Source organism: Rattus norvegicus, chromosome 16 (genome assembly GCF_036323735.1).
Source record: "Rattus norvegicus strain BN/NHsdMcwi chromosome 16, GRCr8, whole genome shotgun sequence".
Taxonomy (NCBI): domain Eukaryota; kingdom Metazoa; phylum Chordata; class Mammalia; order Rodentia; family Muridae; genus Rattus; species Rattus norvegicus.
Window position 1 is genome coordinate 81,186,934 of NC_086034.1, and position 121,896 is coordinate 81,308,829.

Genomic DNA, 121,896 nt, shown 5'->3' on the forward strand with positions numbered 1-121,896 from the left:
GAAAGAGTGCCTGAGAATAAATGAAAACCCTCCCTGCTCCAAGGTCTGTGAATGCCCTCCTAGACACTGACCCATGCGAGATTGGATCTCCTTTAGTTTCTAGAGAAAGCAATGACTTGTAGCATGCCCTGAAGCTGTTTTCGGTCCCCAGCTTCTGTATAGAAAACACCATCCTTAATCCACATAGGATCAAAAAACAATCCAGACCTGCCCTGTATCCCGAATTTGATGGACAGTACTTTGTACCCTGACAGGGTAGGATAGCCTCCAGGGGCTGAAAGTATACAATGTTTTTTATAGAAATGTCCCTGTAGCTAAAGTGGAGGGAGTTTAAATTCAAAAGTAGCTGAGTAACTAAGCACTTACTGAGGTAAATTAAAATACCGTATCAGGGAAATAAATATACAGAGTTTCTCCTTGAGGCCAGAAGACAAAGCACGTTAGATCCAGGCAAGAGCATCTATTGTAAAGCTGGACTTGGTAAATGGAATGAGAAAAGGTTAAGTGTGGTGTGGTTGAAAGTGCTCTCTCCCCCCTGAGAGAAGTGAGCTGCACAGAGCTGCACAGAGCATGCTACAATGAGCTAATTGCTTGCAGTCCTCCCCATTTTCTTCTGTTAATGTGTTAGAAATCACAGCCATTGTCTGTCTTTTACAATAAAATATTTATTCTGTCACAAAAGGAACTTAGCTGCTAGATAACATCCTAGTGGACAGCTTCCCTGAACAGATGATACATGCTATGCCTCGTCCCTGTGGGCACACTTCCATGTCTCTGGCTCACTCTCAGAGGGACCCTTGCTATGGCTGTCATTTTTACTTCTGGGAGATGAGCTTCTGTTCTTCATAACCCCCATATTAAGAAGATGCATGATACGATCTTAAGGAAGTAATGGTTGGTATCCTGTGGGAGGGGAGGGGAAATTATTGCCACGATCATAGCAATCACTCACATCACTATCAAGAGCCATCACCCTCGCCCTTCAACAGAGGAATGGATACAGAAAATGTGGTACATCTACACAATGGAATATTACTCAGCTATCAAAAACAACGAGTTTATGAAATTCGTAGGCAAATGGTTGGAACTGGAAAATATCATCCTGAGTGAGCTAACCCAATCACAGAAAGACATACATGGTATGCACTCATTGATAAGTGGCTATTAGCCCAAATGCTTGAATTACCCTAGATCCCTAGAACAAACGAAACTCAAGACGGATGATCAAAATGTGAATGCTTCACTCCTTCTTTAAATGAGGAAAAAGAATACCCTTGGCAGGGAAGGGAGAGGCAAAGATTAAAACAGAGACTGAAGGAACACCCATTCAGAGCCTGCCCCACATGTGGCCCATACATATACAGCCACCCAATTAGACAAGATGGATGAAGCAAAGAAGTGCAGACCGACAGGAGCCGGATGTAGATCGCTCCTGAGAGACACAGCCAGAATACAGCAAATACAGAGGCGAATGCCAGCAGCAAACCACTGAACTGAGAATAGGTCCCCTGTTGAAGGAATCAGAGAAAGAACTGGAAGAGCTTGAAGGGGCTCGAGACCCCAAAAGTACAACAATGCCAAGCAACCAGAGCTTCCAGGGACTAAGCCACTACCTAAAGACTATACATGGACTGACCCTGGACTCTGACCCCATAGGTAGCAATGAATATCCTAGTAAGAGCACCAGTGGAAGGGGAAGCCCTGGGTCCTGCTAAGACTGAACCCCCAGTGAACTAGTCTATGGGGGGAGGGCGGCAATGGGGTGAGGGTTGGGAGGGGAACACCCATAAGGAAGGGGAGGGGGGAGGGGGATGTTTGCCCGGAAACCGGGAAAGGGAATAACACTCGAAATGTATATAAGAAATACTCAAGTTAATAAAAAAAAAAAGAGCCATCACCCTCATCTTCACCATCATCTCCAGCAACCTCTTCATCATAAAAAGTATCAATATTATCGTCATCTTCTTCATCGTCTCCATTAGAATCCTCATCATTGTCATCACTATTAACATCACTGCTTCGTTCACTATCACCACCATTATCACCATCTCGACAGTCATCAGTATCATCGTCTTCGCTGGCAACCACGCCACCATCAGCACCGTCATCATCACCACCAGTGTACCACACCATCAATATCGCCTTCGGCATCACCGCCACCACCAACAGCATCATCACTACCACCAACAGCATCACCACCATTATCGTCATCATCACCACTGACAAGAATGCCATCATCCTCACACCTGTGAGCGATGTCACTGTGTCATCACCATGTCATCATTACCGCCATCACTGCTGTTATGACTCTGTGAGTCACCAGCACTGTCATAATTATCATCATCATCACTGTCGTCATCACATCTATGCCAAATGTCCTCAAGAAAATCAGTGCTCATTTCCTCCTGGTCCTCTTTGTTGCCCCATATAATAAACTCACCTCTTACCCTAGTTTTAAAGGTAATAAAATATGAAGAACTATTAAGCAAACATCCCAGGATGCTACAACTTACAATAGCTATGCCAATCTCTTCCTTTTTTTTTTTTTTTCCGGAGCTGGGGACCGAACCCAGGGCCTTGCGCTTGCTAGGCAAGTGCTCTACCACTGAGCTAAATCCCCAACCCCTATGCCAAACTCTTATATGAGCATAGATGTTCATATACATGCACATGTATGTATAGGTGCATGTACATATAGCGGCCAGAGGTCAATATCAAGTGCCATTCTCAATAAATCTCCACTCTCTTTTTTTCAGACAGAGTCTTTCACTGAACACAAAGCTCATGGATTCAGCAAATCTGGTTGGCCAGCAAGGCCCAGGGGTCCTCCTGTGTCTGCCTCCGAGTACTGGGGTTGTAGGCACAGACCACTAAGCCAAGACTTGTTAAAAGTGTTCTGGGAAACAGTACCCAGGTTCTCATGTTTGTATGGTGAGCATACAAGCCAAGCTATCGCCTTAGCCCTAGGGTTCTTGAAGTTTATAAAGGGAAGCTTCATGTTATGTTCAAACCATAGTTTCAGATGTGTAAGTAATTGGACATCAGCATTCACGGATGGAAACCTACATACAAACGGTAAAACACCTAGAGAGTGGCCTACTTCACAGGGCAGTTGTTCATCCTTTGAAACAAGATCATGCCACATGTCCCAAACTGGTCTAGAACTTGTAACTCCCTTTCCTCCATGTCTTAACTAGTAGATTACATCTAATTCAATGCCAATGAAATATCATTTCTACATTTGCTAAGGAGAGAATTCTATGAAGAGATATTGGCTCTCCGATGCTATTTCTGAACGTCATTCACTCCCTTCCACCAGCTGCCTCTGCTGCTTCTGCTAATAAGCTTCCACTAGCCAGTTTAAAGAAGTGAATGCTTGCCTGACTCTCTCCATGCCTCTGTTAAAAGTAAATATCGACAGAGAGCGCTTAATTTCACCGAGACTGAGCAATATCTCAGTCAGTAAAGTGTTTGGGGTACAAGCATAAGGACCTGAGTTACGTCCCCATAAAAGCCAGATGTGGTGGCTGCCGTGTTTGTATTCCCAGCACTAAGGAGGCAGAAACAAGAGGATCTCTAGGTCTTACTGGCCAGCCTAGCCTACTTGACAGGAACTCCATGACAGTGGGAGACCCTGTCAGTACAAACAAGGTAGAGGGTGTCGGACACATAAAGTCAATCTCTAGCTCTAGCCTGCTTACACACACACACACTCACACACACACACACACACACACACACACATACACATTCTCTCTCTCTTTCTCACACACACACACATACATATTCTCTCTCTCTCACACACACACATAGACACACACATACACATATTCTCTCTCTCTCACACACACACACACACATACACATTCTCTCTCTCTTTCTCTCTCTCTCACACACACACATACACACATTCTCTCTCTCACACACACATACACATTCTCTCCCTTTCTAGATCTTTCTTTCTCTCTCTCTCTCTCTCTCTCTCTCTCTCTCTCTCTCTCTCTCATAGACACACACGCATATACATTCTCTTTCTTTCTCTCTCTCACACACACATTCTCTCTCTTTCTCTCTTTCTCTCTCTCTTTCTCGCTCTCTCACATACGCACACATATAGACACACACATACACATTCTCTCTCTCACACACACACATTCTCTCTTTGTCTCTCTCTCACACACACACACACACACACACGCACACACAAATACACATTCTCTCTCTCCCTTTCTCTCTCTCTCTCTCTCTCTCTCTCACACACACACACACACACACACACACACACACACACCTGAGAAGAAATTGCCTACAATAAAAGAAAAGCAGTCCAAATCACAGTGCATGGATGAACCTCACTAATTACAGTGTCTGCATGGTCCTCACATGTAGATAGAAAGGCCGATGTTCAGCGCTGCGATGTGAAAACACACTGTACTTCACAGAACACAGAGATCGTACTGTGCCTGATAAACCACACACTGTAGACCGACAACTTCACAAGAAAATGAGTGGCACCGCCGTGGGAGGCTAAGCAGCAGAATGTCAGGCAATTCTCTCATCAAATGGAACTATTGTTACGCAGCTATTTGAAATGTCTGCTGAACTCTGACAGGAATCTCTGTTCCTGTTATATTAATTTTTTATCAATTTGACTCAGAACAGGGACCCGCTAGCTGTCAGAAGTGAATTCAGAGTGAATTTGTACTGCTTCCTTTGGTGGCTTCGAGCAAAGTGCAGATCAGAAGCTAGAACTCACCTCTCCGTGTGCAAGAGAGATCGGCCCCACAAAGCCTCACACAAACCACGAACTTCATATTGTAATTTTCTTTACTGGCAGAAAGTAGTTTGTGGAGAAATAGTTTATAACTAACGGGAACTCTGACCCTTAGAATCTTGCTCAGCTAACCAGACTGTTAACGTCTGTTCAAGTTTATCTATCATGCTAAAACCGAGGAGAACTATGGAAGCAGGGTATACAAGGGAAGCTTCAACAGTGGAGCTGAGGTAAGGGTCAGGCCATTCGAGAGGACTGAGCTATTTGCCACAGGAGCTTTGTTCACAATGGCTCTACCAGACAAAACCAAAGACATATGAACTCACTCTAGCCCAGTGACCAAGATCAGCACCTTTGAGGCAGATTCCCTTTCTGAAAACCTAACATCCTCTCTGTGTCGAAATATTTACTGCTTTCCTGTTGAGTGTCCTGTCTTCACACTCTTGGATGAATGGGTGATGAGTTAGCCCTGATGAGACACATAGATTCCTGTCTGGAGTGGATGATCTGTCTACTCCCCGGGGCACGTCCTCCGCGGGAGGAGGACCCACGTGTAGCTGCTATGGAAGGAAGACCATCTCGTGTGCTAGTTGCCTACTTAGTATCCATTCCTGCTCAATAGCGGATATTTAATAAAGGGTGTCTAGTATACGACTCATCAGATATCGCGTAGAAAGTTACACTTTGATTAAGCAGCCTAATTAACTTTGAATGTTTTCTGGCCATCTCTTCAGATGCACCACTCTGATGCCCTGATCTGTTTATACAAGCTTATTAAACTGTGTGTGAGCATTCTAACAACACACATTATGCATGGTTTGTCTAAAATGTCTAAAAAAAGTCTAAAAAGAGTCTAAAACATCCCTAACAGGCACATTCTCTGTCTTACAGTACTATTTTATGGGGCCATGGAGCTCTTGGGAGATGGGCTCTGGCTGGTACAAGTAGGATCCCAAGCCGTACCTGCCCCGGCCTGAATCTTTTCTCTTTGCTTTCTAACACATCATAGGACATGAAGAGCTCAGTTGCACTCCCACCGCCATGAGTTTTGCCTGTCAGAATGACTGGCACTTCTGCAATTGTGGACCAAACTAGACCCTGCCCCCTTAGGTTCTTCCTGGCTGATACTCTCTCATGGTGCTGCAAGAGATGGCTAACACATCCCCCTTGGTCTGTCTCATGGTCATAGTAAGTCTCGTATGGTGTTGATGTCTCACCAACATCCATTTTAAAAGCAGACTGTCCCAAGATCCTGATGAGGTGACCTCGTTAGAAATCTTAATCTTGCTCCACACTGTAGCCCAATCAACTTGCAGACGAGACACAAGAGGCCATGCCGGGTTTGCATTTCTCTGTACTTGTGAACAAAGCCAAAGAAAATGAAGCCCACGGGGGATGAGAATGAAGAAGAGTCTGTTCCTTGCAAGCAGGTGAAGGAGGAGCTACCTGATACGATTTCTGTATCAAACTCTGACAGACCCAGTAGTTTCTTTGAAAGTTTAATCTCACCCACCAAAGACTTTTGTCAAGGAATTCTGGGAAGAAGAGCCCCTTCTCATTTAGAGGGATGACTCTTTGCTGGCCTCATATTACCAGTCTCTGTTGAGCCTCTCAGGTCTGAAGAGTCTCTGCAAGCAAGGGCTGTACTCTTGAAGAGACATCAATGTCTGCCGGTGCATCCATAGGAGGAAGGTTTTGAATAAGGAACGCAAAGCACAGTTCCTTCAGCTGAGAAAAGCGTTGATCAGAAATGAGCAACAGTTCAGTTTTGCCACAGAGATTTAAGAGTGAGCCCTGGAGGATACAGAAAAAACTAGAATGGCTCCTGAGTAGTCCCATGTGTACATGACTCTGGCAGGATCTCAGGGCCTCCCTCCACATCAAGGTTTTTATCCTGCAGCTGGAGGGAAAGAAACACTGGTACCTGTACTCCCCCAACTGTGTCCCCGGTGCATAAGTACAGTGTGGAACCTGAGGACTGGATTGGCACACCAACACATGACTTCTTGCTGAAGCCTGGTGATCTGTTGTACTTCCCCAGAGGGACCATTCATCAGGCAGAAACTCCTTCAGGCCCGGCCCCTTCTATTCACTTCTTAGCACCTACCAGAGTCTCCATTGGGAGACTGCCTTTTGGATTCCATTTCAGGGCTTGTATTTGACTTTGCAAAGGAAGATGTGGCATTGAGGACTGGAATGCCCTTGAATGTGGAAACCCCAGCCGATGTAACAGGGAAGTTGAGTGGCTTTCTGGGGACTCTTGTAGACCAGCTCGAGGGCAGAAAAGAACTGCTGTCATCAGATAAGAAGAAGGACTTCATCATGCACAGACTCCCCACTTTCTATGTGGGAAATGGAACGGAGACGATGGACCCAGGTGAAAAGTTGCCAAGGTTGGACAGCACAGTGAGACTGCAGTTTAAAAAACCACATTGTCCTCACAGTAGGGCCAGATCAGAATCAATCTGATGAAGCTCAACAGAGATGGTTTACATCTAGCATTCTCTAAAGAACAAGAGACAGACGCACATGATGGGGAGAGAGGTGGAAACAGAAATCTACAGACTTCGCTTTCCTTTATCATATGTGGATGCTCTGAAGCAAATCTGGTGCGGGTCACCGATTCGTGTTAAGGACCTGAAACTTCACGGACGAAGAAAAGGAGAACCTGACAGTGTCTCTCCGGATAGACTCTTTAATCTAAGTACTCTAGTGCCTTTATGCAGAGAATTGTTATTTTCTCTACCCATGCTTTCAGTGAGGGAAGACTTAATCCCTAGGGGACTTGATGATCTGATCAGTGCTCTGGGTGGAGGTGTGGTTGGTTGCATAGAAGATTAGGAGAAGAAGCTGGTTCATGTCCTCATGGACACGAGAGGGAAAACAGGAAATTATTAGGCATCCCAGGCTGAGATAAAATGATACTTCAGCAAAGTTTATTTAATTCAGTGTTGTAGAAAAGGCACAACTCCAATACATACGTCATATAGAATTATGTCATTAACCTGGCTTCTTTGTCTTGGTTCTTTGGAAAAAATAGCTCATTTAAAGAGCATCCTTGGCTCCAAAAATACTTTTTAACAATTAAAACTTAGGAATAAAGTTAGGTTTTTTTTTAACAATGAAAAAAATTTTTTAAGAGAAAGAAATCTTACTCTTACTGTGCTCCCCTAAAAAATGCTCCTTTCTTCAGAATAAGAAACCTCACCTGGGCTAGCACCAGGGTTAGGACTGCTCCTGCCCCTGTAGGTAGAAGATAAGGAGCTTTCACTTGGGTAATTATTAATCACACTGGGTGCTGTCCCTGTGTCTAGTGAGCTGAGGTATTTTATGGCCATGGTTTGGTTATAAGTTACCCCCATGCCACACCAGGTGTCACATAACAACTCTTCTATTCAGCTTCTGAAATGATTACCTCCAGACAATCCAACGCCCTCTGTGGTCTCTAGATTTCTATCTCACCCCACCCTTAGGACTCTTATCTGCTGGACCTCAGGAGCTAGATCTTTCCTGGAAGTTTTGGCTACCATGAGTTCCCACCTCATGTACCTCCCAACATCTTCCTTCCCAGATTGCTACCCATAACCTGAGATATCTCTGACAGAGTGCTTCCTGGAATGTCTCCCCATCGCCATGGCTATAATTTTTGCTTTACTGAATTGTACCTGGCTGAGAGGACATTGTCCTTTGCAGTTGGGTCTGCTCCCTGCCTTAGATGGATGGACACTGAATGTTCACTCCTTTTACTTGGACTGATGCTCAAAGGCAATTAATTCCTGTGTCTGATGAGACTATACACAGATGCAGTCAAGGAAATTGGCCATCTGTATGTTTTGGTACTTCCTCTCAAAACACACAAGGTCACAAAAGAGTTCAAATAGGAAACCCAAAGATCAATCCCACCCAATGTTTTAAAGCAAAAAGTAAGCTGAAGGAGAAAGGATGATTTTTTTAAATTGGATTTTTTTTTGTTTACATTTCAAATGTTATTCCCTTTCCTGGTTTCCTGGACATAAGCCCCCTATCCCATCCTCCTCCCCTTCTTCTATAAGGGTGTTCCCCCTCCCCAACTACTCCCTTTCCTGCCCCCCCACAACATTCCCCTACACTGGGGGCGTCCAGACTTGGCAGGACCAAGGGCTTCTCCTCCCATTGGTGCCCAATAAGGCCATCCTCTGCTGCACATGCAGCTGGAGCCATGGGTCTGTCCATGTATAGTCTTTGGGTAGTGGTTTAGTCCCTGGGAGCCCTGGTTGGTTGATATTATTGTTCTTATGGGGTTGCAAGCCTCTTCAGCTCCTTCAATCCTTTCTCTAATTCCTCCAACAGGAATCCCATTCTCACTTCAAGGAGTAAGGATGATTTAACCCATCCTTTAAAAGTCCTCCGTAGTGTCTGGGAAGGCCAGGTTCTCCTTGAGGACTGTCTTGAGTTCTCAGGAAAGTAGGCCCAACCTCTTTCCCAAACTGAGTGTGTATACACACACACACACACACACACACACACACACACACACACACCTCTGTCATACTGATCCAAACTCTGTCACCTACCATTCCTTGCCAGCAGGAGTATTTTGGTGCATACGATGAAAAGATGTATCCTTTAGCAAAGGAATATATGGAATCTTTAGGACTTCTTCTATACACAAGAATCTTTAGGACTGAAACCACAGTGGCCAGGGAATATCAATCTCTGGCATAGATGCTTCCCAGTTCTGCTGGCACCCTGCCTGTAAAGGAGGGGATGACCAGAGAGAGAGAGAGAGAGAGAGAGAGAGAGAGAGAGAGAGAGAGAGAGAGAGAGAGAGGAAAGAGGGGGAGGAGGAGGAGGAGGAGGGAGAGGAGGAGGAGGAGGAGAGGGGCAGAGGGAAGGAGGGAGGGAGGGAGGGAGGGAGGGAGGGAGGGAGAGTGCTCCTGCTTGGAGACAAGCCAGAGTTGCTCTAAGACCCATCCATAGCTGCTATCAAGAAAGGAGCTAAGACACTGAAGTCACCTGCTGGCTTATGCTGTAGGGTTGCAAGCACTATTCTCCAGCACATAGAGACTCTTTGAAAAGTAGCTTAGCTGAATCCAGTGTAATGAGACTCTTCGTGGTTATCCTAGACCATTAGAATGAAAGTGGATGAATGGGGTTGAGGAAATGAATGGCTCAGTTGGCATGTGTTTGCCATGCAAGCCTGAAGATCTGAGTTTATAGCCCCAATGTCCACGTGAAAGGACAGGTGTGGTGGTTGTGGTGATTTAAATATGCTTGGCCAGCAACCAGAGCTTCCAGGGACTAAGCCACTACCTAAAGACTATACATGGACTGACCCTGGACTCTGACCTCGTAGGAAGCAATGAATATCCTAGTAAGAGCACCAGTGGAAGGGGAAGCCTGGGCTACTAAGACTGAACCCCCAGTGAACGTGATTGTTGGGGGGAGGGCGGCAATGGGGGGAGGATGGGGAGGGGAACACCCATAACGAAGGGGAGGGGGAGGGATTAGGGGGATGTTTGCCCGGAAACTGGGAAAGGGAACATTCGAAATGTAAATAAGAAATACTCAAGTTAATAAAAAAAAAAAAAGACCTAATTCTCTCAAGAAATCAAATAAATAAATAAATAAATAAATAAATAAATAAGTATGCTTGGTCCATGGGAAATGGCACGATTAGGAGGTGTGGCCTTGTTAGTATAGGTGTGGCCTTGTTAAAGGAAGTGTGTACTGTGTAGGCAGGCTTTGAGGACTCCTAGCACTCAAGCTCTGCCCGATGTGGAACAGAGGATCTCCTTTTGGCTGCCTTCAGATCAGGTGTAGAGCTCTCAGCTCCTCCTCCGGCACCATTTGTGTCTGCTGCCGTGCTTCCTGCCATGATGATAATGGACTGAACCTCTGAAACTGTAAGCCAGCCCAATGAAATGTTTGCCTTTATAAGAGTTGCCTGGGTCATGGTGTCTGTTCACAGCAATGAAACCCTAACTAAGACAATAGTGCTCGCTGGTCAGACAGGATAACCTACCAGTGAGTAGCGGGCCTAGTTGTAGGCCTGTCTCAAACAATAATGTACGGAGTAATGGAAAAGGACATCCACCTAAGGTCAACTTCTGACCTTCACATGGAAATGCAAAACCAGAGTATCCATGCTCTCATGCGCACGCGCGCGCGCGCGCACACACACACACACACACACACACACACACACGGGGTGGGTTGGGAGGGGAGAGGAGTTATGGCAAAGATGAAGAGTGATGTTAGAGGTTACCCCACAAACTCTGGCCTAATGGCAGATCTCCCCGCCCCCATCTCATGACTCTGAGGTCTCTAAATCAGCACCAGGAACCATTTTGTTTGTTCCGATCTACATCATCAATAGAGATGTACAAACGTGTCGTTCCCAGCTGCTGCTGGGTCAGGATGGCTTCCTTATTGCCTACTTCACTCCGGATGGGGTGTGGGACGGTCGCTAGGATGACATCCATTTGCATGTGACGCCTGTTGGTAGTTCTACAAGGAGCCACCATTGAAGACACTCATGCTTTTCAGCCCTCGAATATGGTTGTCATCAGTGGCCTCAACCTAGTCTCAATGTCAGCGGAGTGAAACCAGAACAGTGTTGTATGAGAAGTCAGGTCTGGGAGCATAGGTCTATCCAACTTTTTCCTCTTTGTTTTTTTTTTCTTTTGCTTTTTTTCATTTTATTATTCTGTGTTACATATAGCCATTTCCGTGCAAGTATAAAATGGACTTCTCAGGTTCTTCAGGGGCCTTTTTCATAATCCCCTCCCAGTACTCCCCCCATGGATCCCCAGACAGTCTTGTTTCCCTTTACATGTCATGGGTACATATATGATTTTTATGCATCAACATAAAACGTAGAACCCACAAATGAGTGAAAATGTGTGGTTCCTGCCTAGGTTTGACCTAATTCTCTGAATGGTTCTACCCACTTCCTGCTCATGACGCAACTTCATTTTCAGCTATACCTGAAAGATTCTATTGTGTCTCTGAATCATATTTGCCGTTTCTTTCCTCTGTTAATGGAGACCTAGGGTGGTTCCATGGCTGAGCCACTGCGGTAAGTGCTACAGCGAACGGACACACTGAAGTCTGAAGCCAGAGGATCAGAGACACTTACAGGGTGAACAGCTTGGCCTATTGCTTTCTTTTTGTGGGACACAAAGCCCTTCAGCTCAGTGCTTGGGGAACCCTGATCCTGTCTCTGAGCCCTCCAGAACTGCTGTCAAGACCCACGTCTGCTTGCACAGTTACTGTACAAGTTTGCACAGAAGTCCCTGTCCTCAATGGATGAGTTTCTGGCTTCCCAGGACTAAGCCCAGGTTTCCTGACCCAACCTGAAGACATCACACATGAGAAAACAGAAGAAATTATCTCTAGAGGAGCTAAGAACATTGCGGGTACTGGCAATGTGCCCAGTGAGCTGTGGAAAATGTCACCTCTCATTCTCTATGCTTTTGTAGTTGACAAGTATTCAGTACAGATTTGGGGGCATTTGTAAACACACTCCGAGCTATCATAGTACAGTAGTTTTGTTGTTTTTTTTAATTTAATTAAACATATTCTAAGCCTGCAAAGACCGAAGTGACTCTCCTTCCCTTCCCCCACCCCAACCTCCACAGAAGCTCACACACATGGGATCTCACACATGTGGGATTTCACACATCTCCTTAAGACTCGTTTATGTCCTTGCCTATAGAGCTTAGAAGTGTTATTCTATTTTTTATTTTAATTTGTTTACTTACTCACTTTATATCCTGCTCACCGCCCCCTCCCTATCACTCCCTCTACAATCCCTCCCCCAGCTCCCAGCCCCTCCTCCTGTGAGTGGGCAGGGTCTCCCTGATTATCCCCCACCCTGAGACCCCAAATCTTAACAAGGCTAAGCACCTCCTCTCCCACTAAGGTCAAACAAGGCAGCCAAGCTAGAAGGACATATCCCACACAGGCAACAGCTTTAGGGATAGCCCCTGTTCCAGTTGTTCAGGACCCACATGATGGTCAAGCTGCACATCTGTTACATATGTGTAAGGAAGCCTAGGTCCAGCCAGTATATGTTCTTTGGTTGGTGGCTCAGATTCTGAGAGCCCAAGGGTCTAGGTTGGTTGACTCTGCTGGTCTTCCTGTGGAGTTCCCATCCCCTTCCAGGCCCACAATCCTTCTTCCTGCTCTTCCACAAGAGTTCCCAAGCTCCATCCACTGTTTGGTGTGGATGTCTAGATCTGTCAGTTGTTGGGTGGTGCCTCTTAAAGGACAACATGCTCCTCTCTGTATAATTCAGGGGTCTGATGGAGGTGGAGGAGAAGTAGCAAGAGAATGGAGGTCCCCCGAAGGGCAGACTGCTCAAGGCAGCTTCATGTTGTTCTATTTTTAATAATTGAATAGGATCTATTCTGTGTGCTCATTCTTTCCTTAGTTAACAGTTTTCATTTTCTTTCACCAGATCCCTGTAGGTAATGTGATTTTGCTGCACTCACTTTATAATGTACTTCTTACTGGTTTTTAAATAGAGGAAGAAATACATATCAGATGGTTTTGTCGTTGATGATAGAAGACACACACACATGACAATGATACAGGATAGGAAAATTTGGTGTGGTGATTTCAATGAGAAAGGCTCCCATTGGCTCATAGATGTGAATGCTGAGTTCATAGTTGGTGGACCTGTTTGGGAAAGATTAGGAGGTGTGACTTAGAGGAAGTGTGGCACTAGGGAGGAGCTTGGAGGTTTCAAAAGCTCTTACCGTATTCCAGTTATCTCTCCTTTTGCCTCGTGGTTGTTGTTTCAAGACATAAGCTCTCAGCTACTGCTCCAGCAAGATTCTTCCCTGTGTGTAACCCCTTTTCCTGCCACTATGGTCATGGACTCATCCTCTGAAACTGCGAGCTAGTCCCTCCTTCTATAAGTTACCTTGGTCATGGTGTTGCTGCCCAACAATAAAAATGTAACTGAGAGAAATGGTGAGATGGCATATGCCTATGATCTCAGCACTTAGGAGGCAGAGGCAGGAGGATCACTGTGAGTTCAAGGCCAGCCTGGTCTATAGAGAGAGTTCCAGGACAGCCAGGGCTACACAGAGAAACCCCATCTCAGAAAACCAAAAGAAAAAAGTGGATAGATCATGATGTGTTATAGAGTTAGGCAAATGTATAGATGATTAACAGATGATAGACAGGTAGATGATAGATATAGGTAGGTGAGTTAGTAGATCAATAGATGCTGTAAAAGATACATAAAAACATAAAAATGAATAGATAAATTAGATAATAGATAGGTATATAGATTAGATAGATAGATAGATAGATAGATAGATAGATAGATAGATAGACAGACAGATGAAATAAAAGACAAGGATAGAGAACTTAGAAAAAGAGAGGGTAGATAACATAGATTCAGAAATGATGGGTGAGTAAATAGATACATAGACAGAAAATAGAAAAATATAAATGTTGTTAGTCCTCTTAAGGGGAAGGATATAAACCAATGGCTTGATACTCCTTACCCAGTCTGATCAGTGAAGAAGATATGATAATAGAAGTAACCGAAAACCGAGTGATGTCTCTTGCATTTTAAATAAACACTTATTGAATTAAAGTCATAAATATAAAATATATATTCTATAAATGCTATATAATAAACTATTAGAAAATCAAGCAATATAACATATATATGATTTGTGCAACATGTATCTACATTTTATGCATAAAATGTCATGAAACACATTAACCTATGAAAGGACTATAGTCAGTTTGTCTTGTATAAAAACGTTTTACACTCACTCATTGCAATTACATTTTTTCAGTACCTGCTAAATGCTTACATTGGGAACATTAGGATAAAAGGTCATCTCAAATTCCCCACCATCCGCGGTCATATTCATCAATGCTACCCTAGCAACATGTGGAATGGCAACAAGACACATAAATTAAGATTGGCTGAGAAACTTCTGCTCTCTTACAGAAGATCAAGTGGGTTTTGTTGTTGTTGTTGTTTGTTTGTTTGTTTGTTTGGAAGACAGAAATAAAATGTTCTAAGACGGAAATTAAGAAAGAACTCCCGCTCTACAAAGTACATTAAAAAATACATCCTTCTGGTACTTCATGTCTTCTCATTAACTATTTAGTAGATCTTAATAGAAATTTAAAGTGCAGAGGTATTTTTTTAATAACATATATTGACAATCTAGGGACAGATATGTTTAATTTACAGCTACTTGAATTTATTTTAAATAATGAAAGATAATAAAAAATTTTTAATTTGTACAATATAAGCAAAATAAATCTAAGAGTGGCATTTAAACACATACTTTTTACCTCTTCCTTAAGACTTAGTTATTTTGATTTGGAGGAAGCATGGACCCCAGGTATATGCGAATGCAAACCAGGAGAGCACATTGGACCGTCTGGAGCTGGAGTTACAGGCATGTAACTGCCTGATTTGGGTGCAGGAAGCTGAACCAGGGTTCTCAAGAGCAGCGAGCATTCTTAGCTGGAGACCCAACTCTCCAGCTCCCTGCTTTCCCTCTTGTCTTCCTAGTTTCTCCATTTACAAACAACTTTGTCTCAAGTTTCACTGGTAACATTGTATTCTAAGTATCCTTTAAGAAAACCTTCTACAGCAAAGATTGGAACTCTATTCCTTCTTTAGAGCACTAAGAACTTGGTTGGAGATGCACACTGGAGAAAGAGGCTTCCAGTTTTAACAGATGCCTCCCCGGAAAGTGCTGAGACAAAATGTAGGCATCCTGGTAGCCTCAAGTGCCGGATAACTTTGGCTCTTACAAATTACTGCTGGACTTGGAACTATTTATAGAACATCCAGTTATATAAGACACACAACCGTAAATGTCATTAGGAGACTGTGCTGACAGGGCAAGCACCTGCTGTGTGTGGAGACCATTTGTTCATGTTGCATAAGACCATGCTGATGGCATCAGTCCCGCCCTTCGCCCTCCCAGCCACTGCCAGAGAGTTGGCACCAAACATCCCACGCACAGCAATCTTCCCTTACCCCTTCACCCTAGAATGGTTTCTGCTCTAAAAATAACAAAGTCTTCCCATTCTGAAGTATGGCATGACAACACTAGACCCAGAATAATCTCTCAGATGTGTGACATTTTCAGTATGATGGAATCTCGTTCCTTTTAAAGGGGATCAATGTCTGCTTTTGACACGAACGATTTCAGTAAGTGGGAAATTGAATGAGGCTGTCAGTCCCTGAGTACTAAGTCACGGTTCCCTGGAAATGTCTGGGGCTGAGATCAGTGTCAGGAAATGGAACTGAGTTCCCCCATAAATATGAAGCTGGAGTTTGGAAATTCACACCTGGTGAGGTCCGAGTTTGTCAGCACTGGAGTAGGACCAAGGTGGGTTTCAAATTCACACCTGCTGCACATTTTGCTTCTGCTAATGAGTGGGTTGTATTCAATCTCTTAAAACACTTCTGTTTGCTGTCTCAGTCCCAGTAAGGAATGCGCTAAGCCAGAAAGAGCTGAGAAATTTTCTTTCAAGACCCTCCTCACTGATATGCAATTGGATGAAGCTCGGATCATCTCCATCATTAACACATCATGCTTGACATCAGTATGACGTAATGTGCTCTCCAAACTTTGTGCTGACATTCTTAAGGGCAAACAAAAACCTACCAACCTGCTTTTCTTCCCTTCCGAAAGTCCTTGACAGTGTGGGGTCAGGGAAATGGGCAGATGACCCCAGAAGCAGCCTGCTCTAACTAGCTGGAAAAGAAATTAAAAAATCCTTTCCTTGCAACATCCTGTGTAAATATTTCACTGTCACCCCCCCCCAAAAAAAGACGTCAAAGTAACCACGGGAGACCTTCTGGTGTGGGGAAAGCCTGGTAGACTGATGCCAGGGAAGCTTTCCTGAAAGCCTAGCACATTAGCCGGTTCACCCGGTGGCCACCTCTGATAACAACTGAAAACCAAGCTCTGGTTCCCATTCTGCCTAGCAAAAACAGACGTTGGTTTTGTAGTGGGAGCATTTTCCTGTTTTTGAACTTACCAGTGTTCCCTGAAGTCCAGGCTGTGCCTGAACTTCTCTTCTATATCATTCTTTCTCTTGTACATCAAATCCACCCTTGCCTGACCGCACATCCCTCGCCAATTCAATTGGTTTTAGATTAGTGATACTCGCCTCTGGGAGTGTCTGGGTGGGTTAGTGGGAGTAACTATGGTGTGAAGACTCATCCGGATGTGGACAGCACTGTCCTAAAGGGGAGTGAGGAAAAGGCAGCTAAGTTCAGGCAGATGCCTACGTCTACCTCCTGGCCATCAAGATACAGCTGCATGGGGGACCAAAGCTGCTGTGAGGAAAATAAACCTCACATGGTTTTCTAAGGTATATAAGCATGGTGGAAACTAGTTCTAATACATTCTAGTGCAGATCCTCCTCGTCTCACCTGTATCTGCTTGGATGGGGACAGGGAGGTCATTTTGCTAGAAATAAGTGGCCAGGTGCCTGAGAGTGCAACATGGAGAAGGCTAGACAATACACGGAACTGTTCTCAGTGTTGTCGCTCTTATTCCCAGTAAGAGCCCCGTGAGCATGTGCCCGGATGAGAGAGGGGAAGCGGAAAGTCTGGATGCCGTCCACTACCGACGGGTCGGATAAGCAGATGAGCAAACTGAACCAAGTGGCCACAAACACAGGCCTCTCATTCCCCTGGTACCCTAGACTCCAAAGACGTGTCAGAAGAGGAAGGACATGGGAAGCCTGAACGCAAGAGAGCCTCACAGGTCTACATTATCTTCCGGTGTGGTATAAAGAGGGAGCTTGAAACTCAAGTGTCCATCTCTTGAGACTGGATAAGACTTAGAGGTACTCCCCGAGGCTTGTGCTAAAAACAGCGCTAGCTGGGCGTGAAGGAGAAGCTGGCTTCCTGTGACCCCAGGGATAGGATGTGCATGACCCCGAGCTGAATAACACAGGATCTCAAAGCTGCTGCAGTATCTAAAGCTCACCTAAGCCCCACTTCACAGCTGTCACACACCTCCAGGTGAATGTTTAACGTGTGTGCCCGGTGTCCTTCTGGGACTTAGGAATTTACTTTTCTCAACCAGGGGGATGTTTTCTCTTTCAGTAACTGCTTGAGCAAATCGAACTTGCTTGCTGGGTGTCAATGGGCCTAATGATAAAGGGACAGGATAGATGTGTGTCTCGGAATGAAAGATCACGCACATTCTGGAGCTAATTATAAGATATCCATCATGAGCTGATCGGGTTACATGTTCCTTGCAATAAAGTGTGTGGGACACTTTAATGAATTCATACTCCCATGACGTTTTGACCTGTGGAGAGTGAATTAAAAAACTGTAAAAGTTTCTAAAGCCACAGGCAAAGAGATTTCATGACCAGTGGTGATTTTGCGTGCACAGGACTGCTCATGTGCCCCACATGAGTGTCAATAGAAGCTCCGATAGCACAAGGAAGGAGTCTTGCCCTGGCTGCAGATGGCAGATGGTTCCTGGCTAGGCTGCATTTCGAAGAGACAGGAGCAGATATCTGTCTCAATGCCAGGAAGTACTAATAAATGGATTTCCAGACTAGCAGCTGATTCCTGGGTGCCAGACACCCTGTAATTTCAGCAAATGACCCATTTGTTTAACCTGATGTCCTCAGATAATGTACAAACACGGATTGGATTGAAATCTTACATACTTGGCACAATTACACGGCCAGTTCAATGGAATTTCAAAGACAATGTCATAAGCGACGTGAAAATAATACCCCATCACTCCCAGAGCTCATCGTGAGTATTTCTCTTACAGGAAATTTCAGCTGCATTAAAAATTAAATAAGCAAGCTTGCTGAAGGGCTGAGGAAATGGCATAGAGAGACGCCTCAGTATGTCCGAGCTTCCTGCTCTTAGAATTGGGTTGGCCGTGCCCACAACCCCCTGTGACTCTGGCTCAAGGGAATCCCACACACCTTTCTGGCTTCTATAACCAGGCACACAGATGTGCACACACTCACACAGACACCTACACAAATGTAAAAATAAGTGAACAAAAGTGAATATGTTGAGACCTGAGCACCTAGCTCGGTTCTGAGCTCAAGGGATTCTCCTGCCTTTAAACAAGTGGTTGGATTTAATACATTTTCCCAACTTTTCACTGTCTTAAGCAATGATAAAAACCATATCTTCAATCCTACTTTGACAATTCTGACCTTGGTCTGATATGATGTAAGTCGATCTAAACTATCCCCTCCCCAAAGCAGTTCCCATTTTACTTATAAAATTTAAAGGACCAGGAGGCCCTGAGACATGTAGCCATTGGTTTTCCTGTAGGACAGCAGGGGAGACCCAGGACCAGCTCTCAGAGGAGGTCCCTGCTGCCGTTGGAATCCAGGCTCCATCCAGCCTTCCAATTAGATGGCACTCAAAATTAAATATTGACAAATATTAAAGCACTTGCCCCAGAAAGCAATACTTGAAATGTTCATGTATGATAGTGAAAAAACTATTTTGAAGTAGCCCTCCCATCCACCCATTGTGTTTCTCAGTGACAGGTACATGCATGCATAATAACTGTATAAAACCATTTCTAAAGAAGGGGAAGAAAAAAAGAAAAGAATCATCTCTAATGTTTTGAGTGAGGAGTATATGTCAGTTCAGTCCTCTATGAGTAAAGTTATCTAACTTAGTAAAACATCAAAACAGTAGGGAATGTGAATTGAGTTCTGTTTAGCTAAAGTCAATAGGTTTAAACATATATATATGTACATATATATATATATATTTGTTTATTCAAGTATATAGCATGAAGCTTTGCATTGATACATCTAGTGAAATTACCCCTATGGTCAAGCAAATTACCTATACCATCATGCTGCATAGCTGTCTTTCCTGAGATATAACATCTAAAACTTGTTCTCTTGACAATTTTCCTACATGTAATGCAATGTCACGAGCTATAGCCCTCCTGCTGCATGTGAGACATGAGAATTATTCATCCTTCATAACTGATTTGTTAGGATTCCTCCAACAAGGATTTTAATGTCTTCTTCATTTTTGGAAGATAAGATTGCTGGGTATAATATTCCTTGTTGTCAGATGCCTTTGTTCCATCAGTACTTTGAATATATCATCTCAAACCACACCCCCTCGGGCCTGTAAATTTTTTGCTGAAAAACACATGTTGTTGCCAGTGGCACAACAAAATCCAAAGGAGAAAATACTATGACCATCTTCCTAAACCAGTATTGCCTCTAACTGCACACTAAAAAACCTATCCTATAGCCACGGGTGAATGTGGTTCTCACTCCTCATCAAAGATGCTTGTCCTTGCAACAGATAAAAACGTTATAAAGCCACAATTGGCCAAAATGCAGAGATCACCTTCCCATAGGATGCACACTACCAATTAACACATTTACAATACAACCCCTTTTGCCTAATGTCCAAGGACCATTGAGGAGGGAGAGCAAAGACCAAGACATCTGCTGGGAGATGATCTCTTCTAAAAGAGGACATGGAAGAAAGGAGGTGTGGAGAAGACCTGGGGGGGGGTGTTGAGATCAGGAGTAAGGGTAAATATGGTCAAAATAAACTAAGTAAAATTCTCAAAGAATTAATAAAAACATGGATTTTTATAGAGATAATTGTGCCAATGTGCATGCTAACATGGAAAGGGGATTCTCACTATTCTCCAACCCTAGACAGATAACTACAGGCAACTAAATACTCAGGGGGAGAGAAATAAACTTACCTAGGGGGAGCCCTGTTGGTTCCCCAACACCAGATGGTCAGCTCTGAAATCATATGCATCATAGCTAACAATATATGGTCTGGGGAGACACACACAGACAAACAGACAGAAAAAGAGACAGAAAGAGAAAGAGAGACAGAGAAAGAGAAAAAGAGAGACAGAAAGGGAGAGATAAACAGAGAGACGTAGACAGAGAGGGAAAGAGAGAAAAAGAGATACACAGACACACACATGCACAGAGAAAGAGACAGAGGCAGAGAGAGACAGGGAGGGAAAGAGAAAAAGAGAGAGACAGAGAGACAAAAGGAGAGACAGAGAGAAAGAAAGAGAGATACAGAAACACACAGAGAGAGACAGACATAGACAAGAGATGCAGGCAGACAAACACACAAAGAGAGACAGAGAGAGATACACAGAGACAGAAAGACACAAAGACAGAGATTGAGAGACACACAGAGAGACATAGAGGGGAGATAAGAAAAGAGAGAAGAGACAGTGACAGATAGTGACAGAGAGAGACAGAGAAAGAGAGATAGACACATACACAGAGAGAGAGAGAAAGAAAGAAAGAAAGAAACAGACAAAGAGGGAGAGAGAGACAGAGAGGAAAAAGAGAGAAAGAGATACACAGGGAGAGACATAGAGATAGAGAGACAGAAAGACACAGAAATTGAGACATATACAGAGAGAGAGAGAGAGAGAGAGAGAGAGAGAGAGAGAGAGAAAACGAACTGTAATAAAAAGAGACCATGAATATGGAAAACAGAAAGGAGATCACAGGGGTGAGGAAGAAAGGAAGGGGAAATGAGGTAATTATATTTTATAATTTCCAAAAGAAGTGAAATAAAATTTAAGAGTATCCCTTTGTAAGTAACAAGTCTCTTTATTTCTGCTGCTTTTGATTTTTTGTTTGTTTTTGTTTTTAGCTTGGCAATTTGATTATGTGTGACTGGATGGTCTGTCCTTGAATTTATCTTACTGAGTAACATCTCAGCTCCTGGATCTGAATGTCTAATCCCTTTCTTAGTGTGGAAAATATTTATTCATGATTTTAAGTATGCCGCATTTCTTTCTTCTCATTCTAGAGTTCCAGTAACTAAAACTTTTAGCTTAATTTTGTCCTACAGATCCCTTGAACCTTGGTTGTTCTCTGCCTCTGTTTCTGTGTGAGTCTGTCTCTCTCTCTGTCTCTCTCTCTGTCTCTCTCTCTCTGTCCCTCTCTCTTATATACACACATGCACACACACACACGTACATACACACACATGCATGCACATACATACATATACACACACACACACACACACACACACATACATGTGAGCACACGTTTTTTGTATTTTCTTCCCTCAGAGTTTATTTCCTGTGACCTGTCTTCAGGCTCTCTGTCCCTTTCCTCTATTTTCAGTTTACTGCTAAAGTTTCTCCCAAATCTTTAGTTAAACTATTGTACTTTTCAACTCAATGATTGATTCATGATGTTGTTTATGTCTTCTATTTTCATCCATCTCTTCTCACTTCGTGCCTCCTTTACTATCCTAACTCAGATAAATACTTTACGGCCATTATTTTGAATGTTGAGTGATGAGCTGAGGCCCATCACTTTCTCCCATTCCATTAGAGTTTCTAGAGTCTTATGTTATTCTTTTTCTTAGATTATGTTTTCAGTTTGGTCTGCCTTGACTTTTCATGCTGGTCGTTGGTTGCTATTGCACATCGGCAGAAAGGCTCTCTCCCTGTCTTGTCCCATTGCCCTTGTGAAGCCGACAGACTTCCCCAAGTCAACCCAGCCAGAGATTCTGGGTGCCACACAGATCTCTTCTCTTGTTCAAAAACACCTCTTTCTTTTTAGTGTCTTCTACAAAATTAGGATAAGCTACATCCTGTTAGTTCACCAACAGAGGAGCAAATATTCTTCAGCGTTCATCTTTAAAGGCAGGGTGCTAAATATGTGTGTTAGTACTTTCTATGCTCATGAGGAAACTAACAGTCAGAGCATTATCTCCAAGTCATGGAGAAAGCCTATGTAAAATGAGTATATGTTTGCGAACACACACACACACCCCACTAAGCCCAGGTAATACAGCTGCTAGAATTGTTCTCCCATTCAGAACCCTCTTTGCTATTCTGTGGCCTAGACATTCTTATGCTTTCAAAGCTGTGTTGTCAGAAGTCAGTCCTGAGGAATCATCTGGAGGAATTGAGACTACATGTGTGTCCAATTGTTTCCTGGCAGACCTGCGCAGGCGTGTGAAGCTGATTCATTTCTATTCAGGCTCCTGGAGGTCTATGGCTTTCCTACCCTGTAAACATCCTGACATGGGCTTACAGAAGCTAAGCCTTGAGCCAAGCAGCCGGGAAAGATACAGACTCTTGCCAGAGTAAGGCCGTTTATCTCCATCTCTAGACCTGCTCTGTAGAATATCACCTTGTAAAGAACCTATGTATCCATTTAAAACTGCTTCTGAGTTTTCTGTGGTTGAGGGAAGCCCATAAATGCCAAGTTCCTTCTGCTCCTAGACCTGGGGGATTTAAGAGCCAAACCATCCTGGACAAACTGTAAAGGTTGAGCCCCAACTCCTCCTCAGACAGACTCTCAGCTGGTATCCCTTAGTGATCATGACGTATGGTGCCCAGGGAGATCTGTGTTAAATCATTAATGGGGTCAGCCTTATGGGAACGGTGACCACCTCTGCCCTTCCCCAGCTTCCAAATGCTAAGAAGTGACAGGTGCAGCCTGTGGGGAGATGCTTGCTATCAACCATGTATTTGTTGAATTCTGCCCTGGGACTGCATTCTGTATTTAATGTCTGTCATAAAAATATTTGAGGAAAGATGGTTAAATGTCAAAGTAGTTCTGTGTTCCAGGACTCTTGAGTAAATAATGAGCTCACAAATTAATGAAAACCCGTAACAGCGTGTGAATCTGCAGAGCAGACGAGCATTGGCACCGAGGGGCATCCACAATGGTCTACTGGAGCTGCCATGCTTGAGGGAAACAGAAAACTAATTAATCCCAGGAGGACCACAACCTCCAGGTCTCTCACGGATAAGCAGCTTCGCTCAGATTTAACAGGTTCAATTACTATGTAGCAGAAATCAACAGGCACTGAGCCACAACTCCTACCTGGTATACTGAGTACTAGAGCTTAGCTTACTTGAGCTACCCTGGGGTAGAGCCGTGCAGGCTCCACCCACACCATCTTAGCACGTGCCCCCCAGCTGCTGCGGAAGAGCCCGCTTGCCGGTTATTTGGACTTTTACTTCCTCTCTTTACAAACTATAATAAGACTTGGCCAAATTTTTAAAATGGCTGTACTCCAACAAGGGTATTCATTGAGCCATTATCACCAAAATATATAGAAGCAGATAACCAAAGGAACTGAAATAAAAACCAAAAGGGGCAGACAAAAAAAATGGCCCAGGAAGAAAGTCAGTGCCCCCAGTACATCTGTTTAAAAACTGGGACTCCTGGGGTTGGGGATTTAGCTCAGTGGTAGAGTGCTTGCCTAGCAAGCGCAAGGCCCTGGGTTCGTGTCCCCAGCTCGGGGGGGGGGGGGGGGGCTGCCTTGTTGATACTGTGTTCTAACAGAAAGCTGACACTGTCTTTCTAACATCCAGACATTTTCCTCTGGTTTTATTGTAACACCGTTGACAAGTAAAAAATATGTGTATGTTATATATATGGTACACACCTCAACGTTTTGATAACTGGGAAACCATCATCATTATCAAGTCAGTTAACAGACTGATCACAACCCCAATTCCTATATTTGTTTCCCTTTCCTCTTTTACGATGAACGAATATTAGTGTTTACACAACTGGGTGTGGTCTTAAGGAAATCACTGCTTGGTGGGACCCATAACTACAGTTTTGCAAAGAAATTCTATTTTTTCATCCACATATCCCTGAGACTACACCACTCACTATAAAGAGGTGGGGGTAGGGAGCTCCTAGTTATCAGGAAAAAGAAAAAACTGCTGAGCATCGCACAGTAGGATGTAAAAATGAAACCTAAGAAAAATATTTAAAAAGCAAAATAAACCACGTAATCTGAAATCAACCGTGAGTCTTTGTGTCACTAGATTGACAGAGGAGTGTTTTATGACCCCAGTATGTGTACCAGAGGGGCACACAGCACAGATACCTTCTCCCATTCACAGTAGCCTAGAGCACATGGTCTCAAGAAATATGTGGTCCCAATCGAGAAGAACCAAGGTATCGTGAAGGTGGGGTGCTTATCCTGCTCTGTGGAAAATGCAAGAAATTCTCTGGTCCCCCCGAGTCTACCCTGGTCCAGTGATGGACCGTGTAAGATACAGAAAGCCAGCGTACTCAGTATTCAAATGGTTAAGAGTAAACATCCCTTGGAGGGATCAAAAACCCATTAATATGGAAATTTAAATGTATGGAACCAGCACTGCACAGTCAGGTTAAACGGATACACAAAATATCAGTGTGAATGGTTGGAGGAAGGAGAGAGCACCAAGGTCACGCCTGCTTATACAGAAGCATCTCAGTATGATGAGCCAGGCTCAGGCAAAGCCAGAAGCTTGGGGACTGACAGATGCATTGCAGGGGCAGGACCAGGAGAAGAAAGGACCACAGCAGAATGGATCTGGATTCAACAGGTAAAATGGTAGTATTCTAGCAGTCCAAGGATTTGCAACAAAGTAACGGTCTGTGTTGAACTAAATGTCAGATGTTAGCAGGATAACTCAAATGAATGCCTCTTGTCCTGAAGAACAAAGGCCCTGTTTTAGGAAGATGAAGGGGGTAGGGGCTTGGGGAAGTCTAATGCAAAAGGACAGGGACAACACTGTGGACATGGTTTTGATAAAGGTTTGGAGGGCCAGCGCTAGACAGCGTGGAGAAACAGATAGTGTCACTGATGTGCATAGGGAATTCCATCAGTTCTGTATTGTCTCTTCCCGACGCTGCCAGGTTCAGAGGCTATTGGTTATTTTTCTCTTGCTGGAAAAGCTACCATTAAAAAAGTAACTTCAGGAAGAGTTATTCTGACTTACCAGTCCCGGACAGCTCCACGTTGGCAGGGACAGCCTACCAACAGGATCATGACACTGAGACATCATTCTCAACCACACCCAAGAAGCAGAAAGAGAACTGGAAATGAAGAAAGACTATCACTCTGAAAGCCTACCTCCCCCTGACCCCTCCTAGGGTGTCCCATAACCTCCCTATGCCACCCACTGGGGACTGAATGCTTAAAGCTGAAGGCCTCTCCACAAGAGCAGACATGCTGGCCCCAGGAGGCCCACGGGTGAGACCGAGAGGCCATGTAAGACAGCATACGAGAGATGGATTTCAGAACTTAAGGTCGGAGGTAGATGAGTTGGCACTCATTGCTAGGGAAAGCCAGAAAGAAAACTGGAAATGGTCAGCTGAAATGTAAAGAAACCATGAGGAAAAATTTCAAAAACAAGTGCTAGTTCCTGAAATCAATGGACAAAACCTTATACGGGCAACCATCATTGTATACGATGGAGCACAAAATTCTTCTAGGCACTTAACTTCAAGGAGAACAAAAAATTGTAAAGCTTAAGACAATACCATGAAGTACGAGGGTAATGAGTTTGACAGACTTATACAAACTGAGGGCCTTAAAATAGAAATAAACACATAATTATCTTAGACACATAAATTACATATTTGTGAGAGCAAAAAAGCAAAGAATGTAAGTTATGTACAATAAGACGGGAGATTTCTACCAAACTTGCAAGGAAGACACGATCTGTTCTTAATGTCCAAGTCAGCACTGACTGAACTTTTGATATAGGACTTATATACACAAGCATCGCTAAGACAATATTTGTCTGATAGCATTTGTTTATAAATACAGTATATCCAAACAAATGCCCATTCTAGGGCCTCAAGAAGATCTTGACATTGAAACATTCATGAACACGAGTCAATGCTAAATAGATTTAAAGTAGAAAGCATTGGCTAAGCTTCTTCTGATAAAATATCAGTGAAAATAACCTGGGCTACCCATCCAAAGCATTCCCTGTTGCACATCATCTTCAGAAAGCACAGGGAATGACCACCACCACATCCATTGGCTACTCCGGGCACACCCCTCCTCCCCAACATCATCCTGGTGGTTCAGCTCACACCCCTCCTCCCCGTCATCCTCCCCAATAGTTTAGTTCACAGACACATCAAGTAAGATGAAATGTATGAGAACTGACAAAAAATGAAAACCCATTTGCAGATGACATGGTTGTCAGTGTGAAGAAGCCAAGGAAACCTGTCAGAACCGATGGTGGAAGGGGGTCACTATGACAACACACCACTCTGGGGCCACAGCCTTTCCCTGGTGTCAAGTGGAGCCAAATGTGAGAAAGCTGGGGGCGTGGCTAACTGCAACCTAAACTTAACAGTGTTTCCGAGAAAAAGATACAGTAACTTAACAGCTAGCCATTCCTAGTCCACCAACTGTTCACATTCCTACCTTAGAAAATGCTCGCAAAGATGCTAACAACACTACTGACGGAATACTGTTTTCAATATAGAAACATGTGAAACAATTATGTCTTTCTCAGAAGGGAAATATAGAACTACATATGAAATTAGAGGCCAGAGTAATTAGAAAGAATATTTTATATATCAATTTCAGGTAAAATACGGCAAATGCTAGAATCAAGGAAGGAAAAGAAAAGGCGGGTTTTTCTTTAAATTGAGTGTGTGTGTGTGTGTGTGTGTGTGTGTGTGTGTGAGAGAGAGAGAGAGAGAGAGAGAGAGAGAGAGAGAGAGAGATGCACAAGCCCATCCATGCCAAGCCTTGTGATTTTCAGAAATGCTCTGTTTTATCTTTTTAATTATAAAACTATAAAATTTAAGTAGGCTCATGTGTGGTCTACCTAAAAGGAGAAGGGAAAAAGAAAAGCCAAAGAAAAATCTTTCTTTCTTTCTGTTGCTGTAAGGAACCACTCTGACTAACTGCAGCTTGAGGAGAAGAGGATTGGTTTTAACTCACACTTCCACATCGCAGTCCATCACTGAGAGAAGTCAGGGAAGGAACCCCAGGCAGGAACCTGGAGCCTAGACCACGGAAGAACATTGCTTGTTCTCTCCCTCTGGCTTGCTCGGCTACCCTTGGTAAACACCCCTGGCCCACCTTTCTAGAGAGCTGCCCGCAGGACCTGCAGTAGGCAGAGGGTTCTGGTGCCCTGAGCTCATGGTCTGTGTGTCTAAAACCTGAAACAGACTTGATGCATAAGCATGCTTCCTTCCGAGATGCTTATCCACACTGACGCTCACACCTGGGAATCCTTTGCTCAGGAATAAAACTCAGCTGAGAACAGAACCAAGTGGCCGCTGATTGACGTGACAGTCTGATCAGACCAGCTGATTAAGCCGCTCATTGCTGTAAGAAACAGTGCCCACACCCAACCTTCAGCTTTACTCAAATGTCTGCTGAGCCTCAGGACGCCACCTCCTTGGTAGCGAGTACTTTTTCTGCTTGCTGGTCTCTCAAGCTGTTAATGGTGATACAATGCAGGCATGTCTTGGCCCCTTAGGCAGAAGCTAAACTGTTTTTCTTAAAAAAACTGTAATCAGGTGGCAACAGTGGAGAGATAGGGAGTTGTCAAAAGCATCCTTTCACTCAAGTAGCTTAGCAGATAGGGAAACAGGAGGGCTTTTCATTATTTCTTTTGCTTGTTCAGCCTGTGGAATATTGTGTGTATATATGTATATATATATACCTGAGAGTATTGCTCTTCGAGAAAATACTAGGGAAATGTCTTAGGCTTTCTATTGCTGTGAAGAGACACCAGGACCAAAGCAACTCCTATAAAAGAAAACGTTTCATTAGAGGCTGGCTTACAGTTCAGAGGTTTAGACCATTATCATCATGGAGGGAAGCATGGCAGCATTCAGACAGACGTGGTGCTGGAGGAGAAGCTGAGAGTTCTACATCTCAATCCACAGACGGCAGAAAGAGATTGTGCACCGCACTGAACATAGAAGTCCTCAAAGCCCGCCCCCACAGTGACGCATTTCCTCCATCAAGGCCACACCTACTCCAACGAGGCCACACCTACTCCAACAAGGCCACACCTACTCCAATGAGGCCACACCCCCTAACAGTGCGCTCTCTGTGGGCCAAGCATTCAAACACATGAGTCTATGGGGGCCATTCCTATTCAATCTACCAGAGGACATAACTTAAACAGTACGGCCGGAGGATTTCTTCAGCTATCCCAAAGTCTGCATCTCAGCCTTGGGCTCCAGACTTCTGGCTGCACAAAACAGCCTTCCTGAGACCTCTACAGTCAAGACTCAGCACTTCACCAGCCTTATAACCCTCCCTGTGGTTCAGTGGGATCTTAGAAATCATGCCATAAGTGATCTTGTGTCCCTCCTGGATTCTACCACTGCCTGCACGTCGGAGTCCCCTGACTATCTTTACTGTCCTCATAACTACACAGGCAACTGCTTGAGACAAACTTCTACCTTGCTGGCTCCTTGGTTATGGAAAGGACCCTTCAGAGTTGACCTCCAGCTGCCTAATGTGCTCAAACAAGGGCCAGTTGTTGTGTGTTTGACCCTGTGGAGGCCAGAGGTCGGTTATTCCTTACCGTCTCTATGACCTGTTTTTAGTGATTTCATTAGGACTTGAGAAGAAAGATTAGGAAGAGGGAGGAGTGATGGCTGCCATCACTAATGGTACAGCTTTTTCTTTATGAACCATCTCTTGGGCAGGCAGTCAGGAGATGGCAGGACAGCCACACGCAGTCCTTAGCCCATCTACATCCCCGGCAGAACTGAGACATACTTTCGACAAACTACTGAACAACTTATTAGGACAGCAGCAAAGGCCCAGTGGTGGGATGGGGGATGTGGTGTGTCTGAGGGATCAAAGGTCATGGAATGGAGTCCCTATGTGCATAGGAATGTGGTTTAGCTCAAGGAGCACTGGTTCCACTTTTTACACATAAGGAAACTGAGGAAGAGAAGAAATGTCATCTTACTAGGTAAAACCCAGTGTTTCTAACAGTGCCCTGGGAATTGATCGTATTTTTACTGCAATATATTGAAAGAAAAGGGGCTTGTGTGTCTGGGGAAGTCCAAGACCCTCTGTATCAGAAGAGGAGCTGGCAGATCAATGCACAAGACCATAGCAGGTCATGTAGGACACTAGAGACCAGTGGCATTTCTTCAAAGTCAGAACACTGAGCTGACTTGAGGTTCTGTTCTGTCAATATGCCATTGAGTAGGCCCCTTCACCGCAACACCCTGACGAACCTCTTTAACAGGCTCTGTTTAAAAAAGGTGGCCATGATTCTGCAGGTAAAACAAGTCTAAATCGGAATTTAATCCACTTTAAGCCGGTGAAAAATGAGGCTATCATCTGCGAGCTTTCATCCAATTCACTACTTAACTGTTGTTCAAGGAATCAATTAAAAATTTTGTATAAGATGGTCAGCTTAGGTTTGGTCGTTATTGAGGTTGGGGGTGGGGCTTCTAATCCTCTGGGCGCTGCCCCTCCCACATACGATTAGTAAGCAGAGCACGGGTAGGAAGGATACTGAAGGACAGAGAAAGCCTCCCAGTTCACAGCTCCCAGGAGACCCAGGAAGTCCTGGCTCAAGCCCCACCACTGTGTGATACCCTTGCTGAATCCAGAACTAACAGGAAGAGTTCCAGTGTTGTAATTTACTGCTTTGAAAAAACGAGGGGGCCTGCTGCCTTTGTCATGCCTCTCTGAAGCATGGGATATTTAAAATTCACACCCCAGACTTAATGTAGAGATAGATCACACACTTTTATGGCTTTGGTGATGCAGTGCGAGCCTTGTAATATCTCACAAGGTGTGTTTTATTCCTTCCAGTGCGAGTCACGTGAAGATTAAGACGCTCTATTATTGCCTTCGAACGACCTGCTATTTCCTGGAAACAGTAATTTGCCAGACCTGTCCTTGTCGCTGGGGTAAGTCTACCTCCTTGAGCAATCTCCGTTCTCTGAAGTGATGATCAGTTTGCTCCAAGGAAGCCTGCTGGCCTGCTGAGCTGAGTGTCTTGGCGCCACCTAGTGGCTCCTTTGGAATGATTCCGAGAAGGCTCGCTGGTGGCCTCCTCCATTTGTCTAATTAAGAAGCGAGAATCTTTAATAGACTAAAAACTAGCATGTCCGAGGGTGCAACTATTTGACAGCTTAGCTCCAAGAAGGAGCAAAGAGAAGGGAGATGGGAGCCGACCCCACGTGGCAGAAGGAGGGAACCAACTCATGCCAAGTTTCCCCTGTCCACTCTGTGCATCCCAGCATGTGTGTATCCAGAAGAAAACATACACAAAATAAATAAGTGACATGATTTTTTGGAGGAACTAGCACTTGTCAGCAAAATTCTAAGCCTGGATGTGGAGAAAATTGTACAGTGAAATCCAAGACACCCTTGAGAGGCCCTACAAAGCCAACTCCATGTGAGCATGGTCTAAGAAGCTGGCTGTGGGCAATGCCACAGTTTTTTTTTCTCTCCTACAGATGCTGTACACACACAAGATGACTGGATTCTGGGAGAAAGATATCTAGGCAGGCTCTCTCCTTTGCCCTAGTCTCAGCCAATGACGGTCCGCTTATCCCAGGCCACACTACGTGCCTGAACTCACCTTGTAGCCCCATCCAAGAATCATATCTTGCGTGTTTGCCATGGGCATCGTGTATGCCAAAGGTCAGGCTGTGTAAAACTAGGTGTCGTGAGCAGTTCCCAGCAGAAATAAAGCTTATCTAATTTTACTTGGCGCATTGATAGGTTACACTCCTTGTTGATATAAATAATAATAACAACAATAATGATGTTAATAATAATAAATACAATAGTAGTAATAACAACAACAACCACAATAATAATAATAATAATAATAATAATAATAATAACCTTAAAATGAAGGCCATTTTGGCTCACGGCTTGAGAGCACAGTCCATCCTGAGAGTGAAGGCAGAGAGGAAGCAGGGGCTGCTGGTCACGTGGCATCCGCAGGCAGGAAGCAGGGAGAATGGGCGTGGTCAGCCCTCTGTCTACATTCAACCCAGGCCCTCCAGGATGTACAGCACCACATACACCCAGGGTCTTCCCTCCTCAGTGATGTCTCCTTGAAAGGGCCTCACAGAACATCATTTTGTAGATCATCCTAACTCCGTCAAGTCTCACCGCACAGCCACGGAGATATAAACTAGTCTTATTGTGATCATTTCCACAGTGCGTCTGTTTTACTGCTAAGGCTCAATAGCAAGAAAACAAACAGCCCCGTCAAAAATGGGCAAACGATCTAAACAGGAAAAAAAAAAGTGTACGGACAAGGCTCATACTAGAAGAGGGACCCTACTCTTGGATGTTCTAATTAGGGTTACTATTGCCGTGATGAAACATTGTCACCAAAGCCAACTTGGGGAGGAAAAGGTTCAATTGGCTTGTGCCTCCATATTACTGTTCATCGTTTAGGAAGTCAGGGCAGGAACCTGGAGGCAGTAGCTGATACAGAGGCCATGAAAGGGTGCTGCTTCCTGGCTTGCTCACCGTGACTTACTCAGCCTGCTTTCTTACAGAACCCAAGACCACCAGCCCAGGAGGGGCACCATCCACAATGGGTTGGGCTCACCCCCATCAATAGATAACTAAGAAAATTTCCTACATCTGCATCTGATGGAGGCATTTTCTCAATTGAGGTTCCCTCCTTTCAGATGATTCTAGCTTGTGTCAAGTTGGCGTGAAAACCGGCCAGGACACCTGAGGAATAACTAAGCATTCACAGCTGACCTGGATTGGAGGAGAGCAGGTGTATCGGGCACTGGCCTGGGTTGGAGGAGAGCAGGTGTATCGGGCACTGGCCTGGGTTGGAGGAGAGAAGGTATATTGGGCAGTGGCTTATGTGATGGCAGCGTCCTCTAACAACCAGAGCGTTCTGAAGTCAGCATCTTGCTCTCACACGAAGCAGAGACAAGGACTTTTTAAAGGGCTGGCCCTGAGTCCTGGTTATGAGTCAGGGTCCCCGGGAGGAGGTTTTCTTATGAAAGGGCAGAGGAAGGACTAGCAATGACTTTCCTGAAGTCCCACACACGGGAGGAGCAGCATCAGGAGGATGCTATCTGAAGCTCCATCCAGACAACAGAGAAAGAATTCACAATGGTTGTTGACAAACGGTTACTAATTTCCACTCACTCGGAACTTCCTTTCCCAGTCCCTTGGATCAAAAGTGAGCTAATGGCGGTCTTTCAGATACACTGCCTTCCTCCCACTTCCCTGCAGAGGCCCCATCCCTCCACCTGAAATTACCCAGCTATCAGACTTCCCACTTAGGAGAGACCCAAGAGTACAGTACTGCAGTGAGATGTGGGGAAGAAATGGTCCCCGTCCCATGCATGCACGGTGCGTCCTCTACCTGGCCAGAAATCTGCCCTGGTGGACAACAAGTGTTCCCTGGAACACGGGAAGGACTCGGCCCTCAGTTTGCCAACCCCTTCTCTGTGGATGGGGACACAAAGTCACCTTCAAGTCAAGAATGGTTCTAATTATTTTAAGTTCTCCTACAATCAACCTCTGCCAGTGATGAGCCGGTTGTGTCCTCTCTTGTCGCAAAACATCTGCTTGGCGTCATCATTACGGTTCATGTACACTTTATGAAATTCAATTTCTGGATCTATTTATGGTTTTTAATTTTCTAAGCCATTAACATTCATGTGCGGACTCTCTCGAGTTAAAACATTTCCTGGAGAAAATAAAAGCACGCGTTTGCTGTAAGCAACCCTCTTGTCACGTGGAGGAGCGAGTAGAGTGTAGTGTCACACAGCACTGCGGTGGCCTTCTTTCCCCCAAACTGGAGAAGAGGTCTCGGCGCTGCACAAGATCCACGTGGCGATTTGTTGTCTGTGGACTTTAGATGAGTACGTGAGTACTATGGAAAACATCTGGTACCTGGAAAACATTTCTGAGTTCCAAGGCTTACTCAAAGGATATCTCAATATCAGGTATTTGTTTACCGTAAATCGAGCCCTCTCACAGTTACCTACAGAGTGGATATTATCTCACTCCCGGCAAAACATCATCCCCCAAACTGAATGTGACTCATTTTCTAATCTTACACAATTTCATTTTGGTCAAAGGGTGAAGGAAAAAAGCAATCATGCGTGGATTGGGCTGGTAACATTGCTTACAAGTAGAATGCTTTCCTACCAGGTACCGTACCTACAGAGCCACAAACTCTGTCCATACATGCATAATTCAAAATAAAGTAAAATGACTGTAACAAGTTGCAACCCTGTCTTATGAACCACAACTGCTAAATAAGAAGAAATGAGGTTTCTAAGCTAGAAAAAAAAATCAGTGAATTCTGCCCCAATATATAAAAGTCTCGCATGAAAAGGAGTCTGGTGCCTGTCAAAGGTATTCTGGAAGTTTGTGAGACACAAGACAGAATAAACCCAGTTGTCTGACCATGTGACCGAGAATGGAAAATGACTAACCATGTTGTCACTCCCTAGGCTGTAACAGGATACCCTGGCATTTCAGGATGCCAATATCATCTAAGGAAAGTATGAGGGAATGTTAAAAGGATTGGCCTTTGTGATCAGTAATGTTTAACAGGATCTACACTCAGTAGGCGACTCAGTCTGTGAGGGACTGCATGTGACAGTTTCTTCAGACTGGAACATTCCATCCTGCGAGGAAGCGCCTTAAGCAGAAAAGTGAACTGAAAACAGCTTCAGGAAGTCCCTGAAACCGACCAGATTCACCAGGCCCCTCCCTGCTAGATTGACCAACCAAAGTTGATTCCTCAGATGGAAGTTAGCTGAGCTGCAAAGACCCTCAGAGAAGAAAGGCTGCGAAGTGGATTCTGAGGCCAGACCAGCTGCCTGGAAAAATCCAGAAAGCAGCTGAGCTCCCTGGAAGAGGTTTAGACCGACTGAGGGACCTGGAAAGGACACTCTCCAACTGCAGGCTGAGCAGTGTGCTCCAGGTTCCCAGTTTTGTGAGTTGTCACTCATGCTGGGGTGGGCTTCAGTGGTGTAGCTGTCTTTGAATCTTTTCTGCTCCTGGTAAGTGGCCCCTTACCCACACTCCTATAAGTAACCCCATTGGTTCACCAATGGATTTTGGTTTATCTGAACTTTGGTCTGTTGTGTTCTCCCCCATCTGGGGGCATAGACGTGTGTGTTGCATCTCACCGTGAAAAGTTCTGTCATACAAAAGGTAGTTTCTATATTAGGTTGACTGAGGTGGGAGACTCACTCCTCTGCAGGTTGAGATCCTAAACTGAGTAGAGACAGAGTGAGTTATACACCAGGATTCGCCTCTCTGCTTTAAGGTTACGGACACAGTGAGACCAGCTGCCCTAGGCAGCCATGCCCATGAACTATGAGCCAAAATAAACCCTCCTTTCCTGGTGTCGCCTTGCTCAAGCATTTGGTCACAGCAACAATAAAAGCAGTGACTAACAATGATGTTAATGACCCAAAAAGATAAGGTGTACTTATCCCAGGAACCTTTCTGCTCCAAAGCAACTATGATACTAGTGGGGTAGGACCTTCCTAACAGAGGAACTTGGGCCTCTTACAGGAAACCTGCAGTTACCCTGTACGTTTTTCAGTGTCACCCAAGTAGGTGTGTATTCAGCCAGCCTTCCCATTTTTTTCCCTTTAGTGGCTACTACAACGCTCCTTGCCAGTAAGGTGCTGCTTCCTCTGGGGATCTCTGCCTGGTAAGTCAGTATGCCAGAGCGGGGCAGAGCCATGCACACATTTTGCTTTCCCCTACAAAAAGTCTTTAAATCCATGGTCTGAGAGCCTCACACAATGCAAGTCTGTCAGGACTCTTGACTGAGGGTCCCTTTCTCATCTACGTCAATGGAGGGAGCTACGGTAGGGATCCCTCCGGGAGACTCTCCCACCCCTGGTTCTTTGAACATGATCCATGGTCCGCATGCCACAGAAACATAAAGGCCAGAGAAACTTACTAAGCAGAGATAGGGACATGTAGGTAGGCAGGATGTTGGCACAGAAACCACAGCAAGATGCCTTTATTTATTTTTATTAGCCCAAAGCAAGACAAAAAGATAAGCAAGTAGCATGCTCAAAGGTGCCACAAGGGTTTCCCGAGATGTGCCCTGCAGGCCCCACCACCCACCTCAGGATGGTAATAACTATCTAGATGACCACATGCCAAGACCATCTGAGCCTCAGCCCACGTGCCCATGACCCTGGACGTGCCAGCTTCCCCCTCTCTGCCCACTCTCACTGCCATCTACTCTGGCCTCACACACGTCTTTCAGCCTTACGCTCAGAGACATTCCTTTTCCCTCTACATGTCAAATTTGCATCCCAAAGTGCAAGATCAAAAGCCTAGTGTGCGACCGCCCATCGCGCCACACGTGACATCACACCGAACTGGCATCCACTCAGCACAGCATACAACATCCTAAGACCTCCAAACGCTCCGCCCCTGCCCCGCCCCCCATCTCTCGGGCCTGGGGCAGATGGGATTCCCTTAATCAGCTGAGGTGGAAGCTGGGATAAGCTTGGGTTTGGCCTGCTGGGGAGCTGAGATGTCGGGGATCTTCTCCCCGTGTTTGTACACGCTGACGGTGACATCGATCTTCTCTCCTCCGTATTTGTTCTTCACGTTGATGCTGTACTTGCCCGAGTCCTCAGCAGTCACCCCCTTAATGGTCAGGCTGACGTACTTGGACTGCTCCACCTTCACCGAGAAGTGCTCGCTTAGCTCAATGTCCTTGTCGTTCTTAAACCAGACCACCTCAGGGTCCGGGTTTCCAAATACTGTGCAGGTGAGGTTCAAGGTCTTTGGAGGGAAGGCGCGGGTGGGAAAAGAGAGTTAGAAAAGGAGCGGGAGGGGGGATCAAGACGTACTGTATACACGAATGGAATCTTCCAATGATACATCGTCAAAGGAAAGCGAAGGCCACACTGCACCCCATCGTGCCCCCTGGCATCTGTTGATCACTTATTACATCAACAACCCCTTGTAGACGCAAGCTCCCATGGGAGGCGGGAGCAGAGGAGCGCCGCGCTACGGGGGAGGGCCAAGACAAACTGAGGGGTAGTTCACTTATTCCAGGTTCTGACCTGGGTTAAACCTGGAGAATGCATTAGCTTTGGTACCATTCTGTTGAACTTGTTCTTATACTTTCTATGTCTGTTTATTTCTTATTCCTATCTATGTGCGCTCCTGTATGTCTACGTGTGGGGAGGGACGTGTAAGTGTAGCTCTTTGTGGAGGGCAGAACAAGGTATCGGATCCCCTAGAGTTGGAGTTAACAGAACTGGTGAGGCACCCAGCATCGGCGTTGGGAGCTGGATTTCCACCCTCTCTCTAAAAGAAGCCCTTGCTCTTACCAGATAAAGCATCCTTCGGCCCCTCCACTTCCTTTATATTTAGATTTAGGGGTCTGTCTTCCAAGTTCCTCTGGGAGATTCAGAGAACATACTCTCTGGACCTCCTAACTCAGATGCAGCCACCACACACTTGCCTGGGCTCAACCCACTGGCAGCCTGCGACTGTTAATTTCACAATCACATCTTTTGTGATGTCACAGTTACCCCCACCTCAGGAGCTTTCTGTGCCTTCGCTGGCTGTTAAAGAGGTCTATAAATTTTGCATTTGGGCCTAATAAAGCCCTTTCAAGTACCTATGTCCCTGTGACATTGAGCTAGAATCATGCGGCAGGCAGAGGTGCCAATTAGATATCAATAACTCTACTGATGGGAGACGAATTAAAACCTCAATTATGGATTCTAAAATGACCTTGGAAATTGGAGCAGGGTTTTTTTATTTTCTTTTCTTTAATATTGGAGAAGTTGTGACTGTTCCTGTTCGAAGGTGACGGCTCACAGTTTCAGAGCAGATGGGAGCTCACCCACCACCTCATTCAGAGAAGCTCCTGAACCAGATGCCAATAGACCCCATGGACGCCGAAGTCCTTAAAATAAGTCCTTGGGTCACACAACATGCACAGTGTTTGAGGATTTGCAATACTAGCTGTTGCTGTTGATATTATTGTTGTTGCTGTTGGTGGTGGTGGTGGTGATGATGATGATGATGATGATGATGATGATGATGATGATCTTTATCTCAGTACTGAGAGCAAAGCCCACTTCTCACACACACTTGCCAATCCCTTAACACTAAGGTGCTCCCCAACCTCAACTATCATGCTAACCCACCTCTGTTTGCAGAAGCTATCAGTGACTCAGGACAGAGGGGTGAAGGCACAGTAGGAGGTAGAGCTGAGCACCAGGCAAGCTGAGTGGGGAAGGATTCCTGCTCTCCGGCTCCCCTGTGTCCCATCCTGAGATGAGAGCTACACTCTACCCTGCGACATGACACTCATCCCCTCTGTCTGCAACTGTCTGCTCTCACCTTGCCTTCCATTATGGTCACCACGTCGGGCAAACCGCCAATCACCTTGCCACGATCTGCAATGGAAAAGAGTGGGGTTGCAGAGGGAGACCCTACAGGAGGCCTGAAGCTGACACCAAGGGACACCAGGGTGGAAATAATGAGCTGACACCCAGGAGATGACACAGAAAGTGATGTTCTGGGTAGAGAAAGCTACCATGGGGACCACAAAGGATGGCTGACTCTGCAGGTGAGGGAACGTGGCACCAAGGAAATAGAAATGAGAGCCAACTGAACCAAGGTGGGGGTCACATCAAGGACCCCAAGGAAAAAGAGCAACATCTCACAAAGGAGAGGGTCCTAGTATCTGGGGAACAGAATCTTGTAAGAATGGTGTACAGGCATGAAGAAGGGGCCACATAAGACATAGGCCAAAAGATCAGGGTGCACTTAAACTGGGGGAGGAAGGTTGGTTGTTACTGAGCCACTAAATCCACCATGTGAATGTGCACCTCCCCCAACCCAAACTGTATCTCCCAACAAGTACTCACTCTTCTCAGCAAATGCAGCAGCCCTAGAAAATCACGAGAGAGAGAGAGAGAGAGAGAGAGAGAGAGAGAGAGAGAGAGCTGTTAGAAATGCCACTACAAAAGCATACGTGCGCATGAAAAGTTTGCTAGCAGTGACAGTAAATAAAGAACTAGTGTCTAATACCATATAGCTATGGCTATCCAGCCATTCCCCCATTGGTTCCAGGGCTGAGCCCCAAAGAGGCCAAACTCTATGGCTGTGTGAGTCCCTGAGATATACAGGCGCTGTATTCACGTCCAACGTATACCAATCCTTCTGGATCCTGTCAGTCATCTCTAGTCATTTACAATACCCAATGGAATAAATACTGTGTGAAGACTTCCTAGCTTGTTATTTGGGGAATGGTGACAGGAAAAGGACTGTGGGGATGTTCTGCACTCAGAGTAATTGTGTTTCGATTACTTGCTGTTGGGAAGGATGCTAAAGCCAAAAGGAAGAGGAGCGTGCAAACTCTCATATCAAGGGCCTCCTCGGTTGCTTCCCACCGTGTTAGTTTTGAGGTAGGATCTCCCTCTCCCTCTCCCTCTCCCTCTCCCTCTCCCTCTCCCTCTCCCTCTCCCTCTCCCTCTCCCTCTCCCTCTCCCTCTCCCTCTCCCTCTCCTTCTCCCTTTCTCTCCCTCTGTGTGTGTGTGTCTGTCTCTTTCTGTGTCTGTCTCTCTGTCTCTATCTCTGTCTCTGTGTGTCTCTATGTGTGTCTCTGTCTGCATCTCTGTCTGTCTGTGTCTGTCTCTCTGTGTTTCTGTTTGTGTCTTGTCTCTGTTTCTGTCTCTATCTCTGTCTCTCTGTCTCTATCTCTGTCTCTCTGTCTCTATCTCTGTCTCTGTGTGTCTCTCTGTGTCTTGTCTCTGTCTCTCTGTCTGTCTCTCTGTCTCTATCTCTGTCTCTCTCTATGTATATCTCTGTGTGTGCCTTTCTGTCTGTGTCTCTCTGTTTGCCTGTCTCTGTTTCTGTCTGCGTCTTGTCTCTGTGTCTGTCTGTGTCTGTCTGTGTCTGTGTCTATCTCTGTCTCTCTGTCTGTCTGTCTCTGTCTCTGTCTCTCTGGAGCTTACTGATTTGCCTAGACTGGCTGTCCACAAACCCTAGGGATGCTCCCACCTCTGTCTGCCCAGTGCTCAGGTCACAGGTGTGCCCTTCTGTAGCCAACTTCCTCTGTAAGCACGGTTCTAAGGACCCACTTGATTGACTAAGCCAGCCCCTAGACCCCAGGTATTTTCCTAAACTGTCAACTTCTGATTTATCATACTTCTCACATATCTGCTTGACAAAGGCATCTCGAATAAGTAAGAGCCAAGGACTGTCCTCAGCTTTAATACTATAAAACTCAGACGCTCGTTTGAAACTCTGAAGCACTCTCTAACAGTTGCTCTGTGTGGCATGCCACCTGGGCTGTGATGATTTACAACATCTATCATTTTAAACATTTAAAGAAATCCAGGGTTCTGATGCCCCTAGGAAGTTGATACACAATGCATTTCTAGCGCAGAAAAAAATAATGGTTGCCCTGCTACATATTGAATTACTTAAATTGCTATTTTTATCCCAGGACCAGAGCATCCTTGGAATCATGAAGGCATTTAGGGACAATCCTGTCCAGAATGAACCTGCTGGCCCTCACGCCCCCATCAGACCGGTGAGAACAAGCTGTGGGCCTTACTTGAGCTGCTGGAACTCGGCATATGCTTCATCGAAGGCTGCAAGGAAACAATCCACATGTCACTCTTGTCCCCAAGTGTTTAACTCTCGCTCTACTAGACATCCAATGAAATGAAAACTGACAAGCCATCAAACTAATCCATCGATTTTTCTCAGCTAATTTCCTCTGATCGAAGGTCGTGACATTGAGTGGATTATCAGGCCCCCCTTTTCAGTAACAATACGGGTTGTTCACAAGAGCTACAGCGAACTTCTCGTACCTTGCCCAGAGAGGTCCAGTGAGCGTTGGTGGTTGTCTTTGCCATCGAAGATCTCGAAAGTGTATTTCCCCTTGTCCTTCTCTGTGGGCTCACAGATCTGCAGCCAGGCCATCTCCTCGCTTCCTCCGATCCGCATGTGCTCACTGGATGAGATCTTAGCCTCTCTAGGAAGCAACATGGGCATGCTCAGTCCAGCCTCTGGATCATATGCTCACGCCTGTCCGGGCACACTAGCACATCCGAGTGAGAAGGCTTTGCTTGCTCACATGTGGTTGGGAGGGGGGTCTACTCACTTGCTCATGCCAATGGCATAGTAGGTTTTGGTGGGTTGGCTTTTTTTTTTACTAGTATAAACCTGAAACCTCTGAAAGCCAGATACTACAATTTAAAGGACTTCAGAATACTTGATTAAGTATTGGCAGTTCCTAAGAGTAATTAGGCACGGAGCCTATGACTTGACATGGCCGTCCCATCTTTAGGTTCCTGTTCAGAAACTGAAAGCGGGGACCTAGACACTTGAGTACCCAACATCTGTAGGTAGACACTTCAGCCCTGGACACCAGCAGCTGCCTGATTCACAGTGGGCAGTTGGACAGCAACACAGGCGCCGACAGGAGAATGGGAAACTAAACTGAGTTTATCCGCGTGGTAGAACACTCCTGGCCCTTTAAAGAGAAGGGAACTGGCGCATGCTACAGCATGCACGAATTCTGAGGGCATTATGCTACGTTTAAATAGCCGGCCATGTGAGGACAAACTTGTTTGTACAATCTGAGTGCCCCAGAGTTGCCATACTCAAGAGCAGGGACTACGTAGTGAAGCCAGGGGACAAGGGAAGCCGACGTCCGCTTTACAATCAAAGGCTCTGGAAACTGTTCCCCACGGCATGGTTGCTCTGCACCCATAATGTATGAAATGATACATTTTATATGTACTCTACCCCAACTTTTAATATATAAGAAAGACGGTCACTGTCCTCCAAGTCATCAGAGTGTCACACCATACTCACCTGTGGTCAAGCCAGCCTATTTGATGTGGACACATGTTTGCAATTCATACATGTTTCACGTGCATACATCATTTTCAAGTTACTACAATTTAGAGGTCCGGCTGGAGGTTTGCTGAAATCTGGTTGTGAGCTTACAGTAATTCTATAATCATTGCTGGTTACTGTGTACCCTAGAGTCCAACGAAAGAAAAGAAGTCCCTGGCCTTCTTTACTGTAAAATAGCTCTGTCTGGTAACACTCATAGTGCAGGGACACAGAGCATGTCACTCTAGGATAGAAAAGTAACTTGTACTGTGAGAGCAAAGTACCAGGAAGGTAAGCAGATGGGTGGGAAGAGGCCCGGAAGGCTCCGTGGAAGACCCAGCCAGGCAGGGATGAAAGGATCTAATACCAAGGCACTATGTATGCCCAGCAGAGCACAGAACACCCCTGGCAAGAGGATGCACAGGGACTTGGTGCCCTTGGGAAAGCAGAACCCAGAGGCCAAAGCTATGGAATAGGCTCACAGCTTTTCAGCCTGAATGCTTTGTTCACAGTCTGATGGGTTCATCCTAATCAACTAGCTCTTTATTTGACTGTAGCACACATGGTAGACGATAGACCTCCAAGAAGCTCAGAAAAAAAAAAACTCTCTATTATTAAAGCAATGAAAGGGTCACCTCAATACTCACAACCGCCCATCTCTATCTAAAAGCAAAAACGAGGCTTTATATAGTTTCCTGGTTCTGTGGGAATGAAAATTCTTGCAACGAAAATGTGCTGTGCAATCAGACTCCCTATCGCATTCCATGAACTGACTCTCCAAGTGAGGGTTAGACAGTACCTCACAGCCTACATAGACTCATACAAGCGCACAGTAGGGAGTCACAACCGGGTTGCTGGTGCCTCCTTCAAGCCCAGAAGAAGGTGAGGCAGTGGGTTCAATTCAAGCACACACATTGATAAGGTCTCCAAATGCCTCAGCCGGTCCTGTAGTGACTCCATGTTGTTTGAGGATTGTAGCATACACCCTGTCAGAGGGAGACAGCACCCACTGCACCTAGGGATTTACAATCTGCTTCAAGTGCTGCGTGAGTCACTGGCCACCATCCCTAAATCTACAGTAATTCTTGGAACCTGTTTCGTCTTGCTCTACCACATGTTACCCATGTGGGCCTTAAATCTGGAGATGTCATTTTCTCTGTCTCTATAACTCAAATACACTGTGAGCATAGAGAGCTCTGTCACAGGTCACAGCAGTTGGTAGCCCTCACCCAAGTGGGAGGGAGTCCACCCATCACCTCAGGTCCCCATTGGAAGCCGTTACCTCTCCCACCCTGGCTAAAGATCCTAAAGGTGAGATGTAAGGGACAGAGGGCACCTCACGCTTGTGGTAGTTGGCTGAGATTCAGAGGAGCCATTAGCCCAGTGCGGCCATCACAGGGGAGATCTCCCAAACTGAGGGAATGCCCACACCCTGAGGTCAAAGAGCACTAGCTTTGTTTTTCCTATAACGACATCGAGAAATCCCTTGGGTGGCTGGGATTCCTCTCAGTCTGGAGAGATTTGCTGTGCCTGCATGATACATTAACTTCGCTCTCCAGCATGAGAACAAGGTCCTTTTCTGAAGAACGTTTTGGCTGCATCCCTGGTTACTTCCCATTTGTGCGGTATGGATGTCCAGCCTTTTATTTAAAGTGTCATTTTCTGCATTCCGGGATATATGACTCGGCACTGTTTGAAAGCAAGGAACAAACGTCCGTGCCCGAGTCTGCATTCTGCAAAACTCTCGTGGACGTCTGTGGACCGGATGTCACCCCGTTGGGGATTTGGAGCTAACCGTGGTGGAGGAAGAAGCAATATCGTGGATAGATGTGAGAGCTCGAGGCAGCACGGGCTCCCATGACTCCTGGAGAGTCCCAATCTACTATATCTGATCTGACATGGCTCCTGGCACACAGACAAAACAACCCAAAGGACCAGAGGTGGTGACTGCTTCCCCTGTCTTCCTGGAAATCCCCCTGGGGGGATGGGTCCTACAGGCTCATGAACAGGTAAGTCAGATTCAGCTAAGTAACACAGTTGTACCCCGATGTGCCCTTAAATACATAAACGTACCCTAATTGGCTAAAAAGCTATATATACACTCATGTGTAATAAACAATAAAGTCATATCAGCACTCTATGCTGGTGCTGATCTCTGAAGTCTGAATCCTGGACATCATTATAGGCTGCCCCCCTGCTTCCCGGTCCCCGTTTCCAATCATCCACTGATGCAGGTTTCCCTACACTACACCCTCTGTTGTTATTTTAACCATTGGGCTTGTTTGGGTTCTTGTCCTCTCACTTGTGTCTAGTGAGAAAGTCACTGGTTGGAAGGTTGGAGCTTGGATGCTAAATACCAGTTCCCTTGTTCTCTTTTTTGCTACCAGGGGAAGCTTTGAGCATTGTCGCCATCAGTGAGCAAAGTCTGTGAGAAAGCTGTTGACAACCCTTTGACATTTCCTTTTCTTTCTCCTTTGCCCAGACCCTCCCCGACTGCCCCACAGCCTACCCAGCCAAATCTCAGCACAATTACCGAGAACAGTACCATGGCCCGCAGTTCGCTGAAGGCACCACTCCCAGCCCCGGGATGCTGCAGCCATGGTCATGTACTGTCATACTCACTTGTGGTACCAGCTGACCTTCATTTCCTCTGTGAAATACTTCATGAAGCACTGAAGCCGGATGCCCTCTGGAGTGCAGAGAACCTTCAGGGGTGAGGCAGAGGCTCCTGCAGACAGCAAGATGCTACCTCAGATCTCAGAGAAGTGGGACAGGCCCACGCCTGATGGTAAGGTACATCCACCCCCAGCATCAGTGCATCCCTCCTCAAGTTGGCGGTCATCCCTGTCAGAGCCACCAGAGGCCCCCACCTCATTTTTGTGTGGCACATTTCCATTAAACACATGCTTGCCCTGCTGGAGTTCTTTAAGGCCCTTTACCTTAGACCAGAGAAACAAAGTTTTTAAAAAAACAATCTACTCCTGGCCCTTAGCAGTTTGACTTGCACAGAAGAATCAAAATAGTCTTGGTGACAATGGCTATGAAAACATCTAAATAAATTGACCCAAATCTGAAGAGGTGGGAGGAGTCACAAAGTAGGGAGGAGTCAGAGCCAGCAGAAGCTGGAGGGTGTGGCCAGAATCCTCTGTTCTCAAGACATCTATCTGCACCTCACTCCTCTCTACCTGTCACAGGGTCAAGGGGGGTAAGGGGGTCTAATCACATGGAGACGTCTGTGCTTGCACTCCATCCCCACCGCAGTCCCCATAAAAGATCTGTGTGTATGCTTTGTGAGAGCAGTGAGATGAGAGTGTCAGAGAGCAGTCTGCTACACTGTCAGCGTTCGACGTGTGACCATCTCTGTCACCCCCAGGTTGACCAGCCCTCCAGCATAATATGAGAGAGGTAATACAAAACAACTCCCCAGAGTGTAAGAGCAAAGCCACTCCTCAAGTGGCTTGCCCTGCCTCCCAAGTGCCATGCACACCCATGAGATCAGTCGTGACTCACTGAAAGCCAAACGTCACCCAACCCATTCACCAAACAAAAGGAAAAGGTCTGCCTCACAAGGCCGTTTTCAAACACACTAAAAGTAAAGCCCACAGTGGTTTTCATGGGAACTCCGTGAAAGCATGAGCCTCTGCAACTGAGGTGGCGAGGATGTGGGTTCTGCTAAGTCTTGACTCAGATGGTTGGGCATCCACTGGCCTATGCAAGCTTTGGTTACTTGATCAGAATGTGTAACTTGGGTGTTCTCTAATTGGTGTGTTTGACCCTCTGACATTCTAACAATGGCCACATCTACAAAGTTCACACCGGAGAGCCTCATGATGGACTTGGAGGAAGGGAAATTCCAGAAAGTCCCATATGGTCACAAGCAAGTTTGATCTTGAGTTGAGCCACATTCCTAGTTATCCTTGACTTTGGGCAGTCACATGTGGCCAGTGGCTCACAGGCGGGGCACACTTACAAATCTAGAGAGTCTGGAGTAATACCATTGCTAGTTGTTATCTGTAAGCTACTGTTCGTTCACCTATAAGCAGTACTCTTGCCTTTCCAGTTTCTATACAGGGCAAATGCACAGACTGTGAGGTCGGGTGTTAAATATCTACTAGTGTTTGAATAAAGACTAGTGGAAACTTTGGACCAAAAAAATTGCCCAGGTTGAGCAAGGGCAAATCGGCAGTGGGGGCTGGTGGTCAGGGGCAGCGGGAGCTCCAAGACTCATATTTCGATGTTCTGAAGGAGCATCGTGGAGTGGGCAGTGGGTAACCAGTCATTCCCCTGCCACCTGCCCAAATCCATGCATAGGGCACACTCTGCCACTAACATCTTCTGAGAAGTGAGTGCTCACCCCAGGAAACAAAGCCGCTTTAGCCACTCTGTCATTAACATCTTCGGAGAAGTGAGGGTCCACCCAAGAAACAGAAACACTTCAGCCAACAAGATGTGAAAACTCAGGGGCTTTTACTTACCACACACTCGGCTCATTGCCAAGATCATGTCCTCGTACACTGAAAGGGAGAAGGGAAATGTAAATTCTCAGGGTATGACTTTAACAGGAAGCAGCGTTTCCAGTGTCTAATTAAATTGACACAGAAGACTGTGATATCCATTTGAAAAAAATGAAACATTAAAATGGTAATATTTGACCATAAAAGGCTTATGGGTGCCATAAATCCCTCTAACCTATTCGCTTTTTAAACGTGGGACGAGAACGTTTTGTTCAGCATAAATCCAACAGCACATTGAATCAAATAACTCCGTGAGAGCTTCAATCATCTTAACTACATCCATAAGGAATCAGACCTGGCTTCTGATGAGTGTGGGGAATGGCATTTCATCTAAGCCCGGAGTGATACTGTGCGTTTCTCGAACGCTCTTAATGCAGACGAAGTACAATCTGTTTTTCTTATATAGCGCGACTACAGAGACAAGATGCACCCCAGCTCAGAGTGCGCGTGGCGCACTGGTATAGCGCCCGCCATTCCTGAACAGATTGGAGTTCTACCACCTCAGAGGGCACAACCATAGCTCCCCCATACTCCCTACCACACAGGTAGAATGGAGGCCTGCTCAGCAGATATGCACACAGCCAAGGGTATTCATGAGCCTTCTTCCACAGGGCCCCTTTCATGGACAGAATAGATTTTACTGTAAGACAAAGAAGGCACCATTTTACCTTTGCCAGCTACTTCCAAGACAGATACATCTTGACCTCTGTCATCTTTCAAGGTTGCTTTGTACTCGCCATGGTCCTTCTTAGACAACTATGAACAAAACACATTGCATATGTATGCAGAACCAATACCACGATACAAGATGCTGCTACATTCAGACATTTTCCTCGCTAAGTGTGGGGAGTCGGTGTGTGTGGGAAGGCATTGCTGAGTTCACAGGTAACGGTTAGCGCTGTTTCGATTCTGTGGCTGCCTGGTACCTTGGGTATAAGCAGCTCACAGATCCCCTTCTCCAGGTCCGGCGGTGGTGTCTCGGTTTCGTAAAGGACATCATCCTTGAGCCATTTGAAAACGGTTTCCCTCTTGGTGTTTGCAACCTGCAAAACAGAAATCCTAAGTGAATCCCGATGGCTCAGAAGGGAAAAACAAAATCCTTCAGGGTTAGTGAACCTCAGACCTAAAGAAAACACCAGCGTTTACCCCTCAACAGGCTCAGCAGGGGCTCATGGAAGACCTGTCACTTCTAATAACACTAAAAGCATTTCTCAATTGTCTGCTGAAGGCTGTAAGCCCTTGCAGCTGCCACCAAGAGGACCCATGAAGCCAGTAGGTGTGAAAGTCTCGTGTTTAATAGGAAGTGTCACTAATGGGCCTGAGCAAAGTGCTTTGGTTTATGGATCCAGGGCTCTGTGGGTCACTGAGAGACTGCTCTTTGGAAGTGGGGAATTCGTGGCATGAACACAGAGGAATGAGCCTCAGCCGGGGGAGCCTCCCTATATGGGAATTCCTCACAATGACCCTCAGCTTTCGAAGCTAAGCTTTGCAGGGTTCTGGTGGAGTGTAAGCACACTCACACACGTGCTGCTGCTGACATGTTGTCTCAAGAAGACACTCTGCTTTGTTTGACAGATGTTGGATATGAGATGGCATTGGATTCCAGGAGGCTGGGGAGTCTGCATCCCCATCCATACAGACCCCACACAAGCAATGCGGGCAATGGAATTTTACAAATGACGATGTTGTGATAATTTGTATGTGCTCAGCCCAGGGAGTGGCACTATTAGAAGGTGTGGTTCGGTTGGAGTAGGTGTGTCTCTGTGGGGTGGGCTTTAAGACCCTTCATCCTAGCTGCCTGAAAGCCAGTCTTCCACTAGCAGCCTTCAGAAAAGGTGTAGAACTCTCAGCTCCTCCTGCACCATGCCTGCCTAGATGCTAACATGTTCCCACCTTGATGATAATGGACTGAACCTCTGAACCTATAAGCCAGCCCCAATTAAGAGTTGCCTTGGTCGTAGTGTCTATTCACAGCAGCAAAACCTTAGCTAAAACGAATGTCATGGGACTGGCTCTAGAGACCAGTAATGTCATGTGTTTGGAATTTCCACAGCAGCTATATGTGGTATTGTCACCAGTGACACCAGAAAATAATTACGTATCCATACTGTAGGCACTTTTGCCTGAGTTAGTCCCTAAAGTCAAAAACCAGCCTAGTACAAAGAAGTCATTCAGAGTCTCTGAGGAATGGATGGAGACCATTCACCAGCCACCTTGGAAGCAGGTTTCCCATCTCTAGCCCAGAACATGAGTGAACGCACATCTTAGGGTAGTAAGTTCCTGGTCTTTCTGGGTCTCCCTGCTGTGCCAGCCTCTGTAATCCTTCCCTGACTCTAGGTTCACTCTGCTCAAAAAGGTGGAAGCTGCTACTCTGTGTGTGTGGAATCAAAGCCTTTCCTGTACCCTTCAGTCTCTTCTCAAAACAGCCTCAGTCGACCTGCAGGAGGGTAGAGGGGGTCTCATCCTATGCACAGCCATTTCGTGTCTTCTCGGACCCTGTGATTCATCTCTGTCTGTGATCCACCTCTGACGCTCAAGTGCCTAACACGTACACGAGTGAGCTGAAAGACTTAGAGGCAAGCTAATTCCTCACATGTCACATGCTCACTACACCCATCTCCTAGGGACAATGTTCTCCCTTCACACTGCCCTGTGTGACAAACCCCCAACACACCTTCTTCTTATGATTACGATTTCTATTAAACACTTGTTTTCGAATGCTTTTCTGTAAAGGTAAAAGTCTATCCTAATGTATAGTATTTCCTATGCGTTTTTGTTACATAAGTCAATTAAGAATATTGCCTGTCACGGTATCACTGAATAAAATAATACTCAGAAAAGTGTTTTGCAGCATGCACCAAAAACCAAATGCACGAGATTGCAAAATACTCAAGGTTTAAGAACGATTACTTTTATTTTCCTGATATCTGTGTCTACCAGTCTATGCCTCTCTGTGGTCAGGGAACTTGAGGTAGTTTCAAACATTTATGGGCAGCTACACAGCACTAGAGCCCCAGGAAGTAGGCCTTACATTTTTGCTCCCTGTCCTTGGGATACAGAAAGATCAGTGTGTCCTTGTGCTATGGTCAGAACTAGAGCAGCCATCGCCCTCCTCATTCCCAGGCCTAACCTCTGACCCTCTAATGATCTGAGCTTTAAACAATGCAGAGGCCTAGAAATGCACAACAGAAGTCCACACCTTTCCATGCATGGTAATCATTTCTGAAAACTGGTGTTTTTTCCAGGGTATACTGCCTATGTAAACAGCCCGTCGTTCAGTAAAGGGCTAGCCTCTTGCTTCCAAATGTCAACACTTCAGACTCCACCACAACACCCAGTCCTTCTTACCCGCTGACTCAGCCCTCTCGATAGAGTTCTATGGCTTTCTTATTGTACAAAATGCACGAGACATTTTACCTTCGGACTGTGGTGAAGGGTGCCATTCAGTTCCAACTCTGTCATCTCACTCCCTGTACCCAGTTCTCACCCTGCCCCATGGAGCCCCACCTTGCTGCAAAGGCCTGCTTGTTTTCCTCTATCCCACTTGGGCTCCAGGTAATGTGTAAGTAGTTTAAGGACAAAGGAAACCCATGCACCACCATCATTTATCCCTGGCTCTTTCGCAGCGACTTGCGTAAAACACAACTTTGAAACAAGCTTCTTTAGCTACTGAACTATTAACATAAAACTTACGGACCTGCTCCCCCAACATGCCTTTTAGTCCCTGACAGTGTCGTGTGGCAATCGCTACAGGTGCATTTCCTCGTGACACACCTTCTCACAGACTCGCTCTAAGTCAATGCTGCAGTAAGCCTGCCTCCCTGGATTCTCCTTTGGATGTCACAACACGAAGGCTTTATGAAGGCGGAGGGGCAAGCACTTACCATCAGGGTTCCGCAGGGTTCACTAGATCCCTGAAGTCTCTGTCCATTTCTTCCTACACCCACATCAGAACCTCATTGCCGACAGCTGCTCCCTAACCAGCCTCTCTGTGAGGCACAGGGAGAGCCTACTGGCCTCTTACCTTACAGATAAGCCGAACTTCACACTCTTCAGTAACATCCCAGTGCAAATACTCAGCAAAATGAGGGCCTGTGGGAAAAGGGAAGGTTCTAAAATAGGAATTTACATTACAGACAAATAGATATTGTCTACACATAGGCACGTATATTTAAATATATCTCCATGTTAAATTTCGATATAGGAACATAGTTGACTGAAGGAACCTGCTGTACCCTATAAAGCTAAGGAACTTCTCACGGTCCTGCAGCTGACCTGCCTTCAAGCTGAGTCTCCCTGGAGCCTCGTCTTCCTAGTGGGAATACACAGCTCCCCTCCTTGCTGACGCATGGGATCTATCGCTCTGTAGATAATCACACTACCCAGATCACCACATTCGCTTTCCAGGGCCATGCGTCTGACTGAGCGCTGAGTAGGGTAGTGATAAAATCTTCGAGGTGAGGGGATCAGCGAAGACGGTGTAGACAGAGCAGTGTGACCTCACCACTTTGTAAATGCTGTTATTTCCCATCAGAGATGGATGGAGTCAGGTACGGTTTTCGAAAGTATCAGTCGTTTCTATCTAAATAAGCATGGAGCAAAGCATAGCCTAATAAAGCCACTTTCTCATTCAACACAAAAACATAAAGCAGTTTTGAGACTTATGTACTGATTTTTTTTCTTTCACATTAATACATTTTATAAGGCTAGAATTCGATTGGTGCCTTGTTTAAAAGCCTGTGGAGGTACTCAGTCAGGGGTACCTGGCTGGGAGGGAGGGAAGGGAGGACAGAAAGTGATGTGATTCTATTTCGATTCAAAATATATATTTTTAAGACCCGTGGGGAAATCAGGACAGAATAAGGAGTGGTCTGGACATTGTAATAGGGGTGATCAGAGACGTCCATGTGACTTGTCAAACGCGAGGCTAAAGTAGGCAGAGAATTTGGCTAACCTGAGCTCCTACAGCTTCTGTGTGAGGTTACTAACAGGGGGCGGGCAGAGGCATGTGGAAAGAAGGGTGTTGGGAAGGATTGTCAACTGCAGGGGACAGGGGTTAGTCAGCGATCGGTACAGAGCCTGGTTAGACAGATCCTCATCAGGGACCGATGACCCTCGTTAACAGGGAATACAAAAATCAAGGATATCCAGGATCAGCCAAGATTAGAAGCAAGAAAGAATACAGGCAAGATGAGAGGGCTAAAGACAGAGGCATCTCCTATCTTTCACAGCAAAAATGATAACGCAACGTTTGATCATTCTGAGTATGTTCAGAGTCGGTTGTGAGATGCGGGGCCTGCTCAAGATAGATGACAAAGTCCGTGCTGCTGTATGCACGAGCCGCCACTTACCTTGTTTCCGTAGAAATTCCTTCCTTTGAAATTCAGCCTCTTCTAGGACAGCCCTGAATGCTATTCAAGAAAGAGAAAGAGAAAGAGAGAGAGAGATATGAAATACATCTGCCTCTCTCCATGCGAAGGAGTCTTCTTTCCGTTGCATCCTGTGGGCGACTGGGAATGGTCACGCCGGCGTACCATCTCCAATGAGCACCAGCGAAGACTGATTCTTGGCTTTTCCATCTTGAATCTGCACAGTGTAGGTCCCTTCGTTTTCAATAGTAAACCGATCCATGACCATCTCAATCATGCCTGTCGATCTGTCGCATTTAATTCTGTGTGTCTAGAACCCGTAAAAGATACAGAGACTGACATGACGAGACTGGTTCTCCACACCGCATGGTGACTGGTCCCCCCAAACCTCATTTGTTTGAATGCTCTAGTTACCAGGGAGTGAAACTGTTTGGGAAGGTTTAGGAGGAGGTGTGGCCTCGTTGGAGGAGTGTTTTCTCCTTCCCTCCCAACCCCCACCTCCATCCCTGCCCCCTATTGCCCATGGTTAAGGATGTAAAGCTCTCCATTACTCCCCCAGTGCCATGCCTGTTTGTTTCCTGCCTTGATGATCATGGGCTAACCCTCTAAAACTATAAACGAGCCCCAAGTCATTGTTTTCTTTGATAAGACTAGCCTTGGTCATGGTGCCTCTAGCAATAGAAGACTAAAAGACATACCAGATATTACATCTGGATGACTCAGAAAGAAAAGTTATCAATTAGTCTTCTGGGTGAACCAAGAACCAAAGCCACACTAGTGTCCACTGGGAAGGGAAAAGGGACAGGCAATTTCCCAGTGCACAGCTATGAACTTCAGCCTCGAAAGCTGTAGAGAGTTGAACATGGCTAAAACCTATCCCACCCCATCCAAGCTTTCATCCTCATTAAACATGCAAAAATATCAACTCGGTAAGAAATCTAAATATTCTTTCGAATGTGTCCGTCACATATTCTGTACTTGTGTAACATCACTGAGTTTTTCAAAGGGAATTAGAAGAGGAGATGGATATGTCTAGGTTCTTGGAAAAGGCCAAAATGAAGGAGCATAAGCCTGCAGAATCGTTTTGAGGTTGAGCCTTCTGGAACAGGTTAATGACAGGGATTATGAGAAAACAATGTGTCCTCATTCTGAAATGAGTCACCACCATATCAGAATAGAAGAACAAGAGCCCAGTGAGTGGCCCCTACCCTGAACTGTCTAGTTCCAAATGATGACATCTGAATATAAAAAGCAACATTCAGGTTGTTCAACAAGTGGTCAGTGTCTATGACATCACCATCCATTTCCCACAAGTTCCTGGAACTGTTGGAAAGCACTCTGACTAGTTAAGAAGTCACAGGTATGACTCCCACCAACCAGACGCTTAAAGGCACAGTAGGCTCTTCAGCTTCCTCTGCCCTACAGTGTCTGAGAAGGCTTTAGAAACTAATTAGGCATCTCAATGCAGCAAGATGGAGTTCTGTGATTTTTTTATGAGCCCCATAAATACAGGGTTTTATGTGACTTTCACAGAATGGCATCAGTCTCCAAATGTGAAAGTCACCTGTGGGCTGCTAATTAAAGATGTGAAAGAAGTGGAATGACTCATTCCTCCTCCAAAAGATTAGCTCGGAAGCAGCAATGTAGCTCTCTGCAGCAGGTAGGAAATGTTAATCAAAGGATGTTCAGCAAATACTATGCAATTACTCCATATTCCTCTTCTTTTCCTAGCATGATCTCTGCTCGGAGAAAACTTCTGCAATTACCCTGATCAGGCAGTACTGCCCTGTACACAGCACATACTCGCTTGGATTTTGCAGCCCACAGAATCGACCCGCACTATACGTTTTCTAAAAGCATGGCGTGGCTCCCATGGGACAAACTGACTGGATCGTGTGGTCTTAGATACCACGACATTCCAAGATTTCTGTTTGAGAATCTTCTAGGATATCTTAGGAACTTGTATGTATTTTACTCAAATTCCCCTCAATTTGTACTCATTTTTACTTTTCTTTTTTTTTTTTTCCGGAGCTGGGGACCGAACCCAGGACCTTGTGCTTGCTAGGCAAGTGCTCTACCACTGAGCTAAATCCCCAACCGAGAATCTTCACCTGGTGGTTTTACTAATACCACCAGACATAAGAACCAGGCTGATGGAATGTAGTAAAGCTTCTAGAAAGAGAGTGGGCTGTCCACAAACATGGGTAGGTTCTCATTGATTGATCCATGTATGCTAAACAACTGAATGGGGGATTTAGAACTAAGTAGTTAAATGCCACTACACTGGGCATTTAGAGAAAAGAGAGATACACCAATCAATGACTTGCCTAACCCCACCCCTGAATAAAAGACACCCCATAAAAATTAGATTGTCCTATGACTGGGCTCCCCACTGTGCCATAATTACTCAAGGGTAAATACTCCTAAACATAGTAATAATTTCTCCAATGCTCCACAGCCAAAAAATAAGGATTGTAGTAATTTTAAGATTCATTTCATATAATCAAAAGGATAGGAAGATGGCTCACTCAGTAAAGGGCATCACAATCACGAGGATCTAAGTTCAGATCCCAGAACCCATGCAAAAAGCTCAATGCGGTGGCACGTGCCTAGAGACAGAAAAATTGGAGGCAGAGACAGGCAGATCTCTGGCAGCCTGGATGCCAGCTAGGCTGACCTATCTGATGAAATCTCAGGAGAGACTCTGGCTCAACAAAGAAATTAAAGATGGCTGGGGGAAAACACTGGAGATTTTCATCTGATCACATATGTGCCATGCAAAAACATACCTCACCCACTTACACAAGTGAATGCACACACACACACATACACACACACACACACACACACACACACACACACACACACACACAAAGTAGAACAAAGGCAGAGTAGTTTTATCTTAGCATAATAAGCGTTTTCAAGAGCTCTATCCCTTTCTCTGTCCAGATCAGATCCAGCACACCAAGGCAACAGCCTGGGGGGACCAAGATGTCCCTGAGACTCCTTTTTCTCCTGTGTCCCCAATGGGAGCTGTCATTGGAAGGAACACAGGGGATCATTTTCCAGGATAGAGCAAACTGATAAGCCTTCAGAACTACAATCAAGAAGAAAGAAACTAATTCATCAAGACAACCCCTTTAATCCTGAACCTTTCCCTAAACTCAAACTCCAAGTCTCTAAAATATACTCATTTTTTTTCATCTTAACATATTTGGATTTTAAAGTCAACCTAAGTCATACCAAACCAAGACTGAATCTCTAAGCACCTTGAGGACTGCAACCTCAAGCCATCTGGTCAACCTTCTGAACTCCTGTCTCTGGAACTCAGAAAAGGTGGAAATGGATATTTACATTAACCGAGAGAACTTTCTAAGTGAGCCCTGTTTCCTCTAAAGATTTAGCGCACTCTCAATCCAGAAAATCCAGGCCCCTGTGAGCCATAGCTCACATCCAGGAACTTACCTCACTGTCAGAAACTTCTCTGTCATTAATAATGAACCGGAAGTTGGCATCAGGTGAGAGGTGCTCTGCCTGGAGCCAGAATCGGACCTGGCCCTTATCGAAAATCTCATATGCTAATTCTGATTTCAGAGGAATTGCTATAGGAGGAAGAGAAATCATAAGTCAGAGGTGAGTAGATCCCCCTCAGGCAGTTAGTTCCATATTGTAAGACAACACCAACTCCAGGTCCTAAACATTTAAAGAAGTCATGGAGTATTTTCATGCCTGGGACCATGGCAACAAGGCATAAAAATCAGGCATGAAGTCTCCTGTTTGATGAGTTCCTATGGCTATCTAGTCAAGGTCAAAGGTTGAGGAGTGACCCTGTGAGGTGACCTTTGCTAGACAACCAGCTTGGATTAGGAACAGACAGTTAAGTTTCTCCACCAAAAGCTGATATTTCTGCTAAGTGGGTCACTCTAAGCCTAGTGAAGGTCCTCCCTCCTCCTGAAAATTCATGTATGAAGCAGGGGGATTACTTACTGGGATTCTTTATCTCATTGCTCAACGCCATCAAACGCTCAAGTTCTAAAATTAAGAAAAGAAACATTATCAGTTTTGACCTGTGTGCATCCATAAATCTATGATCAGCACCAAGGTAAAGCAAGAACTGGGGTCTCACATCACCAAGACTTGCTCTGAGGATGTGCAAATGAAGAAGGACAAATTAGGGGCTTAACATGCTAGTACTCTGCTCTAGCCACAGTCCTCACCATGGAACCCATTTGTTAAGGGGGCAGTTGAGGCTGACACAGAAGTGTGGGAGAAAACACAGTAGACACTCCTGAAATTAAGAATTATCTGCAGAGTGGATAAAGGGACACTCCCCAGGGATCACCACTCTCTCTAACACAGGAAACACTCCTTATAGCCCTGGCTCTGCTCCTGGTAACATTCTGGGGCTAGTGAATTTCTTCCCTTGCCAAGACTTTATTCAGATAAGGTGAAGTTCTCTGATTCAAACCCTCATTGGGGCAACTTGCAACAGGGCAGGAGCAGAATGGCTCCTAAGGAAACCCTAGGCAGGGCCAGAAAAGCTGAAATCCCAAGATGTCTCTCCTTCTCCTCCCCTTCTTCCTATCTTCTTCTCCCCCCTCCTCCTTGTCTCTCATGAAGCCAGAATTCATAAATGTGGTGGGCATATGGGAGCATTCCTTTGCACTAAACTCTTCCCAATCAACAGCAAACTCCACAGGACCATTGACTTGGTCACGAGGACCTCTGTTTCCAGTGACACCACCTAGCAAGGATGTGCATCACCCATTCTAGCTACACCTGGAACCCTGGGGTCTTGCTTTGGTCACCAGTGCTATAAAGCATGCTGGGAGTTTCATCCTTTGCCACTACATAAAGCTGCCCTGTGTAAGCCACAGAGAAATGTATGACTGCTTCTTGTGCATGCAAAGACAGAGCCCTCAAAGGCAGATAGCAAAGCTCCTTTTGTGCACCGCTTAAGGAGTGGCAGGGCCAAGCCTCTGCTGTTGTTGGGCATGTCTTACTCAGTCTGTCTGAGTTTGGTAAAATTTAACCAAAAACTGAACTAGATTTGTGGAGCCATCAGCATGTCACTGATGCCCTCCTCTCAGGTGCTCATGTGCCCCACTTTTCACACAGTGTGTGGGATAATGGTGTCTCCCCAAGTTCACATGTAGGAAGATAACTCCTCTGTGGGACATATTGAGAGGTGGGAGTGAACCCACACTGTAGTCTCAGGCATGGTCCCTATTGAAACAGTGAGACCCTTGTAAAGGTAAGTTCTGCTTCCCTTGCGTGATACTTTCCCAGACAAAAAAAAAGGTAGCAAGAAAGGCCCTCAGTCAGATTTGTTAAATTTCTAAAATAATTCTGACTCAGGAGCACTCCCTATGTCTTCAGCCTTCTTCCTGATTGTGAGGGTTTGTATATCTCTGGCCCAGGGAGTGGCACTGTTAGGAGGTGTGGCCTTGTTGGAGTGGGTGTGGCCTTGTTGGAGTGGGTGTGGCCTTGTTGGAGTGGGTATGGCCTTGTTGGAGTGGGTGTGGCCTTGTTGGAGTGGGTGTAGACTTGTTGGAGTGGGTGTGGACTTGTTGGAGTGGGTGTGGACTTGTTGGAGTGGGTGTGGCCTTGTTGGAGTGGGTGTAGACTTGTTGGAGTGAGTGTGGCCTTGTTGGAGTGAGTGTGGCCTTGTTGGAGTGGGTGTGGCCTTGTTGGAGTGGGTGTAGACTTGTTGGAGTGAGTGTGGCCTTATTGGAGTGGGTGTGGCCTTTGTTGGAGTGGGTGTAGACTTGTTGGAGTGGGTGTAGACTTGTTGGAGTGAGTGTGGCCTTGTTGGAGTGGGTGTGGCCTTTGTTGGAGTGGGTGTGGCCTTGTTGGAGTGGGTGCAGACTTGTTGGAGTGGGTGTGGCTTTGTTGGAGTAGGTGTGGCCTTGTTGGAGTGGGTGTGGCCTTGTTGGAGTGGGTGTGGCCTTTGTTGGAGTGGGTGTGGCCTTGTTGGAGTGGGTGCAGACTTGTTGGAGTGGGTGTGGCTTTGTTGGAGTAGGTGTGGCCTTGTTGGAGTGGGTGTGGCCTTGTTGGAGTGGGTGTGGCCTTTGTTGGAGTGGGTGTGGCCTTGTTGGAGTGGGTGTGGACTTGTTGGAGTGGGTGTGGTCTTGTTGGAGTGGGTGTGGCCTTGTTGGAGTGGGTGTGGCCTTGTTGGAGTGGGTGTGTCACTGTGGGTATGGGCTTTAAGACCCTCATCCTAGCTGCCTAGAAGTCAGTCTTCTCTTAGCAGCCTTCAGATGAAGACTTAAAACTCTCAGCTCCTCCTGCACCACGCCTGCCTTGATGCTGCCATGCCCCCACTTTGTTGATAACGGGACTGAACCTCTGAACCTGTAAACTGGCCCCAACTAGATGTTGTCCTTAAAAGAGTTGCCTTGGTCATGGTCTCTGTTCACGACAATAAAACCCTAACTAAGACACTGATCAGTCAGTCTCTGAAAGTGGGACAAAGCTGAGAATGACAAGCCTGTGTCAGGAAGACATTACCTTCCTCATCCAAAACGAAGCTGGAAGACACACCATCCGTGTCACTTACAGATACAGAATATGTCCCTATGTCTATTTTATCTGGATTCTTGAAGTACAGCTTTGAGCTGAAAGGAAAAGGACAGGTGAGCATTATTCATTTGTTTCTGCAGAAGCCAACAGGTTCACAGCCTCTGACTTGCCAGCAACTTACTGATCACCCTCTGTGTGAACCTCGAACCGCTCCTCATCGGCGATCTCCTCATAGGCCTTGCACCAGGTGAACTGCGAGGCGTCTGTCATTTCCTGGCAGTCAAACCCAAGGTAGATGTTGCCCTCCTCATCCACACCAGCACTGATCTCCTTTGTGCCTGTAAGGGACAGGGAGGAGGGGAGAGAACACAGTGTCCCCTGGGTTCCTTTCCCAGAGAGGCCAAATGGAATCTTGTTTTATACTGGTTACATCATCAGTTTTATTTCATATCTACCCAAGGCTGACCAGAGAGGCTAGGAAGGGCAATACGTGTGTCCTCCTCAGGGAGCTGGCTGACAAGGTCGGCCACTTGTAACCTCAAGCTTCTGCTGGCTTCCTCTCCAGCACTTCAGAAACCCCTGGACTACCTCTCAGAGTAACTCCCTCACCCCCAGACCATGACCTAGACAGTCACGGTTACCCTACTCCACATCACCCTCACCTCCCTTCTTCCTTCAGTTATTCTGTGTCTGCTGGAGAATAAGGGCTACTATTTGTGTGGTACACATTGACCAAGGGGAATACCTGCCTTGGTAGCAGGCATTCAGAATCTCTTAGAAGCTAGAGATGGTGGGGGTGGGGGGAGTGTAGAAAAATGGCTCAGACATTAAAAGCATTTGCTGCTCTTATAGAGGAGTCGGTTTGATTCCCAGCACCCACACAGCAGCTGACAACTTTACTTCTTTTGTCAAACAAGTTCTGCTTTAAACATATCTGGGGGACTTACAGGAAAGGAAAAAAGGAGTTCAATGAGGGGTAAGCCAGTGATGGGGTATATAACTAAAATGCATCATATACATGCATAAACTTATCAAAGTTTTTTTAATTTAAATGCCATCTATTTAAACATGCTTCCGCACATGCATACACATACACACAGAGAGTGTGCACTCCCCTCAGTGACCTGCTGTGCTGAGCAGCTGAGAGATGGGGGCTCACCTGGCCGGGCCTCCACGAGCACAGGCTCCGATGTGTCTGACGGCTTCCCTGGTCCACTGGCATTCACTGCTCGAACTCTGAATACATAGGTCTTACCTTGATGCAGGTCACAGACCTTGAAAGAACAGAAGAAACATGTGCCAGGGCTGACAGGATCCAATCTCAACGAAGCAATGAGCAGATTGGGGTCTGTCTGCATTCATGTGCCTCTGAACACTGAAGTGCAGAATTCAATGCTATTGACAAGGTTACAGCCTGGGGATGATATTGAACACAATTCTCCAGGACCACACACTATTCGAAATGTGGTTTCTGGCTGTGGAAATCATCCTTTAGACATTCCAAAATGGAGCCGGTCTCTTCTACATGCGTACACTGCCATCCATATCATGGCTGGGCTCTAAGGCATTCATTTCCCCATCCAAAGGAGACTACACCATGAAACTGCTCTGCAGAGAGCACTGCTGCCCACTTCTCTATCAGTGAGCTTCACTGCCTGGCACAGATGCCACCTTCCTTGAAAGAAGGGTGCATAGATGTCTGTCTAACCCACAGCAAGAGACTTCTGGGTCAGGAAAGGAAAGGTGACCGCACTCTCCAGAGCATGCAGGACAGGGACTCAAAGGCACTGTCACAACTGACCCAGTGACTAGGAAAGGTAAAGGGTTAAAGCTAAATACTTGGAAAATGAGGATAAACTAATTTACATTGTGTGTGTGTGTGTGTGTGTGCACGTGCGTGTGCATGTGTGCTCCTATGGATGTGTGAGTGCAGTTGTGTGTGCATGCAAGTGCAGGTGTGTATGCACATATATGTGTATGAGCATACTGGTGTGCATGTGTGAAATGATGTGAGTGTGCACATGTGCACATGTGTAGGCACAGGCATGCATCCTACGCATATGTGTACATGGGTGAGTTCAAGTTTACATGTGTCTATATGAGCATGCACTTGAGCACAAGTATACAAGTGTGTGTGCATGTGTGCCTATGTGTGTATGTGTCATAGTGCAAGTGTATGTGTGTGTGAGTGCTGGTGTGAAATTATGTGTATGTGTATAAATGCAAGTATGTATACATGTACCTACATGCATACAAGTGCATATGTGTGAGTGCACTATGCAGGTATATGTATATGACAGTGCAATACATGTGCATGTGAGTTCGTGTGTATATTTGTGCATATGTGTGAATGCATGTGAGAGTGCAGGTGTGCATATGTGCATGTGTGGACTTCTATCTGTGTGTACACGTGTGTACACGTGTGTATACTGACAGTGGAGGCATGATGCATGTGCACACATGTGTATGAGACTGTGAAGGTGCCTATGTCTGTAAAATTTATACATACAAGTGTACATATGTGTGAGTTCAAGTGTCCACCTCCTCAAGGCGCTTTGCTGCCCTCTATTGGAGCTTCCTGCTCCTGCTCTGTATAATGGTGGTCTCCATGGTATCTAAAGAGGCTCTCCCAGAGACTTCTGGCCAGTTTGCTACAGAATCAAAAACACGACAAACCCTTACCTTTAAGTAGCGATTTGGAGTTGCTGCCTCGCTGGTGGTCTTCCACTCCCCAGAATCCTCTTCCTTAAAATCCACAAAATATCCAGAAACAGGACTGCTGCCGGAGTACACCGGGGCTTTCCACAGTATGACCAGAGATGTGTCTCGGACCTCACAGAACGTCAAGTCATAGGCGGGACCTGAAAAGTCACCGAATCTGAGCAGCAGTGGAAAACTCAGCCAAACCTAATGACCATCATCGCCACTCCAGAGACCCTGCAGCCTGAAGGGGGCACCCACCCCATCACTCCAGGGACTCCGCACCCTGGCCTGGGCTGCGCATCCCCACCATTCTAGTGATTCCCCTGCTGCTTTGGCAGGGGCTTCCCCGACACACATCACATATATCAGCCTCACATTCACACATCACTCTGCAGACTGTCTCACCAGGTTCTGGGGCTGTCCAGGCCTCACACTTGAAGTGCTCACTGGGATCCGATGGCTGCCCGATCCCAGCCAGGTTGGTAGCAGCGATTTTGAACTCATACAAGGAGCCTTCAGTCAAACCTTCCACCTGCGTGCATTTTGTTTTTAGTTAATATTAGGACTGATGGCTGCGTCACAACACACAGGGGCAAAGGAGGACTCATGATGAGTATGCGAAGAGAAATGTAAGCGGAACGGACAATGCTGGAAAATCAGAGTACTCGTTACTCCAAGAGGCCGGCTCTACACCTAGTACGTATACCACAGTCATGCGCTCAACTCCATGATGGCTCATCCTCAGTCTACCAGACTGATGTGGTCACCTCTGGACAGGTAAGGAGCTGAGCTGAGAGAGGAGGCAATGCCCACAAAGAGCAAAGGTGGTGTGAGGGGGCCAGCTTCAAGCCCTACTCAGCCTCTGCCTGGTGGAATGGAGCAAGGGGTTAGTGTGAGCCGTGACTCCAGTCTGGCTAAGTAATGGCAGGATAACCTATCAGTTGCAGTCGCTGAACCTGCCACCTGTAGTCACCACGAAATCTACTCTGAATGTTCAAATGCTTGCTGAGTGGTCATGGTTTTCAAGTGGCTGTGGCCTTCAGTCCTCACTGAGCTTTGGGGTCTCTGCCAGTCATGGGCAAGACACTAAAGAAAAGCCTTTGACTCAGCAGCTTGGTAGGATGAAAGCCATATCCAGGTCAGAATATGGATTTCCAAAGTGAGACCTTGGTGGTTAGACTGCTTTACTCCCCGGAGGATAGAGCATCTCACACAGAGTGGGAAGCCCGTTCTGCCAGGGACACAGGTCCAGTAAGGAGCCACTGGAGGCTAAGGGTGAATATTGTCACACCAAATCTGAGTTTAAGTCACAATACACCATAACCTATATGTGTGTAAATATAGTTTAAATGACACATAATTACATTATATTATTTTACATTATATAATTATATTATAAAGATAGTACGTACTATATTATATAAAAATACTATAAGAAAAAGTATATTATATAAGTATATTATAAAGATAAGGTATATTATATTATAAAGTATGTTACATCACATTATAAGGATAAATATATTATATTATAAAGATAAAATTTATCATATTATTTAATTATAATAAAAGGTAAAGTATACTATATTATATAATTACATTATAAACATGAAGCATGTTATATATGTATATATAGTATATATAAAGCATATCATAAAGCAGAAACTTCTAAGACATATTTAACTGCTAAGGACTCTTCCCAAATTCTCATTCTCCATTGTGTCTGCTCTGATCAGCCTTTATGTGTTGGGGTTGAGATGAATTCATTCATCACTCCTCAGATGAGAAGTCTACGGCTCAGAAAATTGAAATCACAGTCAAGGGCTTACATCTGCATTTGGTCCTCTGTATCTGAGTGTGATGTGCATGGGGGTGGGAGATGGGAACCATTGGGATTTCTAGGAAAGGGTGGTTATCATCTTATCAACTTATCAACAAAGAGCTGAGTGCCCTCTCCTTGGCATTTGCTGGGCTAGATCCTTCCCCAAGCGCCAGGCTCTGCTTCTAGTATGGAAAGCGTCCTTCCTGCCAACCAGGGCCGTTCATTAACCAACTATGAAATCGCTCGATTATGACACGACCTCTTTACTGCTTCTTAGATTCCCAAGATCTATGTTATTCCAAAACACCATACCCTCTTACGTCTAGGATTTTTTTAAACTACTAGTTCTTCAGGATCAAGGGGCCCCAAATCCACTGAACTCTGAAACCCTGAGCGAAGGAGTCCAGCCAAAATGCCTAGGCAGAAGCAGAGGCACAAACGAAACCAACCGTTAAGATCCTCTCTTTGACAGGCGAAGAGTTGATCTCGTGCCAGTTCTTATGATGCACTTCCCGCTTGTCCAGGTAGTAACCTATGATGGCAGAGCCGCCGCTGAACTTGGGCACTTTCCAGCCCAGGGTCATGGAGTGACCGTCACAGTTGAGAAGGGTAATCCCGTAGGGATGAGAGGGGACAGCTGCAAGAACACAGAAGCGAGACAAGTCACCAAGCGGTCGGCTCTGGAGTCACAGGAGAACAAGGCACAGGCAGCAGTCCCAAGGACACACCTTCCCCCTTAACTGTCACTGCCTGTGGTCCCTGCTTCCTTTAAAGGGCCTGACTCTTTCGTCTGCATTCGTGGCTCTTTCTAAATGCCATGGCCAATATCTTGACAATAGGACAGGAACTCGTTTAAGCCTGTTGCAGACGTGGAGACAGTAGGTGCCCCCACACCCCACCCCAACCCCAGTGCCTGAGGCTAAACAAATAGAGCCTCCAATCTGCCTGTGTGAAGAACAATCATTGTGTGGCCAGAAGGGGGCAGCACAATCCACTGTGTGTGTTCTAAGTTCAGGGATGAAAACATCTGCTCAATGTGGGTACGTAGCTCATGTTTCCCCTTTTGGCCATCATATCACCTTCCCCAACAAGCTTAGGAGTATGCCCCTGCATCCCTCTCTCTCTCTGAGGAACCTGGTTCATCATCTGTGGAGACAGAAGCCAGGAATTCCCACTGAGAGCAAACACAAGCCTCTGGCTTCCTGCGTTAGATAAGAGGCAAGTAAGGAAGAATGTGAATCCTTTTGGGGAGGGCAGAGAGGTAGAAATCAGAACCAGATGTTCTCTAGTCCTGGCTCATCTGGGAGTTAGTCCTCAGCCGAGTTCCACAGCCCTCAGACTGTCCTCGGGAGGCCCATAGTACATACAGGCCTTTAATCCCAGCATGTGGAAGGCAGAGACAGGTGGATCTCTGTGAGCTCAAGGCCAGCCTGAACTATATAGTGAGTTCTAGGTGAGCCAGGGCTACATAGAGAGATCCAGTCTCAAAAATAATGAAAAATAAATAAAGGGATCCCAGGAATAATGTTGCCAGGAGGGTGTTGCAGGATATTTGATCACACCGTGAACATGGAGATTGTATTGTTTACTGGGAAAAAAACTGTTTCTAGCTGTGGTGTGGCTCACCCTTAGCACACACCTTTAATCCCAAACACTGAAGGTAAGGTTAGTTTGCAGAAGGAAGCATCCTTGTTGAAAGTGACATCTAATTGAGTGGCAGACAAAGTGATGAATCAGAGAAGATTTGACTGAATAGGACCGGCCCAACTCTCAGGAGAAGAGAGAGGAAAGAGAGGCAACAGAGGGAGACATGCCGAGGAGAGGAGAGAGAGGGCAGTTTACCAGGATAGTTATAGAGACACGGATTGCAGAGAGAGAACAAGCCAGGCACCAGGGAAGACAGAATGAACTAGAGAGTGAGAAGGAGCCAGAAGATTCGAACAGATTGCTAAAGTGAATATGAGACCAAGCCGAGAAACTCAGGAGAAGCCAGATTGAATCAGTCAGCTCGGAGAGGTGTTTTAAGTCAGAAAAGCTGAGTTGAACCAGCCAGCCAGAGTTCAGAAAGAGCTGAAAACATCGTAGGACTAGAGTACACTATATGGAGGCTAGAAGCGTCCAGGGTGAGGCCTAGGACAGTACAGGAAGGCAAGAAGCCTCGAAGATGATAATTATATCAGGAGAATAAAAGTCACTTTTGCAGGAGGAAAACCCTAACTTCTAGAAATGTGATAAAATTATCTGGAGTTCAAAATAAAAGCCTGACCATATCTCTTGAGAATAAAAAGATAATGTTATAATGGAATATGCAGCTGTGGCATTCGTATTTTAAAGTGTCGCTCCTGCTTCTGTTCAGGAACAGAGTGAGCTCGACAAAAAAGCTACAACAGCACCTGTCATAGATCACCTCGTCTAGGGACAGCAACAAGGTCCTGGCACCGCTCAAAGGGCAGAGACTCAGGATCTCTGGAGCAAGCTGGATCACCAAGCTAGCCCTGTCTGCAAGCTCTGGCTTCAGTGAGGAAACTCTGCCCCCAAAATAAAATGGACGACATCTCGGGCCTCCACATTCTCATGCACTTGTAGATGCACAAGCGCACATGCGCATGCACGCGCGCACACACACACACACACACACACACACACACACACCCCACAGACATGTACAGAAAAACTGGATCAAAATAATAGACATTTTAAATATTCATAGATAGGGCCAGGAAGTGCCACGAAAGCCACATGTGTTTGGTCCGAGCAAATATTTTCAAGGAGGACATGTGGAGTACAGACATTATTGTGATGTCTTCCGTATTTAATTGGCATGGTGTTGCCATACTCCCATTGTTAACAAGCCCCACCCCCACCTCTGCCACCTTTGTTTAGATTTCGGTGTGGCAAGTGTCTATCCATGCAGAAATCATAGCCTTAAACAGAGACAGGAGAGCCCGTGAGCTACGTACTGAGGGCTGCCTGGACCTTGATGACCTCTGACTCCTGGGAGTTCTCGCTGGTCCCCACGGCATTCACAGCCTTAACCCGGAAGATGTACTGCTCACCGGTGGTTAAGCCGTGTACCACGAACCTGAGGAACAGGATCAAGAGTCACACAGCACAAGCCCCAGCTTCCTGCTTCCTACAACTGAAATAGGTGTAATTGGGGGTTCATCACAACATTTCTCACTTGGTCTAAAGACAAGGTTACTTTTCCAGTAAACTATACACATCCACCCTTGTTTTCAGTGTCATAATTGAATTCGATAGAGTAAGAAAGTAAGCCAACAATATTGATCATACTGCACTTGGTGTGAGAGTCTGAGATCCTTCCTGCCTAAGGTCTTACATCCGGAGCCTCTCTAGACTGAAGCTCTGCTGCGCCATCTGTCTCCTGACACCCAGGAGGTCTGTGTATCGCAACTGGATGCAGGGCAGGTATTCTGCAGCGGGTAGAGGCTAGGATCTCAAATCCACACAGGCTGAGCGCTGGCTTTGACACCGGCCAGACCATATGTCCCTTGTCATGTTCCTTGACACCTACAAGGCCGTGTTTTCTCTCCTGGGGAGCAGGGATGCCCAGTCCTCACAGAGCTGCCATGAGCGTCACGTGGAAAACAACAGATAAGCCTTGGCCCACCTGCCTTGCGGACCGCAGCTTCTGTTCAGGGAGCATCAGCAGCTGTTACAACTCTACAGTCAATACAATGTATCAATGTCGTGCAAACCCCTCCCTGACGATGCCCCGGGTCTCTTCCTCTGATGCATCTTTCTCCAGTTGCTGACAGTGTATACGGATTGACTCTCTAGCTGTTATTTGTTTATACGATTGCATTTTAAAATTATGCCTTTTTAAAAGGGTCGTTTTTGAGTAAAGATGGTAGAGGTGCCGCTGATGGCCTCCATAGCAGCCACCGTGACACAGGCCAGTGGAACATGTGTTGTAGGAAGTGCAAACCCAGACAACCTATGTGTCCTGGGCAAAAAAAACAAACAAACAAACAAAAACAAAAACAAAAACAAAAACGTAAATACTCTGGCTTCCCACTGCAGAAGACACGGGTCTCCCTTGCACTGCTCAACCAGGGTCAGCATTCCCTATCCCAAGCCTGTCCGGGGCTAAAGGACAAATCTGCCCTTATGTGAGCAAAGTAGGATTTACCCTGCAGTGTGGCAAGTACTGAGGTGTCTCTCTGACCCCACATAAATCAAATTTAAATGATAGTTATTGTTATATATTATGTACATATTTTATTGTGACATTGCATACTATACATTTATATGATGACGATGATGATGATGATGATGATGATGATGATGATAATAATAATAATAATAATAATAGAAAAAGGTTGTTTTTATCGATAGACAAGTTTTCTCAATGATGTGACCTACCCAGGCCAAGTCAGTACTTTGGAATGTCATACCCCAACAAGTGACTAAACAAAGGGAAGATATCTAAAGGGGAGGGACTGTTGGCATTCTACTGTGGTCGCTCAAGCTCCAGGAGACCCACTGTGTCCAGTGCCGTGCCTCTGTGACAGAAGGTTGGTTGCTGGGTGATGGAGGAAGTCACCTGTTATATCCAATGGGTTTATGGTTACATGGTTCCCACATGTTTGTTCCCGCCACACAGCAGTCCACATAGTAGCCCAGCAGGTCTTCTTCATGCTTTGGTCTGTCCCACTGGACCACGACAGATGTCTTTGTATTCCTGGAAGCAAGCACCCGGCCAGGTGCAGAGGGAACCACTGAAGGAGAAATCAGAGGGTGGGAGACAAGACAAGAGTGTGAGCCATTCTGGAGAGCTACCTTGTCCCCAGGGAGTAAACGCCAGGTTTAATATTCTACAAGGGAGTGAGTTCTAGGTGGAGTTGTGGGACTTGGGCATCTTTCCGGATCACCTGACTGCCAGGAAAGGAATTACCACTGGGAAATCATCAATTTCATAGGGCTGACAGAGGTTCTAGTGCATGAAGGCTTTGCTCGAGGGCCATGTTTGAAATAAGACAACTGGTAATCTCTTCTGGGGACTCTACAAGAGTACTCAGTTGAATCACAGTGTGACCATCTTATCATCTCCCCAGACCCCATAGGCTGTGGTCAAAGATCCTCTCTGGTATCACCAACCATTCCAGAGCCAACTACCTCAGTATATGCTGTCTTAGTTAGGGATCTTATTGCCGCGATGAAACACCGTGACCAAAAAAAGGCAAGTTGGGGAGGAAAGAGTTTATGTGTTTTATATTTCCACATACTTCTTTTTATCATCCATGGACGTAAGAATGGGAACTCTAACAGGGAAATAACCTGAGGCAAGAGCTGATACAGTGGCCATAGAGAGGTGCTTCTTGCTGGCTTGCTTCCCTTGGCTTGCTCAGCCTGCTTTCCTGTAGAACCCAGGACCACCAGCACATGGATGGTGCCACCCATAATGGACTGGGCCCTCCCCATCAATCACTAACTAAAAAACTGGCCTGCAGCTGGTTCTCATAGTCGTGTTTTTTTCAGTTGAGGCTCCCTCCTTTCGAATAACTCTACTTGGTGTGCCAAGTTTACGTAAGACCAGCCAACACACATGTCCTGTGGTTGTTAATTATTGTCGCTTCATACATGTGTCATTAAGTAAAGAAAAAAGTGTCATAAAATAAATACAGAAGAATAAAGGCCTCTCCTCAGAGACTACAGATGTGTGTACCTGTGGTCCTGGATTTGAGTTCTAAGTGCCTGGGAGAAAATGGGTGACAACCCAAAGAGGATCTAAAGGTAGTCTGGGCCTTCATCTACAACACCAGCTCATTGTCATCCCCAGCTTTCTTAAGACCTTGGACAAAGGCTCTTGGTCCCATATTGAACTTGAGTTGGAAGAGGCAAGTTGGGTCTCAACATGGTGATCCCAAGGAACCAGAACAGCCGAGGAAGCTGATAATTGGTGTCCTGAGCTTTGAAACCACAGACGACAGCTTAAGAGAACATTTTGAGAAATGGGGCACACTTACAGACAGGATGGTAACAAGAGATCCCAAACAAATGTTCTGTGGCTTTTGTTTTGTGACCTACTCTTGTGTTGAAGAGGTGGATGCAGAGTGTGCCCAGCCACACAAGGTTGATGGACGTGTGGTGGAACCAGAGAGAGATGTTTCTAGAGAGGATTCTGTAAAGCCTGGGGCCCATTGAAAGGTGAAGAAAATTTTTGCTGGTGATATTATAGAAGATACAAAGAAGATGTGAAAAGTATAATCTGAGAGACTACTTTGAAAAGTACAGCAAGAGTGAAACCATAGAAGTTATGAAAGACCAGCAGAGTGGGAAAAAGAGAGGACTTGCTTTTGTAACTTTTGATGACCATGATAGAGTTGATAAAATTGTTGTTCAGAAATACAGCACTATTAACAGGCATAAGTGTGAGGTGAAAGGGGCCCTTTCTAAACAAGAGATGCAGTCTGCTCCATCACAGAGAGGTCATGGAGGTAGATCTGGTAACTTTATGGGACATGGAGGAAACTTTGGAGGTGGCGGAGGAAACTTTGGTCAAGGAGGAAACTTTGGTGGAAGAGGGGGCTATGGTGGTGGAGGCAGAGGCAGCAGAGGCAGTTATGGAGGTGATCATGGTGGATATCATGGGTTTGGAGGTGATGGGGGCAGCTACAGTGGTGGTCCTGTTACAGTAGTAGAGGAGGATATGGAGGTGGGGGACCAGGATATGGAAACCAAGATGGCGGATGTGATGGTGGAGGAGGAGGATTTGATGGTTACAATGAAGGAGGGGATTTTGGTGGAGGTAACTATGGTGGTGGGAACTATAATGACTTTGGAATTATAGTGGACAGCAACAATCAACATATGGACTCATGAAGGGGGACAGTTTTGGTGGAAGAAGCTCAGGCAGTCCCTGTGGTGGTGGCTATGGATCTGGAGGTGGAAGTGGTGGCTATGGTAGCAGAAGGTTTTTAAAATTAAACAGAAATGGGCTACAGCTCTTAGCAGGAGAGAGAGCAAGGAGTTGTCAGGAAAGCTGCAGGTTACTTTGAGACAGTCATCCCATATGCATGAGAGGAACTGTAAAATCTGCCACAGAAGGAACGATGATCCATAGTCAGAAAAGTCACTGCAGCTTAAACAAGAAGTCCTTCTTGTTCAGGACGCTCACAGCCACAGTTTGCAAAGAGTGCAGCTGTTGATAGATGCAATGTAGTGACAATAAGATGTACATTCCTGAGGTCTTTTACCTGTTGTCGCTTTGTATTTTTTCTTTTCATTACGTCAGGTACACTGCCCTGGAAATTGTGGTAGTGACACCAGGAATTAAAACTTAAGGAATTTTCAACTTTTTCAAAAAAAAAAAAAAAAAAAAGATGTGGTACAAAGGAGAGAGAGAGAGAGGCTAGAAGTGCCCTGGTGCTCAGAATGAGAATGTCCACCCCCAGGTTCATCCCGTGCAAAGGCTTTTAGGGTTCAGGAGGCCTGGTGAGAGGGCTATGCTTTGGGGTGGACTGCAATTTCAAGTTCCTGTGACCTGTAAATGAAACTTTCTGAGTGTGGTCTTCAAACCAGATGAGCAAGAAACTGCCATATGTATAGGGTTGGCCATGGGCTGAACCTACATTTTGACCCTTCACTGTGTTACTGTGTGTGGTGGTATCGTGCATCTAATCCCAGCACTCAGGAGACTCAGGACAATTACTATCAGTTTAAAGCTAGGCAGGGCTACCTACATAGTGAGACTCATCTCAATGAACATACTAACAGACCACTTGTTGGTTTTTTGATAAGAAGAGAGGCCTTTGGGGAAATGCTGAGTGCTGACCACAACTTGGAACAGCCCTTCATCCCTTCTAAATGCACTTCTGACCGTGTACAAGGTCACGCACGTGGCATTCCAGCATCTTCATTCTCTCACTGAAGTGGTGCCGGCGATGCCGTATTTTCAGCCTGTTATGGAGTCTGGTTATATGTCATAACTTACCAATCATGTCCTGAGCCTGAATAGGTGGTGTTATCTCTGATGGGTCACTCAGGCCATGCTTATTGGCTGACAAAACCCGGAACACATAGGACTTCCCTTCCGCCAAGTCAAAGACAGCATACCGAGGAGATCTCACTGCTGTCTGGGCATTGACCCTCTGCCAGCTGCCACTCCCAACTGCCGACTGCAGGGGGAACAGGACAGGAGGTCAGGGTCTCATAATGGTGAGTGAGAAGGTAATTAAAGAAACTTTTCAGTACCTCTCAATGAGTCATAATTCAGTTAGAAATTTGCCATTCTTCAGCTACTCATGGTGGTGGCGTGACATGACCTATGCTTTCCCAAGGGCCTAGGTAATGAAATGGTGAGTTCGCATTGTCTAGACCATGGAGCTAGTTCATTGAGTAAAGGCCTTTGGGGAATTATATCATCTTGTTAAACTTGGTGTCCAAGTTCATAAAAACTAAGAGAGAATATGTGTTATAAGGTAGAATGCTATATCTTACAAAGTCCAGTGTGACTCTGTGTGTGTGTGTGCATGTGCGTGTGCGTGTGTGTGTGTGTGTATGTGCCTGTGTGTATATTTGTATGCATATAGTACATGTATGTGTGTGTTTATGTGTGTGTGTGTGTGCTTGGCTATGTGTATATTTGTGTGCAAATGTGTACATGCATGCACGTGTATGTGTGTGTGTATGTGTGTATGCATGCCTGTGTGTATTTTTGTATGTGTATATGTGTGTGTGTGTGTGCTTGGCTGTGTATATTTGTGTGTGAGTGTGTGCATGCATGTGTTTGTGTGCATGTATGTATGTGTGTGTGTACTGGGCTGTAATGTCCAATGCATTTGTCTTTAGATATATCCAGGTGAAGCCTCAAACTGGTCAAACCTACAGTTCCCTCTACAAGATCTCTACCCAGTGGCCGCATGACTTGCATGCAAACACTGAGCCTCGATCTGGGTTTCTCGGAAAACCTGTCATCCTTGGGAGAACTGGAAGGCAGTGCAGGTGTGCAGACTCTAATCCTCCCTAAACCATGAGGACATCAGAACCAAACAGCTGAGCGACAGCACTGTAACACAGGTGACAAAGCTCAGGTCCTACAAGTCCCCATGCCAGAGCAGGTCCCTGTGGGAGACCTGCCCCCAAGCAGGTCTCACCTCTGCTCTCCACTTAACCTCCTCTTACACAACAGGGATCAGACTCTATGGGGACCAATGGACCCACAGCCCCTAAGTAAAGGACAGAAATCAAGGTAGCTGCCCGAGAGCTGCCTTCTTGGGAGCTTGGCCTGAATACCTTCTCAATGAAGTACATTAAGGGCTCCTTGCCACGGGGAGAAGGAGGATCCCAGCTGAGGACAACGTAGTTTCTGCTGACCTCTGAAGCCTGGACATTGGTGGGAGGTCCTGGAATCTGAACATCACCTGTTTAAAAAAAATGAATGGAGTGAGTGCTGTGTGGGAACACTTAGCCATTCTCCAGCACAGTCCATGGCACAAAAGAATGTTCTGGTGTGCCGGAGGGATGGCTAAGTAAATTATGAGCAGTGACTGTTCTTCCAGAGGCCTGGATTTGCTTGGCTTCTAGCTCTCATTTGGTGGATATCACTCCTGTTTCAGGGGACCAAGTGTACCTCATCTGACCTCCAAGTGTATCACCCACACACATGGTACATATACACATATGCAGGCAAAATACTCATAGTGGGTTTTTTTTTTTTCCTTAAAGCCTACCCTGGTATGACCTGCTACAGTTGGCCATTTCCATGCAAACAGACCCCAGGATTCTTTTGACAAGTTCAAAGCAAAACTACTCCATTAAAGAAGATCGCTTCATTTTTATTTCTGATAGAGAAAAAAAAACAATAATTAACAAAACAACGGTTCCTAAACGTCTCATCCCAGAGTCTTTTAGATTTTCTACAGGACGGAGAAAAGGGTTCTTCTAGAAGTTATCACCCAAACCAGGATCTTGCCTCTGCAAAGGCAGCAGGCAACATTGCCACAGAGCCTACACAGGCCACACCTTGCTGATGTCTCCATACTGAGTACTGAAGTCTTGCCTTAGTTCCTAAGGCATGTTGCTCTTTCCTCCCTGCAAAGGTCCACAAACATTTGTGAGCACTGTAATCTGTGCCTGTTTATTTAAACTTCAGCAGAGATGGTGATAAGCCCTTCGCAAATAACTGTCAAGGGATATTTATGATCAAAGACATCTGGTATACCCACGTCCCCTCTCACCTAGCTATCTTTTTAAATACACGTGAGGTGGTAAAAAAGAAATTGTGTTTGAATTCATGAGAGACTTTCACAGGGACAGAGGTTTTGCCAAACCCAAGTTCCCTTTAATTGTTATACAAACGATTAGGAGTTTCAGTTAGATTAGCACATGATTAAAATGGTTTGAACAGTCCCCTGGACATCTCTCCACCCTTTGCAATATTTAGTTGCTCCCTTGGGACTCAGCTCCAGGCGGCAAGTTAAGCAGCCACATGGAAACAGCACAAAACAAGATTGAGTTTCACTGTGCGAGTCCCTTCACAGAGCACAGCTTGCTCTAGAGGGTTCAGCCTAGTCTGGAAGCATACCGGTTCATGGGTCAAATTTCACCAAGGAGTCAGCATGTCTACAGGAAAGTGGGCAGTCAGAGGGTGGCTGAAGGAATGGGGAGCAGCCCAGGTCCCCACTAGTTGTATAATGACCAAAAGAATCCAAACAAGGACACCAGTGAAAAGCGCAAAAAGAATTCTGCCAAGCTCCCTGAACCAAATCACTCCTGGTGGAGCAAACCAAAGGACATATCATATATGGTTCCCACCATCCTGGAGCAGACAGGCACTGCAAAACAAATGTCACACTTCAGAGCTGAGATCTACTGTATAGTTTTGGGTGCACAGCCTCTAGGAGTAAAGAAAGTGAACGAGGAACACACATTTTTGGAAGCCAAGACAAGAAGTAAAAATCCAACCTTTGCAAGTGGAGAACTCCCAGTGAGGATGAAATTCTTGACTCATTAAGACTTTCTACACAACTTTGGGGCAAGCAAGCAGCAGATCTGCACAGACCCTAGCCACTGACACAAGAAAACAGGTTGGGAATGGCCTAAGAACCACAAATGTACTGAAGAGACCCACAGAAACAAACCTAGGGTGAGGGGAGAGGTCTGTAGAGATAAAGGGAAAAGGAAATGACCAAATATATCTCCCTGTGCCTTTTGCTATGGAGCTGAGTATAGCTGGTTAATTACAAACGCCCTTGGCCTCTGCTCACTTCCTACCAGCTCTCTTGGGCCTTGACCTAGTTAGGCCATGGTTAGGCTAGATGGAGATGTGAGTACATGTATCACTGTGCTATGTACTCCTGTATACCTAAATACTTCTCAGACTAAAATTATTTTGATAACAAAAACACAGCATTGTATAATACATATATGTGTTATTTTTATCTTGTTATTACTTAAAATGTTTCCATATCCATCAAACCTTTTTCCCCTCGGAATAAACACTCCCCAGTTACAATCTAGAATGCTAAATGGGAACCCAGACCACATCTAATTCATAGTCATTGAAAGGTTGAGCTATGGTTTAAGCGGGGGGGGCTTCTGAGTTGTAATCCTGTTTTTTTCCATCTCTCAACTCAAGGAAGCCATCATCACCCCAGAAGAAGTTTCCTTAAGTTGCTGAAACCTGAAGTTGATTGGGAGTTTGTAGGGCCCTCAAGAGTCCAGAAGTCAAGAGGATGAGAAACCAAGGCCAAAGGCTACAATTTCCAGAATAAAGGATCAGCTGGATATGCAGGGGACAAGTTTTCTGTCCTGAGTTAGTTCACAGGATCTTGAATATATGGAGTCAGTAGAATGAAGTCAGTCTTGCAGAGGTAGCAGGATCAAGATGTGTGCGCACAAGCCTGGTGTCCTGAGTTCAATCCCCAGAAACCACATGCTCTAATTTTATTTCTGTAACTATGATAAAAATCTTCTAACCAAAAGCACTGATTACTCAGCTCGTAGATTACAGCCCATCAATGAAAGATGTTGGGGAGAGAACTCAAGGAAGAACTTGGAGAGACTCTGGAAGAATTGTACTTACTGACTCATTGAAGTTCTTGCTTAGCTAGCTAACTCTCTTTGATACCCAGAATCACCTATATAAGGAATGGTGCTGCCCACAGTGGGCTGGCTCCTCCTACATCAATTAACAACCAAGACAATCCTTCACAGACACATCCACAAGCCAGTCTTATCTGGGCAACACCTCAGTTGATATTTTGTCAAGTGACCCTGGACTGCCTCAAGTTGACAGTTAAAGCTACTGAGGATGCCACATAAAGGCGGAAAGAGAGAACTAGCCCTGCAAAGTCATCCTCTGGCCTCCACAATCATACAAACAGCAACAATAGCAAACCAGAGCTAGGAAGGAAGGGAGGCAGTTAGTGTCAGAGCTGTGATGAGTGTGTGTGAAGCACTGGTGTGATTCCTCAGCACTGTGTGGATGGGGGAGAAGGAGGAAAAGAGGAAGGACTGTTAGATTCTATGACAAAGGATAGAAAAAAGAAAGAGCTTGCTAGTAGCAAACGTTTGAACTCAGACATGACATGCTTGAAAACACTATGGAATTTCCTTAAAGATTAGTTAAGGCAAATATTCACATTTAAACAGCCAAAGTAAACAGGCTGTCCAGGTTAGTTCTCAAGTGTTCCCTTGACACAGTCAAAATCACCCGAGAAGAGATTAAAGAGCTTCAACCACACTTGAAGAACTGCCTTCATCAGATTGACCTGTAGGCATGTCTATGGGACATTGTCTTGATTGCTAGTTGATGCAGAAGGGCCCCAGCCCACTGTGGGCGGTACTATCCCTAGGCTGTACCTTGATCTTGGAATGTATGAAAAAGCTATCAAACTATGAGCTAAGAAGGAGGAAGCAAAGGGCATTTAGGTATTCCCTAGTCTCCCTCTCCCCCACCCCACACCTCCTTTCCAGTCAAGAAGCCATGAGCTAGTACACAGAGTTCCTCTACAGTTTCTGCTTCAGTTCCTACCCTGACATCCCGCAATGGCAGACTGTGTAAGAAGTATAAGACAAAGTAAACCTTTTCCTCTCCAAGTTGCTTTTGGTTTAGGGTGTTCGTTTGTTTGTTTTCCATTGAAACAGAATAAAACTAGAATGCAAACTTACTCTCCAACCCTCTCCCCCTACACCAGAACCTTAATTCACAGCCAGCGTGACTGCAGACCATTGGAAATGCTCTTCTGTGCAAACAAAGCCTCACACCGGGGTTATCAGCCCCATGAGGCTGAATACCAGCCTATACCAAGTGTCCCACCTTCTCTATGTTGGGATCTTATCCTCCACCTTCTGAGATCAGCAGCATGAACAGATTCCAGCCCTGCAAATGCGCTCATAGCAACCATGAGTAAGGGTAGAGTCAGCTGGAAAGGGGGTGCAGGGAAGGGGAAGGGGATACCTGACTGCCCTCTGCTTCTTCCTCCGTAAATCAGAGTGGCTGTGCCCTCAGGCAGCACCTCACTGTGTCATCTCTGCTATGACAGTGGAAATACTTGGTTCACTCAACATTATTTTTAACTCAACAGCATTCTTTACTCAACACGCTCCCCACATGTATCTGTGCCTAGACTAAACGGTGAGTCCTCCAGCCAGAAGGCAATAGCTGGAAGGTCCCTGCCTTTAGGAGTTTTATTAGGCTCTGCTGCTTCGCAGAACTACAGGTTTCGCCACAGGAGGCATTTACGAAGCGAGCTGCACCTTCTCACCGTGGTCTTTGTTATGGGGTGTGAATTCCACTGTCTACTCTGGAAGAGCAGGGCATTTCTCCACTAATCCTACATCCCAAGAGAGTGAAAGAGAATGCCATTGCCCCAGCATGCCAAACCTCCCATTTATTCGGGCCTGCTGATAGGAAGACTATCTTCTGCAGTATATATCAGAGCCATTTCTCAGTCATTCAAATGTCTACGTTTCAGTAGGTCCTGCACTTGGCACAGTGCTAGACTGAGGGAGACAGACAGTTATGTAGGATTGTAAGCCACCCTACCTGGGCCATTTCCCTCTGCTGAGTATTGACTAGGTGTCTCTCATGGCTTTGGAGGGCTTCTAGAGATCTATGTTTGACAAAGACCACTAGTTCCACTCGGGGTCACCTCTGCAGATTCCTGCAGAATCCCCAGGTACTTTCTGTGGAACTGTATTTTGTCTGAGATCAGAATTGAAGCACACTCCTTTAGAGACCTTGAGGCCTTCATAGGGTAGAAGACACAAGGTTAGGCTGCTCCTTTGGAGATTGCATACTGCACACCTAAAAGTCAATTCTGGTTGGCAACAGCCCTGAGAGGAATCTCCTCTAATACTTGGAAGAAGAACCAGGAAGTACCTCTGCCTCACTGGTGGCTTCAATCTGATTTGCAATCTTGTTTTAAGAGGAGGAAGAGGAGGAAAAGGAGGAGGAGGAAGAGGAAGGAGAAGAAGAAGAAGAAGAAGAAGAAGAAGAAGAAGAAGAAGAAGAAGAAGAAGAAGAAGAGGAAGAGGAAGAGGAAGAGGAAGAGGAAGAGGAAGAGGAAGAGGAAGGAGAAGAAGAAGAAGAAGAAGAAGAAGAAGAGGAAGAGGAAGAGGAAGAGGAAGAGGAAGAGGAAGAGGAAGGAGAAGAGGAAGAGGAAGAGGAAGAGGAAGAGGAAGGAGAAGGAGAAGAAGAAGAAGAAGAAGAAGAAGAAGAAGAAGAAGAAGAAGAAGAAGAAGAAGAAGAAGAAGAAGAAGAAGAAGAAGAAGAAGAAGAAGAAGAAGAAGAAGAAGAAGAAGAAGGGGGAGGAGGAGGAGGGACAAGAAAAGGAGAAAAAGAAGAAAAAAAGAGGGAAAGGAGAAGTGTGTTGTGTGACTGTGTATGTGCATGTGTATGTGTTTGTGTATGCCTGTGTGTGTGTGTGAGTGTGTGTGAGTGCATGTGAATGTGTGAGAGTGTATGTGAGAGTGTGACTATGTGTATGTGTGGTGTGTGTGTGTGGTGTGTGTATGTGAGTGTGTGTGTTTGTGTGAGTGTGTTTGTGTGTGTGAGGGAGTATGAGAGAGTGTGTGTGTTTTTGTGTATGGTATGTGTGTGAGTATCTGTGTATGTGTGTGTGGTGTGTGTGTATGGGAGAGTATATATTGTGTGTGTAATGTGTGTACAAGTATGTATGTCTATGTGTGTGTTTGTATAATGTGTGAGTGAATATGAGTGAATATGAGAGAGTTGTGTGTTTGTATGTATGGTATGTGTGTATGTGTGAGTGTGGGTGTGTATGTATGTGTGATGTATGTGTGGTGTGTATGAATATATGTATGTGTGTGAGAGAGTGTGAGCTTTTGTGTGTATATGTGTGTGTGTGAGTATGTGTATGTATGTGTGATGTATGTGTGGTGTGTGAGCTTTTGTGTGTATATGTGTGAGTGTGTGATGTGTGTGTATGTGTGTTGGTGTGTATGAGTATATGTATGTGTGAGTGTGTGTGAGTGTGGGAGTGAGTCTGTGTGTGTTTGTGTATGTGTGAGTGTGTGTATATGTGTGAGTGTGTGTTTGTGTGTGAGTAAGTGTGTGTATGTGTGCAAGTGTGTGTATGTGTGTGTATATGTGTGTGAGAATGTGGGAATGTAAGTGCGTATGTGGTGTGTTTGTGTGGTGTGAGTATGTGTATGAGTGTGTGTGTGAGTGAGCGTGTATATGTGTGTGAGTGTGTGTGTGAGTATGTGTATGTGTGTGAGTGAGTGTGTGTGAGTGTGTGAGTGTGTGTGAGTGAGTGTGAGTGAGTGTGTGAGTGACTGTGTGTGAGTGTGTGTATCTGTGCGTGAGTGCGTGTATGTGTGTGAGTGTGTGTATCTGTGTGTGAGTGCGTGTATGTGTGTGTGAGTGTGTGTGTATTAGTGTGTGTATGTGAGTGAGTATGTGTGTGTGTGTATGTGTGTGAGTGTGTGTGAGTGTGTGTGTCTGTGTTTCTGAACAACTTTAAGGAGTTAGTTTTCTCCTTCCATTTTGAGTTCCAGAAATCAAATTCAGGTCACCAGGCTTGACCAGGAAGCACTTCTGTCTACTTCTGAAGTTTCTCTTAACTGTACTGTGATCTAGTCATGAGTCCAACTAAAATCTCAGGATGTCTGATTCACAGTGTGATGCTCCTCTCAGTAGCCCCTCTTTCTACTGCCTCAGGGTGCATGTTAATGAGACATAGTTGCAATATCAAGTTGAAGAAGAAAAATACAATGTAACAAACCAAGAATGCCATCTGACAGGGGAGTCACAACCAATTTCGGTTCAAATGTTAGGGATAAAACTTGCTGAAAAGGTTAAAATAAAAAATATTCTTTCACTAAGAGGATTAGTAAAATGAGGAATTTCAACGGGACTGTTGATTCCAGAACTGGTGTAGAAATCCAGGTATGCACAGTTGTAGTTCTAGCACTCAGAAGGCAGAGACAGGAGGATGCCTAGGATTCCCTGACTACTTGGCAAGCTTCAGACCACTGAGATACCTTGCCTCAAAAAAGCGAGAGACAGAGACAGAGATGTGCAGAGAGATACGGACACACACAGAGAGAAAGAGACAGAGACACACAGAGAGAGATACAGACACATACAGAGAGAGACAAAGACTGAGAGGCAGGAAGAGAGATAAAAACAGAAACAAAGACAGAGTATGAAGTAGTACCTAAGAAATGACAGAGCTGTCCTCTGGCCTCCAGATGCACGTGTAATGTACACGTACACATGCACAAAAAATATAGATAATAAGGAAAGATCCAATATCAGCAGAGAATCAGACCTCAGCTTTCCCTGCAGGAGTCCCTAGAAGAGCACATCCCAGATATGCACACTACAACTTGATCATTGTCCCCTCTGCCCGAAGCCTCTCTCATCTCCAACTCGAGTTCAGAAAGCTGAAGAAAGAGATCCTCACCTTCAAGGTCATCCTGGTAGATGACGATTTCTTTCTCTCCTTCCAAATGAATCGCTGTGAAGAAAAGGTGACAGTGATTTTGACATCCAAGGGTTCCCTGAAGGAAGTGCCCTTCTCCCTAACATGGGGCAAGCTGTGAGCTGACTCAGCATTTAGGCAACAAATTAGTTATCAAGTCATGACGTCTGGTGTTTGGAAGTGTTCTGGTAATTCTTGGTACAATCGGCCCTTTGTAGAGGGTCAAAGGACTCATAATAAGGTGATTCGAGCAAACCACGATGAGGTTCCCACGAGGAAATTTGTGCCACAGAATTTAAAACTGGACACAGAGTGGCTTGGTGTCAAGACATATGTCCCGCTCTATAGTGAAACTGCCATCAAGAGACAGGAAGCATGTGGTTGAGCATCCTAGATTCCAGTGATTGGTAAAGGTAAGAAGTATTGCTGTAAAACACAGGCTCTGCCTGGCTGCCTCCCATTCCTAAAAGAACATCAATCGCCTCCAAGTCTAATGACAGTGCTGATGGAGACGTCAAGAATGGGGAAACATTGCCCTGCCACACTCATCCTGGGGTGCTGTGCTTAAGGCGCCCATGCAGTGGGTAACAGAGAGAGAGCTAACTATGCTCAGGTGTCCCGGACGTTCTCAGTCACTGCTGGGACGTAAGTGAGCATACCTTGCAACCTTCTGAGGTCCACAGGGTCAAGGGCAGCCACAGCATCGGAGATCCTGGAAGGCCTGCTTATGCCGGCGTTATTGACAGCCCTCACGCGGAACACGTACGATCTTCCTTCGAAAAGTCCGGTGACGGGGTACTTGCAGATCTTTACCGGTGCGTCATTGCACTGAACCCAGTTGTTAGTTCCCACCTCACATCTTCAAATGAAAAAGAAGCGTATATGGGAATCCACCAAATACTCAGGGGTGTGCTCTCGTAGAGCATTCGTCACAGGGGAGCACGCCATTTGGATATAAACTCACGCTGCTGAAATACTGACTTCTATTCATAGTGATACAATAAATCTTAAATAAACATTTAGTAAGCTCAATAGGTATCTCTATATGCATCCATAGAGAACAGGTGAACAGACTGATGGATAAATGGATAGAGAGAGATAATAGATAGATGATGGAGCTGATAGATAGAGATAAGTCAGGCAGGATAGGCTAGAAGATGATCAATGATGGGTTATAGATAAAAATCATGAGAAGATGGGAAACAGCTGGAGGGTAAGGCAGATAAGGTGGAGATGTAAATAAATGATAGATAAGATAAAGTGGATAAGATTAAAATAGATGATAGGTAAGACAGATACATAGATGATAGATTAACAGACAGATACATTATCAGATAGATAGATAGATGTTAGATAGATAGATAGATAGATAGATAGATAGATAGATAGATAGATGTTAGATAGATGATAGATAGATAGATAGATAGATAGATAGATAGATAGATAGATAGATAATAGGTGATCAATGAGAAAAGGGCAGATGACAGAAAGATAGCCTCATACATGCAGTTACATGGATAGACAGATAACTTCAACCTTTGTGACTTAAATAATTTAAAGTAATTACGGTTATCAAACATATTTACTCCTCCCAGTTTCTGCCTTCCCTCTCTCTTTACCTCTCTCATTAGAGAACAGGCTTCTAAGAGATGATAATAAAATATAACAAAATAAAAAATAAAGCAAAACTCATTACATCAAAGTTGGACAAGACAAGCTACATTGTTACTGATTCCTTTTGCAGCTGGGGTGGTGAAGCTTTGTGAGATTAGGCCTGGGGACTGATCTCCGTCTCTGTCTCCACTATACATCTCGCTTGAGCTGAGCCAGGGCTGATGTCTTACCAAGGTCCAGCCTAGGCTACTGAAGAGTAAGATACCACTTTCTAGAACCCTTCCCATGCAGAATTCAGAAGACTTCTGAAAATATAGTCCTATCCAGAAACCCGGAAATATGGGCAAGATTAGCCTTTGTTTATCATAGGCTAAGGAATTTAAATGCAGACTTTTATGTAAAATACCCAGGAGAAAAATGAAAGGTAAAAAAATCAGTCTTTTGAGCTCTTCAAGTTATAGAGTTGGACACTTGTGTTTAAAAATACCACCTCACTTGCCCTGATTGTCCTGCAGATTGGACTTGTGGGGTCTCCCAGGGCTCCACCTAATAGCGTCATTTACCAATTACTTCATCAGTGACATTGGAAGACCGAAGTGGTACTACTCTCCTGAATGGTTCTGTCAGCCTGCAGTGACTTTACACATCCAAATGCATTGCCTTTGTAAGGTCACCTGTGTTCCGCCCCTATGGATGGAACGCAGCACACACTCACTTGTCAATGAAGTAGCCAATGACGGGGCTCTCAGTAGTGGTGTTGGGTGGTTTCCAAGTCACGATAACATAGTCTCGGTTGGCATCATGGCACTGCAGGTCCATGGGTGCCCCAGGAGCCCCTGTGACCAGCGGGTCAGCATCTGTGGTGGGGAAATATGTTTGCCGAGGTTACTGCCAAGCCTGCCCACAGACCTCCAAACTCACATCCTCTCTGTTCAGTTTGGTCTTTATCTCTAAAGTATTTGAATGTGTTTATTAACCCAGAAGACTGATATCAAAAAATATAAATGTCGGTGTGCACTTTAAAAAAAAAAAAGCTTAGAATACTTAATCTTCTCCTCTGTGACTTTTTAATAATTTGACCCGAAATTAAAATTCAGTTTTCCCTAATTTTATCTGGTCACGGTGGTGAGCTAGCCTTTGCAACACCTAAGAAATACCAATGGAGATGTCTTGATAGCTCAGATTTCTTAGAAAATGTGAGGATTCAGCAGAAAAATAAGAATAACTTGTGGCCAAATGCCTAGGTCAAGTTTTCCCACACTGAAGGCCACTGTGGCAGCTTAGAAAGTCAATACACTGAGCATTCGATTTTCTTATCTGAAATCCATATTTATTCAGTAGCCATGGCTACTGTGTACCCACAGAAGTCTAAGCATTCTGTGGAATCTGATATAAACCTCCCCAGTGTACTAAAGGACAAGGATTTATTGACATCAAGCCTAGTGTTTCTTCTCCATTCATAACCTCCAGAAAGTGATCAGAATGCTTGAACTCCCCCGGGGTTTGAGTCCTGTTCTTCCTGCTCGTAGTGCTGAGTAAGCAAGACACTCAAACCTGCTTGAAATCATTGCATTTCTATGGTGCAAAACACCCTGCCAGAGACACACAGGGGAATGGAAGGTATCTTTAAATGACGACCCTAATAAAACCCACAAAACTCTGTGGGAGAGCCTGAAACCACAACCTTGAGTGCTTCTGTGATCTTGTGGGACGTGCTGGAGTGAGAGGCATGTTTTCGTTCCTGGGGTGACATAATTTAATGGCAGAGCTCTCAGCGAAGCTCTGCTCTAACTGCCACTGAGAGGGGGAACAAAATATCTAACATCTCAGTTGCTTTTGTATCCCTCCACAGCTGGAGCTGCAGGGGGATGAACAGAGGGGGCAGCTAAAAATGACTGGCTATGCAAGACAGAAAGTATGGTGGCCAGGGGACAGCAGCCATAGCCAGGGTCACCCCAACAGGCTCAGGAAGGAGCCTGCAGAGGACTGCCTGGGTGGATCAGGGCAGAAGCAACTGAGATAGGAACACAGAGCACTGGGCTTTGTAGAGGGAACTCTCTCTCTCTCTCTCTCTCTCTCTCTCTGTTTCTCTCTGTCTCTCTGTCTCTATCTCTCTCTGTGTGTCTCTGTCTCTGTGTGTGTCTGTCTGTCTCTGTCTTTCTGTCTCTGTCTGTCTGTCTCTGTCTCTCTGTCTCTCTGTCTCTGCCTCTGTCTCTCTCTGTCTCTCTGTCTCTGTGTGTGTCTGTTTCTCTCTGTCTATCTATCTCTCTGTCTCTATCTCTATGTCTCTCTCTGTGTCTCTCTGTCTCTGTCTCTGTGTGTGTCTGTCTCTGTCTTTCTGTCTCTGTCTCTCTGTCTCTGCCTCTGTCTCTCTCTGTCTCTCTGTCTCTGTGTGTGTCTGTCTGTCTGTTTCTCTCTGTCTATCTGTCTATCTCTCTGTCTCTATCTCTATGTCTCTCTCTCTGTGTCTGTCTCTCTGTCTCTGTGTCTCTGTGTGTGTCTCTCTCTGTCTCTCTCTGTGTCTGTCTCTCTCTGTGTCTGTCTCTCTCTCTCTCTCTCTCTCTCTCTCTCTCTCTCTCTCTCTCTCTGTCTCTCTTCTGTACCTCCAACAAAATTTAACCCTGGTTCCTCCACAGGAGGCATAGCCAAGTTCTCTGAGCTTTGGTGTCTCCAGCTGGGAAACAGAACAACTTATGGCATCATGAGAATTTTAAATGGTCTGTGCAGATCATGCATGAACACACTTATCTATGCACACCTACATACGTGTACATGACAAGTGTTTACATGCATGCCATCATTGCTAATGCCTGGCACTGTGCCCAGAACATCAAGAACTTCTTTCTCCATCACACAATTAAGGGTAGCACCTCAATGAGGGATGAGCCTGTGCTGGAGGCTAGATAGAAGACAGAGGATTCAGTCAGACCCAGGGCACTCTGCAACTGTGCTGCCGTGCTGCGACCGTAGTAAACAGGAATTAAGTAAATCGGCAGGGATAGAACTGCAGGGTCCTAGACCTAGGTCAGTCTGTTGCACTGGAGTCTAAAGGAGCGTTGCACCTCCATGAGTTGAGCATGCAGCACGGTTACTCTGAGGGTCCTGCTTACTCACAACTCGGGGTCATAATGACTGACATGCCTTGCACTTTGGAGGGGGCTATTTCTTGTCAGGAGAGTGTGCAATGTCCAAGGCAGCCATCCCCTTTCCTGTGTCTCTTCCCTGTCCCCTCCTGCTTTGCAGCTTTTTCCCATCTTTTTCTTAGACTGCCTCCTCCCAACCCCAACTGAGGCACCTCTGACAAACATGAAAGCGCTGTGGTCACTGACTCCACCCCGGGACACGATCCTCAAGGTGTAAAGCCCCTCATCATCCTTGTTCAGGTGGCTGAAGGACAGTGAGGCCTGGCCTTCTCCGAAGAACATCTTGGTCCACTTGGACTCTTTCAGCAGCACATCTGAAACAGAATCAGAGGGCAAGATGGGTTCAGGTGCTTCCCCACCATCTGCTCCCAGAGGCTCCGGGATGATGTTCAAGGTCAGTGCTGGACTGTGTACAACATGTCAGCCGTGTCCCCCGTCCTGATTCACCATGACACTCACCATCCCGGTACCACTCGGCTCGAGGCTGTACCCTCTTCAGATCTGGTGTCACCAATAATGTGCACTTGAGTGTGACCGTCTCGCCCTCTCTTCTGAAGGTGACCCCGAATTTCTCCAAAAACTGGACATCAAAATGTGTGTACGGGATCACAGATGAGAGAGGCACTGGGGCGGGAGGAAATATAGTCAGTCTTACTGTGTTTACAGCATAGGATTTACCCCACCTCAGCCCGAAGAGTGACTCTGGGCAAATCACGCCCACTGGAGTTACAGAATCTTCTTCTTTAGAGTAAACAGTAGGACTGTTCTTATCCATGTGTCGTTTCACAGCGAGAGCACTAGCTAGATCAGGAGATGTCAACTAGAAGCAGAATAAACCCTGCAAATGATCCTGGTGGAGTGTATGTGCTTCAGAAGAAAACCAATAGGTTTTATTTATTTGCTTGTTGTATCTCTGGTATAGGGGGTTACACATGCTGGGTACACACAGCCACTGTGTACAAGTGGCAAGTACTCTACCACTGAGCTATATCCTCAAGTCTTTGTTGAGCCAAGGTCTTAGTATGTAGCTCAGGCTAGCCCTCAGCTTGCACTCCTTTTGCTTCCGAATCCCAAGTACTGGGATCACCGGTGTGAACCACTTATCTGAAATGTAAAATTTTAAAACCAAAAGGCATGTGTGGTTTAGGAATGCATGCATGTAGGGAAAGTTCAGAAACTATCTGCAAAACGGAGATGGTGGTTTTGACTTGGGAGGGTGGGTGGTATGCTGGGAAGTTCTTACTAACTCCGTGATGGCTCCAGTCCTTTAAGAATAGCTAAATCATGGCTGAACTGTGTGTAATTTACAGGGATTGACTCTGTGCCCTGTGAACGTGACACTAAGCACAAAAGTGCAAACCTGATAATACATAGAGATAGGTAGATAGATAGATAGATAGATAGATAGATAGATAGATAGATAGATAGATAGATATAGACAGACAGACAGACAGACAGAGATAGATATAGAGATAGACAAGCAGACAGACAGAGCTAGATTGATAGAATAGATAGACAGACAGACAAACAGACAGACAGAGATAGATAGATAGATAGATAGATAGATAGATAGATGATTGATAGATAGATAGATATAGAGACAGACAGACAGACAGACAAAAAGACAGACAAACAGATGGACAAAAAGACAGACAGACAGACAGACAGAGAGAGATAGATAGATAGATAGATAGATAGATAGATAGATAGATGATTGATAGATAGATAGATATAGAGACAGACAGACAGACAGACAAAAAGACAGACAAACAGATGGACAAAAAGACAGACAGACAGACAGACAGACAGACAGAGAGAGATAGATAGATAGATAGATAGATAATAGATAGGTAGGTAGATAGATAGATAGATAGATAGATAGATAGATAGATAGATAAATTTACATTTGCTGAAATGTGTAGTGAACACAAGACCATCTACTGTCATTGTGATCTGAAAGTATTTTGCAACTAACATAGATATGTCAGGTCTCTCTGTTCAGAAAGATAAAACTTTAATGAAAGAAACCCTGCAGCAAGGCAGATAATCTCAAATATCCTAGTATTCAAGGTGTTCGGGACTCCAGACCTACAGACCTCCCTGTATCAACCTTGGCCTGCCTCGTGCTCCTGAGAGGTTTAATACCAGGCAAGGGTTGGATGTTGGCCCAACCCAATAAAACTCATGCACTGAATATATATTTGGTGGTTGCCAAAAGATCTACCCTCAGGAAATTCTTCGTGATTAGGCCTCATGTATAAATGGAACCCTGACCAGGACAAAGCCCACAAGGAAATTCAATTATGGGAGAAGCACAGGCCAAACTTAAACCTTGCCCTTAAACCATATGTGATCTACATTTGAAGTAGGTCTTCTCTGGTGGCCTCAGCCTGGTGGCCTTCCTCACCTGGTCCAGGTCAGCACAGCTCTTGGGCCTCCCAGGGAAAGCCCAGCCTGGGTCACAGGGAAATGCATATCTTGTGACAGGGTACCATAGGTCACTATGTCCAAGGAGTCTACTTGCTGATAGGGAGAGGCCAAATCCATTAAATTCAGACTCCATTTTAGAGAACCCAACCTAAGCTTGAACTCAGGTAAACTTTCAGGCAGATACCTAGCATCAGTTTCCAAGTTACCCCCCAACAAAACCCGAGCCTAGCTCCAGTCTCTAGCATCACCCCCAAGACCTGTGTCTCCAGATTATACCCCCAACAAGATCAATGTCTCCAGGTTACTACCCCAACAGATCTGTATCCCCAGGTTACAAACTCACACCCCCTGACCTGGACCAGGTGAGGAAGGCCACCAGGCTGAGGCCACCAGAGAAGACCTACTTCAAATGTAGATCACATATGGTTTAAGGGCAAGGTTTAAGTTTGGCCTGTGCTTCTCCCATAATTGAATTTCCTTGTGGGCTTTGTCCTGGTCAGGGTTCCATTTATACATGAGGCCTAGCAACCACCAATGCAGAGGGAAGCAGAAATTGTTTATGATATGACTCCTAGCACCAGCCAATTATGTTCAAGGCCATGGTAGCTCTCCAATTAGACACTTACACACACACACACACACACACACACACACACACACACACACACAAACACACACACACACACACACCACTTGTAGCTTTCTATAAAGCCTTGCGGGACCCCCCCCCCCCATCAAAACCATCCTACATGACAGTGTGCTTGGTGGCCCCTAGCTAGCTCAAATAAAAAGGCCCTACTGTGATTGCATCAGATCAGCTCCCTGTCAGTTTTGGGGGAAATCGCTAACATTTTCCTAGCGCTACAATAGGTACATGGTGTTTAAAGGCAAGCAGATCGGTGTTGCCATTGACAACAGAGCAAGGGCCACATGCTTCTGAGTACCACTCATGAGGAAGAAGTTTGTTGGATTCTGAGGCAGTGTGTACCATTCTCCACATATCCTGGCTGTGTGTCCTGTTTAGGTCTCAGGTAACTGCTCTGTGTGAATGGCCTGGGGACTTTCAGGAGCATGTAGCATCCCCATGCATGAGATATGGTGCCACCATAAATCTGCTTAGGAATTTCTGTTCATTTCTTTTTCCAATTCAGATATATTCGCTCTACAGGTGATGGTTTCGGCTGTGTCTAAAAGCATCAGCTTTTGAGTAGAGAAAAATTGTCCCATACTAACCCTGGCTGAGGGAAACCCAGAAAGGTATTAGAAAGTTTAATGAAGATTTTACTCTGAAAAAAAAAAAAAAAAAAACCTCTTCTCACCTCCCTGCTATGTCACTAAACATCTTTTGAGACAAAGACACTCAGGTGTACTTACATCCAATTGGGAGTCCTACTGAGTGGTAGGGCTCCTCATCTCCTCGGTACCCTGTGGGGGGAAATTGGGTGAATGTGGTACAGAAAGAGACAGGCAAAAACAAAGGCTTTCCCCTACCCAGGGGCAGACAGCAGGAACGCACTTCTCACCACCACCGCAGCATTGGTAGACACTTGTCCATGGGGATTCGTTGCTACTGCTGAATAGGTCGCTGTGTCCTCAAAGTCGGCCCTTTGGGAGAGAAAGCACATTTGTGAGAGGCTCTGACACAGTCGACATCCTGAACTTGAACAAAGCATTCCTAGAAAGCGAACCCATCACTTGTGATTTATTAGAAAACAACGCCAGCTCTACCTTGGAACGCAGGGCAGGGCATAGTATTAATTATAGATACTAATGAACGCCTGACCCCAGCCTATGCCAAACCTGCACTCTCAGAAAGGACGGGTAGAAGTGCTTCCAGGAATTGTTTATTTCCCTCTCAAGGAGAAATCGCTGGTCTGCCTGACCTTGTTTTTCAGCCTAGCCTGTTGTTTTACTGGGTCACTGGGAAGTTTCTGGGACCTTGGGCCACAGAAGAACCCTTCCTGCTGGGACGATAAAAACCCATGTTTGGGAGAGTCCTGCCACTGTTCTAGAAAGAGAAGTTTCCTGCCTGGGGCGGATTGATCTCTCCCTGACTCAAGGTGTCCCAGAAGGTGGCAATTGGTTCTGACTTCTATGATGTCTTGAGACTGTGCCCATCACTGCCATGTTCTAAATGCTTCTGATATCACAGCAACAAACCAGCTGCTGAGAGCTCATTGGAGCCCCTGGCAGGAACCAGAACTTGTGTTTAAGATCTGAGCAGAAACTCATGAGCCTTCCTAAGCATGGAGCATCCTACTGGTCAAGTTAAGCAGATCCAGAACCCCACCTCATCCCCCAGAAGGACTTCCAAGCCAGTAGCTGATGTTGAGAATTGCAAATGGTATACAATCTCCAGACTGGAATGACCCACACAGGCATCATTAAAACACTAAGGCTCAACCCCACCTAAGATGTGCGTACGTGTCTGTCCCAGGAAGACCATGACCTTAAAATGGCAAGGTCCTGAACTCTCTGGTGCAGAGTTCCCGTCTCCCACGCCCATCCTTCAGAAGTGAGGTCACTTCTGTGCTTGTGAACTCACACCCTTTCGACTTCCCACTTCATCTGACAAAAGAGAAGCAGGCAGCTTTCTGTAGTCTGATTTATGCCAGGTTCTCTGTTGGGTCCTTGTTGGGGATGGGGGGTGGGAGGCGGTGAGGGCAGGGGTTCTTGCTCTCACTCTCTCTCCTGTGTGTGCATACATGCACTCATACTTATGTACATATATATATATATATACACGTGTGTACATGCATACGAGAGCCAGAGGTCATCCTCCGGAGTCCATCCTTTAGCTACCGACTTTTGATTTTTGAGACACGGTTTCTCATTGTCCTAGAGCTTAGGATTAAACTAGGCTAGGTAGACCAGAAAGCCTGAGGTTTCCACATGGCCATGCCTCACCGGCACTGGGATTCTGAGCACGCGCCCACTCTTTCATGTAGATTCTGGAAATCAAACTCAGGTCTTCACACTTGCCAGCACTCTATTGTCTGAGCCATATTTCCAATACCACAACCCTTAGCCACTGTCTTATATAACATTGTCTCGGATCCTAGAATTTGGCGCTTGGAGAGATTGGAAAACAAGATCCCCATGGCTCTGAAGGCCACATTCCTGCTGCTGCTTCCCTCCAAGATGGGGGGGGGGGATAGTACAAGTTCACTTTTGAGAAAGGAAAACTTTACCCAAGTCTTTCCTTAATTTACTTTAAAGTAAATTAAGCCAGCATTCCCAGGAACAAAGAAAGCCCCGTTCTTGGTCATCTAACTCTCTTCGATATAGCTTTTGAAGCTGCCAATATTTTCTTTGACCAAAGAATTTAATATCTCTAGGAAAGGGGAGAGAATTTTCAGACACCCATACCGCCTGCCAACTCCTTTCTTTTCTCTCGGGAGTTCAACCCACTTTTGCTGTGTCAGACGTGACGTCTGGCCCCCTTTCAATGCCACTGCCTGCAGGAATCAACCCAGCCCCGTCCATCTGGACACTCACAACAGCACATAGCGTTCCGTTCACCTGGGAGGAATGACTGCCAGCTGCCACCCACCAGCCCAGGGCAGCGCTGGCCTGATCCGGATCAGCTATGCAGTTTGAAATTCTGCAGACACTTCTACATCAGTGCAAAAGAACAGTGTAAGGTGCAGCAGAAAGTTCCTCATTGTGGATGTTCACCTCACTGATGCCCACCTCCGCTAGCAATAGCACAGCCAATGGGGAAAATGACAGCTTGCTGACCACGGGCGTGGCTGGAGGTCCTGGGAAGCTAATGGAAAGAGGCAGTCTCCTGCAGTGACCAACTGAGCCTAACAGGGGCTAAAAGGTGGCACAGAGGAAGCTTGGAAGTAGGAACACAACACGCAGAGCAACCACCCAGCAGAGAGCAGAGATCATGGGGAAACTTGGGCAGGATTTCCAGGAGGATCCCAGAGGGGAAAAAAAGACTGCCCTTGGCCCTGGAGATCACCCCGTCCTCAGAGCTGAAAAGAGGATTAACACCTGAGCCAGGGAGAGACCTCAGAGGCGTGTGGACACAGACAGTACCTGGGTATCCGGTCAACAGCATAGATCGCACCATCTCCAGTTCCGTCAAGAGTCCTTCCTGTTAATATGGTGGTTTCCAAACCAAGTTTCATTGCTCACGCTGCAAATTTCATCTACGTCTAAACCCACAGTAAATGCCTGTGCTCGGCCATGGCACGTCCTGCTTGCACAGCTTAGGACAGTGCTGAGAACTCTGTACGGTACGATTTATATAGTACGTCATCTGTCTGTGCCTAGACCTCAGCAAGCTTCGACCAGCTCTGTTTAATTGGGGGATGTCCTTTGAGTTCAAGGTAAAATCTTGTTTCTGTTTATAACTGCTCCTCCTGGCAAGTCAGGGTCATTCTCGATACTGGTCAAAATGAACGAGCATAGAAAACATGGTCGCCGAGGCTGTAATAGTACAGCCGTGACACCTTGGTACCCTGCACTGCCTCGAGTCAGCTCTCAATCCTCATCTCTCAACGTTATCCCTCTCTCCAAAGGTATTAAACTCCTAAAGTGCTTTATAAGGGTGACTTTGACGATCGAGACAACGTACTTGAAAAAGTCTCGAAGTTTTATAAACAAGTACGAGCCATCGTCATCACTTAAGGTTCATTGGCTCCATCCCTGCACCTAAAGTTGGGAGAGCGTCCCTGCTCCCCTGCACAAAGCTGCCTTTCTTCCCCAGAACTCCTGCAAACCCTCTGAGGTGTTCCCGAGTAAGGAGGAGCTGATAGGGCACAGAAGAGACAAAGCTTGTCATCAAGTGGACCACTGGTGACAGGAACAAAAGGTTGAAGTGGTCACCAGCAGCCTCTCCTCAACTCCCAGCTTGCCCTAGGCTGGGGCATGAAGATGGGACAGCGCCACCTAACGCATTAGCGCTGATTAGCTCCTCTGTTCACCCATTAGCACTTCTATCCCTGAGCAAGGGCACAATGGCAGGAGTTAGGAGAGCGTCTGATGGGAGAGATGCTTCCTCCTCTGGAGCTGAGCCACTGTGTGCGCCTGTGCCTAGGAAAGCAGGCTCAGACGGCATGGACCACAGCTTCCTTCCCATCAGTAAGAAAGCCGTGACCTGCCAAAAGATGAGACCCCCTTGGTTTATGACACCTGTTGTCTAGAATTGGGCGCATCCAGATGAGTGCCGGGTGGGCAGGGTGCAGGTTAGAGCTTCTAGGATCTTGCTTTGTCTTGTTCATTGTGCTCCTGGGTGTTTTGTCATACACAAAACATTGGAACAGTGGTATGCGTGTACACAGTGAATACCCATGCATGCATAGAAGTGAACACTGTAATGTTCTACCGCTGGGTGTGGTAGAATTGTAGGAAACAGGGTGCCTAGGGCAGGGGCAGAACGGGAGGCAGAGAGGACGTCTGAATGGTTCTGGGAACCGCACCAAACTCTGACTTCACCGAAGGCTTAACTTGGTGAACTCTGACCTCATCCTCAGCGTGTCCCAGGTGGACCTTCCGTTCCCTTCTGCTCCTCGGGGCCTCACGGGGAGTGTTCAGCAAACCCAGATTCTAAATCTAGCCTTTGCTTCATGCTGAGAGAACTTGAGAGGTTTTACTTTCTGTTGGGATGGGTTCCCAGAATAGGAGGATTTTTTTTTTTTTTGGTCTCAATTTTTACTTCCATGGGGCACGTTTGCCTCTCAGAGTCCCAGTGTAAAAAAAAAACAGAACAAAATGAAACAAAAACAAACAAACAAACAAAAAAACCCCGCCTCAACAGAGCTTCCTTCGAGAATTAATGAAATGTTATCTTTTCTAAAGATGGGCGGGCAGCATTGTAAGCGACTTCCTCATTGGTGGTAGACGTAAGTAGAAATCTGACTCGGGGGTTAACTCATCTGACTTTCCATACCAAAGTCTGAAAGGAGCTTAAGAAAAGTTGAGTCACGAAAGCATTCTGCAAGAGCAGATGGTGGTGGCCACGCTGCAAACAAGAAGTGAAAGGGGCTGTTCTGAATGCCACTCAGAATCAGAGAGAAAAAAACCCTTTGGGGGAAAGGGGACGGGGGAGAAGGAGGATCTCTTTACAGCAGCCAGATGAAAATGTGTGAGTATTTGTACCATGGTGCAGGCTGCAAGTTCAAGTTCAAACAGTACCAAGGAGTTGTTAAGTGACTTCAGGATTCAGCTGCAGAAGCCGGAGTGTATCCGTAGGAGTAAATGTCACCTCAGAATACAAGGAAAAGCTCATTCCACAGCCAGCTAGAGAGGAGGACAAGGCATTCCACAGCGCAGACACACCCCAGATCAGATGATCTGTAGCTCAGCACTTTGGAAAGAACAGCTGAGCTGAGCTATAATTTGTGGGGTTTCCTAACGCTCTTTTCCTGGAGAATATGCAATTCCCTTGTTCTGCTAAGGGCGTCCCAGGAGAGAGAGGAAGAAAACGAAGAGATCTGTTGGTCTTGGCAAGTGTAAGTCAAGAGACCTGGGTTTCTGGATCATTCCATCATGGCCTCCCAGGGCCAATTAGCTTAGTTTATTTTAGGTGTTTCTTCACTGTTTAAAGCCAATGTTATTCTGGATGTAAAGTCTGATTAGTGCCAACATTGGGTCAGGGTGTGACTATTTTCATGCTCATTCAAATCCAACCTACCCAGGCCTGCCGGTCAGACAGCACCTACCCCAGGGACCAGATAAGCTGACATCAGTGTTGTCCCCGAGAAAACTGGCACAGGATTACTGCCCACTGACCCTTGGATGTCAAGGGAAGAGCTGCTGTCCACAGAGTGCCTGTGCTCTGGAGACCGCCCACCCAACTGACTTCTCCCCGAGCTGTATGCCTCCACCAGGGACACGTGACTACCCGAAGTCTCCTGGTTCCCTCTCATTCGCTACTCCACATATGGTTCCTTATTCTTGAGTTTCAGTGTGAGCTTGACACTGGTCACCCATGGGGATCCTGTCTGTTCACCTCAGCTTCTAAGACCCCTTTTAGCTTCAGCCAAGCTAGCATCCTCCCCGTTCTGCAGGTCCCCTGGGCTACAGTCCTATCTCTAGTCACCATTTCTCCTTCCCCTTTCAGCCCCAGCACCTGTGCACTTCAAGAAACTGTTGGAGATTCTTCACTCAGACACCCAGATCCTACCCACTACCCTTTCACCTTGGAAACTCCACCCGAGAAAGTTGCCCCCAGTCCCCATTATCCATGACCTGCCACCCTAGACCTAGTTCTCCCCTCGTCTGCCTGTTATTCAGCTATTGTCAATACAGGACACCTCCTGGACGCCAGAGAGCAAGTTCAGTTTTGGTGGCCACCTACGTACCATATCACCTAGAACAGCACCTGGCACTCATTTGGCTTTCAATGAACGACAGAAGAAACCAATCAACTATGAGGCTAGGAGTCCAAGCTTATCAGGGGGGCGGGGCTTCCAGCTTAGCAGGGACTGGACAGCTGTGGAGGTGTGGCTCTTACACAGGGAAGGGAGGGGCCCACAGTCCTTCGTGGCTCAGGGACAGCACTACACTGTCCTCAGGCCACCAAAATGATCTCAGGGATGGGGAAGTCTGCCCCACAGAGAAGCAGGAGTCACAAGGAAGCACATAGGAAGAGGAAGAAAAGCTGAGAGGCGGAAAGAAAAATCTACCTCAGCTGCAGGGTCAGGCCCTGACAGAAGGCTTCCAGTCAAAGCAGGTTTCTGTTAGGGCAGGGCCTCTAAAACACAGCCCAGTCATGTGGCCCCTTCCTCCATTTTTAATGGAGCCCCTTATCCATTTCCATCAATGAATGGCTGGTCACCCCAGCCTCCTGCTGCAACTTGATATCCTAAGGCAGGGTGGTACCCACTAGACGGGGGGGGGGGTGTTGGGGGATGAGGGGAGGAGGCAGCAAGGGCTTCTCATTCTCTTATAAGTCGGTAATGGGGGAGGACTGGGAGGAAAAGAGGTGGGGGCTGCAATTGGGATTTAATGAATAAATGAATAGTGAATGAATGAATGAATAAATGAATGAATGAATGAATGAATGATAGAATCCTGCTGGGTGTGCTTATCTACTACTCCTCCCCCCAGGAGCTTCCTGCTTTAGCTTTCCATCCGTGGACCACACCCTCTTCTTGGCTCTGGTGCCCTGCTCCAGATGTGCTAGGGGCTGAACATACTTCTCCACTGTCTGTCTTGGAATGAATGAATCTACCGTGCCATCGGGAACAAACATCAGAATCATTTCATCTTCTACAAAACCCAATACAGTATTAAAATATTTTAGTGAAGAAGAAAACTTTTCATTCTAAGCCAACATCTAGGCAAAAATACAGGAAGGATGAGTCTGTCTGTGTGTGTCTGTGTGTCTGAGTGTAGCCTGTGTGTGCCATCCTGTGACTCTTCCCGTCACCCCTGTCAATCAAGCTGGCCCAGACATACTGATTTCTCTGTCTTGACCTCCCGAGTATAGGGATCAGGGTTTTACCACCTCTCCCAGCCGGCTTCTGCTTTACGTTTGTACATGGTTATAGGATGCGGCCCTGGCACACACCGACTGTGTATCCTCACCTGTTGATCTCCAGAGTGTGCACTCCGTACCTGCTCTCAATCCGGTACTTGCCTGGCTCCCCTGCCTGGCAGATCAGACTGCCGTCTTTGTACCTGGTGGAGGGAAGCATTCATTTGGTATGCAGGCAGATATGCTCTTGCAGTTTTGTCCCAGGCTCCTTTGCGCTCTAAGAAACGTCAGTTCCTCTTTCCCCGTCCACTAGGACAAGGTGCTCTGATCTAGCTAGCCCTTCCACAGGAGGCAGGAGTTGTGCCATCCAAACAGACATATCTACTTGAATCCACATATCTTGTGAACTCAGAAGTTATTGTTCCATTTAGAAAGAAATGTAGCTGATGCTAGCCAGGTCCCAGCCTGGTCTAACAGGCTACATTGTAGTTGTGGAGCCTATGAGGAAAATATCACAGAGTACATAAATCCTTAGTTTTGGAAGCTCCAAGCCCCCTGCCCCCAGCCTATAAAGCAGAGTTCAGCCACCCACAGGCTGTATTACAGCTGGGCAAACCTTGGTATCCCTCCTTGCCTCCTAATGCCATGGATGGGCTGCGCTACAAGGTGGCCAGACTCCTCCCGTGAGAGAGCCAGGGCACAGAATTTATACAGCAGTCCATGATTTCAATAGTCAAGGAACAAGCAGGGGCTGCAGGGCCTAAAGATGAGGATTTACAGCTTCCCTGCACGAGCCCTCCTATAAATACAGCAGATACAAGGACTCTGTGCAAGAAGTCAGCAGCGAAGCCAGTGCACAGACGATGGCCAAGGCAACAGACATAAATGTCTAGGCAGGAAGCAAAACTCTTCCACAAGATGTTCTGAAAGAGCAGTCAATGTCCCTAAAATCTGAATGGCAGAGCATTAATTAGACAGGCATTTTGAATGCTGGGCATGCTTTCCCCAACATGGACTTGTGTGGGTCTATACAACAGGCTCAAGGGCATGCACACCTCCCATGCACATAGCTCCTGAAGGAAAGCATCCCTCCATGCTGTCTCTCACCATTGCACCACAGGAGTGGGGAATCCTTGTACAGTGAAACAGAGCCTCACAGACATCCGCTCCCAGATGGTGTGGGACCTTAACCTCACCAGGATCTCAGGGGCCCTGCTCAGCCGGTCTTCAAATGAGCTTCTCTCCAAAGCCAGATTGTCTGCCACCTATGGGCAGAAGGGAGGGTGGTGAGGGAGGGTGTGGCAGGAGCAGCCCACTATTGGAGAAGGGCTAGACCATTTGCATGCAGACAAACTCTCCTTCTATACACCCCGAAGAGCTTGCAGGTCCTCCTACCGTCTGCTCCAGGAAGTACTTGTCCAGCTTGTTCCGAGCCTGTGTCCGTGCCAATTGTACGTTCTCCTCCAGCTGGGCCAGCTCACTGAGGAAACGCTGCCTTTTGGCTTCTCCGTAAGAAGCCGCTAGAGACCGGTACCTAAGAGAACCAAGAAGCTCCGTTGGTCATAGGACAAGTGGCACGGACAGACTAGAAGGATCTTCTCTGTGTACCCATCCCTCAGTGTGAAGGGATAAAAGAAGATGACAGGGGAAAGCAAAACAACTTTTTCTGCTTACGCTTGCCTCTTTCTTTTCAGCGTGTGCCAGCCTACACAGAAAGTTATAAAGAACAGCAGAGTGTGGTCTGTTAATACAGCTATGCACAATGTATGTCCCTTGCTCTCTTTGGCATGAGAGACAGGACTGAAATACTTGGGCGCTCCTTAGAGTCCTTCAGGAGCAGGCGCGTGTGGGGCACTGGAAAGGATCCTTGCATTAGAGGTTGAGGAATCACAGTGACACACCAGTCTTACATCTGGGGGATCAGAGCCATCCCTTTCTGTCAAAGCCAAGGACCAATATATACAAGACTGGACTGGTGTCTACAGGAATGGTAAGCACTGGTGCTAACACTTAGGACTGGTGAGAGTGGGATCATACAATGAACGATCCTGGGCTCCCGTCAGTGCTCCGTGGGGCACCATTCATCCTCCCCGATACCCTGCAATGTAGTGGCATCATCACCCTGAACCCTGGAATCACTCCTAGGAAGACTAGCCCAGTCTACTCTCAAAGGAAGAAGTGACCTCAAGATCTGACGTGGGACTCCCACTAGGCTCATCCTCTCCCACTGAGGCCAGACAAAGGCAGCCCAGTTAAAGGAACTGAGTTCGCAGACAGGCCACTGCTTTAGGGACAGCCCCACTCCAATTGTTGGGGGACCCACATGAAGACCAAACTGCACATCTGCTACACCTGGGGTGGGAATGGGGGGCTGGGTGTAGCCCCTGTATGCTCTTTGTTTGGTGGTTCCGTCTCTGGAAGCCCTGGTTAGTTGACTCTGTTGGTCTTCCTATGGAGTTCCTATCTCCTTGAGGGCCCTCAATCCTTCTCCCAACTCTTCCATAAGACTCCCCAAGTTGGCTGAGGGTCTCTGCATCTGTTTCAGTCAGCTGCTGGGTGGAACTTCTCAGAGGACCCCCACCTCTCAGAGGAGAAGAGAAGGGGGATATAGCTAGAGGGACCGAATGAAGAGAAGATGGGAAGGGGGGGTGGTGATTGGGATGTAATTGAATAAATAAGAATAAATTATTAATTAATTAATGGAAAAACATCCACTTTTATAAATGAATGAATGAATGAATGAATAGGTCTGACAATGGAAAGATTCCTACATGAGTAATAAGAGTAACAGGCCAGTGGGGTCAGTTCAGGGCTAGTCAACCCCACGCCTGTAACCTACACCCACCAAGAGGACTGACCTCCATGGTTGGCTAAGAGCTGAAACAATATGGGATCAGGCATCATGACTGAAAAGCAGACTCAAGAGTCAGAGAACCCAATGCAGCAAACACTCCAGGTGTCATGAGGATTTCCATCAGCTGACCCTGGGTGCATAAGCAACAAGCCAAGCATCCGGGTTAATGATGGTCGACTTCCTCACACTACAGTGGAGACCTGAGGGCCGGGAGCTTGCGTCGGATACTCAAAGTCACACTGGACTATAGCTCTCAGACCCGTAAGGACACAAGCCAGATTTCCAAGGTCCAGTCTCCAAACATAAACACATTCAGAAGATTCCTTTCCAAAACTCCAGATTGAGCACTTAAAACTCCAGATAGTTTGGATGCCCCGTGTAGCCCAGGCTGACCTTGAACTCACTAAGTAGCCAACGATGACCTACACTTCTGATCCTCTTGCCTCTACTTAGTTACTGAGGTTACAGCCATGCACCCAGACCTGGTATATGTGGGATCAGGGATGGTGTCCAGAACGCTGTGCATGCGAACTGAGCTGCACGCCCCCCCCCCGCCCACAGAGCTTACGTCTAGAGGTCATTCTTTAACACCAGAAGCCTCAGTTTATAATAACGTTTACACAGTTTGCATGGTACAATATGCCTAAGGCATTTACAAGCTAATTTGCTGCTTCTTAAAGAAGGGATGAATAAATTTCATATGTATAATCCCTACATGTAGCATACTTCATGCCTATCCTTTGAAGGAACTCCTTAGGTACAAGACATTTCTAGTAGGTCCTTGAGTGGGCAGCGTCCACATGCTTTTGCATGATGAGCCGTTATCTTAATGCAAGACGTGAATTCTAAATTACAATTTCACTGCTTGAATATTCCTGTAGGATGTAGTTCCTTGTAAGAACTGTTAAACTTGGTGCATTTTATTCTTTAGAAACACATTTTTTTTTTTTGGTTCTTTTTTTTCGGAGCTGGGGACCGAACCCAGGGCCTTGCGCTTCCTAGGTAAGCGCTCTACCACTGAGCTAAATCCCCAGCCCCTAGAAACACATTTTTAACTAACCAAACAGTAGTGTGAGAATTACGAGATGCACACTTGAAATAGTCTTTTAACTTTGACATTGCTGAGAATTCCTAGAAACATGAATTTGCTATCTCTGGATTTAAAAAAAAAAAAACATCAGGATCTGAAAACACTAAGAGTCTTGCTTTCAGCTCACTGTATGATACAATTCTAAAATATATCATTGTCGTTGAATAAACACTCTTTTTAAACAACTGAAAAGAAGAAATGTCCTTTGAGTTCTTCATCACTGGCCCAGCTACTCCATTGTTACGCAACATTCAAGTGAAGCGTGCTTACCAGACTCTTGTGTGTTCTTCTGATTTAAAGAGATTTTTTTTTCTTTTTCAGAAATGTTAGGGAGCAGTTGGAGAGATATATAATGGTTATGAAATATTCGACTGCTCATTTTATCCTCGTTATGCTTCTTTTTAATTATCGTGGGTATTGTGTCCATGAGTGCCAACGCAGGAGAAAGCCAGAGGCATAGGGTCCCCAGGAACTGGAGCTCCCGGTGGTTGTGAACCTCCTAGGAATCAAGCTCAGGTCCCCTGTAAAAGCAGCAAGTGTCTTAGCCATGGAGCCCTCCCTCCAGCCCTCCTCGTGTTAATCTGGAAAGACCAAAGTACAGCCAACAGCTGTTCCGCCATCACCTGGATAGATTTTGTAACTTCAGGACTGACATTTTTGGCTGGTCCTTCTCTTTCCTATGACAGTGCACCCTCATGAGCCAAACGCCATTGAAATCTAAGATATGATGATTTATAGGACCCTTCACAGCCCTCGGTGTCCACAGAGACAGCTGTTTAAACACTGGCTACCTCCTCTGGAGATGACCTTGCTCCAAGGGACAGCGGCCCTGTGATGGAAACCCAACTGTGGAGTGTGAGGTCTGAGGCACCTGATGCTCAAGCTTAGAGAAAAATGGGGATCTAAGTGCAGAGGATAAGCCAAACCAACATCTCGGCCCCGGCCAGTAGAATGATGGAGATTCGATCCAAATTCTTTGTGTGTTGGGACTGACTTCAATGGTAAAGAGTAAACGAAGGAGGGGAGAGCATTCAGTGCTGGTTGTTGGCAAGCCGGGCTTCTCTTGGCTGAACCTCCCCAGCTAGCACCCCCACCCCCAACACACACACACACACACACACACACACACACACACACACACACACACACAGGTTCTCTCACACACAGGTTCCCTGGACAGCAGCTGACAGAGGATACAAAGAAGTTACCTGTTTTCATTTTCAACTTCCTCCTCTTCTGATGCGCTCATCCGCTTTGCACAGAGCCTACAGGTCATGCCCTCAGCGGAGCTCTGACTGGAAGCTCTCTTCGAAGAGGACCTCTCCGTAAGAGACCTCTGGGATGATGATTGACTGGACGCTTGCCTGAACAAACAGCGAAAATAATTAGATGTGCCAGAAAATGACTAACATGTATGGTGACACACAACGCTTCCTTTCTATGCACCCAAATCCTCCCTGAAGTATACACATGTGCACCCAGAGCATAAGCACACATGTACGCATGCATGTACCTCTACGTCCATACAGTTGCACCTGGGCATGCCTGCATTCCTGTATATGCACACATACCTCATACAGAGGCACACACATACACCAATATATATCACACAATCACAAGCAGGAACAGGCATATCCATGGACACACACACACACACACACACACATCTCTACTCATGCAGACACACACATACACTGATATATATGCACTAATATGCATGAGTACCCCTAAACCCAAGCCTACATTTTTGCATATGGTGCCTTCCATTGGTCTGCAAATACCCTCTGAAAAACAGTTCCCCTGGGTTCCCTATGGCTGATGCTATCCCTTCTCTGCCAGCTATCTCTGAACCACACTTCCTGGCTTGCAGCCAAGATTGTGATGAGTGTGTGTGTGTGTGTGTGTGTGTGTGTGTGTGTGTGTGTGTGCATGTGTTGAGATGGACTGCAAATGTTTGGCTTTGTTTATAACTAGGGATGGCAACTAAATGAAAACCACAGACATTTCTAAATATAGGATCCTGGTGGCATGTGGCAGGCACCTACGGCAAGAGAAGGCCAGCCTCAGAGGCCTCTTCCTGCTCACAGCCCGCTCGCTAATCAGCCCATTGAAACTGCAGATATGCTGCCCACAAACAGGGCCAGGGAGGCACGAGCTGCAAGCTGGAGGAGACCTCGTCCTTCAGGAGTTTGGCTAAGAAGAAACATCATCCCTCAGAAGCTGTGACTGGATTCTAGTAGCCCTTGGCAGACAGGACACTTGGATTTCATGCCTGTGCTCTCAGGTGTGGAAATGGTGACTGACCCAGACCATTCCCATATGCCTTGTCATGGATGAATCCTACCAATGTTCTTCCCATTGCTTTCCTCCTCACTGCCCTATATGTGGGGTGTCTTTAAATCCTGTGCTGGAAGACACCAGAGGAAGAGCATAAAAATCAGTGGGCTTGTACTAATTATTCTTGGGCATCTCCATTATGGGGCTCAGAGCTAGCTCACAGGCCACAGAGGACACTTGACAACTCCACCCAGACGGGCCATTCAACCCAAGCAACCTCTTGTCTTCAAAAGAGATGTGTACATCAGAGGTGCTCTCTTCCCTGCTTTCAGACTTCCCACAAACCATTTCCTCTCCAGATCTAAGGAATAGCACAGTTCCTGGCCATAAAATATCAAAGTCATGCATGCAGAATCCATGGAATCTAGCTAGAACTTGTCAACTTACTTTTTCGATGCATATCGGTCCAGGAGGTACCTGGTTTGGATGTTTCGATATGACTGGTCAAAGTGCTTGTGTCTTTTCTGGTAGAAAGGCACTACAACCAGGGACATCTTGGATATTCCTGAGAGAGAAATTATTTTGAGGAGTCGGTCCTGTGCTCTCTGCCTTTCGCATTCTGCATTATTCCAAGGGAGAAAGGTGGAGATGAGACAACAGCACTGTGGGAGAGGTGTGCTTGCTGTGCAGTCCTGAAGACCAGAATTAGGTTCCCAGTGCCCATATAAAAGACTCAGTGCTACATGCCTGTAACTCTGGGGCTGGAGATGGCAGAGTGGAGAAGGGAAGAGTCCAGGAGCTCACCGGCCTGGTAGTCCAGACAGATTGGTGATCTCTGGGTTCAGTGAGAGACCTTGTCTTATGGTAGTAAAGAAGGGGCAGGACACTGAGAAAGACACCTGCATTGACCTCTGACCTCCACATGCACAGAGACAGGGAGAGACAGAGAGAGAGACACAGACAGAGACAGAGAGAGACACACAGAGACAAGACAGACAGATAAGCACAGAGACAGAGAGACAGACACACAGACAGACAAACAAACACACACAGACAGAAATAGACACATACATACTCACAGAGGAAGGGAGAGAGATGCCCATACAGAGAGAGAGAAAGAGAGAGAGAGAGAGAGAGAGAGAGAGAGAGAGAGGCAGACAAACACACACTAAGAGAGACAAACACATACACACACACACTAAGGAAGAGAGACAAATGACAAAGAGACAGACACAGAGAGAGAGAGATACAGAGATACAGAGATAGACAGACAAACAGACTCATACTAAGGGAGAGAGAGATGACACAGAGAGACAGATAGACAGACACAGATACACACTTAGGAAGAGAAAGAGACAGACACACAGAGACAGACAGACAGACGGACAGACACACACACACACACACACACACACACACACACACACACACACACACTGGCAGCTATTCTGATCCCAAGGCAGGGAAATGGGGATAAGTACACAGACAGAACTCATCCTCAGCTATAATCACAAAGCCCACAGACTTCTCTGGAACCCAGTTTTTCTTTTCGTTAGCTTCCACAGAAATGGGAAAATGTGACTCTCTGCTTCATTTCCTGTCTAGCTTAGCAGTCTTTGTAGAATGCCTACTGTGTTCATGGCAGTGCAGAAAGCTGTGTGAGCAAAGAGGATAAAAATAATTTAAACAGATTAGAGCAGTAAACACATACTTGAACTGACAAGAGCCCAAGGCCACAGAGATAGAGCGACCTACAAAGGAGAAGGGAGGGCAGCCAGAGAGGCCCCCAGCAGAGGACATGTGGCCAGGGTTCTGGGGGGGTGACTATGTAGCAGACAGAGGTCAGGTGACAGGAAGGGCTCGGAATCATGGCAGTGGGAGCACTGTGTGCCCTACAGAGCTACTCGGTGAAGGTTGAAACCACACCAGAAACTTCCGGTGGCTAACCCAGGGGTCTTGGAAAATTGCTAGCCCCCTAGTGCCTCCAAGGGTCATCTGAAATCATGAACCTTTGGCTTCAGGTGGGAAGGTTGGAACAGAGACGGGAAAGCACAAACCAAGACAGCAATGAAACCCTGGGATAGGAGAAAGTGAGCAAGTCTGAGTGAAATTCTCCCAAGAGATTAATCATCAAGAGATGTTAGAGCATTGCAGGAATTACACATGTTCACCTCATGTGTATGCCTGCACTCACCCCAAGGAAATAAAATCCATGCATTTGGTCCTTTCTGCGCAGTCACCGAGAGGCAGCTTTCCTAGATCTCTGTGACCCTCATTCACTTTCCCAGATAAGATACAAAGAACTGGGCAAGCCAGAGCCTTGGCTGTTCAGTTTAGAGAAGCCCGAAGCAAACCCCTGAGGCCGCCACTCAGACGCAATGACAGGGGTGGGAGTTCAAGATGGGAAATTAGGGGTAACTCAGAGAGGAGAGACTGCCCTCACTCTAGCCCTCATCACCCAAGCCATCTATCTATCTATTAGAAGAGTCACCGTGTTGAATGATTTACCCCATGATCAATTCCTGTTGAGACCGTGGGATCGAAGAATTATTGAGCTGAGAAAGACCGTAGGGATTATCCAATTAGCCCAGTCCACTACCCACTCCTGAAGGGCAGTAGATGCCTATCTTATGGTTTTTATGCTTTGACACACTAGTGTATTTCGGTATTTCTTCTTAAAAATTGACTTGTGATCCAGCCATCTCCTAGCCCGGAGGACATGTATGGATTCCACAGAGTGTGGGGTGTGCCATCATACACAGGTTACAAATGTGTAACAAGGCATTGTGCCCCAAGGGCCACACAGAACCAACCCAGCCAGCCTTCAAGGAGAACTCAGAGGTCAAGTGCCAGGCTCCAAGCTGAGGCCAAACTTGACTCCCGCTCTACGATGCTTGGGGCTTACTTCTAATCTCTCCGGCCCTGATATTCCACACTGAATCTATGTAACAGCTGGCACTGTGCTTGGTAGAAAGTTACAAACAACAGAACCCGTGGCTGTCTCTGTCACAGGTCACTGTGACACTGAACTGTGACACTGAACCCTAGATAGGAAGGGGTACCTGAAAGGCCCTATCGATTTAGCATGGGAGAGCCTCGGCTGTGTTTCAGCAAGACAATTGCCAAAAGAGGTCTGCTTGCGCGTGGCTGCACGTGCTGTCTCTGGAGCTGTGCATATGGGGGAGGGGGTGTTAGCTAAAACTGGGCCAGCACTACAGAGGTAGCCACCATAGATTCTTCTCTAGGAATTCTTCCTTGAGCCATCTCCTGATGAGCACTTCATCAGAAACCATAAGCTATTGTATCATTTCCTATGTTACTTCCATACATGTGTGTGCTATGTTAACCTTCAAACTTGCTTGTATACCTCTGCAAAAAGGACTCCAAACACATGCTGCATCCCTAGTGGAACTAACTATACACCAAAGAGGGGCATGCACATTTGGCAAAGCCCATGCTTCTGTGCATAATGTAAGTACAGCTCCATGACTGTCTTCCCTTTAACTGTTCTGATAGTCCCACTCAATGCCCCAGGCACAGACAGCGCACGGCTCTGATATCTCTGATACTACCCTCACACGCCGCCGCCGGGTGGGCCTGGAAGTCTTCAAGCACTTCATATGTGAGGAACACACACTTTGCAGTTATTAGAGAGGAACCACTGACCTCAAGTGGTCACGTTTCCTGGGCCCCTCACTCTGACACACTGACCTACTGTGGATACGACACCCAGGGGGCCTTTGGCAAGGGCAGCAGCCCTTTACAGCACTTCTCCCAAATGTTTTGTTCCCTTATATCAAAGTCAGGCTTGTCTCATGCTCTCCAGGTACAAGCACTCTCTACTCTACCCGTTTTTCAAACCACAGCCTTTAGAAACAACTAATAGATACCCACTGACGAATCCAAGACCACTGGACTTAAAGGACAGAACACTTCAGAACTCATTGCTCGGGGACAATGCAGGCTGCACCCATGTGCCTAGGACCCTCAGCTTCACTTCTCTCTTCAGATTGCTATCAGTGTCATACCCAAAGAGATATAGAAAAGGGGAGCACCGGAACCCCAGCATGTGCTCTGCAGCCATGGCTGACTCCTTGGGACCTGACACTTCAGAACCTCCCTGAGTCAGGCCAAGCTCATAACCCAAGTTATATCAATTGAACCTCCCAGAAGTATAGTTCTGTAGCCCAGTAAATGCTCAGGCACAGAGAAGTAAAAGGGTTCACCCAGCCTAACACTACTGCTGTCCTCTTTAGGAAATGCTATAAGTGCCCCCACACATACCCAGAAAGATGAGGAGTACCTCTTCTTCAAAGATCAGGTTCCCCTGGAGTTCGGGAGACAAAGAGGCTTTGGTTCCAGAGACCCCAAGGCCTGAAGGCTCGCAGCCGGGCTGCTATAAAACCAGGGGACTGAACTAATGCCAGAAATATTCCTCTAAATACCCCTTGCTCTGGCAGCATAGGTCCAGGGCTGTACGGAGCTAACATCAGAGGCCATGCTGACCAGTAATGCTGAGCCCTCTCAGATGAACACGCCCCACCCGACCTACTGGTGCATTCCAGCAGAGCCAAGACACCAGCTGCTCTCCTGAACACTCCCAGACACTTTCCTCCTCAGTCCAGCTCTGGAACCACACCCGAGAGGCTCCTGACATGTTTAGGAATCATGACACCATCATGAAACTCTAGCCTGTCCCCCAGCACTGGGACTGCGTGTCTTTGATGTACCTTATTCTAAGCCCTCCCTGCAAGGAACAGTGGGAACAATCCTGCGTGTGCCACTAAACACAGCTTTGGTTTGTAAGGATATGTCAAGCTGAAAGCATTTATTACTCCTCTTGCAAGTAAAGAAGTTATTCACACAGCCGAACGTGCCAAAGTTCATAAAAAACATGGAATAAATTCATGGAAGAGGAGGGTCACCTGGTACAGAGTAGACCCCAGGGCACAAGCCCTGAGTCCACGAAATGGACTTTTCCTCAACTTTTCCCCAATCTACTTGTCCAAAGTCTTTTCAAAATGACTTATTGCCAAAAAGGACCTCTTACCAGCAAAGCCAACAACTGGGCACAAATCAAGCCTTAGGGGCACCGAGAATCCATTACACATGGCTGGGTTCTGCAGGACCCTGCCTTGAGACCCTTAGCATAAGATATGGAGGGATACAACTTTGTCTCCACAAAGTACTCAGCTGTCTGCGAGGGCTCACAGGCTCCCCCAAAACGCTTCAATATATATTGAATTTGACACAGGAAATGATCCCAACCAAGAAGCTTCCACTCGGGTAGTTCTTACAGCAACCCACAGACAGCGCCGTCCTATTTCGCAAAAGAAAATTAAGCGGACGGTTTAAAACAGCTGTGCAAAGTTGACAATCTCCCCTCGTTCTGCGCGTAACAGTCCCTGGTGTTAAGGTCCCTGGCTCATGCGAGTCACATACAAGTTTGCTGCAGATATAATTTAACATCCTCCCAGAGCATTCTGCAGCTTACCCCACACATTAGCTCCTCTCTGCCTTTGTAGAGCCAGGGGTGTCAGTGGGTGAGCTCATGGGCACAGCATCTCTAAAGGGCACATGGAGTTGGCGTGAGCCCCAGGGACTAAGTCCTTGGCTCCTAGGACAGCTTTTTATCTGGGCCCCCACCGATTATTCAGTATCACCTTTAAGTGTCTTCGTTCCGCGAGCTCTTTGCTTCCTGTTTTTGTAGCACTCAGGAAAGAAGGAATGTTGGGCAGGTGACAGAGAAAGCTGGACTCTTCCAGCCTGGCCCTCAAATGCAGCATGAGACCTTCCCCCCTGGTAGGCAGGTCTCTGTACATGGCTCAGTACAAGCTAGAGACCTGGAGGATCCAAACCGAAGATGTACAAGGAAAGGAAACCCACCAACCCACCAACCCACCAACAATTGTCCTTTCACTGAAAATGCTTGGGCTCTGCTCCCAGCCCTGGCTAAGCTCTATGCTAAATGCCTAGTGTGTCTCTCCACCCTCTCCCCTTTCCAGTCAGCCCTCTGCTCTCTCCATCTCTGATCCTTTGTAAGAACCTCAGACGTCCTGTCAATTAGCTGATCTAGGAACAGAAAAAAATAAAAAATGCAGGAGACCAGTGGATACAACCTACCCTTAAGTGGTGTCGGATTATACAACAATAAGGCCCAGAACATAGGGAAATAAAGAAAACTCTTGGGGGTCATGCCTAGAAATGTAGCACAGTTCGTGGAGTACTTGACTTGTGGGCTTGCTCTCCAGCAAAGCATAAAAACCTGGTGACACATGCCTGTGATTCCAGGAGTCCAGCACTCAGGAGTTGAAGGTAGGAGAATCAGAAGTTCAAGGTCACCCTTGGCTAGATAGCAAGTTCAAGACCAGCCTGATATACATGACCACCACCACCACCCCTTTAAAAGTAGGGAGGAGAAGGATGGGAAGGGAAGGGAAGGGAAGGGAAGGGAAGGGAAGGGAAGGGAAGGGAAGGGAAGGGAAGGGAAGGGAAGGGAAGGGAAGCGAAGGGAGGGAAGGGAAGGGAAGGGAAGGGAAAGGAAGGAAGGAAGGGAAGGGAAGGGAAGGTATCCTGAAATGAGCATAGAGTCTGGTCAAAGATAGGCACAAAGATAGAAATCCTTTGGTTTCTCCTACAGGAAGGGATATATACAGGTGACTCTTCACTCTGAACTTGGCCCCATGGGAAAGCAAGTACAGCATGCACTGTGGTCTCCCGAAAAGATCACGGCCATGAAAAAGGAGAAGAAAAAAAACCACTCACCCAAAGGAAAAAAGCCAGCAGAGACGAAAAGTGCTGTGGAAGAGTTTCCCAGACACTGGCCCAGGACAGCCGAGCTAATTTCTCCCTGCAGAGCTCCGTGCTTCCCCCCATTTATGGCCAGAGGAGGTGCTATATTTAGGCACAGGGCTGCCTCTCCCAAACCCATACCTGCATCATAAATCACTTCCAGAAGAGAAGCACCAGACGCAAGGGAGCCAGTCAAACTAGGAAGTAGACGGTGTTGGTACCAAGTCCCAGGGTGCTCTGCTCTTTCCCTTCCTGCCTATGCATGGGAGGTGAAAGACAGACCCAAACTCTCAGGCATGTTGTCTCAGTCCCTGACGGCTCCCTGACACAGGCTGCGGCCCCCTTCCATGAGCATCCATGAACATCTGAATCAGCTGTTAGCCAGAGCACCTACATCCAAAGGTGCTGTTGGCTATGTACAGGGAAGACAGCTGTTCTGTGTATTTTCCAGTGTGTGTGTGTGTGTGTGTGTGTGTGTGTGTGTGTGTGTGTGTGTGTGTGTGTGTGTTGATTTAAATGCTACTCTATCTAATGTGTGACTTTATCGTAGAAGGATTTATCAGGAGCTGCCTACCTGAGCAGGGACAGCTTGCTGGGCAAGTTCAGTCTTATTTAATGGTCTTCGGCAAACTGTGCTGCATCTGACCTGCGGGGATAACGGCAGGTGTCCATCTTTTCACACAGCATGTGTCCAAATATAAATAACATGCACCTGGCATGGTCCCACTGCCAAGGGGGAGGAGTCTGGAGGGACGGCGGCTGAGGCTTGAGGACTCCAGCCAGTCAACCCTACCGAGCTCTGTATTGCTGTGTTAGGTAGTGTGCGATAGCAACCGCCCAGAAGCTGGCAGTTGACGCCAAGTCTCCGGAGGCCTTTAAAGAAACCCACGCTCCCACATTTGCTTATCCAGACAACTTGAGGAACAAGCAAATAAGTATCAGAAAGGCCTGAGGCAAAGGACACTGCTGCCCCTCATCCAAGGGTCCTTGGATACTCAGTCAGGGACTTTTACACATTTATATTGTGTCTTATTTTCCCTAGTACCTCAGCGGGTCTGGTTAGTTTTATACCAACCTGACACAAGCTAGAGTCCTTTGAGAAGACTGACTCTCAACTGAGGAAATGCCTCCATCTGACCTGCAGGACAGCTCGTGGGGAGTTTTCTTAACTAGTGATTGATGTGGGAGGGTTCAGCCCATTTGTAGATGGTGCTGACCCTGGGCAGGTGGTCCTCCCGGGTTCTAGAAGAAAGCAAGCAGAACAAGTCATGGGGAACAAGCCGGTAAGCAGCACCCTTCCATGGTTTCTGCTTCAGTCCTACTTCCAGGTTCTTGCCCTGGTGTCCTTTGATGACAGACCGTGATGTGAAACTATAAGCTGAAATAAGCCCTTTCCTCTTCAAGTTTCCTTCAGTTGTGGTGTCTTAAAACAACCATAGAAACCATCGCTAAGACAGAAATGGGTACCAGGTCATAAGGTGTCTTAGTTTGGGTTTTACCGCTGTGAACAGACACCATGACCAAGGCAACTCTTATAAGGACAACATTTAATCGGGGCTGGCTTACAGGTTCAGAGGTTCAGTCCATTATCATCAAGGCAGGAACATGGCAGCATCCAGGCAGGCATGGTGCAGGAGGAGCTGAGAGTTCTACATCTTCATCTGAAGGCCACTAGGAGAAGATCATACTAGCCAGACTTAAGCATACATATGAGACCTCAAAACCCCACATCCATAGTGATACACTTTCTCTAACAAGGCTACACCTCCTTCAATAAGGCTGCGCCTCCTAATGGTGCCACTTCCCTCGGGCCACGCATATTCAGACCACCTCATGAGATGTTGCTGGGAAAGTTTCAGTTGACTATTTTTGGAGGAGGATTGTGGAAGGACTTTGGAACTTAGGGCTAGAAAAGCTATTCAGTGTTAAGGGCTTAATGAGCTATTTGGGCACTTAAATGTAAGAGTGGGGGAGACAATAGAGGCTCAGACTGCAAGGGCTCTGCCAGGGCAATTTGTCTGGTGTTTTTTGTCTGATCATCGAGGCTGAAGAATCCCACTATAATTAATAAGAGGCCAGAATCACTGAAGTGAAACTTTTGCTTTGCTGAAACAGTTGCTCCCAGTCAGATGGGGCTAAAGAAAAAAAGCATCTATGGTTAAGGAGAGACCAACATCATTGAGGAAGGGAAGGGTTTCCTCAAGGTAAGCACACGAAGCTGTGGTCCACGGCGAGCGAGGCTGTACCTCATGCTGGCATCCTAACTTTGATTGAGAGTTCTAGGTTGAAGGAATGAAGGGGTCATGAGAGAGCAGCTGAGTTTTGGCGCTGTCAGAGGTCAAGATGTCAGACTCGGTGGCAGTAAGAACTCCAGAATGTAAGGGATTGTGGAGAGAAGTTGAGGGTCAGCACCAAGTGTCAGGGTCGGAGTCCCTGAAGAGAGCCCAGGAGAACAACTGGTTACAGCAGGAACCTTGGCATTTTGGAGATGTCAGCACCATGGGACAACAGTGTGGTGGCCCTGCAATGACCTTGAACAACCCATCTACAGAGTCCCAGCAGGGTGGTGAGGAGAGCTTCACAACTGGTCCTAGCATCAAGAATGCACTTCACCCTTTGGTACCAGCTTCAGATAAACCAGGATCACCCCAGTTAGAGTGAAGTTACGGGGTCCTAACCAGTATGTATACACCTTCCTTCTAACAGAATTGCTAAGGCATCTACTTGGTCTTAATACCACCTGGGGCAAGGCTTCTCTCATTGAATCCCAGAAGTATTGCACCTCTCTAATCTCTCTCTGGATCCTTCCTCAATTTCAGGGTACTGTGTGCTTGTTCTTACACAGTAAGAACACTTGTGGACTGCTTAAGATCCGGCTTATTAAATCTGTGTACAATGACTTCCTAATCCAATCAGGCTCCTGCACTGAAAGACCACAGACTGGGGGCTTACTAAGAGCAGGACCTTATTTCCCACAATCCTGGAGGCTACACATCATGTAGGAGCAACTTTCTCATACACGGATGAAGCCTTCTGGCTATGTCCTCTATGAAGGAAGGGACAGGGAGCTTCACAGGTTGCCTTTTAAAGATCCTTTTACCAGGGATCCACCGTGGTGACCTCATCATTTCCCATAATCCCCTGCATCCTCACCATCCCCTTGTGGGTGCAAATTTCCCCCAAGTATTGGGTGACATGAATGTCCAGGCCACAGAGGAAATCCCAAAGCCATGCTCTTTCTCCACATGATGGACTGACTCTGCCCTCCCCCTGTATATTTAGGCATGATGCCCTGTGCCTATGTCACTTACATGTGGCATAGCTACAGAAAGCATATGGAATGTACAATGTCCCATTCCTACCCAGGGAAGTGCCAATTACCTGTGTTCCCATTGCCAACTCCCCTGTCATATCTCATGAGGCTAGCGGACCCCAGCTCCACCCCTATCAACTTTGTGTAAATGTAACACAGTACTCTGTGATACAGGAAGCCTGTTTCCTAGAACACTCCACATAAGGAGTCCTCCACTTTCTGGATGTATCCCACTGAGGGAAGAACCTCCCTGGGACAAAGGAGGCTTCTGATGGGAAGCAACCCTGTCTTTTCCTGGGGATCAATTCCCTTCTGTTCTGCATAGGATGAATTTGTCCAAGCTCAGTCTTTCATTCTCTTCCTGAGGCTCTGCTGTGTCCCCCCTCCCCCCATGGAGTGGACCTGCCACAGACTGTAGCTCAAAAAGTCAAATGGTCAGAGACAAGACGTAGAGAGCAGCACATGACATGGGAGATTGGCTTCTCTGCCAGGTTCCCAAGGGAAAGACCATCACAGTCCTACCCTTCGGAAACTTAGGGCTGAGTTTCTATCATGTGCTACCAAAAACCTCCGGTAATTTCATGTTCAAACTCACAACTTATTAAAAGGCCTATAAGAAATGTCCCATTACATAAAAAGAGGGACCGAAATCCAAAGAATAGAATCACAAATATTTCCATTTTACAAAACTCTGGGCGTTTTTGTTTGTCTGTTTGTTTGTTTGTTTGTTTGTTGTTTGTTGTTGTTTTTAAGTTTGTGGACAAAAGTAAGTCCTGGGGATTTGGTTAGTTAACACATGGCCTCCACTCCCCTCTCCTCCAGATCCACTCCTCCTCTGCTTCCCTCCAGAAAAGAGCAGGTCTCCAATGGACATCTAGTGAATGCAGCGTAACAAGTTAAAGGAAGAAGAGGCACAAACTGTCACATGAAGATCTAGACGACGCAGCCAGTGAGAAAGGGTCTTAAGAGCAGGCAAGAGAGAATCAGAGACACCTCCCAAGCCCACTGAGAGGAGCCCCCTCGAGAACATCAAGCTATACAATCATAACATGTGCAAAGGACCGAAACTGTGGTCATGGCCAGGATGTAATGGACCAGAGAAAAATCAAGAAGTTAAAATAAGAACTAATGTTCAACTCAGGAGCTCAACTCGAGAAGAAGCTGACAGAAACCAAGTTACTCTGAAGCGATATCCTTTCATGTACCATGTCTTAGACAATAAGTTGTCCAGTGTGCTGTAGAAAACTTCCATTCAACAACCTCACAGCTGTTCATGACCAGAAAAGCCTGTGGGGGTCAAGACAGCTCAAGAGGGAGGCAGCTTAGGATGATGGGAAAGCATCCAGTCAGCTGAGCAAGGGTTCTGTCGCCTTCCCTACGTGAGTGTGAGAATGTCCCCAAGCCTCTGTTTTCCTCTTTCTGAAACGACTCCAGTGTCTGGCAAACTTTCTTCAGGGCCATGAGCAGCAGCTGCTGTGACCAGAGCTCCCCTATGCACCCAGAGCTTTCTCAGAAAGGGTACAGTACCTAGGGACTCACCTCTACCTGTGCCCAGTGGAGTAGCTAAGAGCTATGGTAACAGCACGCACGTGGGTGCTAATTCTCATCCACAACACAGAGCCCACCTGCGGTCATTTGAGTAGGAATGGCCCTCCACAGACTCGTGTGTTTGAATGCTTGGCCCATGAGGAATGGCACTATTAGGAAGTGTGGCCATGTTGGAGGACGTGTGTCACTGCGAGCGTGGATTTTGAGGTCTCATATGCTCAAGCTATGTGCAGCGTGGTACACAGTCTCCTGCTGCTGCCTGTGGATCGAGATGTAGAACTCTCAGCTCCTTGTCTAGCACCATGTTTGCCTAAATGTTGCCATAGTTACCACCATGATGATAATGGTCTAAACCGCTGAACCTGTAAGCCAGCCCCCCAGTTAAATGTTTCCCTTTATAAGAGTCGCCTTGGTCATGGTGTCTGCTCATAGCAGTACAAACCCTAAGATATCATCCATAGAGAGATCGACCCCCCACCCTTTCATGCAGTATTAGGACTGAGAGCGGCAGTGAACACATTCTGATTACACAGCACGAATCCAGAGTCTGAATCCAGGTGCTCTCTATGTCTTGTGTCTTCTGTTTCTGTGCTATCCATGTGGACTCGGTGAGAGAAAGGGAATCGATGCCTTCAAGAGACACAGGATGCCACATGTTTCCTGTGGCCATTGGTGACATGTGACCCCATCTTGGGGAACTCTATTTTTCCTAGTTCCTAGTCAATCAAGCACAGTCCACAGAAAATGTTTAATAAATGAAGGTCTAGACCCTCATATATATGTGTATGTGTGTGTGTGTGTGTGTGTGTGTGTGTGTGTGTGTGTGTGTGTGTACAGTATTTCTCTTATTCTTATATCCCCTATTATCAGGAACTATTAAGGCAAATGCTGGGGTTCCCTTAATTTATCCTTTTTTTATAATGTTGACCTTACTTTGTACTCCTAGCGAGGTGATCTGATTGTATCTTTTCTGAGACCAATGTCAGTATGACGCGCTCAACCTCAGATCTTGGGTGAGGGCTTTCTTAACACACCCTCAACACACCCAGAAACATACTCCACCACCACTGTGTGTGGGATAAGAAGGCCCAGGTTCTTGGGCAGTGAGGATGAGTGGCTCAGACCACATGCATCCTTTCCTGGTAGTCCTGTCTTCATTTCAAGACAAACTCGGTTTCTACAGCCTAAGGTCACTCGCCCCACCCGTGCACCCCAGGGTTTGGCATGACTCGGCGTCTCTGTAATGGAGCCCAAAGGTTTTCCGTATTTTGTAGCTCAAAACATATCCTAGGAAACCCATCAATAGATCTCACGGTGTGCCTCGGATGATGAGTGCAATCATCTGCCACCGCCGCCGGCTCCAGCATATTCCACCCAAGCTACGTGCCCGGGCCGCGGCGGCAGGAAGCCCAGAACTCAAAGCAGCAGCACGAGGCTTTCCCTCGGATTCCAAAGGTCTGTCTTCAGCGGGCCAAGGCTAGAAGTGCTCTTAGCAGACAGGAAGCCACAGTGGACATGAGGTCTAGTACGTGATTGAGAGGAACACAAACAGCTTAGTGTGGTGTGTGTGTGTGTGTGTGTGTGTGTGTGTGTGTGTGGTTGTCTGGGAACCCTTACACTCACGCATCAAGCTAGCTCTCAGGGCTGCAGCTAAACACCCCTGCAGCACTCTAAGATGTGAGAGTAGCCCACTCACCCGTCAGAATTCAGCAGTAGGGTAGCACACTCCCCGGTGACCTGTCTCCACCTTGTGTTTGTTTTTTGTTTTGGTTTTTGTGTGTTTGTTTGTTTGTTTGTTTGTTTGTTTGTTTTGAGTCAGGGCCTCTCACTGAACCTGGAGTCCATTGATGCAGCTACATTGGCCAACCATTGAGCCAGGAATCTGCCTGTCTCCGTGCCCCAACACTGGGCTTACAGAAGTGTGTCTCAGCATCCGGCTTGTATGTAGGTGCTAGGATCCAAACCGGGGGCCTCATGCTTGTGTGGCAAGTACTTTACTGACTGAGCCATATCTAGCCCCGCAGGGGGTTTGTTCCTGCACTGGATTCCGTGAGCCATGCTAAGGCAGACGGCAGCTAGGTTCAGCTCGAAAGCCCTAAGCTGGAATCCAGGGCACAGGCTCGGGCTGGTTCTGTTTGTTAATCTATTCTTGGAGCTGGATGCCTATTGAGAATCCCTTCAGCTGCTCGGGGCCTTGATTTCCTCATTGGCACAGTGGGAATCAGATTAGACACTCCTAGTTTAAGCCCCAAGAGGCTCCGGGTTCAGTCCTGAATGCTCATGCACTGAGCCTAAGCTTGCCGTACAGGACCGTGGGGCCAGCTGCCTGGCCCACGACGGGCTCCAGGAAACAGTAATGAAGGCTCGGACAAGCCATGCCAACGAGGATTCCATTCTGAAAATGCTCAGAGGCTCAAAGATTAGCAGCGATGTGCCGTGCCACGTGTTTACAAGAGCAGTGGCAGCAATGAAATAAAAGAGGCCGTAGGCGCGAGAGTCCCTTCTGCTGGCCCGGCCCATCCTGGCGAGGCAGGAAGCAAACAGTGTGCCCGCTGGACTGAAAGAGAGCCGATAGGCTGAGGACCGACACGGGCTGGACCATAGCAGTTAGCAGAACTCAGAATGCAGAGATCCAGACAACCCCTTACTTTCACCTCAACTACAAGAGTGGAAACCATGGTCCAGAGAGGTTCGTAAAAGGCCAGCGAATGTCCTTATACAGAGCAAGGATCTAAACTACAAATTTGCTACTTAGGACTTCTAGACCTTTGTGCTGGGGCCTTCTGGGAAAGGGGAAAGGTGCACAAAACCAGGCCATGGTCAAGGTCTGGGCTACCATCTAGTCCAGTCTGGAGCCGGGACAGGATTCCAGCTCAGGAGGCTAAGGTGAATGAGCGAGTGTGAGCGAGTGTGAGCGAGTGTGAGCGAGTGTGAGCAGTGCACACATGTGAGCCCAGTGGTGCGAGCATCTTTCAGGGGAGCATGTAGCCTCGACAAGATACAGTCAACAACAGGGGTAGGAAGTCGGCAGCCTTTTAAACGTTGTAAGTAATAAAATAACCCCATGAAGAGCAACTGGAGCCTGGTGTGGTGGGGCAGGCCTGGCCTCTCAGCCCTTGTAAGATGGAGGCAGGAGGGTCAAGAGTTCAAGGCCATCCTCAGGTTCGTGTTGAGTTCCAGAACCACGTCTCTAAAGAACAACCTAATAAACAACTATGCTCACTTCAGCTTCAGAAGTCCCTGTCTAACGCTAAACTCCGTGTTCACAAAGCCAGAGTGCCCTTGCCTGTTTCCCTTGGCTTCCCCGGCAGGTACTGCTGGTCCACATAAGCCTTAAGACCACATCCTCAACTGCCCCACATTCTCTGGGCACAACTAAGAACATGGCTGCCCAGCCAATAGGAAAGGCAGCATGAAGGGAGATTCCCTTCTTCCGGCTAAGCCACGCTGAAGAGTAATATCTACCGCCCCGCTTAGCTCAGCATCTAATGGAGTCGGCCGACTCCTGAGGGAGGTCCTTCCTCCAGGATGGGCTCCTTCTCAGATATGAGCCCAGGGAGCCATGTTCCCTCTCTTTGTGAAAAGCAACCGTTGTCCAGTCGGCCCCCAAGGACCCTGCAGCTGCCTGCATGAGTGCCTGCCGATTTACTTGCTGCTGCTGTTGCTACATCAGGGGCCCACAGGCTACGGGAGAGTAGAACGGGCAAACTACAATGTTGCGAAGAATATGAATGTGTGTTAGGGATGGGCTGACCTCCCATGCTGCATTGTGGCCAGACGCTCACGTGCCAGATTGGCCAAGTGACCCTGGGTGACACACAGGTGCGACTTTCTAACAAAAGGTACGGTGAGCATGAAACTGAGAGATGAGAGATCTCTCAGGTCTACCTTTCTCATGTACCCCCGAGTCTGTTGTAATTAGGGGGCTGAACGGTTGATCATCCAACAGAGACACTCTGAGACTCTGGAAAGAGGCACTGTTAATAACCAGTGTACACCCAGAGATCCAGACATCTGCCATCGTGACCACAACCAACCGATCTACACAGCAGAAATACCTGAGAATGTGTATGTTCAACCTTACACCGTGGCTCACCGTGGTTGTCAGCTCCACTGGGTAGAGAGCGGACTAAGAGGTGTGCCTCTGGGTAAGTCTGCGTGGGTGTTTTCAGGAAGGTTTCATTCAGGTGGGTTGTCCCACCGCAAATATGGAAGTGCTATTTCATGGACTGGGGTTCCAGAATGCATAAAAAGGAGAAAGTGAGCTGGTCCCCAGCATTCATCTCCCTCTGTTTTCTTACTGTAGATGTCTCATGCTTTTGCCCCCAAGACTCCCCTCCACTGCAGACTATGATCCTCTCAAATTGTAACTGTGTACCCTCCCGAGCAAGCCCTCACTCCCTTAGCGCTTTGTCGGGCATTTTAACTCACCAACAAGGAACTAACATACTCACTAACTTCGAGCAACTGAGCACGTTATTTTCAAAGAACCATAAACGATCCTAGCACACCCCAAAGAGCCCTTACCGGCCTCTTCACCCTTAACAGCCTCTGCCGCAATATCACCTCTGTCCACAAGAGGGCGCACCGAGCCACCAGAAATCTCTTCCATGAACACTTCTAGCTGCGGGCTCTTTCCAAGAAAGTATTGTGCAAAAGAAAGAAAAGTAAAATTGGAACTTTAGTCCCATTACCCATAATCCTTTTCAACGTGGAATAAAGTTTCATTGCTCCTGACCGGGGGCTGGCAACTCACAGGAATTCTGTCTAACACACCCTCGGCCAGGATGGGCCACATTGTTTCTGTGATTTTTAGAGGGCTGTAAAAACAAAATCAAGAAAAACCATAGAAACCTTCCTTTTTTCCTGTCCAGTGGTCCATATGAGCGGCCCAGTTTGTCTATCTGCTTTCTCCAGCTGCCGAAGAGTTTTTAATTCACGAGTAGCTTATTTTCTTCTGGCAGAAAGAATGCAGGGTAGTATAGGGAGGGTGGGCTAAGTATTGCCAGATAACTCCTCCAGAGAACGTAGGGGCTCTGACAGCCGATAGAAATCTTCACTTGCCAGTAGACCTGGTATAGCCCTGAGCCTCACAGTTGTCGGTCTGCACAAAAATCACATCCTGGTTGACACTCTTTATCAAGAACAGAACAGACGCTGAAAAGCAAGGTTGGTGTGTTTAGGGACTTTGCCAGGTCCTGAACTATGGGCTAGCGTAGGTGTTTGATGGATTAGATCTTGGTTCCCAATCTAGCAGGTGTTTTAAGGTCGTGATGATGTCTCCAACAGGGCATCAGATGTGCTAAGGTCTTAGGGTCTGCTAAGGTCTGGGGGCTGGGTTTTAAGGTCGTGATGATGTCTCCAACAGGGCATCAGATGTGCTAAGGTCTTAGGGTCTGCTAAGGTCTGGGGGCTGGGTTTTAAGGTCGTGATGATGTCTCCAACAGGGCATCAGATGTGCTAAGGTCTTAGGGTCTGCTAAGGTCTGGGGGCTGTTACAGATAGAGATGCTCTACATGCCGGGTTTTAAGGTCGTGATGATGTCTCCAACAGGGCATCAGATGTGCTAAGGTCTTAGGGTCTGCTAAGGTCTGGGGGCTGTTACAGATAGAGATGCTCTACAAATAGCCTGGCCTAGATTGTCACTCCCAAATGGGCCCCAAAGTCACTTCGATCTGAGCTGTTCCCAGCCCTGTCATATAAAGTATCCCTTACTATGATAGGAGCCCAGACTGTACTGCGTCTACTCTGATATCTGTGGGGAAAGGAGGGCTTCATACACACTTAAAAACCCGTTCAGCACCCTGCATCTAATGCGAGTTTTTCCTGTGACGGGACTGCAGTTAGGAAGCTGTAGAGACTGTGGAACCATATGAGCTGCAGGGGTCACCTCACGACACTGAGAGCTGGCTACGGAGAAAGTGTGAAACCAGCAGGGCTTTCGAAGTGGAACAGCCTTGCTCAACGTGAACTTACAGCTGGAAACAAAGGCCTCCGAACCCTTGGGAAACATAGTGAAAGATCACAGTGCTGACCATTGACTGTGTGTACATACTTAGGTAATACAAAATGTACCTAAAATATTCTGAAGGGCTGCAGAGAGGGCTCATTGGATAAATCACTCGCCTTTAAGTTCAAGGCTCTGAGTTCAAATCCCCTGGACTTAGCTAAGCAGGACACAGCAGCAATGGTCTGCAGTCCAAGTGTTCCTACGGGCAGGAGCAGAAATAGGAGAATCCATGGAAGCTTGCTGCCAACTAGGCTACCATTTACAGAGGGATTAAAAAACAGCCCAAAAGAGGCCCTGTCTCATTTTTGGAGGAAAAAGGAGGAGGGAAGTAAGTAGCAAAACCCGAGTGTACCCCATCAATTTCACCTCACACCGTGGCGCACACACGCATACAAACACATACACACTCACAGAAACACGCACGTGGGTGAAGTCAAAAGAATTGGAAATATGGCTTTATGATTTCCATGTATTCTGTGTAACTTCGTTGTTGTTTACTCTTCCGAACAGTCTCTTCCTGTTTACCCTAAAGGGTGCAGTGTGCTGCTATAACCAGCAGGTGGCGGTGTTGGATTTAAAGAAGCACCACACAGGCTTAGGGCTGCGGCTCTCAGCGCTGTGTGAAATCTACAGCCTGGTACATCGTCACAGACCCAGCAAAGCCTTTTGGGAACACTTGAGGCCACCTGCCTGCTTTACAGTAAGAATCCACAGAACTTGCAGAGCCGTTCTAACTAGGACCCAAACTGGAGAAAACAAAACGCCTTACGCCATGAGAAAGTACAAAGCATTCCGACTGTGTGTCTTCGCCCCATCTGCGCCTCGAAAGCTGGGTGCAAAGGCCCTAACCCTGGTGTCTGTGCCCCCAAAGCCGAGTACCGAGCCATAATCCAGATGCTGGTGTCTGGAGAGGGTCTTGGACTACTGAGGGTGGATATTCAGGGTGATGCAGGGTAAAGTGGAACATAGGCTGTATCGCTCGTTATTGGCACTACAACAACCCGTGCTTGATGCTCCGTTGTGACAACCTGGGGAGGTGGGTGGGGCCAGTTACTAGCAATGTGCACAGGAGATTGTGAAGTGTCTGTGTGGCAAAACACACTCAGCAGGTGAAATAAATTACATGTTAAGTAGCCTGCCAGCGGGTCCCGGTAAGCTTTGCTCACCCGGGGTTCGCTCAGTTGGGTGGCTGCCTGGATGTGCCACGTTAACACACCTGACTCTATCTGTGAGGCCGGGAATGAGGGCAGTGGAGAGAACGCAGCTCCGTAAGGCACGGGGGTCGGGTAGAAGCCCTAGGAGAGGGGTCCTTACCCTCTAAGTGCCAACCCACATTTCACCGAACACTCTTGGACCCATGGAGTAGAGTAGACGCTGGGGAGTGCACCCATTGCTGTGTGGCAGTGCGGGGTGGCATCGGCGCTCCCTATTCTATTATTTAAGCAACAGGACACGACTATGCATGCAGTTCGGGGCATGTGGTGACTTTGTCTTCTATAAATCTTATTAGTCTCCTCTCCCAAAAAAAAAAAAATGCAACCAACGTCCATGTCAGGAGACCCCATCACCGAGTACCCTGCAGAGCCAGGGTAGCACTGCCTATGGCTACTCCCCTCTCCCACAGCAGCATCGTAAAGAACAAACCTCAAAATGGCTCCTTCTCTGCCACAGCCATGGACTTTAACACTCAGAGTTCCCCGTGAGGCCTTCTTCATCCATCTACAACGTAAACCACGGGTTCTGGGGTACCCACCCCAAGCTCAGGTGAAGCTGTAAGAGAAATGAGATCCCCAAGAGTTTGCTCCTGCCCCGGAGCGGCTATGGTTTGGATATGGAACGTTGAAGGCTTTGTCTCTGGTGGGTAAGTCAAGCCACGAGAGGCGTCTCCAGGCTGCAGCCTTGGATTCCCAAGGCAGAGTAAGTACTTGGTAAAGTAGTAGTGGCCGGCTCAGCGTTGATCCGGCTTCTAACAAACGCTTCAAACATTAAGTCCTACTGGGCCTGAGACAGTATGGACTACTTGATGCCTGAATGGTCAGGAGCTATGACTGGGTCCTGAAGGTGAAAGTGAGGGAGATGCTTAGCTATGCCCTGACAGGTTGTGTGTGCATGTGTGGGAGGGTGTTGATATCTGTGGGGGACAGGATAGCCTCAGAGGTAGGAGTGCAGCAGTGCCCTAAGAAAGAAAGCAAAGCCTTGTCCAGGGCCTCAAAGGAAACATGCCAAGAAAGAATCTGACTGGGAGGGTCCCACGCCTAAAAGACAGCTTATCGAAAGGGGAAAGCACATGGCAGCCCTTGGTACCCAAGGGTGAACTTACCTGATTCTCTTGGCCTGGTCCCCTCCCATCTTCAGCTTTCTGGACAGGACACTGGGGTGGGGTATAAGTGACGAGGAGGAAGATGAAGACCAGAGGAGCAGTTAGAGACTCTGAGCAAAGGGTCCAGCAGTGGAACACAGCGGGCCAGGCACAGCATCAGGACACGTGGGAACCACAGTGATGGGCAGCATCACCGAGAAAGGCTTCGTGATGCTGGTCTGTGCTGAGCTGAGCTGAGCTGTGCTGAGCTGTGCTGTGCTGTGCTGTGCTATGCTGTGCTGTGCTGTGCTGTGCTGTGTGTGCTGTGCTGTGCTGTGTGTGCTGTGCTGTGCTGTGCTATGCTGTGTGTGCTGTGTGTGCTGTGTGTGCTGTGCTGCTGTGCTATGGGATGCTGTGCTGTGCTGTGCTGTGTGCTGTGCTGTGCTGAGCTGAGCTGTGCTGTGCTGTGCTGTGCTGTGTGTGCTGTGCTGTGCTGTGGTGTGTGCTGTGCTGTGCTGTGTGTGCTGTGCTGTGCTGTGGTGTGTGCTGTGCTGTGCCCTGCGCTATGCTGTGCTGTGCTGTGCTGTGCTGTGCTGTGCTGTGGTGTGTGCTGTGCTGTGCTGTGCTGTGTGTGCTGTGCTGTGTGTGCTGTGCTGTGCTGTGCTGTGCTGTGCTGTGCTGTGCTGAGCTGTGCTGTGCTGTGCTACCAGAAGGGCAGGAAGGATCGGAATCAGCCAGGCCTTGAGAGGAGGTAGGGAGGCACAGGGAGGCGCCATATCTGAACCCACAGCTCTGACGTCCAAAGGGATGATAGATTTCAGAAGTGGAGGTTACA

The 121,896-nt window shown here is 46.6% G+C and overlaps 1 protein-coding gene, 1 long non-coding RNA gene and 1 pseudogene across 9 annotated transcripts; 2 read left to right on the forward strand and 1 right to left on the reverse strand.

Annotated features, from left to right (window-relative positions):
- The first annotated feature begins 5,682 nt into the window (after positions 1–5,682).
- On the forward strand, positions 5,683–7,487 carry Riox2-ps2 (ribosomal oxygenase 2, pseudogene 2; annotated as a pseudogene).
- A 28,046-nt stretch (positions 7,488–35,533) lies between these two features.
- On the reverse strand, positions 35,534–108,092 carry Myom2 (myomesin 2). 5 transcript variants are annotated; one of them, XM_039094595.2, is made up of 37 exons: positions 107,865–108,092; positions 101,547–101,664; positions 100,031–100,186; positions 96,274–96,412; positions 95,986–96,143; positions 94,989–95,081; positions 87,961–88,049; positions 87,819–87,869; positions 84,474–84,638; positions 84,167–84,328; positions 81,587–81,728; positions 79,917–80,116; positions 79,240–79,293; positions 71,597–71,724; positions 70,296–70,479; positions 66,906–67,080; positions 65,299–65,420; positions 62,788–62,975; positions 60,925–61,051; positions 60,499–60,677; positions 58,976–59,090; positions 57,998–58,154; positions 57,805–57,911; positions 55,282–55,326; positions 54,760–54,896; positions 51,460–51,604; positions 51,277–51,336; positions 49,950–50,017; positions 46,852–46,968; positions 46,594–46,681; positions 45,887–45,925; positions 44,034–44,139; positions 40,379–40,542; positions 40,120–40,156; positions 38,426–38,448; positions 37,896–37,951; positions 35,534–36,317 (listed from the first exon to the last, which is right to left on the reverse strand). In XM_039094595.2, the coding sequence occupies exons 1-37, from the start codon at positions 108,028–108,030 to the stop codon at positions 36,006–36,008; spliced, it is 4,572 nt and encodes a 1,523-aa protein (XP_038950523.2). In that variant the 5' UTR covers positions 108,031–108,092; the 3' UTR covers positions 35,534–36,005. The 5 variants fall into 5 exon arrangements, with proteins under 5 accessions (XP_038950523.2, XP_063131546.1, XP_063131547.1 ...); XM_063275476.1 differs by having other exon boundaries at positions 101,547–101,718; positions 107,865–107,946; XM_063275477.1 differs by lacking the exon at positions 107,865–108,092 and adding an exon at positions 106,594–106,637.
- Positions 36,426–44,327, forward strand: LOC102551089 (uncharacterized). 4 transcript variants are annotated; one of them, XR_360608.4, is made up of 4 exons: positions 36,426–36,633; positions 37,712–38,124; positions 38,882–38,965; positions 40,009–40,357. It is a non-coding gene; the product is annotated as an uncharacterized LOC102551089 (long non-coding RNA). The 4 variants fall into 4 exon arrangements; XR_010058495.1 differs by lacking the exon at positions 36,426–36,633 and adding an exon at positions 43,894–44,327 and having other exon boundaries at positions 37,109–38,124; positions 40,009–43,420; XR_010058496.1 differs by lacking the exon at positions 36,426–36,633 and adding an exon at positions 37,142–37,208.
- Positions 108,093–121,896: the final 13,804 nt, after the last annotated feature.

What these genes read in the sequence shown, in the direction of transcription:
- Myom2 (XM_039094595.2), bottom strand. Translation starts at nt 108,030, where the DNA reads ATGGGTTTGGGAGAGGCAGCCCTGTGCCTAAATATAGCACCTCCTCTG. An exon ending in TGCTGCGGTGGTGGTGAGAA is followed by an intron (nt 87,870 to 87,960) that starts GTGCGTTCCTGC and finishes TTCCCCCCACAG; the next exon opens with GGTACCGAGGAGATGAGGAG. An exon ending in TCAGGCTCAGGACATGATTG is followed by an intron (nt 67,081 to 70,295) that starts GTAAGTTATGAC and finishes TTTCTCCTTCAG; the next exon opens with TGGTTCCCTCTGCACCTGGC.